Below are 141674 nucleotides of genomic sequence, written 5' to 3'. Positions count from 1 at the left end.
TAAAATTGAAATCTATTTTCAAGTTCTCAATCAAAGTTTATTACTTTTTCAAGTGCAAATGCAATGCTAAATAATGCAAACAAAGCCTCAAGTCTAAACATTGCCACAGCTCAATTATAATCAATATAAAGAACTCAAGCCATCCACTTCATTCAAGCATATGAGTTAAAGCATCCAAACAAATAAAATAAGCTTCTCGTATCAAACTTATCAACTCTCTTATAAGCAAATTGAGCATGAGATTTTGCTGGGTGTGAGTTAAAAATAAGGGTATTGTTGGAAAAGTTGCTGGGTGTCATTACAAATTCTATTTTTTTTACTGAAGATAAAAAATTTGCTGGGTCTACATAGAAATTTGCTGGGTACATTTAGAAATACCCAAAAGTAAAACATACAGATAGACTTGTAAATGGACCGGATTTGGATCGGATCGACCTAAATCCAAATCCGTTTACTTAAAAAAAAATTCGATCCAAACCCGCTCCGTTAACCCGGCGGATCATTGATAGCTCGATCCAATTCTGTATCCGCCGGATTAACGGATACCCAATCCGCTAATCCGACCCGTTTATAATTTCAAATATTTTAAAATTTTAAATAGTAATATTAAATTTATATCATTATACCTCATATGATATTAATAAAATATTAAAACAACATGAAAACTATCACCAAAAGTAGAATTATGTTATCAAAATTCTTAATGCTTCTTGGAATCTTGGGTAGTGGACTGTCCCTTAGATATCTGCAAAAAAATTGTATTAGAAATTCTTCATATTTTATATTTTATAGTTTTAAAAAAATAATAATATATTAATAAAAAATAATATTTTATTATTACAAAAAGGGGCCGGATCATTAACGGATTGGATCGACCTAAATCCGTATTTGATCCGTTAAATAAACGGATTCGGATTATTAACGGATCAAAATTTTCGATCCAAACCCGCCCAATAGCCACGGATCTGGAGCGGGTCTGGATCAAAATCCGGTCCATTTATAGGTCTACATACAGATATATAATTATTTACACATGCAGTACGTACAAAATGTAATGCTCACAGTTATTTTCATTTGAAAGATTTCCATCGTAAATCTGCACCACTCCACGTTGTTTGCTGTTCTTTCTCTTCCTCCTATAATAAACCATGAAAATGCACACCGCAACGACCAGCTGTACAGCTCTTGTCGCACCCCCAGCGATCAGGCCAACGGAAGTTCCCTTCGATACTGGAAGCGTCACCAATGGCGCTGGTGACCTTGATTCGTATCCTAGCCTCTTATCAGGGAGGTGAAGGGGTAGATATATATGGGCTCTCCGATCCGGAGGTGAAGGTGGAGATTCGTACTCTGTGATTTTGGGTGCCTCCGCCGGTGATGACATAGCAATCTTGATAAAAAAGAAGTGATGGTTAGGATCTTGGTATTCGATCTTATGCGTTGTATAATGATCGAAGTGACGAAAATTATTCCACTTGGTGGGAATGGTGGATATAATACACGTACTGCCGGTGATGGAGCTTTAGAGATGGGTGTTCCTATTCTCTACATATGGCCGGCCGGCGAAGGAGACAGTTTACTCTACAAACTTGGAGTTAGGAGTTTATGTTTTCATAATAAGCATAGATCAAGATCAGACCAAATTAAAGAGACCACATTTTGATTAGCTGGAAGCGAATTCGAAGTGGCAATAATTATTCTTATATATGTGGATGATCAAGAGGCATCCCCTTTACCTACAAGTCTATATATTCTATACCAAATGGATTCAAAAATAAGAAAGCAAATATCACGATTGCAATAGCCATTGACTTGTGTAAAACGTGTTTCATGTTCTTGACTTTTTCATCCCCTGAATATTTTGGATCAATTGTTTGTGTCGTTTGTGTTTCATGTTCTGATCGACCAGCTATATGTTACTTTTACACGCACGAATTGGTAAGTGATTGAGCGATGGAATCAATTGGTAGTCATGAATATAGTTATTAGGGGGTTGTGATTGCTGAGTCTGAGTGCGATTATTATGGTTTTATGCGACTATCGTGTGCATACCTTCTATTAAATTTTCTTTGCAAAACTAGATAATTAATTACTCTCACAGTGTTAGAACAACATAAACGTTAAACGTACATATAACTTTTTCAGTGAGGGTTTTCGCAACTTTTAATTTTGATTGCTTTAATGTAGGGTGTTCAAAGAGCTTTATGTTGTAAGTTATTGTTTTTCGCATAAAAAAGTTTAGAAAATTACATATAAATGTCATTTTAAAACTTTAATTAGTCACATAAGGTCACTTTAGACCACAAAAACATCAGCTTCTTTTTATGCTATACCTATTTTGCCCTCAACCTTCTCTCTCTCTCTTTTTCGATAGAACTGATACGTTTTCAATTCTCATTTCCACCTTCTCTCTCTCTCTCTCTCTCTCTCTCTCAAATCAAGATGTTGTTGCAGACCTCAGAGGACATGGCGCGACTATCCCTCACAAACCAAATCGATATCGTTGCAAACCTCACGAGATCGCCAGAACTGAATCTCCGACGCACGACGCCGTTTCTCGACTGGATCTCCGACGCACGAATTGGATCTCTGATGCACGACGCGGACTGGAACCAGATCTCCGATTCTCTCATCTGCCTCTCTCTCTCTCTCTCTCTCTCTCTCTCTCTCCGGCGAAACACTCCTCTCCACCATCACGTCGGCGACTGGAACTGAATCCCCGACAGACGCGCCGTTTCGCGACTAGATCTCGGACGCACGAAATGGATCTCTGATGCACGATGGATCTCAACCTTGGCTCCGGCAGCACCCTTCCTCAACGCCATCGCCGATTCTGTTGTCGTTTCCATCTCCATCACCTTTCTCAGTCGAAGCCGAACCAAACGGAGACAAGCCGGAGTAGATTCTCACCGTCTCCGTGCATGAGGACAACGTCGCCAGAATATAGCTCACCGGAATTGATCGTTCTATGGTTTGTTGTGCTAAGTTCTTGATTTTCTTATAGATTTGTGATTTGAATCATGTATTGCTACTATTTTTGGAAATGGCAGAAATGGAGACGGTGAATTTTACAATTGTTTTGATTTCTGAGTAGCTTTGTATTGTTTTGAGTTATGGTAATGAAATTGGATCTTAATTTTCTGCCTCATTGTTCAATTTTGATCTTATGGTATCTATGTTTCTGATGGTGTTGTAGTCTGGTTTGTATTTTTGTTTTTGTGGTTGAATTCTGTTTTCTGATGGTGTTGTGATGTATTTTGATTGATGAATAATGAACCATTTCTTGTATGTTATTTGTTGCAGTTAGTAACTCTCTATAACTGTTATAGCGGCTTTTCAACATAGTGATAGTATCTTTCTTTGTCTATGTTAGTATTTTTTCAACATGATGTCAATAGCTTCTATTTTCATTTTCATTATTTCAAGTTAGCAGCTCCGTGTAATTGTTCCAGTGGCATTTCAATATCGTGATAGTAGCTTTATGTGTCTATGTTAGTATATTTTCAAGCTAATGTCAATAGCCACTACTAGAATTTTTCTCATATACATCGGCCAGAAACCGATGTAAAAAAAAATTTGTACACATGTGTTAGTGGGTGATGTAAAAGATCGGCAAAAAATAGACATCGGTTAAAAACCGATGTCCCATACTACAATAAACATCGGATTAGCTTCTAGAATCGATGTTAAACTGCTATTATGATCACAAAATGGTGTTTTTAGATAATGTTAAACCTTCATATTTATGCATTTAATGCTTAACAAAATATAGGTCCAACAGCACTAGTATTCATTTTAACATCGTTACTCAGTCTAGAAACGATGTGTTATATTCTCTTACACATCGGTGTTTTTGAAGTTTGCCTGCTGTTTATAACTTTATGGGTACGTGCCATATATCACACTATTTGAGATTGAATCTACATTCTTTTGTATTACGCGACCGATGTTCATTATTCTATTAAACATCGTTTCCTTTTATGAAGTGATGTCCATTTTTCTATTAAACATCAGTTTTTGAGGTTGGCACCGATGTTCATACTTATACTAGACATCGTTTTTAATTTAATAAATCGATGTCCATTGATTTGTTTTACATCGTTTCTTACACAATGTCGATATCCATCGTGTTGTTTTACATCGTTTCTTACTTAATAACTCAATGTCCATTGAGTTGTTTTACATCGTTTCTTACTTAATAAGTCGATGTTCATTGGGTTGTGTTACATCATTTCTTACTTAATATTTTGTTATCCACTGGCTAATGGGACATCAATTTTTTCTTTTTGAACTGATGTATTAGTTCTTATATGACTTCATTTTTATAGTTATATATAAACTGATTTGTAACTATTGCTAATGAGAATACATATCGTAAGTAAATAAATTTTGATTAATGTTGATGCTCAAAGTACATAACAACATCCCAAGTATTTCTATGCATAACATGTCGAAATAAAACAAAAATTTAAGTCTAAATGGTACATAATACTAGAAACAGAAACGAAAGCAAGCCTCGCCGTACTTATATCCCATTTGTTCTTCTGTTTTCACCTGCAAATAAAATGAAATGAACAATTAGCTATAACAAGAAAAACAGAAGGAAAGAAAGGAAAGGAAAAGGGAAAGACAAAAAGACATTGAGCTTACAAGACATTCCTATCCTAGCATCAAGGCCTGCATTTGAAAAGAAGTAACATAGTGTGCCAGTGTGCTACTTAAAGGTTGTGCTAAAGAACTGGTACAAAATTTTTTCTAAATAACAGTGGGATCGGAGGTTCAAATCTTCATTGAAAAGGAAATATAATACATCAGTCACCATTTGTATGCTCCTGAAGTTTTTCCATGAGAATTTTGGCCTGCAAATTAGATTCAACGTCACATCATTTGCGCATATATATCAATCAGAAAGACCAATCATGGAACACTAAGTTCCCAAGCAATACTTAATCTTGGCGTCTCTGTCCTTCAAAGCAAATCTTTGGATGCTTATGCTTATGATAACACTTTTTACAATATAAAGGTGATCAAGAACTTTAGATTAATTACTGGAAGTACCTGGTAAGAAATCATGATTACATTAATATGCACGTGCCTAGTAAAGTGGTAAACTACAAGTAATCTATACAGGATGAGTCGATAGGCTGCCTGGCTCTTCTTTCCCTAGTTTATCTTCCACTTACAACCTAGGCAGCTCTAGAGAAATCATTTTAAGAAACACAGTTTATAGACACTACAAACACAGAGAAAGTGGCCAAACTTTACGGACAGAAAATTGGTCCTATGGTAAATTACATGTGATGTCTGCATGGAATGACGGCATTCTTAAAGCCAACTGAAACTTTTCTGGTCATCATCATAAGAATTGACCCATGGAACTATAATATGTTTCCAGAATATATCAAGTAAACATCACTTTAGAAATCAATAGTAACCATATTAAATGATATGTGCACAAGTGTGTTTGTGTACATTCGTATAAATGAGAAACATTTGATTTGATTCCCATCTAGCTTTTTCACTACATGGCAAATTACTTCTTAAAAGGGCATCCTATAATGCCTAAATCAAAAGTTTTGGGGTTTGACTACCTTTAAACTACATGGGAATACCATGTAGTTTCCACACAAAGAACCAAATATAACAACAATGTTTTGGTAAACAAAAGGAATGATCTACATAGTAGTCTCAGTAAGTTCATAAAGTCTCACCCAACTAGCAGAGTTGCACACCAACTAAATAACTCCCAACACTAATATTAGCAGAGAAAAAAGTGGCATCAACCTATCCTTTTTAGGATTTCCTTTCAATGCAAGGATCCACACAAAGAACCAGATATAACAACAAGGGTTTTGGTAAACAAAAGGAATGATTTACATAGTAGTCTCAGCAACACATTTCTCAAAACAAAATTGCAAGAATGGTGTTTAATTTCTTACGTGATGGTTGCAACTAATCGCGTAAAACAATGGGATCGTAAGGAGTCAATGGTATCTTCTCCAAAAACCATTGTGGATTGTACCACCTTTTCAGCCGTCCTGCACACATAAAATTGTAAATAAAATGTACTTAAGGCAGACAAAGTTGAAATTTTATAAATTCAGCTACGGTGAACTAAGAAGAGGCATCTTGAAAGTTATTTGTTAACCAAATGAATATACAAAAAGAAAGAAACTTCTGACTCAGACTCAGGAGTTTTCTGATTTACACTTACAGATACAAAGTCTTTCTAGTGATATCAAAATATATATATATATATATATATATCCTTATAAAGCATGTCCAAACCCCCAAGTATAAAATGTATAATAAAGTTTGCTAACATGTTTTTGTTTCTTCAAGTGAAATAATAGAAGCATTTGTTCCCCCTGCTTCTAAATTGCTGTCAAATGGGCAAAAACATCATAATAAATATGCGGATCTTAGAAGATTTATATTTAAACTTTTGCTGACTAAAAGGCTGTTAGTTGATTCATGAACCCAAATCGTTATTAGTAACTAGAGCTCAGCTCAACTTACCTTGTTTGCTAGAGTATAAATGCCCAGGAGGAAAAGATATCAATCTTTCACAATCATCACTTATAGCTTTCATTTCTGAAGCAAACCAAATTGATCCTGCAAAGAAAATATAAAATAGCTTAAATATGCAAGATAATTAAAGCTTCAGCATATCTAATGATCAAAGGTTAAATACGAATGATCAAGGCTTTAAAGGAGGGAGGTAAAAAACACTATAAAAATAAGCCACAAACTCTTTTATCAGTGTAAAGAAATACTGAAGCAGCAGTCTACCAGTTTGACTGCATAGCTGAAGTCACTTAAGCATGGCTGAAGTCATTGATTACTTACAAGATGCGCTATCACTTCACAGCCACTGCCAGTTCAGAATTGATGACCCTTTAATGTTTCTCTCAACTGCTTGTGGTTATATATCTCACCATTAACCTAAAAGACAGCTCCAAAAATCAAGTAGAAGATTAAGTCAATGTAGTCAGATAAATAGATCGATCAGCCAAACCAATTATACACTCTAAACTCTGCTCATCTTAGTAAAAGCCTCGGAAAGAGAACATTAGCATCAAAGTTAATCAACAGTTACAGATTTAAGTTACTCAGTCAATCTAAAACCAGTTGCCACTAGCACATGTAATGGACTAACTTTCCATCCTAATAACCATGAATCAAACTAATTTACAGTTCGAAACTCAGAATCCACGACTCAATGTCAAGAGTTCGAAACTCAAGCTAATTTAAATATCCCATTCTAATTCTTTTGGTAATGAAAATGCATCGATCATCTCTCAATTCTAGCTAAGCAAACTGTAAATTTCATCTTTTCTCCAATACAATACAGACTAATCTTCATCCAAAATTGAAGTTTGAGAATTCAAATGTGAAAGAGAGTACCGTGATAATAACGGTCTTGTCCTTGTTGCAGAGTGGTTGATCTCCTGAGGCAGGGTCCACAATAACCAATCGCTAATGAGCAAGGTAACAATCCCCATGGCAATGCAACCCGCTCCAATCAGGACCGCGATGCCGCAACCTACACAAACAGCAAAATCAACCACTCAACAACTAGCCAGAACAAAATCAAACAGATTCGATTCGAGAGACGAAATGCGATCAGTTACAGGCGCGAGAGTTCGAAAATGCTAGACCGCTTGGCCTGAGAGTTGTCTCTCTTGAAAGGTTGAAAAAATGTGAATACCCAGTCTTTCCCAAGCTTCTGTTTGAGAGGATTTGACGGCGGCGGCTGTGGCGGCAACAGACTCTTCAACTTAGCTGCCGGCGAAGGCTTCGAATCCAAGGCCGTATAGTTAGATCTGAAGGTGCAGGCGTTTTTCTCCTTGGAGGCTTGCCGGGGCTAGGTTTGGCGACTGGGGAGGCTCCATTGTGTCCATGAGAAATTGTTGTGTGGCATAGACTGAAATCCCAGAGAGAGACGGAGAGGGTTTTAGAGAGAGAGAGAGAGCGAGCTTGCCAGCTGAGGCGATGGCGCTGGAGAGATAGTAGAGGGAGTGAGCGGAGGAGAAGGAGGTGTTGGTGGCCGTGAAAAGAGAGCGGAAGAGGAAAGAGGAGTGGGCTAGGGTTTTGAGGAAAAGTCGGAGAGATGGGTCTTCAGTTTTGTTAGAGATAGTGAGTAAGGATGAAAACGGGCTGCCAGAGAGAGTGGGAAAACTGACCAAGTGTGTGGAAACGAAAATTTTGTTCCCCGCGTATTGAAATTTTTAACTTAGTCTTTTCCGCGTTTTTGAAAATTTTTGATTCAAAATATAGACATCGGTCAACAGTAAAAAACGATGTTAGTTATATTCATAGAAATCGGTTTTTGAGGAATCGATGTTAATGACATTGTTTTACATCGCGTGTATTTCTCACCGATGTAATTGTCGTGATGTCTATGAGCATAATTCTAGTAGTGAGCTTTTTTTTTTTCAAATCAGTAGCTCTCTGTAACTATTATAGTGGTTTTCCATCATAGTGATCGTAGCTTTCTGTACCTATGTTAGTAGCTCTCTAATGTTAGTGAGAGTAGCTTGTTGGTGTTGGTGACAGTAACTTTTGGTGTTGGTGAAAGTAGTTTTCTGGTGTTGGTGAGAGTAGCATTTGTTGCTGATGACTGATGAGAGTAGTTTTTGGTATTGGTGACAGTATCTTTTGTTGGTGGGGATAATAGCTTTTTGTTTTGGGGAGCATAGGTTTTTTTGGTAAGGAGTATCTTTTGTTGTTGGTGATAGTAGCTTTTGTTATCTCGCCAGAGGTTACTGGAAATCTCACCAGAGTAGCTTTTGTTGCTAGTGACAGTAGCTTTTGTTGCTAGTGATAGTAGCTTTTGTGACATCGCCGGAGGTGGCCGGAAATCTTATCAGAGTAGCTTTTGTTGCTAGCCACAATAGCTTTTGTGGTCGCCGGAAGTTGGCCGGAGTTCGCCGGAGACCCGCCGGAGTTGACCGGAGAGGAGAGAGAGAATGATTGTTGTTTTTGTACTCTAGTGGCATTTATGTAAATATATTGGTTTTTAATATCCAAAATATAACACATTTTTTAATCAAGTGGCCTTATGAGGGAAAAAAACTAGTTGGTGGCCTTATGGCTTAAAAAAACATTCAAATATGCACTTATATGTAATTAACTCTTTACCAGACAATTAATGAAAAGTTTTCTTTCATAGTTTTCTTTCATACTTCTACCTGACACAAAATTCTGCCAATTCAATAGCTTCTTCCAATGTCTTAAATATTGATCCACTGCAATGGCTCCTTACGAAGAGCATTCTTGGAGAAGCAGGAATGACCACACAAGTCTAATAATCGTGATGGGATCGCTCTAGGAATGACTTCCAGGAAATCCCTCAACCTTTCTTGCCTATTCAGTGCCAATGGAACAAGCTCCCTTGCTTGTGATTGTTTGGCTCCAATTTTTCTTGAGCTGGTCAACAGTCTCTTTTCTGCGCGGGCGTGCCAGCACCGTTCGGGTGCGGTCGTCGGGGGTGTCCCTTGACCTGACTTCTGTTGAGCGATTGTGGATGAGGAGAGCACCAACCTCGTCGTGGGATTCTTTGTGCCTCGTGGTGAGGACTTTTGCTGAGCTTCTTGAAAATCACCAAATCGATACTCGATGTTGTAGATCGAGCAGAGCGAGAACCACCGGGAAGTGAGGAGAACTTGCTAAAGCGTGACTTTAGCTTGGCTGGGTTGCTAGGGCGTTACCCTTGCTTGGCTGGTTCTGTAACCGTTGTGGTCGCGGCACTACCGTCGGCTCCCGAGGAGACTAGGACCGAAGCACGTTGACAGAGGGTTTGGTGGCACTGAAAGTCGGCTTCTGAGAAGACTAGGACTAGGAGTGTAATCACCGCTAAGAGAAAGAGAAAGAGAGGGAGAGGAGTTGCTCTTAGAGAGGTTTGCTCTAGAGAGAACTTAGATCATCTTAGAGATGTTGTTGTTGAATGTGAATGTGTGTCTTAGAATGAGAAGAGAAGGTGTTTATATAGGGAAGAAAAAGAAGAGTGAAATGATGAGTGGAAGAAAAATAATGAAAGTGGAATATGAAAGTGATTTGTAAAATATGGAAAAGATAGAGAAATGATGAAATGAAAGCAAGGCATGAAGGTGCAACAACATGGAAGTGATGATGATCTATTAAAGAGATTGTCTTGAAAAATATATCCAAGGAAAAGAAGAAAAGCATCTAGCTTTCTTCATGTGGGTAGGAAACATGAACATGTGAATATTGAGCTGGTTTTAGGTCAGTTTCTGCCCCTTTATTCCTTCAATTATTTCTCCAACAAGTATTCCGAATTTCACTATGACCTCTTCATAAAAAATGTTCTATTATGAGTGTAGATCATCCTGACAAATTTTCAGATTTTTATTCCATGTGGTTGGGCCGAAAATGCTGCTGGACCTCTTACAGGTCCAGTTTTCCAGTTTTGCTTCTGTAGAAAATTGGGCTGATTGTTTGAAGGTCTTCCACTCAAAAAAAATCTCTTGCACTCTTCATAAGAAATGATCCTTGGGCTGTCTAGAATGGATCTGGAAAGTTTCAGCAAATTTCGATTTCATTTGGTTAGTCTGCCACCCCTCCTTCCTTGTCTAGCTCGGTTTTTTCCTAGCCGAAGTAGGAAAATATGCTAAAGTTGACTTGTCATACTTCCATAGTAGGCTTTATTTAGCCTCTAAATATATATTTCGAGCTTGTCGACAATATATAGCTTGAGCCACTGACATTGGCTCAATTTTTCCAAGACACGCCTTGTCAGGCCAAAATGCTTATTTTGGGTCCAAACAGTGATAACCATTCTTCCGGTGACCGGGTATCGTTCAAAACCTCGCTGCCACCTTCTTCCACCATGATTTCAATCTGGGTATTAATCAAATTGGATACGAGAGCTAGACCAACTGAAATTCGAAGAAAACCAAGCTTTCTAAGAATGAAGCAGATGAGGAAATGCGAAGAAAATATGGATGCATATAAGTTTTTGAGTCTTAGTTTACCATAATCTGAAAATTAAGCTTTCTGATGTATATCTTATTGTTATTGAAGGATCCAAATCTTATTGTTTGGCTCCAATTTTTCTTGAGCTGGTCAACAGTCTCTTTTCTGCGCGGGCGTGCCAGCACCGTTCGGGTGCGGTCGTCGGGGGTGTCCCTTGACCTGACTTCTGTTGAGCGATTGTGGACGAGGAGAGCACCAACCTCGTCGTGGGATTCTTTGTGCCTCGTGGTGAGGACTTTTGCTGAGCTTCTTGAAAATCACCAAATCGATACTCGATGTTGTAGATCGAGCAGAGCGAGAACCACCGGGAAGTGAGGAGAACTTGCTAAAGCGTGACTTTAGCTTGGCTGGGTTGCTAGGGCGTTACCCTTGCTTGGCTGGTTCTGTAACCGTTGTGGTCGCGGCACTACCGTCGGCTCCTGAGGAGACTAGGACCGAAGCACGTTGACAGAGGGTTTGGTGGCACTGAAAGTCGGCTTATGAGAAGACTAGGACTAGGAGTGTGATCACCGCTAAGAGAAAGAGAAAGAGAGGGAGAGGAGTTGCTCTTAGAGAGGTTTGCTCTAGAGAGAACTTAGATCATCTTAGAGATGTTGTTGTTGAATGTGAATGTGTGTCTTAGAATGAGAAGAGAAGGTGTTTATATAGGGAAGAAAAAGAAGAGTGAAATGATGAGTGGAAGAAAAATAATGAAAGTGGAATATGAAAGTGATTTGTAAAATATGGAAAAGATAGAGAAATGATGAAATGAAAGCAAGGCATGAAGGTGCAACAACATGGAAGTGATGATGATCTATTAAAGAGATTGTCTTGAAAAATATATCCAAGGAAAAGAAGAAAAGCATCTAGCTTTCTTCATGTGGGTAGGAAACATGAACATGTGAATATTGAGCTGGTTTTAGGTCAGTTTCTGCCCCTTTATTCCTTCAATTATTTCTCCAACAAGACTTCATTATATTCCTTCGACTTCTTCATATGAAATGTTCCACTATGAGTGTAGATCACCCTGGTAAAATTTCAGATTTTTTGGTATAGTGGTTGGGCCGAAAATGCTGCTGGACCTCTTACAGGTCCAGTTTTCCAGTTTTGCTTCTGTAGAAAATTGGGCTGATTTTTTGAAGGCCTTCCACTCAACAAAAGTTCTTGCACTCTTCATAAGAAATGATCCTTGGGCTGTCTAGAATGGATCTGGAAAGTTTCAGCACATTTCGATTTCATTTGGTTAGTCTGCCACCCCTCCTTCCTTGTCTAGCTCGGTTTTTCCTAGCCGAAGTAGGAAAATATGCTAAAGTTGACTTGTCATACTTCCATAGTAGGCTTTATTTAGCCTCTAAATATATATTTCGAGCTTGTCGACAATATATAGCTTGAGCCACTGACATTGGCTCAATTTCTCCAAGACACGCCTCAATTTCTCCAAGACACGCCTTGTCAGGCCAAAATGTTTATTTTGGGTCCAAACATTGCCCCCCAGACCTCGAAGTCAAAGGTCCTTGTCTTGACTAAAGAGGTCTTGAATCAGCACTCCTCTTATAATGTCGTTGCTCCAAAGCCACTTGTATTGGCTTGACTAAAATTACTTGAACAGTGGCCTCTCTCCCTCTTAATTATACATAGTGAGCATACATATATTAATCGCCAGTGTTCCTTCGCGAACCATCCTTTGCGAGGCCATGTAATTAAAACCACTTCGCTGCCAACAATTCGCAACCCAGCTTTCGCCACAATTATTGGCAAAAATATTGATTTGACCTCCTCCACTGCTAATACCATACTAGGCATATTAAATGCCTCTTGTATATGTGCCCAGACCAATACCAATGGCCTCTTAAGTATATTAGCAAGTTCCATCCACTATTAGGCAAGAACACAATTTTTTGCATCCTCCGCGACGCACAAATTTGAAACTCTTTTTGTATTTTTGTATTTTTTGTATTTTTTTTTTTTTTTTTTTTTAATAAGACATTGTGAATCAAGGTTTAGACATGCGGCCCAAGTATAGTCGTCTAGACACAAATTTTCTTTCAAATCCTTTGGGCAACCTTACTGAAATGGCCAGGTGGGGGAGGGCGAACAAGAGAGGCAAAATCCATTTTGGCATGAGCTACTCCCACATAGTGGTTTAGGCCCATTTGCACGCACTTCTGGATTCAAGAACCTGTCATGAACGTTGTCCCCTTTCTAGACACCATTTCACATAGGCTATACTTACTAAGATGAGAAAGGCCATAAGTGTGAAGACAGTTCAATAAGTGTTAATAAAAGCCGCCCTTAACCTTAAAGGACCTGAACTAGGCACCAATAAGGAGTTTAGGCCAATATTAACAAAAGAGACTTCACCTATTCCGTATTCACAAATGACGAAAATAAAAATGAAAAGTGAAAATTGACAGGAAATTTAAAAACAAAGAAAGAAGTTAGCAGCACTATATTTGGCTAACCTCCAGAAGGCCACGGGGGAGGCCATCTATGCTTCACTCCAAGCTCCGATGTATAAAAATTTGTAGGGTAAAAATCCCTCCTGTGAGAGCTTGTAGGAAAAGAACAAAGATACTTCTCCTTGAAGAATTTGGAGGAATTTGGCTCGAGAGAGGGGTAATCTTGCCCCCCAAGTATCTTTGTTGGTTGACGAGGCATGATCTTCAATTGCAATTTGGGAGATGACGGTGTCCCAAGATCGGCTTTGTCGCCAACTGTCGCCAACTTCTCTTGATCAAAGGGATGATCATGGGTCATATCTTGCCCCCCATGCATCTGATCAGTAGCCACATATTTGGCTTGATCAGTGGAGACATCAGATATTTGTTCAGAGACAATTTTCTTGTCTGAAGAACAATCTTGTTGATGACGTTCTCCATAAGTAGCCTCTATGTAAGGCTGTGATTCAACAATGGGCAAGCTACTTTCTTCTTCTGCGACGGGCTGGTCGAGTGGAAGGTTTTTGCTTTTAAATTGATCGCCTCTTATAGGCAATTCAATTTTGGTAACACCATCTTCGCGCGCCGCTTCTTGACTTTTCAAGGAGCTCTCTAGCTTTGTGTTGATGGCGTGAACCTCCCCATGTTGCGAATCCACATGAGTTGCAGTCAGATTGGCGTCATTCTTGTGCATGGTCGCGGACTCCGATGAGGTCTGTTTGTGCTGGGTCGCGACGACATTCATCGACTGCTGGTGGTTTTCTTGGGCTGGTTGGGTCACGTCGGCCAGCTGCTCCCAAGTCTACCACGGCTCTTGTTGGGCTGATTGGAAAAGTTCATCCATCCTCTTCTGCTGCGCTGCCAGGACATTTTTCAAATTCGCATAATACGAAGCAGTGTTCTGTTGAAAGATAGCAAGTCGCTCCTCTATGCTCGCATTCTCCGGAATGGGAATGGGCACATAGCCTTCTATCGTCGCCATGACTTCAGGAATTTCTTTTGGTAAAGATTTTCCTCTGGCATCCCAATGATGGTGAACACAAAAAGACTCTGATGTAGTCCCACCGGGTGTGCCAAAATGTTAGTTTTGAAGCCCGGTGGTTGAATGTGCTTCAGGAGAAAAGACTCTGATGTTGTCCCACTGGGCGTGCCAAAATGTTTGGCTCCAATTTTGCTGCAGCTGGTCAACAGTCTCTTTTCTTGCGCGGGCGTGCCAGCACCGTTCGGGTGCGGTCGTCGGGGGTGTCCCTTGACCTGACTTCTATCAAGCGATTGTAGACGAGGAGAGCACCAACCTCGTCGCGGGATTCTTTCTGCCTCGTGGTGAGGACTTTGCTGAGTTTTCTTCTTGTTAACACAATCGATACTCAATGTTGTAGATCGAGCAGAGCGACATCACCGGGAAATGTTGAGATCTTGCTAAAGCGTGACTTTAGCTTGGCTAGGTTGCTAGGGCGTTACCATTGCTTGGCTGGTTCTGTAACCGTTGTGGTCGCGGCACTACCGTCGGCTCCCGAGGAGACTAGGACCGAAGCACGTTGACAGAGGGTTTGGTGGCACTGAAAGTCGGCTTCTGAGAAGACTAGGACTAGTAGTGTGATCACCGCTAAGAGAAAGAGAAAGAGAGGGAGAGGAGTTGCTCTTAGAGAGGTTTGCTCTAGAGAGAACTTAGATCATCTTAGAGATGTTGTTATTGAATGTGAATGTGTCTTTTAGAATGAGAAGAGAAGGTGTTTATATAGGGAAGAAAAAGAAGAGTGAAATGATGAGTGGAAGAAAAATAATGAAAGTGGAATATGAAAGTGATTTGTAAAATATGGAAAAGATAGAGAAATGATGAAATGAAAGCAAGGCATGAAGGTGCAACAACATGGAAGTGATGATGATCTATTAAAGAGATTGTCTTGAAAAATATATCCAAGGAAAAGAAGAAAAGCATCTAGCTTTCTTCATGTGGGTAGGAAACATGAACATGTGAATATTGAGCTGGTTTTAGGTCAGTTTCTGCCCCTTTATTCCTTCAATTATTTCTCCAACAAGACTTCATTATATTCCTTCGACTTCTTCATATGAAATGTTCCACTATGAGTGTAGATCACCCTGGTAAAATTTCAGATTTTTTGGTATAGTGGTTGGGCCGAAAATGCTGCTGGACCTCTTACAGGTCCAGTTTTCCAGTTTTGCTTCTGTAGAAAATTGGGCTGATTGTTTGAAGGCCTTCCACTCAACAAAAGTTCTTGCACTCTTCATAAGAAATGATCCTTGGGCTGTCTAGAATGGATCTGGAAAGTTTCAGCACATTTCGATTTCATTTAGTTAGTCTGCCACCCCTCCTTCCTTGTCTAGCTCGGTTTTTCCTAGCCGAAGTAGGAAAATATGCTAAAGTTGACTTGTCATACTTCCATAGTAGGCTTTATTTAGCCTCTAAATATATATTTCGAGCTTGTCGACAATATATAGCTTGAGCCACTGACATTGGCTCAATTTCTCCAAGACACGCCTCAATTTCTCCAAGACACGCCTTGTCAGGCCAAAATGTTTATTTTGGGTCCAAACACTTATAAATCGTAGTTTGAATGGAAAACTATTCTTCTTTTTTTTGTCCAATCCGATGGATAACGGCGTGTTGACATTGATTTGAAAAGAAAAAAAAAACCTAAAAGATGAGACAAGCTGATGTGGCGATGATCTAACCATTGGAATATTTCAATGATTATGATTTTATGAAATTCATAACTTCATAAATACATACACTGCAGAACTTAAATTTTGCTGGATTCATGTATTAAAAGAGAAGCCTACAAGATGAGTGACTATAATTAAAGAGTACAAATTAGTGCGGAAGTTCTTATTGGAAAAGGCATGTGTATATATGTATGTTTTACAATAAGATACATAATTATAACTATAATTATGATAAGAGAAGTTTCTAACTAAATTCAAAGAATCAAATTAAAAGTAGAGAGCACATTTGTGAAGAGATTATCTTGAAGAGAAGATCATGCATGATCACCCGAGAGCATCAACGATAGAGTTAATTTCACGAAGAATATGGAATAAATTAGAAAGAGGAGGCTAGTCTTTTAATATCTCCAACAGTGGACTGCCACGGAGTCCAACTCTTTTGAGTCATTTAATTGATGTGATCAATGACAATCACATACGGTTAGCGTATGAAATCGATCATGATGTGATGTTTGAACCAGAGCAATCAAAGGGGAAGAGGTCATCTTTGCTACGCAGCTAGCTATGTGCATTCTTGTGATAAAATAGTATACAGTAAATGTGAAAATTTGATTGAAATTACACTGATGTGATTTAAAAGCTAGTTTTGTAAAATCATCTTGCTAAGTTCTAAATTATCTCATACAAAGAAATTAAAGTTTTATCTATGTATGTATATCCCATTTGGGTTTGATAACTTTAAGACGCTCCATATTTATTTGAAGATAATGTATTTCGATTGTTTTAGACATTGCTTGAGTCAATAAACTTTTTGACTTTATCATCGGAGCTCCTCTACATTGGTCTTTAACAATATATATATAGAGTGCAATTGTGTTGCACACTTGCACGTGATCACTTATATAGCTTAAAATATAAACAAATGCTGCTATTGTTAATATCATGTGTTGTTCTTAATACAAAATCTCAACGTATTTCAACACATATCTAATTGAATAATTTCTTTTTTAAGATCGAAAATAATTTATTAAACTTGTCTTACAAAATATTATCAAAAGTATCTTGACGTCCACATTAATCATTTAGTTTTCAAATTTTAGACCGTGTATTAATGTTTTTTTTTTTTTTTTGACTTTATTAAGGGGAATTCAAAGGCTTCCTAGGCATAAATCATTTCGGCGCATGTGAAATGCTCCAATTATGCATTGCAGTACAATGCCTGATCACTGTGACAGTTTCGGGGTTCAAACCTAGGTTGGGGAGCACACCCAACTAGGCAAAAACCACTAGGCCACTTGCAGTGGTTAGACCGTGTACTAATGTAGTTAGTGGTCATTGGTTTTTTTTTTTTTTTTTTTTCCTGAAAGAAAATACATAGTTTTGGATCTAATACAACATTACGTATTTTATTTGGATCGAAACAAATTCCAAAATTTAGGAAATGCAAAAAATGTACGCCCTTTTATATATTCTTGTGATTCTTTACTGCGTTGGCAGAGTTGAAATTTCCAAATTCCAAACCCAGAAATCCAAAACACACATTGACAGATAAAAATAATCATATACAGAAAGTGACACATCATTGCACATCAAAGAAGAATAGAAACCCAAACCCACCTGCATCCCAACCTAACGGTCCTCCCCTTCAACCCAAACCCTTCTTCCCAATCCCACCACTTTCCCACTTCCCAATTCCCATTCTCCAATCCCCCCCCCCCAACGTCCTCGATCCTCGTAATGCACTGGGTTGGATTCGTTTTGGGCATCCGACCCGAGCGGGGGAATGATCCGAGAGACTAGAATTCCTTGATTCAGGGCCTGATTTGGGTTCGATTGGAGATGAGTACGCCAAGGCAGCTTGTGAATGTCCGTGACCTTGTTGAGGAAGCCAAGAAGCGAATTGTCTTCCTCGCCGTTTGCGTCGTTGGCCTCTCATATCTCATGTCCTGTAAGTCGGTTTCTTTTTCTACATCTTTTTGTTCACGTTTGTTTTCGAATCGAAAATCGGGTATTGGGATGAAGAGGTTATGCTCAATTTTGAATTAGTTTGGTGTTGATATTGGATTTAGGGTGTCTGTGAGGATCACAGTGTTAATGTGCATTGTACGGCTAGTAAGTTATAAGACTATTCAATTTCGGGTAACTGTTTCAATACTTGAGTTTTTGCTAAGTAGTGGGGCAATGCGCAAATTGGATCGAGGGCTTTGACATGGGTTCGAGTAGAATGCATTTGTATTTAGATAAGCAACAACTGAAGCTGTGTCTAGAGCTAATCGGGTAATTATTGCATATTTGAATGGTGTGCTAGTTCAATATAGTTGTAGGTGGCATTTTTAAGCTGTTACATGCCCCGGCATGCTTTGGTATTTTGATTACTTGTGTTAGAAGCTAGGACGCGCTTGCTGTATGTGATGTTCATGCTGTTTTCTTTCCTTGTTATGCAGCTTAGTGTTGTTGTTGTTTTTATTTCAGTGACAAGCTCCAATGTTTTGGTCAACTTGCCTGCTGCTGCTTCCTTGATTGTAATCCTTCGCTACTTATCTCTGGATTATGAAATGCGAAGAAAAGCCGCAGCATACAACAATAAACCACCCCCAGCAAATAATGCTTTCCAAACCAAACCAGTTCCATTGCCTAACACTGTTGGAAAGTCTGAGTGGAGAAGAAAAGTTAATTCTCCTGTTGTTGAGAAAGCTATAGAACACTTTACCAGGCATCTAGTTTCTGAGTTTGTGACAGATCTATGGTATTCTCGTCTAACACCAGATAAACAAGGTCCAGAGGAACTGGTGTGCATTATCAATAGTGTCCTTGGGGAACTTTCAGCACGCGTGAGGAATATAAATCTGATTGATCTTCTCACAAGGTTATTGTCACGAAAATAGCTTAACAGGGTGTTATAAATATAGAATAGAATGATTTCTGAAGATATTATGTTACGATGATGCAGGGACCTTATCAATCTCATATGCTCTCACTTGGAACTTTTTCGCATAACACAAGCAAAGATTCCAAAGCAACAATCAGAATTGATGACAATTGAAAAACGAGATATGGAATTAAGACTCGTCTTGGATGCTGAAAACAAATTGCACCCTGCTCTATTTTCTGCTGAAGCTGAGCACAAGGTTGTTTGTTTTCGCTTAGTCAATTTGTAACCTTATCTGGGACGACTAAGGTTTTGTCCCTCCTCATATAATCCAGTTTCTCAGTTTTGATAACCATATTTACTGTACCGTGTATCTACAGGTTTTGCAGCATCTGATGGATGGCCTTATTTCTCTCACATTCAAGCGTGAAGATCTGCAGTGCACTTTGTTCCGTTATATTGTCAGAGAGCTTCTTGCTTGTGCAGTAATGCGTCCTGTCCTAAACTTGGCTAGTCCAAGGTATTCATTCTTTCTTCTTTGCTTCATGTTTCTTTATGCTCGGATGCTGTTAAATTGTCTCTTCCATTTTTGTGTGACAGGTTTATTAATGAAAGAATTGAACAGTTGGTCATAAAGATGAACGAATCTAAAGGTGTTACCACGGGACAAAAGGAATTTCTATCCAAACAAGAGGAGTCGTCGAGTATTTCATCCGATCACTTCTCTAGGTACTTAGACCCTTCTGTTACAGGTGTTGAACTTGTGCAATTGAAAAATGGACAGTCCAGAACTTCTGCAGACAGACATGCAGCAGAAAATGTGAATGGATCAAAAGACCCATTGCTTTCGATTGATACTCCATCTTCTCGTCCATGGAACTCATTGCGAATGAACTCCCAAAGTATCAATGAAAGGGTTGTAGAACAGCATAACTCAGGAGGAGAATGGGGAGACATGTTAGATCTGGTATCTCGCAGAAAGACTCAAGCCCTTGCTCCTGAAAATTTTGAAAATATGTGGGCAAAAGGGAGAAATTACAGAAAGAAGGAAGGTGAAAATTCGATATCGGCGCAAGTCCCAAAGGGTTCTTCCGGAGGGAAGTCGATTGCAGGGGATCATACTAGGGAAAAATCTAATCCCACCGATAAGCAAAATGTATCTAAGCTCAATCTGACCTCTCAGTCAGGATCTACCAATCAGGTTAAAGTAAACAACTCTTTCCGCCCGGAAGGTCAAAACATACCGAATCGCTCTCCAGGTCCTTTGTATGAGGAAGATGATCAACACAGTCCTTTGAGGTTGGTGGAGACCGACTCAGGAAGCAGTACTTCTTATACTTCTGAAGATCAAGAAAGTGACGGTGCAACAGGTCTTGATTCTCCTGGAACTAAAGTTTGGGATGGTAGAAGTAATAGAGGTATGACTGTATCTCACATCCATCACCCACTTGAAAATTCTGAACGTCATATTGCAAAAAAGACTGGTAAAGGGAATCAGCGCTTTCAAAGGTCTAGGCTGAAAAAATCTAAACCAAGCAATAAGAAGTTGCCTGTTTGGCAAGAGGTTGAGAGAACAAGCTTCTTGTCTGGAGATGGGCAGGACATACTCAAATCTTTAAAAGGGCATGCCCATATTGAGGACTCCAGCGATGATTCTGAAAATGAAAATTTTGGTAGAATTAACAGTGGAGCAGCCACTTCTTCATCTGCACCATCTGTATCTGATAATTCCCTGAAAAATTCTTTGGCAGTGGATTCTTTTTTCAAGTTGAAATGTGAGGTACTTACCTTTAAACTCAATAACTTGTCTTGATCCTGCATGCTTATATTTTGTTTTCTGTTATAATGATGAACGTTGATTATGTACTGCATATCTTCTGCTGCAGGTATTGGGTGCAAATATTGTCAAGAGTGACTGTAAAACATTTGCTGTATATTCCATATCTGTGACGGATGTAAATAACAATAGTTGGTCAATCAAAAGAAGGTGCTGGATAAATCTTCTTATATAGTATATAATATATTTGGTAATGATAATATTCTAATTTTTTTAACTCAAAATTATTGGTTGTTCTCTATAGATTTCGCCATTTTGAGGAGCTACATCGGCGTTTAAAAGAGTTTCCTCAGTATAACCTTCATTTGCCACCAAAGCATTTTCTGTCAAGTGGTTTGGATTTACTTGTTGTTCAAGAAAGATGTAAATTGCTTGACAAATACTTAAAGGTTAACAATGCAATCCTACTATTGACTTACATTCGTTTTTCATATGTATTTGATTTGAATCATGATGGTCAGCTTATTATATGAAAAGGACGCCCAATGTTTACATAGCAACCTTGTTTGTCTCTGATTTGCTAATATTCCTTCTTGGGCTATGCCTTTAATGATTCAAACTTGCGTTGCCCATTGTCTTCAGGAGCTTATGCAGCTTCCAACAATCTCAGGGTCCATTGAAGTTTGGGACTTCTTAAGTGTCGACTCCCAGGTTCAATACTTTTTTCTTCTTTTGGGTGTTGGTTAGGCTGCATTGATTTTTCTCTGAGAAGAGTTATGACTTTTCTATTCATGGGAAATATGCTTATCATGTTTTATCTTTTGATGCAGACTTATTTATTTACAAATTCATTTTCTATAATCGAAACACTGTCAGGTGAAAATCAGTTAACTGCACAATTTTAAATTCATTTGTCTCTTTCCTTCTTGTTACTAATTCTGATTTATCATTTGTAATTTTTCTAGTTGGCCTAGATGATAAGCCATCTGAAAAGAGTAAAAAGGCTTTAAATTTCGGTGAGCCTGTGATTGATCCATTTTCCTTGAAGAGGGAACAAATTGGCATTGGAATTAAGGATTCTACTTTACAAGTGAAGAATAATGCTGTTGGAGATGGGCTAAGATTAAATGCAAAAGGCTCTTCTTCTCCGGTCCAAAATCCTGGCAAAGATTTTGGAAAGCCACTCAATACTCCTGGCACATGTTCAAGCACTGGAGGACAAAAACAGGCATCTTCTCTCATGAACTCAGGAAAGACTTCAAAAGGAAGGGAGGAACAGGAATCTGAATTGTTTCTTGATGCTTCTACAGACCCTACCCTTCCTATGGAGGTAAATTTCCAGGCTCTATGATTCTATCTGGTTTGTTTTCCTATGACTTTGATACAGATATATACTCATGTTTTTAGAGTTATTGCACTTGATCATCATCTGATGTGGTATCTTTCCTCTATAACACTCTTATTGATGCAGTGGGTGCCTCCAAATGTAAGTGTTCCGATATTAGATTTGGTAGATGTCATTTTTCAGCTCCAAGATGGTGGATGGATCAGGTACTTTTTATATGTCATTTTAGAATAATACATGCAACCTGAAATTCAGTTCAACAAATTCACATGGTAGTGCCATTTGCATTTTCTGAAACCACAGGCGCAAGGCTTTTTGGGTGGCCAAACAAATACTACAACTAGGGATGGGTGACGCCTTTGATGACTGGTTAATTGAGAAAATCCAGCTTTTGCGTAAGGGATCGATTGTTGCTTCTGGGATTAAGCGAATTGAGCAGGTACTTTTTGAAGTTGATTGTTTCTTAGAGTTACAATGAGTTATGAAGCTCATATAAAATAATATATAAATATATAAAATTATTTTATATATTTATGTGTGTGTGTGTGTGTGGTCCTTTTTTCCATTTTCACTAAATTACTTAGCTTGCTTCGTCATGTACTTATTAGTGTTTCAGATAGATTTAAATTTAGTGGTTTAGAAGGTTTACAAGTTAACTTTTGCAAGTGCAACTATATTCTGCTTCCAGTTATTCTCACTGATGCCAGTAATGGAGATTCATTAGATTAAAGTACAGTTTTCTGTAACCAAAAAAAAAAAAGAAAAGTAGTTCAGTTTTCAGTATGAAAAAGTTGGTGCTAGTGTTTTCTATGTAGCCAGGGCAACAGAAGTTCAGATATTTCTAGAAGGGATATATGGTCTTGAATTTAGAATGCTAGGTGATTATGTGCTTTATCTTTAAGTGTGATGAATATTTTTTTTCTTTCTCTTTTTAGTTAGCAATTTAAAGAGTAAAAAAATTATTTAAACTGTATTTGGTGTGGATTTTACCCCCCCCCCCCCCCCCCCCCCCAAAACAAAAAAAAAACAGTAAAGACTACTATATTTCATCATTATAAATAATAACCTTTACTTTAAATCGAATATGTTAGGGTTGACCTTTCGGTATAAGTATTGGTTAATGCATCTCTGTTCCCTTTCTTGATATCATTATCAGTCCAAAGCTTCTATTAGTTCCTCATTCGAAGATAATTGTAAATTAGAAGGTTCTGTTAGTGTTAATTGGATTGCCATTTTTTCTAAATAGATACTCTGGCCTGATGGAATATTTATAAGCAAGCATCCAAAGCGACGACCGCAGCCATCTACAAATTTACCCCAAAATTCACCTCAGGGTCAGAGACCCATAGCAATATCATCCCCTAGACTCGATGAGCACCAGCAACAGGAAGCAGATCGACGTGCAAAGTTTGTTTATGAATTAATGATTGGTAAACATATGGCTCAGCACAACCCATAATTATTTTCTGCACTTTACGTGCAGAATATCCATTCAAATCTGTGTCTAATAATGTGATTGTGGCATACTCTGCATACTCATACTTTCTACTTCTGAATGCACAGATAACGCACCAACTGCTATTGTCAGTCTTGTTGGTACCAAGGAGTATGACAAATGTGCCAAGGATCTCTATTACTTTCTTCAGGTAGTTATAGACATTAGATAGTTAAGAATGCCGGTTATCTCTGCCTGTCCTATCTCATTTGTAACAACTTCTTTTCTTTTCTTGGGCAGTCATCTGTTTGCTTAAAGCAACTGGCTTTTGACCTTCTCGAGCTACTGCTTTCATCTGCATTTCCAGAGATGGAACATGTATTTAAGCAGGTGCATGAAGAAAAACATAGGTTTGGTGAGTTCAAAGCACAATAGTGGTGGGAGTATAGTTCAATTTTTGAGACAAAATACAAGCATGGATCTACTTGGTATGACAACATGATTCTGTTGTCTGCTTAGTTCATTTTGAAGGCGGTTTTATACGTTTCATTTGTATTGGCGACCAAAGAATCAATTCGTTCTTGTCTGAATTTTGTAAGTAGCTCTTAGTTAGCTCCTTGAGGAAATTCAATGTAAATCTTCAGATTAGTGAAATATTAATACGAATTTCCATCTTTTTTTGCCCGGTAATAATACAAAGTTCCTCTCTTTACCTTATTATAATAGAACATACTCATATTATACTAATATATTGATCAACTTGATATTTGACTTTGCAAACCTGCAGTCAAGTTATTCAACACAATTAGATCTTTTCAGTATGTGAGGAACACCTTTGCTGATTCCTAATCCGTCACCCTCACCTTAGACAACTAGTCAGTGTGAGACTAGAGCCACCTTGATTGCCAATTTGCTCTGAATGAGATGACATTTGCCAGTCATCAGCAAAAGAGTTTCGCCAAGGACCTATTCATCAGCGAATGTCATCTTCTTGGCAACGGTATGTGGCAAGTCAAAGAGGCAGACCGTGTGTAATTTTACCCATACTACATTTCTTGTCGACAGCGATACAATTGTTCTTGTGGATATAAACAAAAACAACACCAAGGCAAACTCATTCAAAATTTGCAACAGTGAGATTATACTTCAAAGTGATTGTGGTGGATGATATTCTGCCTTTCGGATGAAAAAGATGCTTTAAAGCAGATCAGTAGGGTTTAGGAGCAAATATTGTTGCAGTTTGCGAGCATAGCTTGAGAATAAAAAAATTTGTTGAGGACTTGAGGTCTGTTTAAAAATTAATACTTTACCAAGTGATCATATCTCTGGTAACTAGGCCATTTACAAACGGGCAAAATTTGACCCAAACGTCCACCTTAAACGATGCTAGGTTAGTTACAAACTGTGCATTTGCTCTTACCAAAACAACTAGTCCAAATCATAGTAATGGCATAATGGCATGTCGCGCCATGAGGTTAATAGATGGTGCGAAGCTGTAAGACACAAATCATATGATTTACCTTTCTATTCCCGAGTGAAATAAATGCACCTTCATCAATACATAAAAATATAAGCCTCCAAAAGATTCCATATCAATACATAAAAATATAAGCCTCCAAAAGATTCCATACAATGTCAACAAGGGCAACAGAACTTGGTAGTTAAAAAACAAACTGCAAAAGAACCTCAGTGGCAAGAAAAGATGGTAATTAAAGGGTTCAAGGCTAAAGCAATCGTGTTTATGACCAGCCCTGCCACTTAAAAGATGGTGGCAACTAGGATGCTTCAACAAGGTTATCTAAGACTGAAAAGCATGGATGCAACTATCCCTTCATTTGAATTCCAAGAATACAAGATATAGACTAACCATCACTAAGCCAACAAAATCAATAGCACCAACACTACATTTAAGCCAAACACTACGATTCATCAACAGAGCACGTTTTTTTTTTTTGGTTTTTGGCCCACTGTCACATTAAAATCATATAAAGCTTAGAAAAACAGACAGCAAAGCTACAGTTTCAATGACTTTCTAAATTACTTAAGAGACCGGCCAATCAGTAGTTAGCATTCGGATAAAAAAAAATTCAACTTAATGGGTTATTCACAATACTAGGATGAGACATAAGCACAAACAAATGATAATTCAAACCAAGAATGTAGTCCATTCCTCCAAACGAGTTGAGCATTCATAGTCAAAACAACAAAAACACAGAATTTCTGATAATATCAAACCATCATGTAATTAGAAAGTAAGGACTAGTGACTAGTCTGATACATTTCATGTTCAAAACTCAAACCAACTAAAGCAATAATAGAAGTTTTGCCCTCGATAATAACAATAACAATGTTCTTAAAGAACTTGTCCAGAATCATAAAGCGCCCTAGTAAAGCTATAACCACCGGTACCCAAAATGACACTCTCACATACTTAAGCAGAAGCTGCAGCTCCCTTCTTCCTTGGTGCAGCTTCGGTACCTGTTCAAAACAAACCAATTAATCGCAAAACTAAAACCAGACCAAACATCAACGATGCACAAAACAAAAACGATCAATACCTTCTCTGAAACCGCTCTTGAACCTGCGTGGGACATTGCGCAGATACCTCATCCTTCCGGTCCCCGTGGTCTTCCTCCTGATGGCCTTCACACTCCAGTTGACTATTTCCAAAAACCAAGCACACCAATCAAAAACCCAAAACCCACAACAATTCTAAAGGCAACAACTTTACTACAAAACCCTCATCAAAATCAAAAATTCCTTTTCTGGGTACTCATAAATCCTAACCAAAACTCCATCTACAAGAACAAAATCATGAAGCGAGAGAGAGATAAAGAACAGGGTTTCGTACATTTCCTGGTGCGGGCAGCTGGGTAGGCACAAGCGGAGCAGCGACTCTTCTGGAGATGGAAGCTGCGACGGCCACACCTCACGCAGAGGGTGTGGGTCTTGTTCCTCCTCTTACCGAAACTTCCAGTTCCCTTACCCTGTTTGATGGAAAAACCAGTCAGTAACTCCGATCTGTGAAATCGTAGAAGAAGAGAATTGAGAGAGAAAGGGTACCATGGGTGCGGCAGAGAAACCCTAAGCTGCTACTGAGATGGAGTTGTTTTTGACTAGAGCGCTGGAGCGGCGGAGAGGGAGAGAATTTATATGAGGGAGAATATGAGTGTGTTAGGTTAAGGTGGAACTCCGAGTCTGGCAAATTTGGGCTGCAGATTGGTTATGGGCCTCATGCAATGGACCTTCTCCCTTCTACTAAATCACCAAATACCAACAAGTTTGGGTGTAGAGCTGAGTCATTGTTTTTTTTCCAAATTCTAATCAAGGACTAAAATATCAAATATCGATAGTCAAAAAAACGGAAATTTCGATCTAAGCAAATTTTCAGAAAAATGATGGAAATTTAGAAAGTAACATGGAAATCATTAATGAATTTTCATGAAATGTATGAAATGTTTACATGATCAGTTTCCTATAATATTTCAAAAAAAATGTTTGACAAACTTTTTTTTTTTTTTTGAATAAAAGTTTGACAAACTTAATTGTATAATGATTGTAGTAATTTGGAGTATAATAAGATACATGACAAAGATATAAAATTCTACATGAGAAATCTAAAAAATGATTTAAATAGGAGATTAGGAGAGTTAGCTATTAATTATAATAATATTTCATAATTAAATAGATATGTTAAAAAAAACATCGGTCTTTAAATAAACAGAAAAAGAAGTAGAAAATGGTCCATAGAAATACAGAGAAAAGTTTTTTTTTTTTAATAGAGCCAAATGTTTACTAGTTAGCAAATTAGGTACATAGAAAATTTATAAGCATGGAGGGAAAAGACTCAAAGGTCTTCCTATAAATTTTTAAAGTTTTTCTCTTTAGATGTAGGGAAAATTTTGCAAACAGTACACCAAGTAAATGCCACTAATAATTTCCATACATAATGTTCCAAACCGATCATTTTGGTACCCGACCCACTTTGTAGACATACCGTCATTGACGCCGTTTACTCTTATGTTATTATTCATTTGTCAGAGGATAATTTAGTACTTTTACCTCTCTCTGACTTTGATTCTCTCTCTTTCTCTTCCTCCATGGCCGCGACCCGAAATTTTCCCAATCCTTTACCTACTCTCTTGTTATCTTTCCTCCAAGCTCTTTTGTAACCAAACCCAATCCCAATATCATAGGAATTAACTCCATAATTGTAAGTGAGATCCATTACAAAGTTCGTTTCTTCCAGCCCGAATCCGAGGAAAGCATCTGAGTACTTCTCTTCTGGAATATCCCTCTGCCACAATAGCTTCATCCCAAGAGCCTCAGTGTAAAACTTGGTGGTGCGCTCGAGATCGCCGACGCGGCGCTTGTCCTTCTTGGGCCATTCCAGAAGCCCCGGAGCGACGAATATCCTCATCAATTTCTTCTTCTATCGTCTGATTCATCAGAGTGAATGGGAGCCGTTGGATCCGCCCACGATTCTTCCTCCCCTCACCTTCATCGTCGCCCGCCGCCGCCCGCCTCCGCCCGCCTCCGCATCGCCAGCAATCGTAATTGAAACCTTGAATTCTCCAACAACAATATCAAATCGAATTTCAAATTTCTTGATCAAATTGGGTTTCTGCAATTAAAGGTGAGGGACTGGGTTCGATGCTTAGATCACAGAAGTAAGGTGATAGAACTTACTTTGAATTTCTTGGATAGCTAGCCATGCCTGAAGACAAAGCTTTGCCTTTGATAGAGAACATGATGAACAAGAGGGAAAGACAATTCGCAGGGTTTTGCTACTAGTATATTTATTTTATTTTTTAACAGAGTTAAGCCTTCTCTGGTTCACTCTCGTACTCCATATCTTCCTTACTGACCATAGCCATCAATTCAACTATTACAGCAACAAAAACCCTAGATTGGAGTTGGAGATCTTGAACAGATGAACCCAATAGAGAGAAGATGTGGGAAGTGAGGATGAGAGATAAAAGATTGCATCTTTGTAGTTGTTCAATCTTTAAAAAGTTTGGTTTCGGCGGAGAAGCTTGAGAATTGAAGGGTGTTGATCGATGGTAATGGTTGGAATTGCGGAATTGCAGAATTGCAGAGGTGATCGAGATTGGGAGGGGGGAAGAGAGATGGGTGCCCATAGTGAGTCAGAGACAGAGACAGAGAGAATGTTGTGCGCCCAGAGTAAGAGAGAAAAAAGCCAGATGCTCAGAGTAAAAACTTGAAGAGACCAAATTACCCCTCAAATTAACGGCGTCAGTGACGGTATGTCTACAAAGTGGGTCGGGCTTGAGAGTCTGTGTACCAAAATGATCGGTTTGAAACATTATATATATGTATGAAAATTATTAGTGGTCTTTACTTGGTGTACTATTTGCAAAATTTTACCTTAGATGTATGTTACTTAGTTTAGTCGGATTGGATAAGGACAAGAGCTAGTTTTCACGAGCCACATATTGTGAGAGGAATATCAGGAATTTCGGGAGAATATCAGGAATTTCGCGAAAATTTCGAATATTTCCGGAAATATCGCGAAAGTTTCGAATATTTCCGGAAATATCGCGAAATTTCGAAAATTTCTCATGATATTCTCTTGGTAAGTCAACGATATATCGAGACCCTAAAAAAACGAAAATATCGCGGAAATTTCGGGGATATTATCGATTTTTCAGTCCTTGATTCTAACTAAATAACAATACCCAAATGTAAATTTACCTAATAAAGGTTAAATAACCAAACCGAAAAATAATGGCATGTTTATCGCTGTTTAATAGCTTAATCGTCAATAAATCAGAGATCCTCACCATCTCCCTTTTGTGAGTTTTTAGTCTATCATTGTTGGGAGAGTTTGAGGATAGCTAGTTCCTAATCCATAGGAAAATATTTTTGTACATATTAATTTGAACACACCTATCTTCCTCAGTTATCTTTCAATAATCGTTTCTAATTATTTAAAAAAAAAAATCAATTCAGATACATATAAGAGTATCTTTAGCAATGCTAGTCATTTCTTAGTCAAATTTTAGCTAAAGTAGCTAAAAAGTCATTTTAGCTAAAGTAGCTAAAAAGTCATTTTAGCTAGAGTAGCTAAAAAGTCATTTTAGCTAGCCACTTTAGAATTACGTCTGCATCAATGCTCTCTATTTTAGCTAGTTTTGAATTTATATCTTTATTAATTAAGCCAATTCCTGGCAGAATGGTTAAATTTTTGAAGTACCTATAATGCCCACAGTTTATTAAAACTCCACATACATGTAAATATTGTATGAAGGATATGATGGTAATTTTGAAAATCAAAGGCAAAACAAAAACCATGGGAAGAGAATGCTGCGGCAGAGAAGAGAAAAAAAAAATTAAAAAGGCCGCCGTCTCACACGATCTCCAGACTTCAGGGGAACTGCCAGGGCACGATCTCAACGCAGGCGAAGACTCAAAATGACGTGGGAGTTTATCGGAGTACATATGGCTACATCAGTTCTCACCCATCTCCCAATTTACAGTTCTTGCAAAAGTAAAAAACAAACACAGAAAGAAGAGCAAAGCATAATCAAACCCAAAAAAAAGGAGAAAATTATTATCAAATTGGCTGACAGTTTGATAATTGTTACTCTACGATTCAATCCACATGAAGTCCTTACTTCAACCAATAAGGTATGCCTTTGCTTTATGTATCGAAAGGGTTGGCAATTAGCCTCTAGGTGCGTCAATCTTTGCCAACCAATTTTAGAGTTCTTTGTTTATTGGAAGAAAATTGAACAGAGAATAATTTTGTATTGCAAGAGAGGATCAATTAGGAGGCTATCGTGGATAAAGGAGGCTATGTCCACAAGAATGATCCACTAGGAAGAGGATCAAGGATGCTATGTGGATAAACAAAAGCCTGTGATTTTGGAGAAATTAGAGTGGACTGGTAGTATACTTTGATCAAGAGGGGAGGGCAATTACTTTGCTCAGAAGTACAGTAGGGGAGGGCAATTAATACCGATGATATTATGAATGGTTTTTTTTGTGTTTTTGAAATGAATATTAAATAGTTTAAATGTATTTATAAATTAAATAAAATAACTTAAAATGAATGTTTTAAATTATAGAGAGCCTCATCCTGCTCTATATATTTAGGAGCGAGATAGCTAAAAATTATAATAGAGAGCCACTTAAGAGTCTTGTGCAGCTGCTAAAATAGATAAAAAACTAAACATGCTCTCCAAAATAGCTAAAGAGTCATAATAGAGAGTCTGCTAAAGATGTTCTAAGACCATAGACATATAAGACAATTTTTACTAACTTTGCTATAGACATATTTTTTAATATGTATTATCAGATACATATTAGACCATTCAGACACGTATAGATTATCAATTGCCATTCACCCTGATAGTGACATAGTGAACCTTGACTTCATGAAGGTGTTTGATGAATTTCCTAGAAATGCATCTAATGAGACATACATTTGTTTAATCCCAGAGAAAGCAGAGGCTATTTTGGTCGGGGATTTTAGACCAATATCCAGCAAAAAAATGTTAAGCTCTCACCACTTTCAATTGAGTTTAAGTTTTATTTAGAATTGCTTCTGAAACACCATTAAAAAAAAAATAGCAAAGTTACTTCTCAAAATCACTTTTAGAACTCACAGAAAAATAAATTGCATTTAATTGCAAATTTTTTAATATCATACATATGTTGTTGTTGAAATCATATCATCTATTGTTTTTTTTTTTCTTCCTCTAAAAAAGAGTAGAAATTGACATTTGATGAACTTAAATTACAGTTGACCGAAACAAAAAACCTCTAAACTACGGTTGGGAACCTGTGAATGGCCCCTGAAGTTCACTCTCAGTACTTTCTTATTTAATAGATCAAACTTGACAATTCAATAGAAAGGCAAAGCGCTCACACATTACAACAAGTACAAAGTAAAACCCTACTACTGAAGACATAGGCCACAGTGGCCTCTATCAGTTTTGGTTAATCTATGCTTCATATAATTGAACACGATCAAAATTCGAAAAACTAACGCCAAGAACACGGGCCAACCAATTGCATGCACTATATGACTATAAAGCACCGTACTCTTTTCAAGGACGTCCATTCTCCTCCTCTGTTTCGTGGGTGGTGTCGCCATCCCTCAAAGTCTTCAATCCGGCAAGACACCTCACGATGAGCTCCTTCAAAGTCTTGAATTCGTCAACTACTTGAGGAATTGCTGCAGCAACTTTAGTTTGATACAATCTCTTTAAGTAGCACCACGATTTTGTTAAAACCCTCACCAAATTAATGGTCCAAGAGACGAGGGCTAACCACCCAAAAGCTGGAACAAGACTAGAGTGCCACAGACGACGGTAATGTTATTCGTGAATTCAGCTTCATCCGGATCGGACTCGACATTGGAGTGAGTTTGGGCATCAGCAGTAGCCAGTGAGACGGTGTAGAGGGACAAAGCCAAAAGAAGGGCACGCGTGGTAAGGAAGTCTGTGACAAAGGGAGACGGACTACTTCCGAAACCTCCTCCGTTCTTGAGCACGACACAGACGCCGAACATGTTGGTAAGATACAAGATACGGTCGTTGAATGTCTTGTGGTAAAGATACTCGCCTGTTACTGCTACGTCGTCAGCTTCGCTGCCTAACTGCATCCCATCATCATTTGCTTCCTCCCCACCAGTTGAGCTCATCCTTTGTACGTAGTTTGTACTTCGGGCTCCTGGCCCTCCTCCTCGATCTTCTCCTTTGTACTCCTTGCCCCTCTTCTTCTCCTCCTCCGATCGAGCTCCTCCCCGTCTCCTCCTTTCTCCTCAAAGCTCCTCCGTGCCTCCTCCCCTTTCCTCCTCCTTGCTCTGTTCCTTGTTCTGTATTAGGCTCATACCGCATAGGCGTATATATAGATATATTTTTTTTGAAAGAAAATTAATTATATATATATATATATATATATATATATATATATATATATATATATATATAAATATTTGGTGTACAGAAACCCATTAGAAACCACGAGTTGTGCAACCCATTAGGGCAAGTTCACTCGTTGGGTCACCAGGTCACCCACTATTCATTACTTTTTAGTGTTAATTTCGTGCCCTGGGTCACGAACACAGTGTATTTCGTGCCCTGGGTCACCCAGTACAGTGTTCTGGGTCACCATGGTGACCTGCACAGTGTATTTCGTGCCCTAGGTCACGAGCACAGTGTATTTCGTGACCCAGAGAATGAAAATATACACTAAAAAGCAGTGAATAGTAGTTGACCCGGTGACCCAACAGGTGAACTTGCTCTTAGAAACTTAGAAAGTGCATATGCAAACTATATATAGATATTTAGTGTATAGAAACCCATTAGAAAATAGAAAGTGCCACTTCCCTTAACCTGTTGCCGTCTTGGTGGGGCCTTCAGGTGCATCGTTAATCAGACGTCCCCGACATCTGGACAAAAAAAAAATATATATTTTTTTTATCATAGGCTGTGACCGCTGTGTGAAATCACTGCCTATTTAAGTCAGGAATTATCTGATTTTTAGAAAAAGATTATTTGTTCCTACAAAAGTGGTTCATGACGCAGCAAGACTTTCGCATAATTACTGTTTTTTGCATTTCTTCCCCCACAAAAAAACCTTCTCGTTGGTTCATTAAATGGATTCCTACAATTACTGTTTTTTGCATTTCTTCCCCCACAAAAAAAAAACCTTGTCGTTGGTTCATTAAATGGATTCCTACAAAGCATGGCCACCTAAAACTTTTTATTTTTTATTTTTTATCTAATCATCATCCATACTTCATTCCAGCAGAAGGAAAGTTACAAGTAGGGAAGAAATGTAGTACAAAAGCTAAGAGACCTACTTCTAACTCAGTCAAATCATCTGATCTGAGCATAACATTCTAAACTCTAATAAACAAAAAATAGAGCTAAAAACTCCAGAACACCAATGAGGCTACAGATAACCATAAACCGCCAACGGGCCACAGAATGGTTCGAGCCAACGCCGGCATACCAATTGAGTCGTGGCTCAGACCCAAGAAGGAAGAATGAGCACCAGTCATCTCCGCCTCGTCAGCTAGTGAATACACGTGATAGAATCTGTTTAGAGGATCAACATCATAATAGGCGTTCGTGTTTGAAAGCATTGAAGCACAACAAGACCCAAAACGGGTCAACCACAAACAATAACAGAAAACTAAAACTAAAACTGGAAAAAACTGAAGAAGAACAAAGTGCACCCGCCAGGCTTAGACCAAAGTTGGATCAGAGTTAAGCCAAATCTAGAAACCAAGCCAAGCCCAGATCTAAAAGCAGCTCACACCCTACCCAAACTTCGATCCAGACCTGCAACAACCTCAGCTGCAATCCGGATCTTCCATCCCGTTCCTCCAACCTTTGTCGGTGATCCAACCGGCCCCCGATCAAGAAACGACCACCGTTGATGGACCACAACTGACCCACGGCCTCTCCGCATGAAGCAATACACCAACCCTTGGGACAAAACACCAACCCAGATCGAGATCCAAACTGGAAAGGATCTCTGATCTGCTCGACGGCCGCCCAAACTACCCGATCCAACCAACAATAGGATCGGGATTAACAACCCCCAAAACAGCCCTCTCCCCCTCTGCTGTCACCGGATCTGAAACCATTTGACCCCATCGCTTGATCAGCAGACTCAGACCGGCTCGCACCAACATCTTCCTACATAACCACAAACCAAGGAGATGAGCATCGATTGAAAACAAAAACGGCGGGCGCACACCAAGGACTCTCATTTCCCAAATAGGAGCACTGCGGTGAGGGCACCGGGAAAGAGCACATATCTCATGCTTGGACTTTTTTTCTCTAGGCGCGTATGGCTACCTAAAACTTGACTCTGATGGTTTTGTGATTTTGAACTCAAGTGAGACTCAACTGGAGAACCTATTTTGGCAGCTAGCAATAATGTTGGTTAGCAGGATATTCTCGTGGCAGAGCCTTTAGCTGTACGAGCAAGATGACATGCAGCCTGGATGGATTTACTCATACTGTAGTTGAGCGTGATTCCAAATTGCTTATTGATAGTATTACTGGTTTCGGTCTGACTCCCTGACAAGTAAAACATGTAGTATAAGACATTAAAACCCTTGCAAATCTCACTCAGGTGGCTTCCTTCCATCATACTAAGAGAGAGACCAATTTCTTAGTAGATGTCATTGCAAAGGCTGGCCATAATACTCAGGCTCAAAGCTGGTTTTGAGCACTACCCATTTCCGTTTCTCAGGCTTTTCTCCTGGAACATTTAGGTGTTGATTGTTGTAGAAGTTTTTGGTTGTAGTTCTTTTGTTTTTCAAAAAAAAAAAAAAAAAAAAAATAATATATATATATATATATATTTTTTTTTTTTTTTTTTTGTGGGTCTGAAACAAAGGATCAATTCACAATAATAAACAACATTTTCTGTAAACTGTAATTTGTCCACTTCCTTAGGTAACCAGATAAATTCCATTTTCATCAAAATGTTGTTATTTCATAAAAAGAAACGTGATTTGTCCATATTTTCTAAGCATAATTGTCAAATTGCTACCCTGGGTTTCACCTTAGTGTCACTTTGCCACCCTAAGTTTTTAAAATTAGCCAATTTGCTAATCTAAGTTCTGTTTTAGCCAATTTGCTACATTTCCATCAAATTTGCTGCTCTAATCTTTTAGGATTAACCAATTTATTTTTCTAAACTTTCAAAATTAGCCCATTACTACTTTAGATGTTCAAAATTAATTCACGTTTGGAAGAAGAAATGGACAATAAATATGACGAAAAATAGCAAATTGGATAATTTTGACCTGTATCAAATGGACAATTAGTATACGAGGTGTTTGGCTCGACCAAGAAGGCTAGCAAACAGTCTCTTAGGATCAAACACGAGGTAAGTTGTTAATCCTTTTATACAAATGCTTAAACGGATTAAATATAGAGAAAAATTCAGCTACTGTTCCGAAACTATTCTGCTAAGGCTAATTTGATACCCGAACTCTCAAAAGTATCAATGTGATACCCAAAGACATATTTTGATGTCAACGTGATACTTCCGTAAAAAAGACCTAACGGCCCCGTCTATTTGTTGACGTGGGCATGTGGGCCCCATGTGATATTTTTATCAAGGGCAAAATAGTCTTTCATTACCAGCTAATTAAAAAAAAAAAAATGAAGCACAGAGCTCCATCTCTGTCTGTCTGTCTGTCTCTCTCTCTCTCTTCTCTGATCGGCGACTCTCATCTGCTGTGATTGGAGAGGGTTCTAATTCGACGATCACCGAGAGGGTTGTTGTTCAGAAACGCCTCCGAATTCTGATCTAGGTGATTGTTGTTACAAACAAGATGGAACAGCCAGTGAATCACGACGAGCAAATTCGGCCATTGGTGCGAATTGACGGTAGGGTTTCGAATCATGAACTTGTTGAGCCAGCGACAGCTAATCGAGGCGGGCAATGAGGAATTTGAGGGCCTCGGTGATCTTTCTGGCGGGAGGGATGGGGAATTTGAGGATGACTTGGAGGGAGTGAGAGGAGAGGTAGGAATTGATGGCAGAGAGGGCAGATTGCTGGTAGGAGTGGTCTTTGTAGAGGTCGACGTTGGAGATGGAGCTGCCGGGGCTGCAGCCGATTCCGATGGAGGAGGGGCGGCTGCTGGCGAAGCTGGCGTCAGAGTCGCGGTGGCGGAAGTGGTCGAGCGGCCTTGATGGTGGTTGTGGCCCTGGGTTCATCGACAGCTTGGGTCGCTGGCTGCCTCTCATATTGACTGTGAAAGTTTTCAGGTGGGATTCCAATTTTGGTAGTGGAGATGAGAGATTGACATTTTGGATTAGAAGTTGAATTGTTTGTTCTTGTTTTCAGACATTATTTGTTCTTATTTTCTCAATTTGAATTGGATTAGAAGTTGTCAAATTGCTGCATTTGCATGTAATGTGGGATTCTTGATGTTGGGGAGGTAACTGTCGTCGAGGCCGAACTCGAGTTCGAGGCCGAAATCAGGATTCATTTTGGGGTGGGTGGTTGGTGGTTGATGACGTTGTTAGGTAAGTAAGGAAATGTGGTGACGGAGCTTGTGGCGGTTTGGCTAGAACAAAATCCTAGAAGAAGAAGAAGAAGAAATGAAAAGAAAAAACATAAGTTGGTCATTTAACCTTTTTTTTCTCTCCACGTAATTGCCATGCCAGCAAATAGACGGAGCCGTTAGAAATTTTTGACGGAAGTATCACGTTGATGTCAAAATATGTCTTTAGGTATCACATTGATACTTTTGAGAGTTCGGATATCAAATTGGCATTGATAGAATAATTTAAGGCCCGTAGCTGAATTTTTCTCATTAAATATAAGATTTGGGACTGTTTACCCAATTCAAAAGGCCCATCATTGGTTCTGGCGGCAGTAGTCTGGTTCAGCGCGCGAAACATAGCTTCTTCAGCTTCGCAAACCCAGCAGTCGAGAAAAACCTTAGAGAGGAAAATGGAAGAAGAAAACCAAAATGGGGAGGCGCCCCCAAAATTCCCAGCATTTCCTTACAAACCCTACGCCATCCAGATCGACTTCATGAACGCTCTTTATCACTCTCTCAACCAAGGCGGCCTCTCCATGCTCGAAAGCCCCACCGGTAACTCACTCACCACTCAATCTCGCTTGCTTCATGTCTATGGAAAATTGGACCCTTTGAGCTTAATTGAAAGACCCATATGTTACAATGCTTTGCATTAGGCTTGAGCAAATTTGGGTATATTAGACAGACCAGAAATTGAAGATTGTTACTGTTTGAATTAGTTGATTGTTTGTTAAAAAAGATTTCGAATTTTCTGGTTTTTGGTGCAAAGGCTTATCTTTTATTGTTTTATAGGGACTGGTAAAACTCTAAGTATCATTTGTAGTGCTTTGCAATGGGTGGTCGATAAGAGGGAGCAAGAGAAATTGAAAAAAGAGGTTGAAACTGACAATAGTAGTGCTAAAGGTGGTGAATTTGGCTCCGATGATGAACCTGATTGGATAAGGAATGCTGTTATTAACAATGACATTCAGGGTGAGGAGAAGAAGTCTAGGAAGAAGGATAAATTTGGGAGTGGATTTCGCAGGGCCGATAAGAGAAAGAACCATGCAAATTGTACTGATTTGTTCTCTCGGCGTGTTGAGGAAGAGTCTTGCACAAAGAAGGAGGGAAAGAGTTTGCAAGTGAGCAGTGATGCTGTGGATTTGAATGATGAGGAGGAGTTTTTGCTGGAAGAACATGAAAGTGATGAGGAAGGTGTTCCATGTGCTAGGAAGTCGAAGAGGAAGGTTGCTGGGGTTTCTCTTAGTTCGTCAAGTGACGAGGAAGATGGAGCAGATGGGTCTAGTGATGATGATGAAGATGAGGGGGAAGAGAAGTTGAAGGTTTATTTTTGTAGTCGGACACATTCACAGCTTTCACAGTTCATAAAGGAGTTGAGAAAGACAGTCTTTGCTAATGAGATGAAGGTGGTTTGTTTGGGCTCAAGGAAGAATTTCTGCATTAACCAAGGTATGGAATTTATCATTGCATTATTAGATAACAATTTTGTAAAATTGTTTTCATTCTTCTGGGGCATGCATTTCAGAGGTATTGAAACTTGGAAACTCAACTCGCATCAATGAACGCTGTTTGGAACTTCAGAAAAACAAGAATAAGGAAGTTTCTAAAATCAAGGTAACAAATATATCCATTTATAATCTCATTACTTGATTGAACTTTACTGGCTTCGGCGCATTTTCCTCACTTACAGGATTGGATTTCTCTTGATATACTAACTAATGCCTTTTAGTCATTCTCTTATTGATTTCCTGTCTGATTGCCTTCAATTATAATGTTCTTTTTGTCTGTCCGCTACCTAAGTTAGAAATTTTCTCCCTACATGAATTTTGAAGTGAATCTACCTTGGTACCACTACTATGAGAAAACTATTTCCTACTTTCTGATCATCTGGATTGCTTTTTGGTTTGTTATAGATTCACACCATGATTAGATGTCATTAGATTGTCCTAGCTCCTAGCTCTTAATCCCTCACTGCTCTTTGGTAGCTCAATGCTAAATCTGAAGTAACAAATGCAAGTATATATGTTTGATAAGGAAATCCTGATCATTTGATATATAGCAGATGGCCTATTTCTTACTGTGCTGTAGGCTTTATGCTAATACACAGACACATTATCTAACTGCATGCTTGATTTCCTTGTAAAAGCAAAAGTTATATACATCTGATTGTGGAGGAATTAGATAACCAATTCCTTAAGAATATAGTTCTTGGTTCAGAATAAATTGGTAGGACTTAAGTTGAGCATTTATGGTCACTGACTCCAATCGGTCCGTTTCACATGGCATGAAACATGCAATTCTTGTATATGAGGACTTGGAGTAGTTAGTTTATAAACTGCATATATCTTAGTTTGAAAGGTATCCTATCTTCTTAATTCAAAAGTCTGATTTAGCTTGTTCTGTTTTAGGGGATTTCTCTTGACTGATTTGACCTGCAGAGCATAGGTGCAGGAGGAAGGATTCGCAGGAACAAGGCTTCTTGTGGATGCCCAATGCTTAGGAAACATAAACAACAGAAAGAATTCAAGAGCATGATGTCTCAACTCGGTGCCTTGGATATTGAAGATCTTGTTCATCAGGGAAGGAACATGAGGTGTTGTCCATATTATGGCTCCCGAAGCATGGTTCCTGCTGCTGATCTGGTGGTTCTACCATATCAATCTCTTCTTTCAAAAGCATCCCGCGAATCACTTGGTCTGAATCTAAAGAACAATATTATTATCATAGATGAGGCCCACAATCTAGCTGACTCCTTAATCAGCATGTATGACTCAAAAATCACTTTGTCACAGGTAATTGATAGTTGAACATTTGCTGATCTGATAAAATTTGAATTCAAGTTGACAATCTTGTCATTTGATTTGAGTATTTGGCTGAGTGCTCATTGATTGCTTGTTTAAATCCATTTTGTATCAAGTCATCTGGTCCATTGATAGAATACAGGACAACTTTACTATCTTGTAGTGCCTTAAACTCTTCACCTTAATCTGAGCTGAAAACCAATCAGCACCAAGTTAAAAATGCTGAAAATTTCATAGTTTTTGGATAATGTTTATTTGACATCTTACCAGTTTATCCTGGCTTTCTTACAGCTGGAAGATGTGCAGTGCAATATTGAAAAGTACTTTGCAAGGTTTAGCAATCTCTTGGGACCTGGAAACCGCAGATACATCCAAACGCTCACAGTGCTCACTCGGGCTTTTCTTCGAGTTTTGCTCAATGAGGACACCGGTTATGAAGGTTCTTGCCATGATACTGAAAACTCTTCTGGAGAAAATGGCGTGCCTACTTCCTCTATGGCCATCAATGATTTTTTATTTTCACTCAATATAGACAACATCAACTTGGTTAAATTGCTTGAGTATATAAAGGAAAGCAAAATCATGCACAAGGTGAATCCTTCTTCTCACTTTATATTATTATCTGGTTCTATTCTTCCCTGCCATTTCTCAGTTTCATAGGGAAATGTATTTGGCTTGCCAGATCAGTGGATATGGGGATAAACTAGCCAGCTTTGAAAAAAGCTTGCCACTTGATGGTAGTGAAGAAAGAAGCACTCTGTCCAGTTTCCAGGCATTAGCTGATTTTTTGCTATCACTGACAAACAAAGATGGTGATGGGAGGATTATCATTTCACGGACTAAACCAACATGCTCTGGGCAGCAAGGGGGATACATCAAATATGTTATGCTCACAGGGGAGAAGATATTTTCTGAGGTTTGCCAATATTTTCTTTGTTTTCTTGGCTGGATTTCACTGCTGGCATTGTCCGAGTTATGAATTATTAACTCTACACTTCCCACAGATTGTGGAACAGGCACATGCTGTGCTACTGGCTGGGGGAACTCTGCAACCCATAGAAGAAACGAGGGAGCGGCTTTTTCCTTGGTTACCACCGAACCAGTTGCATTTCTTTTCATGTAGCCACATTGTTCCTCCAGAGAGCATTTTGCCAGTTGCAGTTGCTCGTGGCCCTTCTGGTCAGCCGTTCGATTTTAGTTACAGCTCTAGAAGGTCATCAATCATGGTACATACATTGCAATCTAAAGTAATCTCTTTTGATTTTTTATTAGTTGAAGTCATTTTGCATAACTCCCTATATGTTCTTGTTTTTCTAATAAAATATGCAGCTCGGTTCCAGTGGAAAGATCTGTCAAAAAAATTTACAGTAGCACCTTTTTTTTCCCCTGCTTAGTAGTCATCCTTGAATTTCTGAATTTGCAATAGATGGCGCCTGACTATTAAACTAATGGGCTTAAATCTGCAGATACAGGAGCTAGGGCGTTTGGTTTGCAATTTGGTGACAGTGGTTCCTGAAGGAATCGTTGTCTTCTTCTCTTCATTTGATTATGAAGGAGAGGTGTACAATGCATGGGAGGCTTCAGGCATCCTCGATAGAATTGAGAAGAAGAAGCGTCTATTTAGAGAGCCTAGGAAGAATACATATGTAGAATCTGTTCTGAAGGAGTACAAGGAAACAATTGATACCTTGTCTTCAGGAGAAAGGAAAGAAAATCCTTTTCAGAGTGGTGCCATACTTCTTGCTGTTGTTGGTGGTAAGATATCGGAGGGCATAAACTTGAGTGATGGGATGGGTCGGTGTATAGTCATGGTTGGACTGCCCTATGCGAGCCTTTCTGATGTTGAGCTGATGGAGAGGGTGAAGCACATTGAAGGATTGGGAAATTCAAATTCGATTAAGATGACCAATTCTTTACGTGGTAATGAACTTTACAGTGGAGAAGCACATGAAGGATTTGATATCCTCCGAAGTTGCAGACACAGAGGAAAAGAATATTATGAGAATCTTTGCATGAAAGCTGTGAACCAGTCCATCGGTATGTTCTTACAACCATAAATTTCTTTCAACATCAGTTTCTTTTAGTGCTGGCCACTTTGAATTCCATATAGTCTGTAGCCACACTCATATCACACAATTATATTTAGTTTATGATCCACGTTTTTAATATAATTTTTCATTCAATTGAAGTGGGTTTTTTCTTGTCTATATTAGGTAGAGCAATCCGGCATATAAATGATTATGCAGCAATTTTACTAGTTGATACACGCTATGCAGCTGATTCCTCAACACGGAATTTCAGGCATCCAACTAGCAAGCTCCCACAGTGGATAAAGGATCGTTTCGTTGCTTCAGGTGATTACGGTCAACTTCATAGGATGTTGCATCAGTTTTTTAGTTATAACAAAAAGAGATGATCTCAGCTGTAAGCTATAGATTCCAAGAAGTTGATGACAGCTGAGACTGTGAGATAAGAATGCAGTAGTAGTTAAATCTTACAAAGCTTTGATTGTATTATAACTTTGTGAGCAGCAAATTTTGTCCAACTAGACCAAAATGCAATCTGATATATAGTTGAACATTTATAGAATTTCAGGCTTCTTAACGCAGAGCACTGCTTTTGTTTGTTCTTGGCTTCCTAGTGCTGAGCCCTATCTTGAAGCTGAAGTCACATCCTTGTACATTTTTATTTCAATGTTGTTTGTTCTTGGCTTCTTAGTGGTGAGCCCTATCTTGAAGCTGAAGTCACAACGTATCCGACTACTGGGAAAGGTATGCGGCCAAATAGAACTTTAGCGGCATTTTTTTTTTCTTTGGGTTCCTTCCATCCTATGGGGCTCGAACACTAAGTGGGAAGTCATTTTTTTACCACTCCACAAACAACACGCACTCACTTTTTTATGGCAGTTAATATTAAAGATTTTCAAAAATTTAGAGGATTAAAGTTATCAACTTGATCGAAAAGAAAATCAAAATTAAAATTTGTTTTTCGTAAAAGTTAGTGCTTTAGAATTATGCACTGTTTATGCCGGCAAAATGCTCGTCATAACTGATCTTTTTAGCAATTCCCCGATAATGGTAGGATCCTAACTGTCGGATATCATGGGCAAAATTGTGATTGACAAACTGTTTTTCTTTGTTGAATCCAAATTACTATCGATAAAATGCATACCGGCAACGCCTTTAGGTAAGTTTCACGCATGCTGCATGGCACTTTCACCAAACTGAATAAACTACAATTGAACTACCATGGTAAAAATAGTACAAAAGTTTCTGCTGCGAGTATAAATGTTAAATTTACTTCCTGCTCAGTCTTCAAATCATTCTATATACACCTGGTTGGTTGTTCAATTTTCAAACTCCTCTTACACTTATGGCAGCACTCATTATCTTTGCCTTATTCCTCATACTATATGTGCTTCCCCAATTAGTGCGGGAACTCCTTACTATCAAATGTTACAAGTTGTTTACCATATTCCCAAATCAGTAGACAGAGCCGCAATTGTACCGTATTTCATTATCCACGGCCTTTGGCCCACCAACACAATACCAATAGATCCAAAAAAAAACCTTGATACAATATTCCTATCGTAAATTGTCTGCGGTCTCGTCCTTTTCAGTCATCACAGGTAGTTTATTATTTTCTTTCATTTTGCTTTTCTATGTCTTTCATTTGTTTCTCCTTTTCCATTATGCATTTCTCACCAATTTTTCTTCTTCATAGTTATCCCGACGGGAAAAAAAATCTGCTCAGAACATTTTGGAAAAATTATAAATAAGAGAATACGGATGAGAAATTTTGGGAACATGAATATAACAAGCACAAGACATGTACCATTCTCAAATAAGACTCATGCTTCTTATATTTGAGAATGATACATGTCTCATGCTTCTTATATTCATATCCCCAAAATTTCTCATACATATTCCCTTGTTTATAATTTTTCTAAAATATTTGGAGTAGATTTTGTTCCGGTCGGGATAATTATTAAGAAGAAAAACTGGTGAGAAATGCATAATGAAAAAAGAGAAACAAATGAAAAGAAATAGAAAAGCAAATTGAATTAAAAATAATAATATCACAAGTAGTGATGACGAAAAAAAGGAAATCACAGACAATCTTGTGCATCACGGACGATGGAAGCCATCACCAACTGCAACCCTACAAATCTCAAATAGCCAAGAAACCAAATCAGAAAACCATGACCCCAATACATTAAAAAAGTCACAAATTCAAAACAAACATAAACCACAAGAAAAAAAAAAAATTAATTTCACAATCTAGTTCTCAGATACCCAAAACCAAAAGTTCAATTTATATTGAAACCATCCAAGCATACCCATGCACACTCTCATTCTCTCAATACCTCATACACAACCACCTAGTCTAACAAACCAATAGAATGAAATGGAATAAACTAAACCTGCAGAAGAGATGGAAAGAGCTGGTTTGATTCAAGGGAAGTTATATTCATAACTCCTAAAATGTTATTTGGACCTCCAACAATTTTTGGAAGTTTTTAAATCCAACTTTGCCCTTCTAAAAAAATGAACAAAATGAAAAATAAAAAATAAATAAATAAAAGGGGCTGTGACCAGTTACCCATTTTTAGCCCAAAAAATGCCCACTTACTCCACCAAGAGTTTTTTAACCCCATTTACCCAATCTTACATCTATTGACATTTTAGCCCCTGTTAATTAAATTAAAACTCATCCATCTCTTATCAGTCTCTCTCTCCTTCCCAAACTCTCTCTCTCTCCCCCCGATCTCCACCTCCACTCTCTCTCTCTCTCTCTCTCTCTCTCTCTCTCTCTCTCTCTCTCTCCTCCCCATGATCTCCACCTCCGGTCTGTCTCTCTCTCTCTGATCGCCGCGCCGGAGATGCAGTCCAAATCTGAACACGACGATGAAGCTCCAGTCGGCGATCCAACGTTCTCGTCGCCGTTCGATTGATCGGCGATCCAGCCACTCCAACGTCCTCGTCGCAGTTCATCGGCAATGTGTCTACTGCCCCTAACGCTGCCCCTAAACCCTAAACTTAACACGAAGACATTATTTGGGGGCAGTAATGTGTCTACTGCCCCCCACTAAACCATTATTACTGCCCCCCACTAAACCATTAAAACTTGCCCCAGTTTTGTGAAGGGTTCTGACTTTGTATGAAGACATTATTTGGGGGCAGTAATGTGTCTACTGCCCCCCACTAAACCATTAAAACTTGCACCAGTTAAGTGAAGGGTTCTGACTTCGTATGAAGACATTATTTGGGGGCAGTAATGTGTCTACTGCCCCCCACTAAACCATTAAAACTTGCACCAGTTTCAAGGATTCACAGTGTATTGCACTTTATCACAAACAAATCAACAAGAGATGATTACTGTCTCCTAAGAAAGACATTATTGGGTGGCACTAATGTGTCTACTGCCCCCCAATAGACCATCAAACATTACACCGCTTCCTATGTTTCGCAGATTATACAAGTTATTCACACTCAAAACAACAGATAATGTCTAAAAACCCACATTATGAGGGTCAATATTCTGTCTACTGCCCCCCACTAGACTGACACAAACAACACAATTTTTTTCATTTATCAACTACTGCAATTTAACACTACATTTACTTTGGAATAGCAGTTTTCAGTCCGTCAATAAATAAAGCAGTCATCATTGGCCCCCAATACAAAGTCTACTGGGGGGCACTAATGTTACAACTTTTATGGTTATGACTGCACAATAGCAGATAGCCATTTTCAGTCCGTCGTCGATTCCTTCAGAAGGTCAACCCCGGCCTCGCCGAGCTTCTCAGCGACGAGGACCGTCGGCTTGGCGTCGAGCCTGGCAGCGGAGAGCACGACGACGAGTTTCGGCGCGGCGATGGCTAGAGCAGGCGTCGTGGGCGACCTGCCGGAGCGATGGAGGGAGGGAGAGAGAGATCCGACGTCTTCTGGAGAGAGAGAGAGAGAGAGAGAGAGAGAGAGAGAGAGAGAGAGAGAGAGAGAGAGAGAGAGAGAGAGAGAGAGAGAGATAGAGAAATCGGTGAGGGGGGAGGAGAGAGAAATCGGTGAGGGGGAGAGAGAGAGAGAGAGAGAGAGAAACTGAGAGTAGAGAGATTGAAGGAGAGGGCAAAAAAGTCCCAAAAATTAATAAAAAGAATTAATTGGGTAAAGGGGAAATAATCCCTTAGAGTGTTTTGGGTAAATGGGGTTTAAAAACTCTTAGTCGGGCAAGTGGGCACATTTTAAGCTAAAATTGGGTAAATGAGCATTTTCCCTAAATAAAATTTGCACCTTCTCTTCTCCCTCATTCTCTTGCAGCCATACCTAAGGATTCTTGGGCAACTTTGATTAAAGTAGAATGTTAAAGATTACAAAATGGAAGAAAGGACAAAAAATATAAAGAAGAAGAATCGAGAAAATAATGATCGGAAAACAATTTCTATTGCCTATTCTTTTTGTTTCCGGTTTGGCTTCATTGCTTCACTTCATATGTGACGTCAATTGTTATCTTGGTTTCTTTTCATGTTTTTTTTTTTTTTTTTTTTTTTGCTAGAGTAGACTATGTTGCTAGCCTGGTTTGGGTTTACGAAAGTTGATTTTGATAATAGTTCTCTTGTGATATTTTAAATTGCATGATATATTAAGAAATAGAAGGAGGTTCATAAGAATATCCAGGCTTACAAGTTAACACCCATGATGAGAAAAAAGAAATTACTAGTAGGTGTGCACTGGATAAAAATTATGTGCTTGAAATAATAAAAAAGGGATAAGATTGGAAGTTTTGTACAAATTTGAGAAGGGGAGGTCCAAATGCCAATTTAGGAGGTATCATCCTTGATTCAATACTTTTGAACAGAGGAAAAAAAAAGCAATTGGCAATACAGTATAAAACTATAAATAAGAAAGATGCTGCTCCTGGCTGGAATGAAAAAAAGAAGAAAAAAGAAGTACTCATCAACCCAATTGTCACCTAAACAGAGGATTTACCCACATGCGGCCATAGACCATGAATTAGTGAATGTCTCTTCAGTTACCTATTGGAGAAACTGATAATGAGGCTTTCCTAGCATGGTGATTGAAGGAAGAGTAATGAGAGAAGAGAGGAAAAACGAAAAGATATAGATGTATAGAAAGAGAGTTGATGGAGAACGAGATAGAATGGGGAGCTGATCAGGGATTGAATCATTTATATATAGTGGCTGTATGACTGTATCCTTGTATGGGAACTTAAAGGTTTGTAAATGCATGACACTTCTACTATTACCTGGTAGTTCACTCACGCAAGAATTTTGGACTAGGTAGGTCATCACATGCATCATCCACTGCAGAACTTTGCGGGACGTCTATAAGGGGAAATGCATGCACATTTACCCTCAACAATTTCCTATCCAACAAAGGTGTAGCAACTATAAAGAGAAATTATATTCTCTACAGAGCGCCAAAATTAAGGCCCTTCTTTATTTTGTCCTTCAAGACTTTTCTTCTGTGTTTTTCGATGCACACACACAGACACACAGAGATCAGTGGATTATTAAATGATTAATTTAGAATGTTACTTCTATGCATGTTACTCACTTACTCAGTATGTATGACTCAAAAACTTACTGAACTTATATATGAACACCTTCCTCACAAGGTAAACAAGGTACATAGAATTGAGAGCTATTCAACAGTATATATTGTCATTTGATTATATTTCTGGTTTTAGTGCTGATTCATTGCTCGTCTAAATCCAGCACTTATCAAATCATGTGATTGTGAATTTGGCTTAAGCCTTTCATCTAGTCTGAGATTACAACCTTTACTTCACCACCATGTCAATCTTCCAATGGTCCTATGACTTCTATCATAGATTTTCAATATGAATAGTTTGACATATTATCTAGTCTCCCTACTTCTTTACAGAGGCAGGATGTGCACTGCCACATTAAGGGAAGTACTTTTCAAGGTTTGCACTATCACAGTACTTGCTCGGGTTATCCAAATTTAACTAATGAGGACACAAGTTATGAGCGAGGATTTATTCTTTCCACGATACTTGAAAGGCTTCTGGACCAAATGGCACGTACACTTCCTCTCTGAGACTGTGACCATTACTGATTTTCTTGATATCCCTCATTATAAACAACATAAACATGGTCAATTTCGTAGTAATATATCCAGTTCTGCGAGTGCTGATCCAAATTGTTAGGCATTGGTCCATGTAGCTACCCTCGATCATATGTGTATATTAGCGACTCCTGATCTACATTTTAAGTCAATATCTCATTCGATTTTCTTCATATGGGTTTCTCCTAGAGTGGATAGGTATAATTGACTGTGCAGCACTTTACTTCTCATCCAACACTCAAATTTGTACTTTTGGAGCATCAGTTCATAGGTGTTGATGCAACAGTTCTGCAAATATTACAGAATAGATGGTCTCAGCTGTAAGTTAAATTGAGGAATTTGCTGAGACTTAGAACAGGATGCATGAACCGATGCTCAATAAATCTTATAAAACAAGCTACTATTTATTGACTTGATTGTATTTTCAGGCTTCTTAATGCTCAGCTCTTGGCTTTGTCTCTACTGCAGCCTGGAAAGTTGGTTCATTAATGACCAAACCTAACTAGCATTCTGAAGTCACAATCTTGTGCATCTAGTTCTTTAAATAGGGCCAACATCTTCACCATACCTCTGCAAACTGCAATGGAGATTTAAAGTGCATGAGGTAGGAGGGAGGTCTGATTTTAAAGAGTGCAACTGTTAGAAAGTGACCTGAGTGCCCAGAAACCCAAAATGCACCTTATCTTGATATCAGCAGAACATGGTGTCTACCTTACAGAAGGGGACCATGCACCTCTTTCTTTTAATTGATATGGGCACAATTCCAATTATTCTTCTAAATCATTTTGCTAATTGCTTCAAGGGTTACATAATGCAATCAATTTGATTAATGAGAAAAGGTTGACTTTTGATCTAGCTAGGAGGCGTTGTGAACTTCAAGAATGGTTTGCTATATTATACATACGTTAGCAATTTGCAGAAAGAAAAGTTTGGTTTATGCCTTTATGGACCACATATGGATCAAATTTTAGGTAACAAAGTACCAATTAATAATCAAATTAGAATATATATTCATCACCAACCCACACTACCTTTAACCTATTAAATTACAGCACATTACCTTTAGCTTTGCATCTTAATGAATGCCTCCGCACTTTATACAACAAGTAGTCAAAAACAAAAAGCCTAGGTATCATTGGACCCAAGGTCCAGATTCTTTGTTATTTGCTTTTACATGTCTTTTGAATAACTTGAATGTATCAGTATTGTTAACTTATTTAGTATTCAACCAGAAGCAAAAACTTGCAGAAACCTCAATTTTTTCAAAGCCATAGAAAACCATGCCTGCTTAGTGATCATATAACCAGATGCTTAGCTTGGGAGAGAGAGTGAGAAAGAGAAGAGAGTGGAAGCATAAACTTTGAAGTAAGTTTTCTCTTTAGATTCCATTTTCTATGTCTCCATGTAAGCTTGAGAAATTTGAAACTTTCTTAACCCGCTTATCTCTGCATTGAAGCAAATATCAGAAGAAGCCTTGTTATACTATGAGCCGAGCAGAAATGGTCCTAAAAGAAACCATGCACAAAAGCAAGGTCTTCTATGACAAAACTCTTCAAAACCTCAAAAGCTTCTTCTGTGGAGGATACAAAAAACTACCCAAATCCCTTTCCTTGAATCCTTGCTTTTGTGGGAGTGACCTGAAATATTACCCAAGAGATGAGTTTTACACTGATTATTATGATGAGTGGGAGTCTACTATAGATGAGGTGAAGAAGAGAGATAGTACATCAAAAGAAACAATCAAGGATGAGGATCCATGTAGTGACAGCTTCATGATGTTTCCAAAGCAAAGTCCTAAGAAGAACAAACAAGAAGGGGGATTGTTAAGGGATAAGAAGTCTAGTGGAGGCTCTCGTGATCTTGGAAAAGGAAAAGACCAGTTATCATTCCAGAACATGAATGGTAATAGAGGGAGCAATGTTTTAGCGAAAAGGATGAAGGAGTTTGAAATGGTGGATGCAGGTGATGTGGAGCAGGTGTTGGATGTAGAAGAGGCACTTCACTACTACTCTCGCCTCAAAAGTCCGGTGTACCTTGACATTGTTGACAAGTTTTTCTTAGATATGTACTCAGATTTCTCCGCCCCACCAGCACCATCGATCAGCATCAACAATTCAAAGCAGAGAGTTGGCTCCCGGAGACTTGGCTCCCGAAGACTTGGCTCCATTAGGTTGTAGTGTCTATGCTAGTGAGTTTTTACTTTGTGCATATAGATCTATTGATCTTTTCAACACTTGGTTTTGTGTGTTTGTTACTGCCTGGTTTGGTTTTGATTTTCAGGCTTGCAAGATTTTCTTCATTTTCGACCAAAAAAATCTTTCTTGTTACACTATCAGACAATGTAGTATCATTACCTTCTATGATGAAAATACTTGATTGGAAGCAGTCACAGCATAGATTTGTCATTTGGTGTATGTAGGATGTACCCTTTTCAAGAATTATTTGCAATCCCTCAACATCAGTTACTGCACGTTCATCAATGAAAACCCACATAATTTCTATATATGACTGACGAGTAATTTGGTACTGAGGAAGTGAGGATGACTATTCTTGTGCTGCATACTATGGAATGTGGATATTAATCCACTCGATCTTTACCAAAAAGGATTTCAAGACACTCATTTGTAACCGAACAGCATTTTTTCTGGAAGAACTCGATCACCAGCTTAGGCATCCTGGTTCACCTGCAATAATGCATTTTTGTGTCATACAGTGATCTTGTTACCAGAAGTTTATGCCCCAAGGGGGATGTGAAGAAACTAATGTGGATAGACAAAGCAGGCACTGTAGCAGTAAAAAGAGGCTTCAAGTCCAAGAAAATAGTTGCTTAAAAAAGAAGAAGAAAAAAGTATATTGAGATTCAACATCAGCTTCAAGCTAAACCCAGAAATCAGAAATGCAACAAAAGACAAATCAACTCTTGTGTATCTCATTCCAGACCTCAGATTGCTTCTTATCAAAACAGCTGATGTAAATTCAAGCATGTTCCTCGTCCAGCCAATATGGTTGCCCACACATTAGCTTTGGTTTCTTCAGCTTGTAATGATATCTTTTGTTCTTTACTGAAGTTCTTCCGATTAAGAACCTGTGGCATTTGTCATCATCTAAGAACTAAAATCTTAAGCTACGAATAAGGATTCAATCTACACACAACACTAAAAATGGAGCAATACAACCATGCATCAACCAGCTTTATATTGATCAAAGGAAATTCTGACATTTGAAATAATATTAACACAAAACAGCCAACTTAAAAGTTATATTTGATCTAAGAAATGCAACAATACAACTGCCAACCAGCTTCATAGTTTTCAATCTCATTCGCTTAAAAAAGTAAACTTCAACATTGGAAACCATCTTGCTTCTTATGGCATGAAAAAAAGAAGGGAAAATGACATGTACAACCCCAAATTGGATGTAGAAGAGGCATTTCAGTACCACTGTTGCCTCAAAAGTGCAGTTTACCTCGACACTTTTGACAAGTTTTTCGTAGATATGTACTAGGATTTCTCAGTTCCACCAGCATCATCGATCAGGATTAACAATTCAAAACAAAGACTTGGCATTAGTAGGTTGTAGAGGACTACACGTCAAACATATAACAGTAAAGATCAAAATAGGTTGGACCATAACAGCATTCCAAATGTAAATAATAGCACGAAATGAACTATGTCTGAACTCCAAGGATAACAGATTCCCATTGAGCCTATAATGAACCCTTTCCCACAAAATCCGGCTCCTGCACATGAAATTTTCTTCTTTCTCCATTCAAATGACCCACAGTACAGAAATTACAGCACATATTTGCAGCTCCCATCCTTTATATCTCCCCCCAAAATACATGTATCTTTAAATTAAAAAGGCCAGTTAGGCCACATTGTCTAGCTGAACTCAGATTAGGCTCGCTAAAAACCCTTTTCTTTTTTATAGATTTAATGCAACTGGACATTGTAAAAATTGGTTCTCACTCTCAGAACCGTCTTTACACATTACCAACAATTAGGGAAAGACAAACAGCAGGTGTTCTCCTCTCACCCATGTCACAGGGTACTGATTTTTCAAAATGCAATAATCCCCTTACCATAGGAGAAACTTTAGATCTTCATATTACAGATGAGGAAATGAACCGAGGCATGGACGAATTGTCCATCAAATGCCTACAGTATGATGTATAAGAGAATTACCCTGTTGACTCCAGCAATTGTCTATTGTCTGGTCTAGATGAAACAAACTTAACTATATCCAACTGAGATAATAAAGACATAAGCTCCCCAACTTCAAGATCTCTCAAATTCCTTCTCAACCCAAAGTGTCAACTCTCACTTCACTAGTAGAATAGAAAATAACACAACTAGCAATAGAAAAATGTAAAGTACATTTATGCCAATATATGCCAATGAAGCTTCGTTTGCAAACTTAAGTCCAAAGGTGACTCGGGCATAGACAGTGTTACTCAATGAACCAAGCCTTTCTTGCCAGAAACAGCTGCAGACTCCACCATGTATCAACAACTATATATATGGAATGAGTCTAGCTGCATTGAGCAATAATTTCAGGATCAAGTCTGACTGGTCATAATTTGTAGGGGTGTGATGCATGGGGCTGAGCTTTTTAAGCAAGAATTGGTTTTGTGAAACAGGAAATGTGAGGCATGTTACCTGTTGGACTGATACTAGGTTTTCAAGGACACCTCTGATGAATATTTTTGATGGGGTTGATGAGAGATTAATTGACACTAAAAGTTGCAGACTACTTAAAAAAAGACTGGTCGGATTTTGATATAAAGACTGGTGGGATTTTGATATACTATGATTACTCTAATAGAGTTCACTATGAAAGCAACCTATACGCCTCTTCTTTCAGGGGGAGGCTTGGCCTGATTCTTGCTGGAGTTTCATCTGGAAATTGAATAGCCCTTCTGAACTGAAGACTGTCTTGGATATGATTAACATATAAGGGAGGACTTCTCACTAAATACCTTACCTTGAATTGATTGGAATCTAAACCCTAAGGCTTGGCTCCTTGCTAATCTCCATGCTAACTGGTGGGACTTTATGGTATTGAGTGGTATACTCTGTTTATTTTCTTTTATCAGCACCTCTGGAAGTGATACATTTTTAGCATACATATTTGCCTACATGATTCAAGCATCTTAAACCTCAGGTTCATCTTGCATGGGATTCTCCTGCTCATGGCCAAGTTTATTGAAAGTTGATGGTTCCAGGATGAGCATCACTAGTAAAAGTATTAGCAGGGTATTATAAGCGGGCTGTTAAAATCCTGCCTTGTTTCTAAGCCTCAATAAAATTGAATTTGTTGATAGCTGCATCCCAATCCCTTAGCTACAGTCATTGGTCTATTCCAATCGACCAATATACAACTAATCCAGTAAGGCAGTAAGTTATCCAAAAGATTGATTAAGTAATTGGATTCCAGTCATTTGAGTGAGAACTTACCGTTGCCTCGATCACCATCCTCGTCAAAGCAAACCATTTGCTTTGTGGAAGTAGTGGCTTCAACTTGGGAAATGTCTCTAGCTGCTTGGCTCATCTCCTATTGCAAATGATTGTGTTAGAGACTTAAACGGAAAATGCATAACCCTAATGACTCGTACACTAGAAAATGACTTGGACAATGGGCCTTTAAGTATATCATCAATTTGTATGCTATTGAAATCCAACATAACCAGTTCACCTTCTAAACTCTATTAAGCATGAAATGTTGGTTCATGTGATATATTGTTGGCATCCAATTATTCAATATTTTAATACTAGAAGGTAACACACACTTTGTGTCTATTGATTCTGGAAACCAAACAAAAGAAGAAAACAAGCCACATACAAATACGCCATTCAATTATCCAACTGGAATGCTGTTGCTTCCAGGTCAAAAGCACCCACCAACAAAACAGGTGTGCCCAATTTTTTTCCAGACTAGCAAATCACTGTGACGGTGAAAGAGAAATATGAATGTCTTCTTTTCCACATCTAGGATTTCCATTCACTCAATAAGTTCCTAGCTCTAAGAAGGATATTCTGCACTTTGTTCCTGCCAATATTGTCTATTGTTGGAAACATCATGTTTTTCTCTCTATATTTGAGTGATGATGTCTGGTGATCAGGTGTGAATGTCTCCATTTGACTTTTCTATGGTTGCACTCTAGCTATCATAAAGTGGGAATTGGACTCCCACTGTTTAATCCCCCTTTCACTCCTGAGAAATCTCACAAGAAAGCAAACAAGTCCCTGATTCAAAGAAAAACAGAAAGCTCAGGAATTGGCTCTAACAGAGTCACAACAAGTTTACTTATGACATGTTGAATGACTAGAGCAATTTTCTAGAGGGACTGAGTTTCAAGTCAGAAGATTAGATGGACTCAGAATCGAAATGCATAAATATAACGTCCAGAGAACTTTTTTACTAGAGATGGGTAAAAGTTCACTTGGAGGAACAAATTCTTGATAATCAATAACTATGAGTAGAGATGGTCAGCAAGAACATGCATAGGCAATTTAGACTCTTCCAGAACAAAGTCAGGTCACTGCCCTATTATAATTTGCTAGAATTTTGAATGTAATTAGAAGCCTCAACTGAGACCTTTTAGATTTGAAGCTTTGTGGTATGAAGACTTTGGGAATGTTACTGAGACTAGCTGTAGTATCCAGAAGGTAATCGATCACTATCTAAACCCATGGCTTAAGCAGAAATAAGAGGTAAGTTCCTTGTTAGACTTGGAGGAATTCAGAAGGCTCTCTTGAAGATCCTATCGCTTTTCTCTCTCAGATTTTGGATCAGGAAGCTATCTTTAGGCATCAAATTAAAGTCCAGATTGAAATGGTCACAACAGGGAGAAAGGTATGACTATTATTAAAAGGAGAAGAGATCAAACTGAGGGGCAGATGATTGATATCAAAAACCTTTGCTACGAATTACATTAAACATCTTTTCTCCAAAAACACAAAATTATGTCAGGACTTGGGACACAAAAGTATTCCAAACCTTTATACTTAGTTGTGTGGTACTGGTAGCTATTTGAAAGACCACCCAATCACATACATTGACAAGATGGAGGTGACAAAAGGTATCTAGTACTGGAGGACTCGATGCCCAAGGTAGTGATGGGCTTCCCAGCTTGTTTCTATCAAATTCAGTGGTTTAAGATGTGGTCCGGATATTTTTGATTTGGGGAAGATATCTTTTATACTACCAGAATTCCATATGGTTTACACAATACCCTTACATTGGTTGCAAAAGTTGTGTTGTACACCATCTGAAGTGGTCTCACAGATTGTAGTTGCTAAGTTCAGGAAGTTAATAACTCCTAAACATGCTAGTTTCCTGTTGGCATAATGACATATTACAGATAATATCTTTGTTGTGGCATATTACAGCGTAAGTTCAAGATTTCAAAAGGTAACCATGTTTTATGACATAAATAAAGTGCTCTCTCTAAAGCCTATAAAGCCTATAACAGGTTGAACTGGGACGTATGTCATTGAAAGGCTTATTTGAGAGACTGGCCTCTTAAACAAGTTGGTTTTTCTCATACTAACAGTGTAGCTTCCATGAGTTACCATGTTTGTCTCAATAGGGTATGAAAGCCTGCCAGAGGTCTAAGGCTTGGAGCTGAGATCTCCTGCCCCAATATATATGAAAGATTGATAGTTCAAGGATGACTAGCAGTAGTAAATTGGGGTCTGGAGACTGGAAAGAAGCATGCATTGGAGGCTTATGCTGCAAATTAAGATCGAAGTCAGGTCTTGGATGGACAAATTTGGGACTCTACTTTAGCCTTAAACTTAGGTTGACAAAGGAATTACTAATCGGGCTGTTATTCTGCCCTAGTTGTTTGCCTCTTTAAAACCAAATGTGTCGAGGCTTGTGAACTAAGACATAGATACCTTACCTAAACTCATTGGCAACAAGAAATATCTACCACCATGCATCATATGCAGGCATAACAAGGCACATATATATACATGAATCAATATACACCTAATCATATGATTGATCAAGCAATTGGGTTCCAGTCTTTAAGACCATAAATGTAAGAAATTAAAGGAAGTACTAACGATATGCATATAAATGAGTGAGAACTAATCGGAGAACGAAATGAACTATGTCTGAACTCGGAGGACAACAGATTCCCCATTGAGCCTATAACAAATCCTTTCACACAAAATCCTACTCCTTGACATCAAATTTTCTCTCTCCATTCAAATGACCCACTACATAAATTACAGCATATATTCCCAGCTCCCATCCCTTATATCTTCCTCCAAAATACATGTATCTTTCAATTAAAAAGGCCACATATCTTTCACTGAAATTCCAAGTATTTTTACTTCATATAAAACGGATACGTGTATAAACGTTTTTAAAAAGGTCGAACATGTATTTTAACTATACGCGTATTGAAATTTTATACTCATAATACGCGTTGTAACTAATCAGTGGCGGAGCTAGGATTTTAAGTTGACTGGGGGCACACAAAAATAATAACAAAGAGTAGCTCCATTGCGAGACGCATTAATGCAGACAAAATGAGGACTTTTCAATCGGAGCCGTTAAATTCAAAGAACGGCTTACATTTAGACTAACTGAAGAAGTTTTTTGTCCCATCTTCTTCCACCCTTCAACGCCTATCTCTATGCTATCCAAGTATTATCATAAGACTCATAAGAATCTCCGATTCAATACCTCCACAACTCTAGGTTTTAGGTTTTTCTTGTATAATTAGAGATGATTTAATCTCCATAACAATAAAGAAGAAGATGATTTGATCTCCTAAAGCCCAGAAATGGGTGTGGAGGACTGGATGAGAGAGAGCAGCATGTTGGAGAAGAAGAAATATACTGCATAAATGTGAGCCGTTCCTTAATATAATATACATACATTTTTTTTTCCCAAAAAAATTGATTGGGGCACAGAACCCAGTTGGTCCCTTCTTCGCTCCGCCCCTGATTCTAATGCATCTTCTAAGGAGAAGGGTTTTTATGGTTTTTTACAAAGATCATTTCACAAACATTTCTATCCCCAAATCAGTAATGTCACAACATGATAAATCAGAGAAATACCACTGAGATAGCACAATCCAAGATCTGTGATATAGTGACAGCTCTTCAAATCCAAATGCACAAGAGTAGCAATTTGTGGAAGTGCTTGAAGATCTTCGTCTTGCATCATGGATCCTGGCTCGAAATGAGTAAGGCTAGGTAACAGATTGATTATGGAGCAATTCAAGAATCTAATCTTTTACAAACATATAACTCACGCAAATTCGGACAGCCATGTGCGAGAGAGATAATCCCATTCAACAAGGAAACATGGATTTGGAGGAATGTTCAAGTAAGGGGGATGTGGTGGTACGTACCATTATAGCTGAAGCAGAGAGACTGAGATCCAAGATTTCTAACTTTGGGCTTGTTTGGGCCAAGAAGCTCAGATCTTCATTGCAAAGTGGACCGGAATATGCAAACTTGATGATATTTTGTTTGCTTTTCAGAAAATGTTTGTGCAAGCTGCATCCATTTGTTTGATGCAAAGAGGTAATTGTGAAGAACACCTTTGGATCAAGAGTAAAATCATATTCAAACTTAAGCTCGTATAAATAACACCATGATTTTCTATTATATGTGAGAACCCATTTAATTGAAACCATTTGCCATTGGATGCAGAAAACGTACACTACTACACAAAAACATTCAATGACGTCGTTTGAAAAACGTCATGAAATGATTTTCATAGTGTTTTCCAAACGTCGTCTCTACTGGTGCCATCTTAAAAGACATGAATCGATGGCGATCGGAAAACGTCATAGAAAGTATTTCCATGACAGTTAGAAAATGACATAGAAAGCTTTTCCATGACGTTGGATAAACGATATGAAAAGTATTTCCATGACGATTCATAAACGCCATCAACACTATTTTCATAACGTTAATGAAATAGCCATAAAAACTAATTCCACGATGGTTTTCAATTGTTATCTAAACTATCAAAAATGATGTTTATAGAGTGCCATAAAAATAGCTTAAATAGCAGTTAGGAGTCGCCATAGAATAATTTCCTTGACGTTTTTAGTTGCCATTAAAATGTTTTCATAACGTTTTGTGAGTGTCATGCTCATATGTTCAATGATATTGACAAAGTGCCATAAAATAAATAAAATTTTGAAAAAAAAAAAATTCAGTTTATTTAATATTTAATTAGAAACAAATATTATATAAATCAATTACTTGAACAGTAAATCCAGAATATGTGTCTGGCCCAAACTCGAGGTTACTTGCTCTAGTTGAAATAGGGTTTATATTAGAGATATTCTCGGAGAATCTTAGGAGATATCCAATCAATGTACGATTATGTTTCCATGTACAACTCTATCTCTATGTTTGTAATCCTCTATATAAAGAGGGCCCCTATTATCAATGAAAGCACGATTCAATTCTCTCCCAATTCAATTTTCCTTAAACAATTATCAAATATATCACACATTGTTACTGAATTCAAAATACAAAAAATTAACAGGTATATATTTATATAGCTACTTATGCCTTGTTCAAAAACAAACTTGTCCAAAAGAAAATATGTCAATTGTCATAGAGAATATACTTAATTGGCCAAGCAATAGTACTTCCAAGTGCATCTTCCATAGTTGCAAATTCGGGCTGACTTCAATAGAATACAGCATCAGGCATGACAACTTCCTCAATAGCAATTCTATAATAATCAGGTCCAAGTTTGTAGCCATGTACTTTTGACTCTGGATGAATATCAAAAATGTGTCCTCTAGCCACTACTTCACTTGTGCCCTCCCAGTTTAGCAACTTGCACTTATCATTGATAGACAGTTGGGTGCTATCTTGTCCTGACCACACAATTCAAAATGGGATATACATAATCCAAAGTCAACAACAGTTTGAAAACATGTTCCAAAATGCAGAAATTTTACACGATCTCATAAACATGTTTCGGGGCTGGCTATATGAGGAGAAAGTTTACACAATCTCATAAAAGACCAAAGCAAAATAACACATTTCACCTAAGCAACAGAACACAAAACCTCACCAAAGCAAAGCACAAATTCCAGTAAATGTTTAACTGCCCAAATGTAAATGTACCTTAGAAGTTCCAGTAATAGGGTTCATACTTACTTCACCATGTCCATGTCTATTCTGATTTGTATATAAACAATGAGAATAATATATATTTAAGTGTAAACCAGATTCTAATTAACAAAGTGGAATCCACCAAATTCTTACTTTTGGAGTACCAACAGGATCAACATGCATATTTCCACCACCACCACCACCACCATCATTCCCATTTTGGCTCTTTCAAAACAATCACAAACAATTTTAGTTCGTATAATTACAGTATTCGAAACCACACTATGCATTAGCATAAAACTTACCATCTTTAAAATTTTATCCTCCATAATCTTTGTATGCTCATTCATTGCATCAATTTTATTCTCTAATGTTTGTTTCCATGAGGTACTTTGTAGTTGAGCATCTATCTTTGAAGTTGTAACTCCTGATCCCAGACCTCTAACACGACCAGGACGCTCCTTACCAAGAACTTGACTCAATATATCATGTTTTACAGGAATAGTCCCTTCACTAGGCAGTTGCGCATCAAGTTTAGCTTGTATCTTAATATAAACAAATGAATGAAGAAAATATTAATAATACTATAAGCATTCACAGCTTTATAAAAATTTGTTCATGGAGAATACTTATAGTTTTGGCAGCAACATGCTCATTTTTTTACTTCTTCTGCTCGTGTCCTTTCATCCATAATTTTGCGTTACTCAACGATTTTCCAGGATTTTTCTTTTTCTGTTATGAAAACAAATAGAGATATATGTTCATAAATCATTGCTCCAATTTATGGTTATTATTATTTCAAAGATTTATTATTCGTTTATAGAATAGGGAAAAAGAAATGTCTGTAAACTTGTCTAATTACGTGCATATTCATCTTCCCATCTTGCATAACCTTTTCGGTTCATTGTGTGAGTTAAAGTCTGTTTTGCTCTTTTTTTCATATTCTCACTCTCTTCCTGCAAATGATCACACCATAACTTTGTCATACACATAACTCTTTGGTTCAAATTATTTGTTCCCTATATGTTATCACGAAAAATAACTTACTTGCCATAACTTGCTGCCAGGTTTGGTTTTGATTTTCAGGCTTGTAAGGTCTTTATTGTTTTTTGACCAACAACCAGCCTTGTATTGATAAAAGGAACAATATTAAAAGTAACAATACAAAGAAAGCAACAGAAACAACAAAGAAACAGAAAAAAAAAAACAGAAAGGGAAAACCCATGAAACAAGCTCTCATGAGGGAGCTTGTTTACTTTATTAATCCTTCTTGACTTCTTGTTACACTATCAGACACCATGTAGTATCATTGCCTTCTATGATGAAAATACCTATCTGGAAGCGGTCACAGCCTAAATTTTCCATAATGACAATAATATTGATATCCAAATTTGAATCAAATTAAGGGTCATTTGGAGTAACATAGTTAGCCGCTCTAGGGTTTACTCTCTAGGTTTTCTTGAGAGCAATTTCTTTTCTGCCATGGATATGGATATCCTTAGCTGGAACTGCAGAGGAATCTGCAATATTACGACGACAAGAGCGTTGAAGGACCTTATCGCTCAGAATCGTCCACAAATCATCTTTCTTTGCGAGACAAAGATAAGTAACATCCAAGATTTTCAAGATCTGCATCGTGCCCTAGGGTTTCCCCATTCGAAGGAAGTTTTGAGTGTGGGACAGGCCGGGGGCCTCGGTTTATTCTGGACAGATGAAGTTGATCTTCATGTTCGTACGTCGTCAAGCCATCACATCGACGCTGAGATTAGAGGCAATCCGAGAGAGCCGCGTTGGCGGCTCACAAGATTTTATGGTTATGCAAGAACCCATGAACGGGATCGATCATGGCAACTTCTGAGGGACCTGAGTGACCTTGACTCGCTGCCTTGGGTTATTATAGGTGATTTTAATGAGATTCTCAACAGTGAGGAGAAGATCAATGGACCAGTTCGATCAGAGAGTCAAATGAGGGGTTTTCGTGATGCTTTAGGGTATGGTGATCTTCTGGACCTTGGGTTTCGTGGTACGAAATCTACTTGGTGGAACTCGGACACACAGCTTCGTCTAGACAGAGCAGTGTGCACGCCAGCGTGGTGTGATATATATGGTTATGCAAAAGTCACTCATCTTCCACCGAGTGACTCTGATCATATACCTATATTGCTACAAGCTAGTACCATTCCTATTGCTAAACGCCCCAAGCATCACAAATTCAAATTTGAAGCCTTTTGGCTGCAGCATAGTGAATGCGATCCCCTTGTTCAGGATGTGTGGCAGACTGATGTTGTGGGTATCCTGATGTTTAAGGCTGTTGAGAAAATCTCTCTTACGAGGATTGCTTTAGATAAATGGCAGAAGCAAACTTTTAGGGTTCGTCAGCAGCAAATGTTAGGCATACGTGCAAGACTGGAAGAATTAATGGAGATGGCTAATGTGGAACTGGTTCAGGAAGAGAAGAAAAGTCTAATGGACAGATTGCATTCTCTTCTATCTCAAGAGGAAATTTTTTGGAAACAAAGATAAAAAATAACGTGGCTGAAGGAGGGGGACAGAAACACGGGTTTCTTTCATCGTAAAGCGTCCAATCGAAAAAGGAAGAATGTTATTCAGGGTTTGTATGATGTTGACGGGAATTGGCGGGATGATGATATGGGTATGGAACACATTGTTGCGTCTTACTTCCAAACGATGTTTACTGCTTCTGAACTTGATATGGGAGCAATGGAGACAACTTTACAAGCCATCAAGCCGTGTGTTACGAGGGAGATGAATGATAAGCTTTGTGCACAGTATTCATCTGAGGAGGTCAGATGTGCTTTGTTCCAGATGTACCCAACCAAGTCACCAGGACCTGATGGAATGCCTCCTTTGTTTTTTCAACATTATTGGGAAACCATTGGTGGAGATATTACAGAAGCGGTGAAGTGTTTCCTTCATTCTGGACATTTACTTAAGCAGATCAACTTTACCCACATCTGTTTAATACCTAAAGTGTCTAATCCTGAGAATATGTCAGACTTGAGGCCGATTGCTCTTTGCAACGTGATTTATAAAATCTGCTCGAAAGTTATTGCAAATAGGTTGAAGGTAATTCTGCCTTCAATTATCTCTCCTTTCCAAAGCGCCTTTGTTCCAGGAAGGCTGATCACAGATAACATTCTGGTGGCAAATGAAGTTGCACATTTTGTTCATAACAAAAGAGAGGGTAATGAGGGTTTCATGGCTTTGAAACTTGATCTAAGCAAAGCTTACGATAGAATGGAGTGGACATTCTTACGTAAAGTTTTGGATAGATTCGGATTTGCACAAGTGTGGTGTGATATGGTGATGCAGTGTATTACAACGGTGAGATATTCTTTTCTAGTAAGAGGTAAGCCTCGGGGTCTTGTGATTCCAAGTAGGGGATTGAGGCAAGGTGATCCCCTATCACCTTATCTATTTCTCTTAGGGGCAGAAGGAATTTCTGCCCTGCTACAACGGAAACAAGAAGCAGGTTTATTGTCTGGTATTGAGGTATGTCAGGAAGCTCCTTCCGTAAACCATTTACTGTTTGCTGATGATAGCATGCTCTACGCTCAAGCTTCTTTTGAAGAGTGTTATCAGATTCAGGAGGTGATTGAAACATATGGTAGAGCTTCGGGACAGTTGGTGAACTTTAATAAGAGTTCAGTTGTGTTCAGTAAGAATGTGTCAGCTTACATGCAGGAGGAAATTTCGAGTTATTTGGGGGTGGAGATTGTTGCTTCTCATGAAAAATATTTGGGCCTTCCTACTTATGTTGGCCGTAAAAAGGCAGCGACCTTTCAATATATCAAGGACAATTTGGCAAAGAAACTGAAGAATTGGCAGGGTACATTATTAAGTGGTGCTGGAAAAGACATTTTAATCAGGGTAGTAGCTCAAGCTCTCCCCACTTATGCTATGAGTGTGTTCCAGCTTACGAAGAATTTTTGTGAGGATTTGGAGCAGATGTGTGCTAGATTTTGGTGGGGAAGTACGTTGGACAAACGTAAAATCCATTGGAAGTCTTGGAATTTTCTTTGCAATTCTAAGGAGGAGGGTGGCTTAGGGTTCCGGAGCTTATCAGAATTTAATAGTGCTATGCTTGCTAAGCAAGCTTGGAGAGTGGTGAATAATCCAGATTCCTTAATTGCTCGGATTTACAAGGCTAGATATTTTCCGGAGAATTCATTTTGGTCAGCTGTGCCGCATAGTTCTCCCTCTTATTCATGGCGGAGCATCTTCTCTACAAGAGATTTAATTAGTCAAGGATCTTATTGGCAAGTTGGGGATGGAAGCAATGTCTCTGTATGGTGTGACCCTTGGATACCAGGTTTAGCTTCTTTTAAACCTACTTCAGGTACTTCGGTGGTGGATGCAGATTTGAAGGTTAGTCACTTTATATTGTCTCCTGGTGTTTGGAATGCACATGAGGTACGTAATAATTTTATTAATGGAGAGGCTGAGGCAATTTTGGCCATACCTTTAAGTGTGTGTGCCTTACCTGATAGATTGGCATGGAGGCTAGAAGGGAATGGTAAATTTTCTGTAAAGACTGCATACCGTTTTGCCTATAGTCACTCGCTCTCAAGGATTCCTATTCTTCTCCCTATTGTTTCGAACTTTTGGAAGAAGCTTTGGAAAACACTAGTTCCAAATTCTACTAAAGTACACATTTGGAAAATTTGTCACAACATATTACCATCATTGGACCGTATAGCTTCTAAAAGAGTTGAACTGGAGTCTATGGTGTGTGTCCTCTGTGATAATGAGATGGAGACTACGGTGCACCTGTGTAGAGACTGCTTCTTCACTAAGCAAGTGTTGCAGCCTAATGCATCTTTTACCCAGGTATGTTACTCAGATGCAGCTTTATCCCTCGATGTGGTTAATTGGTTGGATTACTGTATGAAGAACTTGTCTTCTCAAAGTTTTGGAGAACTGCTCTACTTGCTTTGGGGGGTGTGGAAAGAGAGAAACCACCGAGTTTGGGATAATAAGAGGGGTCACTTGGGGTCTGGCAAGTGACGTGATTATCAGGTCTATGTCAGGACTGGCTGATTTCAGGTTTCACAATACCAAGACTGACTGTGATCGAAATGCAAGAGTTCAGAAGTGGAACTGTCCTCCTATTGGTTGCATTAAGATCAACTTTGATGGCTCTTTCAATCCGAGTTCTAGGAAAGGTGGAATTGGATTTGTGGTTCGTGATTTTGAAGGCAAGATGTTGGCAGGAGGTGGCAGACCCGTTGATAATTTGCTTTCACCTGAGCATGCTGAAGTACTAGCATGTAAGATGGTCTTTGACTATATTGAAGAGAGTTATTGCTACAATGTGATTGTGGAAACTGATGCTTTGGTGTTACAACGCCAATTAACTGCTCCTCCTGAACCCAATTGTTCTATTTTGGGTAGAATTTATGACGACTTGGTGGAGTTTTTATCTACAAGTGGGACTGTGAAGATTGCTCATGTTAAACGCAGAGCTAATACTGCTGCACACTTAATGGCAGCCTATGCCTCAAGTGCTAGTCAGGAAATTAGGTTTCTTTCTACTCCATCCTTCTTATCAGCTGCAATTGCAGCTGAATTAAGTACCATGTAATTCCCTTATTTCAATAATGAGTGACCTCCTTCTTATCAAAAAAAAAAAAAAGGGTCATTTGGAGTATGCAGGATATTCCTTTTCAAGAATTATTTGTGATCCCTCAGCATCATTAGTTACTGCCTGTCCATCAATAATGAAAACCCACATAATTTTCTATATATGGCTAACGAGTAATTCGCTACTGAGGATGACTATTCTGGTGCTGCATACTATTAGTCCACTCAATCTTCACCAAAAAGGAATTCAAGACGCTCATTTGTAACCAAACAGCATTTGTTCTCGTATAAATTAATCACCAACTTAAGCATCCTGGTTCACCTACAATAATGCATTTTTGTGTCATACAGTGACCTTGTTACCAGAAGTTTATGCCCCAAGAGGGATGTGAAGAACCTAATGTGGCTAGAAAGTACTGTAGCAATAAACTCTTGCCTTCAAGTCCAAGAAAATAATTGCTCAAAAGAAAGAAAAAAGTATATTGAGATTAAAACATCAGCTTCAAACTAAACACAAAAATCAGTAATGCAACAAAAGACAAATCAATGCCTGTGTATCTCGTTTCAGAACTCAGATTGCTTCTTATTGAAACAGCCAATGCTAAATTCAAGCATGTTGCTCATCCAGCAAATATGGCTGCCCACACACTAGCTTTGTCCTCTTCAGCTTGTAATGATATCTTTACTAATGTTCTTCCAATTAAGAAACTGTGGCATTTGTAATCATCTAAGAACTAAAATCTTAAGCCAATCAAAAGGATTCAATCTACATACAATACTAAAAATGGAGCAATACAACCATCAACCAGCTTTATATTGATAAAAGGAAATTCTGACATTTGAAATAATATTAACACTAAACAGCCAACTTCAAAGAAATATTTTTGATATAATTTAAGAGAAATGCAACAATGCAACTGCCAACCAGCTTCATAGTTTCCAATCTCATTCACTTAAGTAAACCTCGATATTGGAAACCATCCTGCTTTAGTATCTTCTTATGGCATGAAAAGAATAAAAGGGAAAATGACATCTACAGCACCAAATTGGATGTAGAAGAGGCACTACAGTTGCCTCAAAAGAACCATCTTTACAAATTATCAACAATTAGGGAAAGACAAACAGCAGGTGTTCTCCTCTCACCAATGTCACAGGGTACTGATCTTTCAAGGAGCAATAATCCCCTTACCAGATGAGGAAATGAACTGAGGCATGGACGGCTTGTCCATCAAATGCCTACAGTATGATGTACAAGAGAATTCCCCTGTTGAGTCCAGCAACTGTCTATTGTCTGGTCTAGATGAAACAAGCTTAACACCCTCCAACTGAGATAATAAAGACATAAGCTCCCCCAACTTCAAGATCTCTCAAATTCCTCCTCAACCCAAAGTCTCAACTCTCAACTCACTTGTATAATAGAAAATTACTAACATAGCAATAGAAAAATGTAAAGTACATTTACCAATATATGCCAATGAAGCTTGGTTTGCAAACTTAAGTCCAAAAGGGGACTCGGGCATAGACACTGTTGGCCTGTTGCTCAATGAACCAAGGCTTTCTTGCCAGAAACAGCTGTAGACTCCACCAAAACGGTAAGGGCCCTTCACCCAAAATATCAACAACTATATATATGGAATGAGTCTAGCTGCATTGAACAATTATTTCAGGATCAAGTCTGACTGGTCATAATTCGGAGGGTTGTGATGCATGGAGCTGAGCCTTTTAAGCAAGAATTGGTTTGGCGAAAAGGAATTCTGAGGCGTGTTACCTGTTGGACTGATGCTAGGGTTTCAAGGACACCTCTGATGAATATTGTTGATGGGGTTGATGAGAGATTAATTGACACTAAAGTTGCAGACTACTTTTAAGTAGACTGGTGGTATTTAGATATAGTATAATTACTCCAATGGAGAGTTCATTTTGAAAACAACCTACATGGCCTCTTCCTTCAGGGGGAGGATTGGCTTGATTGTTGCTGGAGTTTTATCTGGAAATTGAATAGCCCTCCTAAACTGAAGGCTTTCCTATATATGGTTAGCATATTAGGGACGACTTCTCACTCGTGAGCAAAAAATAAATATATAAATTACAGAAAAAAAGGGGACCAATTCTATCTTGGTGCTGCAACCATGTCAACTAAAGTAAATGTGACACCTACATGTTAAAGCTTAACAGGGCCCAGTCAAAAAAAGTAAAGTAGCCATCCTTGGTCATCCAAACAGTTTCTGTTTGGTTGTTCTCATTCTTGATCTAAGTGTGGCACTGAATGAATTCAGGAACTAAATACCCTGCAGATTTTACTTGCTAGCCCACAACAATAGAAAGAAAAAAAAATAGTTTCATGATGGTCAGAGGCAGAAAATATGTAAACTAATCTGGACGATATAATATTATAAAAGGATCCAAAAAAATGAATATGGCAGAAGATCTAGGTTAGAAGTATGTTTCACAAACACTTCCTCGTTTCTGCAGGCGTATTTGACATTTCCTATTTGTACAAGGATACACTATCTAGCTATTAATAAAAAGTTCTTTTTAATATACCACATTTCCCTATTAATCTAGTGACTCAGATTTATTCTTAGGCACCCCTAATGGGTTGATAGGTGTTCCATCCTGCAAATAAGGTGTATCCTGTCTACCTAAAACTTTTGTAGTGATACTCAAATTTCCAAGTCTTACAGCTGCTTTATCACCTACCTTGATTTCACTTCTTTTTCATATAAACACAAGTAGTTTCTTTTTCTTGCTTACTTCCAATACAATACAATATATTAGTGAGAAGAATATATCAGACACTTAGATGGATAGATATCTATAATGATCTATACAGTATAATGAATAGAATCTTATACACAAATTGCTGATGTGACAGTAACGAGATTCATTTAAATTTGAATGAGTAAAATTTTACACCAGAGGACATTGCTTTATAGATCAAGCCTCCTAAAGATTTCAGTATTACTCAAAACAAAGCAAAAACAAGAGGGGAAAGATTCTCTTGGTTTCCTAATTTACAGATCAAGCAAATAACTTTTTTTATGTGCCGAGAGAAAGAAAATTAGACCTTTCTAAAAAAAGTAAATGTATAGATATGTACCACTGACCTTGGATCTTACTAAATATTTTGTTAATAGACCTGCCTATATGCCTCCAGATGGATTGGGGCCGATTTCCCAGCCCTAAGTTTTCAAGGTAGAGTTGAGCCTATTGAATTCTAAAAGTTGCAATAATTTGGGAGATCCAAAAAGCACAATTCATATGAATGCACAGCTTTCCTACACAACACAGCTGGCCATGAGGAAGCAAAACACCTCTCAGAAACAAACTACAATTGAAAGAGAACAAAACTTTTACCGCCTTTTATACTCAATCTGTCCAGATGGCAACCCGGAAATGCAAATGCGTAAACAATCAGATTAAACTTTAAGGAAAGGGATTGATTGATAAGACTGTAGTTAATTAAAAACCATCAGCAAGAGACATGATTTGTATTCAGAAATCCCTAGTACAGCTTACCATAGTATTGTAACATGATCAGCTACTCCTCCTCAATGATATGCTATGCTACAAGATTAAACAGTAACCTAAGTGTTGAAAGATTGCTTACATTTGAATTTCAAACCCGAAGATGAAGAATGCGAGGTACAAATTTAACAGCCATTCATTGGACCGCTGTTCGAGCCCAGAGTCAAGGCTGTTAAATTCGTAAACTAAAAAGGAGACGCCCGCAGGACGGGAGCCGGTCGAGCCATGAGAAGGAGGCGGAGGGGTCACGATCCACGTGGAGGAGGCGGGGGCCCTAAACTCGCCTCCACCGTCACCTCCGCCGCGTGCATCGGTGACCCCTCCGCCGCCTCCAGGGAGTGCCGCTGCAGATCCGGTGTTGTTGCCGACTGGATTTTCTTCGGGAATTTTCATTTTTTTTCTTCTTCTTTCTTTCTGGTCTGATTTTGGGATTTTATCTAATCCGCTCTTTGGGAAATGCTAATCGGCCCTAAAGAGAGAATTAAGAAATGAAATACTAATCACTCATCTTAATCTTTATAAGGATGCTCAGAAGGCATATTCATGCATATGTTATTTAGGATGAATTGTTTTATGATTCTGTCAAATATTCTAATCTAGGTTAGTGTGTTGTAAGTTAACCGTGTAGTTTTTACTAATTACATATTAATGTTTTTACAGCTTGCATATCTCCCTATATTTTTCAAAAAAAAAAAAAAAAATGTTACGCGTTCAAAACATAGCTCATATTATTACTGATTTAGGGGGGTGTATTGTATATGGAATTAGTGGAACTTTTAAAGAAATCTATGGAATTTAAAAGTCTGGGTGTATTCAATATAGACTTTTAACAGTCCATGAAAGTCTTGAGGTATTCAATTAGGATTTTTAAAGACTTCATGAATTCCACCAAAATCTAGGGGTATTCAATTAGGACTTTTAAAAATGAATAAAAGTACAGAGGTATTCAAAATATCATTCATACTTATGGAATTAGAAAATCAGGGATAATCATGGACTTTGTAGTGTTAACTATACATACCAAACTCCAATAATTTTCCAGCCTCCAGACCAAAGATTTCAAAAAGTCTATCAAAGTTTCCTCTTCAAAAAAAAAAAAAAAAAGGTCTATCAAAGTTCTTCTCTCCACGCATGAAGAAGTTTGTCCTTCATCATCTCTCTTTCTTAATTTTTTGTCTTTTCTCGAATCTTTTATGAGGGTAAGGCTATGGTATGTTAATGTTTCTCATACATCAACTTTTTTTATTACTTTGAGAACTTATTTTACCACTTTAAGGACTCATTTTATCACTTGAGAACTCGATCATGTGGTAACTAAGAAAATTTACCACTTTAAGGACTCATGTTACTACTTTGAGGACTAATATTACTATTTTGAGGACTCATTTTACCACTTTAAGGCAATTGTATGCATGTCATACGTTAACATATTGTAGAATTTCCCCTTTTATGATATCAACCTTTTTTGATACCCAACATGTTCATTGTAGTTGTTGAATGTGATTTTTGTTTTTTTTTTTTGTTCAATTGTGGTACTTTGAACCCTAATAGCAATAAAAATGATTTATGAAACCCTAAAGCTCAAATATTGTGGTCTAACCCTAAGACCTTGAACCATACTAAATTTTATCTTATTAATTAATTATTCTCATTAATTTGAATTTATATTATGGTTCAAAAAAAGGTTGAACAATTGAATTTCAATTGATTGATTATAGATCAAGACATTGACCAATATTGCTACAATATATGTTAATCGGCGAAAACAAAATTGATGAGAATAATTAACCATAGGAAAATTCTACAATGTGTTAACGTATGACATGCATACAATTGCCTTAAAATTGGTAAAATAAGTCCATAAAATAGTAATATTAGTCCTCAAAGTGTTAACATGAGTCCTTAAAGTGGTAAATTTTCTTAGTTACCACATGAGTCCTCAAAATAGTAATATTAGTCTTCAAAGTAGTATCATGAGTCCTTAAAGTGGGGTAAATTTTCTTAGTTTACCATATGAGTCCTCAAAATAATAATATTAGTCCTCAAAGTCGTAACATGAGTCCTTAAAGTAATAAAAATAGTTGATGTATGAGAAATGTCAACATACCATAGCTTTACCCTTAACCATAAACATCAAGTAATCTATATCGTATATTTATGTTGTTGAGAGATTAGGAATAAGAACAAACTCGCTAGACAGACTAACAATCATTTATTTGAGTCAATTTCTATTAGAAGATACTGGAGCATTGAAGAGACAACAAGTTATTATTTTGTTTTGTGTTTGAGCTGCAATTGTTTTAATTTTTTTTGTTTTTTGTTTTTGTTTTTGTTTGTTTGTTTGTTTTTTTTTAATATTTTGTACATCTTAGGAAATCTGTAGAAGTCATTCATAATAAAGTATATAGATTTTCATGAATCAATAAAAGTTTGTTGCTAAAATCAATGGTTTTAAGAAATCCATAACAGTCTATCAACTTTTTAAAGAGTCTGTGGACTTTTCAAAAAGTCTGTCATTTAAAAAAAGTCTGCACAAATCCAAATACAATACACCCCTCTTAGTAGATTAACAGAGATTTCTTGGAGGGAAAGACCATCCTTTGATAAGAAATAAAGTTTTATTAAAAGAACATATAAAGTACCACTGTACAACACAGAGGTACTGAAATAAAGTTTCCCTCCATCCAAATATATACAAGAATTACAGCAGAAACACTTATATCTTTCACTGAGAATGGGTACAATCCACTGGATTGTGCCAACTCACATTAGACTCTCTATAACCCCATTGGCATAGAGAGAAATACATTAAAAACTAAATAAATGAAATTGTTCAAGGAAATCCCGATTATGTGTCTGGTCCAAACTCTAGGTTACTTGACCTAGTGGTAATAGGATTTAATTAGAAGGATCTAGAATCCTAATCAATGTAGAATTACTTTCCTTGTATGATTGAGATTCTATGCATTGTAATCCTCTATATAAAGAGGCCCCTATTATCAATGAGAATACACAACAATTTCCTCTCAATTTCAGTTTCTCTACAACACGTTATCAGCACGAAGCCCTAACCCTGAAATCTAAAAACCAAAAACCCAGAAAAATCTCAACCTTTCCACCAATGCTCCCAGCCCGTGCTAGTCTTGCTACCACCATTGCACGAGCACCAACAGCCTCCTGCAACTGCCCAGCGCCTTCGCTGCACCCATCAATTAGCCGGTTAGCCTCTGCCAACAAAACGAAAAAAAAAAAACCAAAAAAAACAGAAGAAGAAGAAAAGAATGAAAAAAAAAAAAAAAAAAAAGGAAGAAGAGGGGAACGGCCCCACTGTCAGAAGAAGAAAAGGAAGGAGAAGAAAAGGGGAACGGCCAAGAAGAAAAGAAAGGAAGAAAGAAGAAAAAGGTTGCGGGCCCAGAAGAGAAGAAGAGAAATAAAGGGTAGCAGGCCCGCGGCCCAGAAGAGAAAGAAGAAAAGAAAAAAAAAAGAAGCAGGCCTGGGCCGAGAAAGAAAAAAAAGGGGAAGCAACCCACTGACCCACTGACATTGCCCAGCCCACAGGTCAACCTCAGATCCACCTCCGGTCAACCGCTTGTCAACTCTCCGGTCAGTCACCGCCGGCAACTTTTCCGGCAACCTCCGGCCATATTTTCCGGTGACTTTTCAGGCCACTTTTTCCGGTCAAATTTTCCGGCGACCAATTTCGAGGTAATTTTTACTAAAAGTTCCCGTTTTTATTGTTTTTCTCTTCCTTTTCTCGGGGACTTGCAACCTCCCTTCTTCTACCCCCCTTTCTTCTTCATAGGGGAGACCAAAAGCCGAACTGTGGGGGTTCGTGCTCACTCCAAGCTTGGAGCTTGTAGAGTCCTCCAAACTTAGAGTTTGTTGAGAAGAAAAACGATCGACCACATACATCATTGTTTCGATCTAATCCAAAACCCCTCTTGGAATCGGATTTTCTTGGAAGCGACTATGCTCAGAAAATCCCTAATTTCTTGGAAGCGACTACGCTCGGAATTTCCTAATTTCTTGGAAGCGACTACGCTCAGGAATTTTATATGTTTTCGTGGTAGCCTTTCACGCTCCGAAACTAACCCTAATTTCTTGTTCTCTTTCAGGATGAGTAACCTGAACAAATTGGACTTTACTCCATTGGGAACAACTGGCTCTGAATATCACAGGTGGGTTCGTGATGTCCGCCAGCATCTCAAGGCCGATGGAATCCTGGATACGATTCTCGAGCCTAGCCAGGACGTGCTAACTGTTGAGCAAGCTCAAGCTTTGGAAGCAAATAGAGCAGCCTTAGAGGCAAATAAGGCGAAAGCCATCATCCTAATGACTCGTCATATGGATGATTCGCTCCAGTACGAGTGTATGAATGAAGAAGACCCCAGAAGGCTGTAGGTCTCACTCAAAGAAAGATTTGGCAACGTCTGTGACTCCTTCCTTGCTTCCTGACCTAGAAGTGAGATGGCATAGCCTCCGCTCCTATGATTTCAAGTCAGTTCTTGACTACAACTCGGAAGCACTTCGCATTAAATCCTTAATGGAATTCTGTGGTAAAGAGATCACAAATGCGATGTTGATTGAGAAGACTCTCTCTACCTTCCCCGTTTCTGCATTGATGGTTGCTAAGAACTATCGAATTGATGTTACTGCAGGACGGATCACAAGGTTTCATGAGCTCATTGGAGCTATGAATGTCACTGAAAAGTATGACAACATCCTTGTGAAAAACTATAATTCGAGATCCGTGGGAACAAAGCATATTCCGGAATCCAATTATAGTTGCGCCCCTAAGAGGAGGCGCCAAGAGCGAAACCCTAACCTTAGGGATACTTCTGGACGTTCTGGTCCATATAATCGCTCTACTTGGGAAGGTAACCGCCAATATAGGCGAACACGGAACCGAAGAGGTGAACGTGGAAAGAGAGAGGGAGGCAACGCCTCTGGCCATGTTGGTGGCGCCACCAACATTAAGAGCCATCTAAATGACGCTTTCAAAGCGCCTCAATCAATGGAGTTTGAGCAAAGAGATGTATGTTCTCAATGTGGAGTGTCTGATCATTGGGCACACATTTGTAGAGCTCGTGAAGAAACTGTCACCGCCTACAAAACATATTGTGAAGCAAGAGCAGCTCACTATGTTGAACAAGAAGATCAAGAAGATGATCTAGAGTGAAGGGTTGAAGACTACGAATCTGGCTGGGATCAATAGATCGCCAATTCTGTTTAAGTCTTTATTTTCCAAGAGATGTAGGCAACTGCCATATTATTTTTTTAGTAGATGCCTATGGTTTAGTCTTTCTTCAGAGTAGGCGTACTCAATGTAAATGTGATGTCTAGGAAGGTTTTGAGATAAGTGGTAATTAAGCGAGCTTTGCTCCACCGACATCTCCCTACTCACCTGGTCACATTTGCGTTGGAATTACCGAAAGAAGTTAGACGACTACCATTGTTTTGCATTAGCTAAGCATTTGGATTAGATTCTCCTAATGGTTAAGAGACAATGATGTATTCCGTTGGCTTATGAATAAAATTTTGAGTTCTTTTCATTATGACTCCATTTTGATTCATGAGCATGTTACTTTGTGACTACGATGGCTGGGCCATCAGTATTAATTCAAGGACATGGAATAGCCCAAGTTCTCTTTGCCACATGGCACCTTGATTAATGTCACAGAAACTCTCTACGCTCCTAGGGCAACTTGCACCTATGGATAGCCAACGGATTCCATGCGACAACGCATGTAGAGAACAGAAATGAGTTCCTTTGCAATGCCTCTAATGATTGCGAACGATGGCGCATCTTAGAGAAGTTTATGTGTCTCTCTAGTGGCCTCTATGTCACTATTCGAGCTATTAAATCCAATAAAGTTATGAGAGAAGATCTCTTGGATTTAGACACATATTGGCTTTGTCTCGACAGGATAAGTCACCCTGGTCATGATATGGTGATCCGTCTACTAAAGACTTCATATGGACACCCTCGAGCGAAATGAAGCAAGAATCAAAAATTGGTTCCTGGACTTAGCAAGACCGCAACAATTGCAGCATCTGGCGCTGCAGCTGTCTTGGGGCGCCATATAGCCGCCCAAGTCCCTTGTGACAACGCCATATATGGCGCTACCCATGGCCATGACGCCATGGATGTCAATCCCCATGGTTATAACGCCATGGATGCCACTTCCCATGGTCATGACACCATGATGGGTGATGTAGTCACAAACTTTGCTTCAATGTGCGTTTCAAACGCTCAGGCCCAACCAAAACTCTCCTTGGTTGCTTCTAAGGCCTCTCGCTCATTTTACAAAGCCACTTCCTTAGGAAAATTAGGACTCAGACCGTCCTATGCAAAGGATATGAAAATACTCATTATGTTCTTACATAGAATCCGTAGGGATTCTGTGGACTGATTCCACCAACTTGCGGACGTTTAAATATATCATGATGTTGGTTGATATGCCCACACGCTGGTCCCGTGTTGTGCCATTGTCCACCTGTAATGCTGCTTATGCTACACTCCTAGCACATCTCATACAACAACGGGCTCACTCCCCGGATTATCCTATTCCGTCAATTGGACTTGACGATGCTAGAGAGTTTACATCGAAGAATTTCGATGGTTATTGCATTGGGACTAATGTTAGACATTATATTCCCATGAGCACACCCAAATGGTCTCGCGGAAATGACTACGATGGTAGTCCGGACATTGGTAATGCGCACCAACCGCCTTATATCCGCTTGGGGTGATGCAATATCGCATGCAGCAATGCTAATTCGTCTACGACCCACCGCCACTCAATGTACCTCTGCGTTACAGCTAGTGACTGGGTACAAGTGTCGTACTTACGCGTATTTGAGTGAGCCATTTATGTGCCAATTGCGCAACCACAGCGCTCTATGATGGGTCCTTACAGACGAATGGGCAACTCAGTTGGATTTGAGACTCCAACAATCGTCCGCCACTTAATGCCCTTGCATGGCGATCTCCTTACCGCTAGATTTGCGGATGTCACTTTGATGAGACAGTCTTCCCGTCGTTAGGGGGAGATAAGAACACAGATGTTCAGCAGGAACGACATGAATTGTCGTGGCCTGTCCCCACTATGTCTCATCTCGATCCCTACTAAAGTGACGAGATCACACAAATATGCTGCAAACATGCCTGCAATGATGGACGTCCCTACGAGAGGACGTAGCGCCACCCTACACAGAGGTAGACATGGCGCCAACGCCATAGAGAGTGGCACTCTGGCATTACAGGCCATGGCCCCAACTAGGATGCATGGGAGGCCCGTGGATTCGAAGGATACTTTGGCACCTTCCAATCCTTTGATCATCGACACTCATAATCCGTCTCATGAGAATCTTCCGGGTTATGGTTATCGTTGGGGGACGCCTCAACGTTAGAACCCTATTCCTGAGAATATAGAGCTCTATGAAACTTACACTAGTGTACATGAGACGTGGGATAAAAACTCCATCATAATTGATGATGTAGTCACGCATTTCGTTGCGCATGAGTTTGTTGAGTCCGATGATATCGAACCACGCTCCGTTGATGAATGAATGCCAACGTAGAGAGATTTGGCCTAAATGGAAAGATGCGATCCAGGTTAAGTTGGATTCTCTAACGAAGAGGAAGGTTTTCTGAGCCAGTGATGCCAACACCTCCTGACATAAAACCTATTGACTAATGGGTCTTCGTTAGAAAGCGTGATGAGAAAAAGAGATGGCAATCTCGCCTTATGGCGCAAGGCTTCTCACAAAACGCCCTGGAATCGACTACGATGAGACATATTCTCTCGTAATGGATGTCATTGCACTCCACTACCTTGTCAGTTTGGTAGTTTCTGAATAACTGAACATGCAGCTTACAAATGTGGTCACTACGTATCTCTATGGGGATCTAGATACGGAATATACATGAAGGTTCATGGTGAACTTCATTTACCCAAGTCAAGTGGCTCTAGACCACGGAGCGCGTTTACAAAGAGGTTGAAACGCTCACTAAAGTGACTACTTGATTGGGAAGGGATATGCCCACGCGTTTCCATATCAAGTTTCGGATTCTATCGCGGTTCATGCTGGACATGATCTTCATTAGAAGCCCTTAAAGAGTTAAGGGAAACCGCTGAACATTAGAAATCCGAGTTTGAGATGAAGGATTTTGGGAGAACACGATTATGTCTCGGTTTGGAATTCGAGTATCGTGTCGATAGATGCTTAGGCATTTTGACAAGGTCAAGTCTTCAAGCAACCCCATGATCGTCCGTAGTCTTGATCCTGAAAAGGATCCTCTAGCTTCGTCGAAAGGATGATGACGAAGATGTGCTAGAGGCAGAAGTGCCTTACTTGAGTATAATAGGCGCATTATTGTACTTAGTTAAATGCACAAGACCGGACATCTCATTTGCAGTAAGCTTGTTAACTAAGATATAGCTTTGCGCCAACGCGACGCCATTAGGATTGGTGTAAAAGATATCTTTCAGTACTTGAGATGTACGATTGATATGGGCTTGTTCTATCCCTACAGAGAGATGATGGATTCGGACCCATCACACACCAGGAACGCCGCCAACACCGGCATGCGTCCCCTCTCCCCATCCCAAAACGAAGTTAGCGTTTTGGAAGGTTTTGCTGATGCTGGGTATCTCTCTGACCCACACAAAGGTCATTCCCAAACTGGTTAAGTGTTCACCATGGGTAAAGACTGCGATATCTTGGAGGTCTACATAATAGACCCTAGTCGCTATATCTTCGAACAATGCAGAGACTATTGCTCTTCACGAAGAGATTCGTGAATGTATATGGATTGGATCCATAATTACGCATGTTCGAACAATTGTGGTTTGAAGTCTACCATAGATGAGCCTACGAGCATTTAGGATAATGCAGCTTGTTTTGAACAAATGAAGCAAGGCTACATCAAAGCGACAACACCAAGCTTAATCAGCAACAACAGACTCTCCTCAAGATCAAAATGAACTAGGTTCGATTTGAGGACAGTGTGGCAGACTTGCTCACTAAGTCATTGCCTAAATTCCACTTTCGAGAAACATGTTGGTAGCATCGTTTACGGAAGTTATCCGAACTCCCATGACCGTAGTCATCAGGGGGAGATGCAGACATCAGGGGGAGATGTCTACATGTATGGTCTCGAAACGTGAAGGGTGTGTTGTGCTCTTTTTCCCCTTCGACCGAAGTTATTTTTGTCCCACTGGGTTTTTGTTACTCGGCAAGGTTTTTAATGAGGCAACGAGAGAAGCACCACGTTTGGACGACACAAGGGGGAGTGTTCAAGGAAATCCCGATTATGTGTCTGGCCCAAACTCTAGGTTACTTGACCTAGTGGTAATAAGATTTAATTAGAAGGATCTAGAATCCTAATCAATGTAGAATTACTTTCCTTGTATGATTGAGATTCTATGCATTGTAATCCTCTATATAAAGAGACCCCTATTATCAATGAGAATACACAACAATTTCCTCTCAATTTCAGTTTCTCTACAACAGAAATAAAATTGTTTCGTATTTTTCTTTTTAGAAACAAATCTTCTTCTTTTTTGAAAGGTGGAAACAAATATTATATTGCTTGGTTTTGTTTTAATGTTTTCTCTAAAAGGTATCGAGATATTGTAACAAACAATCAAATATTTACAAAAATATTGTTTTACATGAAGAACTATCATTAACAAAAGCATTTTCCTATTCTACACATAAGTCGCTCCATCTTTTTCGGAGCTGAGTATACCAAAACCCTAGGGTTTTTGGTGGCAGGACGACGGCCACTGGGTTTCCTTGCCTGTCAGGGGGGTCTTCCGGCGCCGTTCGTATCTGGTGTGCAACGCTCGCGTGTGCAGCAGAGGGGAGTATTCTCGGATTTGGGATCGGGGACAACCGGCATCTCTGCACGAGAAGTGGGTGTGAGGCGGCGACGGATCTGGTTTCTGGTTGTTGGCGGTGCACCTTTGTCGGCATCTCTTCGAAGGCACTGCTGGTTTTTGCAGCAGATCGGGCTTGTTTAGCCTGCGAGGCTATCCTCCAGGCCGGACCTAGGTCCCTCAAGGTGGCGGGGATGGTTGAAGATAGAGGTCGGCCGCCGGAATGGCAGTGGCGGCTTGCTTGCTTGCTGTGGTAGCAGTGCCTCCGGCAAGCTTCCTAGGGTTCCGGTGATCGACGGTCTGAGTTGCAGATTCAGGGCAGTGGGTGTGGGCTGGGCTTCTGGTTTAGTCCATTCTCCCTCCTCTCTCTTGTTTGGGCCAGCGGTTGGGCCGGGCCTCTTGTTGGGCTTGTTGTGGGCTGGACTTCTATATGACTCTAATTTGAGGCTATTCACTGCTTTGAACAGCGGAAGGGTACACCAAGATGGTCTTAGGCCCCAAGCCATTCATGGTAGATGCGGAGAATTAGAGTTGTATTTTGGAATAAACATAGTTGTTAGTTGTTTTTTCTTTGTAGTTTCCTTTTGGTTAGTAGCTTTGCAGTTTCTTTTTGGATTTTAGTTTTCGCATTCCCTTATGGGTATTAGTCTGACTATTTGTGTAGTCAGTTGAGCAGTGATTGTAATGGGTGATCTTCGGATCCCCTAGATTGACCTTGTACGGTCGTTATGATCTTTTCGATCATTGGAATATATTCCATTTCCCTCAAAAAAAAAAAAAAAGCATTTTCCTACTTCAATTAAGAGTTATAAAACACTACAAAAATTATTTTGTGGATTATTTCTTCAAATATTTATCTGTTCGATTTACGTTTCTTTCAAGCATCTTGGGTTAGAATTTTAGAACCCTAACAGAATATTGTAAGTACTTCTTCTATTATTTGACATCTAAAACCTCATTGTAAGAACAAAAATTACTTGAAGCGTATGTTCCATAACTCTCCTCAAAAAGTCAAAATACATAATAAATTTTTCATTTGTTAGATATGTATTTGGCGGCACCATCATTAAATGTGATACATGGAACAAATGTTTTGAATTAAAAGATTAACGAAAAGAAAATGCTTAATAATTTACAGACAACTGATTAAGAAAGAATTTGAAAATTTAAATTCTTGAAAGACAATTCAAAAGGAGTTAATTCCAAACCATTTTAAAGAGGATACCCTCAAAAATACTTCACATTTTTCTTCAATGTTCCAGGATATATGCAATGAATGTGAACATGAATATAGTCACTCACTCACTTGTTTAAGCACAAATAGAGATTATTTTCTAAAAACAAAAAAGGAAAAAAGAAAAGAAAAAACCATTGGAACAATCCACCAACTTCAAAACCAAGGGCAAAATAGCTCTATTAAATTACCTGAAAACAACATCAAAAATCAGTTACACCAACCCCCAAACCATCCTTCCCATGTCACTTCTATGGTATTGAGTCCAAAATAGAGCAACCGCTTCCAGCCTGTGCGACATGTGGCCTACAAATGACATCGTCTGGTCTTTAAGACCCCACGTTTATTTCATTGTGGACCCTGACACGTAAGCTTATCCTCCCTGGCACATTCCCCGTCCTCTTGTTTTCTTCAAAAAACTAGACTAGGCAAAACCAGTAGAAGCTGATTCACTCTACTTCCTAAAAACTATGGTTGAAAGCTCCAAAGCTCTAACTCAACACAGATTCTTTCTCCTTATTAATACTCGATAAGCCTCTCCTCCATATTTTCTCCACTACAAGCAAAAAACTATCAGTGATAAACAACATTGCTCTCACATCAACTCAAACAAAACTTTTCCATTTTTCTCTTCATCATCATCACCACCTAAATGGCTTCATCTTCTGCAGAGTCATCGAGAAGAGGAGCAAAGAGGCAACGCCAAAACAACCGCAACCATCATGATGATTCCTGGGTGTTTGATGTTCACAGTGATCTCGTGGAGGAAATCTTCACTCACCTGCCAATACGGCAGTGCGTGCAGATAGGGATGGTGGCCAAGGAGTTTCGGGGAACATGGCGGAAATGCCGAAATCTCGACTTCGGGAGAGACTTCGCGGCCACCCAACCCCACCGGTTGGCTTACAGCGCCGCCGTGGATCATGCCATTGAATCCCACCACAAAGAGGGAAAGATCAAAACCCTCCAGTTATGTTTCGATCCGTCCGATGTTGAGTTTCTTCTTGAGAAGTGGGTTCGGAAATCGGTCAAGAAAGGAGTCGAGGAGCTCGATCTCGACATCTTTCAGGCGACGGTGTCGTTTTGCGTCCCTACTAATGCTGAAGAGGCAAAGCTAAAAGAGCTTAAGCTCTATTATTCGGTGATCCATATGCTATTTAATTTGAAGGCTCTGGTATCTCTGACCACCTTGGTTTTGAGGCAGGTTGATCTGACGGACCTGATCATTGAGGTTGTGTTCAAGAACTGTGTCCATCTCGAGACCTTTGACATGGCTGACTGCTATGGAGTAAGAAATATGAAGGTGAAGGCGAACAACAGATTTAAGGTGTTAATGGTTGGAGACACTGGGTTTTTATTACTCTGCAAGGTTTTTGACGAGACAACGAGAGGAGCACTGACGTTTGGGTGACACAAGGGGGAGAGTTTAAGGACACCTAGATTATGTGTATGGGGCAAACTCTAGTTACTTGTTCGAGTTGTAATAGAGTTAGGCTTATAGATATCTTCTTAGATATTCTAATCATTGTATGATTATGTTTTCTTGTAAGACTCTGATTCTTTGCTTGTAATCCTCTATATAAAGAGGCCCCTTATTATCAATGGAATACACAATTCATTCCCCCAATTCCCTCTACTGTTCTTTCTGCATATTCAAATTTCCTAAAACAGGAAAAAATTTTTAAACATTGAAAGAAAGAAGACAAAAAAAAAAACTAGTCTTTAACATGCCACAAATTCACCTAAAAACCTCCTACCTAAGCGGTTACTAAAACAAGCTAAATCACTACTGTTTGTTTTAAAACAATGAATAAAAGAAAGATTTTCCTTGAAATGAAAATATGAATTTTTTACTTGATAACATAACAGGAAAATCAACTAAAAATTTTAAAAATACAAACAATAAAATAAAGATTGACGAAGTGAATGAGCACCATGAATTTTTTATTCAAATATTTATACAAACTAAAACCCAAAGCCTTCACTCTTGGGTAAATAGCTAAAGGCTGTTTGGTTACTCATAATTATGATTACAAATACTTACTTGGAAGATAAAGCACATTACACACGTACTCTATGAGAAGGATAAAGTACACAACTTCTTTGGATTTCTTGCTCTTTGAGATAGTGTTTCTCTCTCAATTTTCTGATGCCAAACTAAAACAACTTGAGAGCCTTATATAGACTTCGGACTTCAAAACTTAATTCAAAATAACCTAAAGGAGTTGTAAAGACCTATGTGCCTGAAACGCATATGGTAATATATCAAATACTAGTTTTAGAAAACTGCTGCGTTTCAGGCACGTGGGCGTTTCATACGTACATTTTTAGGGTCTTGCAAAGAGCGGATCATTGAAGAAGCTGCAGAATTCTTGGCATCTTTTACTGTTGACTTTGCATCTCCCGTCATATATACCACACCTATAGTTACCCTCCATTGATACATCTTATCATGCGGAGGACCTTCTTCATGCTCAATGCTACAATAGAAAATAGAGATAGATTAACATAACAAAACACCTGCAAAATTAACAAAATATTTTTTTACATGGCACTGACCCAAATTACATAATTAGCTAGGAAGATCTTCTCTAATACCTTTAGTATCAGTCAGCTCCACAAGAGGAAAACGCTAGAACCAGAAATGAATTAGAGATCGCAAAGAAAAGAAGAAAGATCAGACAGACCATCTTATCAAAAGAAAAGTTAGTTATAACAAGACAGGGCTGAAGCTCTTTGCATCTTGCAGCTTGAAACAAAACTCAGCCATTAACTACCAACTTGCAATTTAAAGAGTGCACAACCAATTGCCAAACCCTAATTAATTCTGTTTTATAATGTTTTCAGTATGGTTATACTGTGCATCAGCTACGATATGTATCTTCGCCACTAAGCTATACGTACGTACATAGGGTAAATGTACTAGAACTTAGGAGACTCAACAAAAGAAAGTAATAAGCATATCGTAAACTCAAGTTCCTTCAATTAAGTAGAGATTCATACGTGTAAATTGGTTTAGGCCACTTCTTCTTGGCACAAAGCTTATGCAACTCATATTTTGCTCTTTCAACAGCAGAAAACCCATAAATTCCAGCAATATCTTCAACTGACACATCATTTATGCATATCGATTGCATCAACTTACTCAGAGCCAGCTCAGCAGCATTGACCTTAGCAATTTCTTTCTGTTCAGCCGAACCCAAGGCAACACACTTCCCATCAATATTACTCTTCATCTTATCTCTCCTGCACTCGATACTGACATGCTTCCCCTGCTTCTGGCAAAGTTGACGCAACTCTGTCACAAGATGAGGTTGTTGCTGCAACTCTTCAAGAGTAACTATAGGCTCCAAAACATGCTTAAATTTCTGCAAATGTACACCAATGACAAGAACTAATAGCTTCTACACAAAGATTCTGTAACTAATAGCTTCTATATAAAGATTCTGTTTTTTTCAAACCAAATTCCAAGGCTTTGAAACTAATTTTTGTGTATATAAAAGAAGCTCAAGTACGTAAGTACCATCCAAAGTTGTTCCAGATCAAAATTCAAGTCAACATAAATAGCACCAGCCACAGACTCCACAATATCTGCAAGAACTTTACAGGCTTCTACAGACTCCTCTCCTCGTCTTACAGCTTCAGTAAACTCCCGAACCTAATTAAAGTTGATCAAATTTATCAGGAAAGCAAAAACCAAATTCTAAACAAGGTTTATACAGAAAATTAAACTGTATTTTCAAAGTGACCAACAAAAACCAAAAGGACTCAACCCTACTGAACTCTCTGTTCTCATTTTCAAATACGCACATATATACCTGATCATCGAGAACACCAGTTGCAGTGCGGCGAAGGTAGGTATAAAGCCCATGTCTCACAGCCACACGTGCGAACTTCTTGGTGCTGACGTTAGCGGAGCGTAGCTCAGTGAGGTCACCTTGGTGAATTCCAGGGTAAGCAAGGAAGAGGTATTTACTTACAGCGAGGTCAAGAACGGTGTCGCCGAGGAACGCGAGCCGCTGATACGAAACGGCGGCGTCGCTTATGCGGCAGGAGGGGTGGGTGAGAGCTTCCTCTAGAAGCCTCTTGTTCTTGAAGTCATAGTCTAGGATCCGCTCCACGGCTTCCACCGATTCTTTCATTTTCGGCCGGCGGAGGTAGAGTGGTGCCACGGTGGGGATTTTCTCGTTCGATCGGGGGTTCATCTTGCAAAAGATTCTGGTGGAAAAGTTTTGGAGAATCAGTAGGAAAATTGTTAAACCAAATACAACTTTGAGAGTATCTTTGTCCTGAGATAGCAAAATTATCTGCGACCAAATTAGCTTCCCTGAAGACATGATTAAGTGGTGACTTGGAAGGAGTTTCTAAGAGGATGGATATCTTGTACAAGAGTAGAAATGCGCCGAGGAACTTTGACATTTAGCGGATCGTTTGTACGAGAAGGAAAGAATCACCTTCGACTTGGAGCTGCTGTAGATGATGAAGTCTTTTGGCCCACATTAAGCCTACTTTAAGACCCATGGCTTCAGCTTGAAGAACTATAAGGAAGTCTAAAAGCGCGCGCTTTGGCTTTGGTAGTTCTAAAAATAATCATCAATACAGCTTTACCTTTTTATAATCAGGCACTTAGATATAGATCATGTATTAAGATTTTGGTGAGATTTTTTTTGTCTTTGTTAGATACATGAATGTTGTTTTGAGATTCATTTTTAGATATGTGATTAGTATATGATAGATTCATGGTTAAAATTGATTTATCTTGTTTTCAGATTTTTAAATACTCAATAAACTGCAGTGTGCTTTTATAGTTCATTCACGAAAATCTTCCATCAAGATCGATATCTGAACACACTATAGATACATGAGCAAATACATTTTCAGATTTTTAGATATGTGAATAGTATATGATAGATTCATGGATAAAATTGATTTAGCTTGTTTTCAAATTTTTATATAGTCAATAAATTGCAGTGTGCTTCTATAGTTCATCCATGAAAATCTTCCATCAAGATCGATATCTGAATATACTATAGATACACGAGTAAATACGTACGTTTCAATTTTAGGTGAGAATCTGATAGTCTAAGCAAGTCCTTTAGAAGGTAGTGTAGTTTCATTTTCATTGTTCAAAGTTCATTCATTTCTCCAACTTTATCTGCATTTTCAAATCAATTTTAATATATACTTTGTTTAGTTAAATATTCTTCATATGTTGGATCAAGTGACACATGAGTCATATGCCTATCACTCCATCACTACTCGTTGCTTTTTTTCTTTTTTTTGGAGAATCATCACTACTCGTTGCTTTTTTTCTTTTTTTGGAGAATCATCACTACTCGTTGCTTAACCCGAAGGGTTTGTCTAAGACATTAAGAAAAAGCTTTCTTAGCACGTTTTTGGAAAGAAAATTATGTTTTTATAGCACACCCTAATCTTTAAAACTTGTGATTCAAATCAAACAAGGTGATTAAATACAGGTTTTAGAATTCTAAATGGAATGTACTCACCCGATGGCTGTGCTAGTGCGACAGCCGTCACTCCAATAATCTAGAATCTTCAGTCTTCAGTCAAACAATGCTTCCCCACAGTCTTACACGTCACCACCTGCCCCACACGTGCACTATCCCGGCCGCTTCTTTTTCGGCACGTGTCACGTTTAAACGGCTAGTTTTCCCTCCTCATTCTTAATTATTTAACTGCCGAAAAGATAAATTACAGGAACCCGAGGCAACAAAAATTTCGAGATGATTCCATTTCCCGCGTAGATTATTCTCCACTGTGCAAAAATTTCGAGAAAACGCACTACATTTTCGTCCCCCAATATATATATAAATCTAATCCCTTTCTTCTTGGACCTGAATCATTTTATCAGGTCTTTGTTTGATTATGGCTTTGGGAAAGAATTGCCGGAGTAGTTCACTGAAATGCAGCTTTTCGTCCGGAGGAGGAGGAGAAGAAGGGTTTGTTCGAGCTTTGGGGAGGAAGAGGATAGAAATCCCGGATGCGGGCCCCAAGACTCCATTGAAGAAGCAGAGGAGCGAGTGTTTCGCTTTTGATTTCGATTTCGAGGGTGAAAGTTCTAAACTTGAAGCTCTGCCTCGGGAGATTCTGGTCAGCGCTAAATCCCCAAATGGGTTTACTTTTGGATTGAATTGGAATCTGATTTGGTTACTGATTGAAATTTATTTTGTTTCTATATTTGGGTTTTGCAGATTAAGATTCTGTGTGGAGTTGATCATGAGGATCTTAAACAGCTTTTCAGTGTATCTAAGGCGATTAGAGAAGCGGTGAGTATCTATATATGGACTAGTTTGTTGGTGGATTTTGTTTGATTTGGGATTGATTTTGATTTGATTTTTGTGTTGCAGACTCTTATTGCGAAACAGTTGCATTTTGTTTACAGCACACCAAGAAAGATTCCAGCTTTTCGAACCAAGATTGATTTTTCGGAGTCAAATGATGAATTGGATGAGATTGAAGCTCCGAATGCTCCGAGGCTGCATAGGGAGCTTCCGAGCCGGAAAAAGCTTGAAGAGATATCTGTTAACTTATTGGATTCATTGGAGGAAGGAATCAGAAGAGGGCTTTTCATGGATGAAGATGATGAGTGAGCAACCACGGAATTTGTATATAGAAATGTCCTGCTTTGCTGCTTGAGTAGTGTGTACATATGGAGAAATTGGTACCAAGCAGATTCTTCAAATTCAATCATTGAAGATCAAAACTTGCTTGTTTATCTATTTCTGTACATGTATTAGAAAGAAAGAAAGAAAGAGAGAGAGAGAAACTTTACTGGTTGTTTATTTAAGGGCTCTAATCTTTGAGCCCTTCCACTGAGAATAATACGAAGGATGTAGACTTGGTTGTGTAATTTATGAGTTTTAATTTATAAAATTTCAATAATGTTTCTATGCAATTGTTGTCTCTTCTGTTTTCATTTGGTTACTGATAATCATGGGTTTGATTCATATTGATGGTCATGGGTTTGATTCGTAAGTGTTATTAGCTAGGCTTGAGAAAGTCACGTACTATAATTTTGCAGCAGCAAGTCATAATGCTTGAATTTATTAGTGACCTTATGAAGAAAGTTTGGAGTGAGATCAATTAGAAGAGCTTATTGAGAGAAAACTGGGAAAGTAATAGGCTTCAGTTACAAAATGTTTAAAAATTATTAATGACACTATGAAGAAAATTGGGACGAGAACAATTAGAAGATCTTATTGAGAGCAGACTTGGTAAAGTTCTTAATAACCAAGGGTAGTAATTATCTTAGCTAAATTTTAGCTGTAAAATTAGGTATTTGGGTAGATACCTATCTGGTTTCTGGTAAGCATCATTTATAAGTTGTAACGTTTTCCCATTTAATATCAGGTCTTAAATTTGGTCTGCATTTCAATTTAAAAAAAGTTATGCATCCAAGTTTGGAAAAAAGAAAGGGAATCAGAATTTATTATCTGCTGCATGCCCTCTGAATTTTGTCCTCTTTTCTGCATTTATTTCTTTGAAGAAATTTTGGCATCCATCATTCGACCGGGTGATTTGCTTTAGGGAATTAGGGATTGAATATTTGAGTGTTAATACGAGGATTGTTCTCACGTTTGTCTTTTTTGTAGAATTCGAACCTAAGGTAAAGTTTAGAGTTAGGTTCATAACTTGATTCCATGCTCAAATCATGAGTTTATTTACAAATTTACATGGGATTGTATCAAAACAATGAGAACTATGTTGCTTCAGGAGCTCAGAAATTTACTTACACAAATGAAATTGTAATTTTAGTGATTCGCACATCTCCTTGAATAGATTACGTCTTACGGGGTTACATTATCCGATGCTTACATTTACATGAACTTACTCATGATTCATCACTTTTCCATTATAAGTAAGTAAACATTGTTTACCATTTCTTTCTTGTAAAGATTTATAACTACTTTCGATACTTTATCACTGCCTTCATGCAACACTATCTCAATTTCCCAATTGCATTCTCTTAATAATAAGTTTCTTTGCCCAACCAAGGATCATTTGATCACTTTCAAAACAAATGAAGTCATTAATTCTATTCATTACGAGACTAACAAAGAACAATTGCCTAGCCAGTAGCTAAAAGAAAGACGTTCAAGTGATTTGTTGTTTATGCGAAGCTTAATTTGATGAGAACTTGGTAATTGTAAGAACAAATGATTACAGAACTATTTTTGACGAGGATCGGCTGTTGTCCTCGATCTGCAATATGTCACTGGTGTCTGGTGTTGAAAACAATTACCACGTAAATCGCATGTGTCAAATTAGCTCCCTGACTAGAGTGAAAACAGCCTATGGTCTCTTCGTTCAGTAGGAGGTGTGGCCTGATTCTTGCTGGAAATTAATTCAACTGAAAACCCAATGACCTTCCTAAACCGAAGACTTTTCTATGGACAATATATCCGGGAAAACTTGTCCCTAATGAGCAATGATTTAAGACTCAAGATGGCCCCTACCTTGAATGCATCTTGCAATCTTTGCTTCTGTTTACCATGAGTGGTACAACTTTTAGTACCACTTTGTGTTTACCAGCTGAACCTAGGAAGATTATCATCAAGGCTATAAAGAATGGATTCTGCCTTGGTTGTAAGTGTCATCAGCAATCGCGGATCAGCCTCGAGGTGGGTGGGTTTCCATGAGTTGCATGGTACTCCCTTATACATGTATCGATTGTTTACTAGATTCTTTTCCTTAGCTTCTTTGGGTTTCTTAATCCCATTTCCTCACCAAATAAACAAAAAAAATTTCATAATGTGGAGTCATACACAAGGCACATACATTCGCATACCTATTCCAGATTTCCAATATATCAAATACAGATTTCTTTTTAGCGGCAGTGGAATTCAAAGAAATTACGAGGTGGGATGGATGGGTGAAGTAGGAAATGTGGCGTCTAGAAAAACCAGGTAGGAGTATTCCTTTGAGAAGCTGGTTTTCATTTTAATTTGTAGCATCCCAAAACGGTGCGTTCTGCTTTTATGAGTCTCACAATATTGAAAAGATTTTATCAAGAAAAAAAAAAAAAGTATTTCATATTCTTTTTCTAGTGTTTTCTTTAGATTCAATGCTAGCCTGGCTTTTTAAACTTGCTTGGGCAAAATACTGTAATGGTGAATCCTGAGATTTCAGGTAAATCACCGGTTTCATTGGAAGAAGTCTATTTGGTTAGTATTTTTTTTTTTTTCACTTAAAGAGACGCTATTTGGTTTGACAACTGTAGAGTTGGTCAGAATAGTTGGAACTAGATAAATGCCTATGTAACTTGACCAGAATGGTTATAATGGCATCAGTATTCAGTGAGTTGTCAATATATTCACAAACAATGATCCAGGTCTTGAGTTCGAGCGTCATGAGGGTAAGAGTGAAATCTTTTGATCATCTTTTATAAAATGAATAAAAAAAAAAAAAAAACAAGGAAAAGAGAATAAAGCAAGAGGGTGAATAACATGACAATCTTGTATTTATGAATGCTGAATAAAACGTACATGCGGCTTGGAACTCTAGTTCGCTTTGATACAAGCACTAAACAGCCCGGCAGCTAATTGATTATCAAATTACAACAATCCAGAACTTTACAAAGCATGCGATGTGGCATGAGAAATTTTACTGATACACTACTGGCTAGTTAAAAAATTTTAATCCAATGATTGTAAACATCTATAGTGTAAAAGAAAAACTCGATCTTAAATTCAAGGATTCCAAGTAAGATGCATGAAAATAGCCCAACCAATCACCACATAAGAAGAAGAATTCCAAATAATGCTTCAACACGAAATTAGTAACCAGAAGAGGATACTAGAACATTATGTTCTTTTAAACGCTTCTGGAAATGAGCTAAACGATTTTGTAATTGCAGGATGCCAGCAGCCTTCTGAGATAGAATAGCATTCAATCTTGTAACATAATCATCCAGCTGATTTCCTGGTTGGTCTGCTTCTACCAGCAAATTCATCTCCTGCAAATGCGTGCACGTATCAAGTAAAAACCAATACGAACATAAATCAAAGGCCACACATCCACAACTCCACATGGTAAAACAACCACGAAAATGTCAAATGATTAAGGTTTCTAGGCAAGCCCTTTCATGCTTTAGGGTTTCTCCATTTTCATGCTAATATATGAACAAAAATAATATACAAATTCCAACATCAACTGTGACGGCAATCACATACCTCTTTAACAATATTCATTGTATCCTCCACTTGTTTCCGGTGAGCATTTACAAGATCCTCCTCCTCCTGGATACAACACAGAGTTCACATATTAACAAACTCTAGTTCAAATAATGGGAAAAGCTATATGTACAAATTATAGAAAGTTGATCTTCCAGGACCCTTTTCTAAAATTATTTGTATCATCTATTATCTAAAATGTCCTTGTACTCAAATCTGTTGTTGTTATACCTGTAACAGGGCATTTAAATCATCGTCTGAATTTGAATTTCTTGAATGAGATTTTGGCATGCCCATCCATTTTGACTGCCCATTGGGTTTACAAACGTTGTCCTCTGAAGTCGAAACATTGTACTGTTGTAGCTTCCCAGTTCTCTTCCATGATGTTTTAGGATCATCATAGACCTCTTCTGATTGATCATATTCCTCTCTTTCAACTTGTACAGGCCATGTATCATTCATGTCATCCTCAAAGGCAGAGGCAGTTGGCAAAAATGATGATAAGGGCACATTTGTTGATTCCTTGAGGTTTAAGGTCGAAGCTAGTATATCCTTCTTTGAATTGTTCCCTTTTGAAAGGCTCTTCACCCTACAATGCAATTTCATTGCAAACAAGCATTAGAAGGGGTATGAATAACTCACACAACACAAGCATATCTAACGCTATGAAAGTGCATACCTGTCTGCATATCTTAAAGTGTTAAGAGTATGTTCACAGGATCCTGAACTTGGTGATATGCATGATATCATCACAGTTCGTGAGTCACCAACAAATGAGTCCCTTAGAACTTCAGTCAATTTACTTCCTCGGAAAGGAATATGACCCTGGTCATTATCAAGAGCTCTAATACATTCCTTTAGTGCAAGTAAGCTCTTATTGATTTCAGCACCTTCCATTCTGCAACATATATTTGAAACAGCTATTTCAAGAGCAATCGACCAAACATAGAGAAAAGAACATCTAGAGGCTATGTCATGTCAGAATCTTAGACTTGTCTATAATCAAGAAAGAAAAATAAAGACTGATGCACACTGAAACACCTTAACATAAAATTAGTTTCTGGTTAATGAAACCTAAATCCTAGTTTCTAGAGAGCTGCATCTACTTTGGCACATCATATTCAGGTATGACTTATAAAAGTAAGTTTAAAAACACAAACGCAGTGAATTTTACAGAATATTTGGGCTCATCACAACTGCCAGTGCAACAAATAACATTCTAAGTCAGACACCAAATGCTAACTACTAAGATAATATTAATGGATGAATTCCCCAACTGGCGATCTCGTATGTGTGACATCATGCATTACTTTTTTTTTCTTTTTCCTTGTTAAGAACAACACAACCATTTCATCTCTGATGTGACATGTATGAAAAGTACAAATTTCCACCGTCTCATCATAAATAGTAAAGTGGGAGAAGACAGATATCTGAAGGCTATGATGTGACCACACACAGGTTGGATGCAGTCATCCTGCATGAATTTTACGCCATTTGAACAAAACCTTCGCTGATTCTGATGGTTCAAATGGCCAAAACAATAAACCAAAATCCAAGAGCTACCCTTAAGGCCTGAATATAACAGTTGACCCTATAGTATTAACCCTTGGTGTATCCAGGCATTAGATACTTAGAAGTATTTAAGAAATGACTATATGAACGGTGAATGTGGCAATATTCCTGCACTTAGGATTCTTTTGATAATTCCTAATAGTGAGGAGCGGTATTCCCTCACTAAAAGTATTTCAGGCGTGTAGTGCAATCAAACCATAGACTACAAATCTTGTATTTTCTCTATGATATAATAAATCGAAGGGTGAAATTATACCTTGTCTGTTTGTCATTATCTGTAGTATCTGCACCACGTTCACTTCCAGCAAGATCTATAAAGGAGAGTTTACCAACAAGACGGGGAGGCTTTGATACATTGCCATCAACTGCCCTTTTGATAGCAAGCTGAAGTATGGCATGTGAACGAGAGGATTCTTCATTTGCACCAGTGGTACCAGTACTTCTTGTGGCACTTCCTCTCTCAATGAGCTCTTTAATTGTCTCTACATCAGACACTCTGTATTCTTGCAAACCCACAATACAGACTTGTTGCTTACCATCTTCTCTCATGCAAAGCTTTCTGCAGGATATGAACTGTTAGTTTCATATTTCAAGTTTCAAAACAATCTTAAACTCTAAACACTAATTGCAGGAAGGACAAAACAGCTTACTTGCGCTCATTGAGGAGATCAAAAAGTTTTCCTCCATATATTTCAAAGAAGCTTACAAACAACTGAAATCCCTGACTGCGGTAAGTATGGTGCATCAACCTCAAGATGTCCCGTGATGCTTTTAGAGGCAATGGTTTCATGGTATAAGTTTTTCCACTCCCTGAATGGACAACCAAAGGTAAGCGTAAGTTTTTGTAAACACACTTTGTCCAATAAAATACATAGGTATATCTATGCCTCAAACAAACATAAGATCAAGACATCAAATATGTACTTAAGAGTTGAAATAAAAAGAAAAAAAAATGCACATATTAGTCATTTGAACTTTTGAGTATGCCTAGTCTAGGAAATAAAAGCCAATTTTATTCTTGAAATTACTGATCTTCATACTCAATTAGGCTATTTACTTGAATATCTACTTAGCAGAGAAAAATCTACTCCGAGAATAGGTCCATCAGGAGGTGTCCTCAAGAACCACTTAGCGTTTGTGTGGTAAGATAACCCAACTGGATTAGACTGATCCAAGTTTAGAACAAATGGAATGGGGTTGTGGAATCCACAGGGGAAATGACTATAATCATACAAGCGACTATATTAACAAAGTTGTACAAAAGGCAAGTTTGTAAGAAAAGAACATAGATCTGAGGAGGCCGCTAACCTGTTTGTCCATATGCAAAACAAGTTGCCTTTGTGCGTTGAAAAATAATTGGAACTATGGGCTCCACAGTCTCATGATATACCTACAAGTACAGAATGACAACAGTTGCTAAGTAACCTTAAACATATTAAAGAACAATGTTCTGAATACCACTAAAGTTTATACATGATTTCACATTCTTGCTTCTACTCCAAGTTTAATTGCAATATGTATGCAAATATATATGTATCTACCTCATCATTAGACACTTCCTCATTCAGCACTGCATCAAAAACAAACTCATGTTTTTCCACATATGCTGTTAGGTCAACCTGCAGAACATGGAGAATGAACTCAGAAACAGAAAATCGTCTTAACCAAATATGAATTATGAGTACAATCATGAGCTAAGCATCAGACTAAACAGGAGTAAAGAGGGGAAGGGGAAACAAAAAAGATCTAGGTTGTTGCAAAACAAAAAAAATAATAATAATAAAAGACATAGAAATGAATTAAGGATGCCAATATTTACACAACCATCATTATCAGACTATCAGCAAATACGGGTACGTAGTAACATTTATTTGACCTCTCTTATGTCTAGCGTACCTAGGTTGTATGAAAGTTTTTTCATATACTCTGATTTTCCATATATAAACTGTTATTTACTTTTTACATCACAATGGCAAGAAGAAGTAAAAGGAGGCATCATCTGTATTCAGCCAGCTCTAGTTTCAACAATATACTTGTCTATTTCTTTCATCAAGTTGTTGGCAAAGATAAGACATCTTTCTCTAGTAAGTTGTTTACCATCAAGTGGCAGTTACCTTGAGCTTAGTCTCATGAACTGTTACAGAGTTGGAAAGTGTGTCTATTATGTCTTCCTCATTCTTTGCCAATTCCTTTTTGTTAAGTGGTCTCTTGCGCACCTGCATTCACACCATTACAAGACTGATTAAAAAACGAAAACAGAATCTGAGAGGCCTGGCAGATATGAAAGTGCAACCATTTTCTCTTTAACCAAATCAAGCCCCTTCATAACTTGAACCAGCAAATGCCTGGTAGTCTCACAGGCATTGCAAATTGTTTCAGGTAAATACCGAAATCATAGGTATCAATGGGATGATAGGATAGGAACCTAAGAGTTTATTAAGGAATAGAAAGAACATACCACAACTTTAATCTTTGCTACAGAACTGGCTTTCTCTTTGTCTGCTGCAAAACTTTTCAGGAGGTTATTTTCTGGTAACCGAGTCCTTTCTGCTTGCTTGTTGTTAATATAAGGTTCAGAATCATCAAAGCTTCTGCCCCGAGAAGGATAATATTGAGAAGCAACATCATGCATTCCAGAGACTGGCATCTACACAAGTGATACAGAATAATTTTAGCAAGACAAATAGAGAATGCATGCAGAGCCATTTCTGTCTATTTCTACTGTAAAAGCAACTCTTGATAATACATGATGAACTCCCAGACTAACATATTTAAAACAGAAAGAGAAAATAGTAACTATGTACACGATATAAAGAAACGCAGTACTGTACTTACACTTCCTGCAAAATCCCATGACTCAGGTAGTGAAGAAGTTTGAATTATTGAGACACTACATTCATAGAAGAATACAATGTTTGAAAACACATTCAAGTTGAAAATGAGGATATATTCATTTCTTGTAAATGAAACAGAAATGGAACTACTCTCAGCAAATGAACTAAACATTTGTAGTTGGAAGTTAGACGGGCCTAATTCATTGAAAGAACCAAAAAAAAAAAAAAATGCATTAAGGAAAATAATATTTGTTTTCACCACTTCGTGGTGGCATCAACCCCAATGGAAGTCTAAGATCACCTATGCAATTGAGCAGTAAGAGTACTGAATTACACAGGTAATCACATAATTCATAAAGAAAAGATTTCACCACCAGAATTACAACATCAAACTATAATGATATGACCCTTGGGCACACAGACACATTTACACGTATCCCTCTTAAAACCCGGAAACAAAAACTACAATCCTTATTAGCCAACAAAAGAAAGAATGCAAGCTTGAAAGGGAAAGAGAGACCCACGTCAGGAATGAGCTCGGTATCAAAGGAATGCAGATCCAGGAGTCCAGGACTAAACTCATTGGGGGAGTCCTCGCGGTCCTTCCTCCGCGAATCATAGGGAGGTGTCGATGGCTCCATGTAGTACTCATTGTACCCTCTCTGCCCATTCCTATACATTCTAGAACCCTGTCCTCCTCCTCCTCCTCCGCCACCACCTCCACCATAGTAACCATAGTCCTGCATTGAATTCAATCACAAAAATCACTCAATCAAACGGCTTTAATACAAAAATGTCCCCTCAGATCTGCAAGAATCAATCACATTTTTCAAAAAAAAAAAATAATAATAATAATAATAATAAATAAAACCCCAAATGGTGATTACAAACTGTGCCGAAATTCAAATTTGTAAAACCATTTTGATCAAAATTTAGGGGAAATTTCTGGGAGAGCAAACAGACCTGAGAAGGAGGAGGGATAGATGAGTTGGAGTGAAGATGTTGAAGACCAGCCGACTGAAGCCACCTCCCATTGGACGAAGTCTCCAACAAGTTATCCGAGTATTGCCGCTGGTGGTGCGGCGCACCAGATCTCTGCCCCTGCCTCCCAACCCCGTTCATTTCTCCCTCTCTCTCCCGACCCGACCCGACCCGACCCGAAAACTCCAATCGCAACCCTCCAAACTCAGATCGGGACCTCCAACTTCCGTAAAATTCACAGAAAGATATCAAATCATAAATCACCGCAACGAACAAAGTTCGAACCTTCGGGTTTACTCTCTCTCTCTCTTCTTTTTCTGGTGTGTAGTGCAGAAGCTGGACTGAAATGGAAGGCAGAGTAAAACCGAAGATATAGCACAGGGAAAAGGGGAAAAGGGGAGTGTGTGCTTTGAATTTTTGAAGAAAGGGGGGGGTGCGGTACGTGCGAGGGCCGAGGGGTGAATTACGCACGTGACAGGATGTTCGTCTGGGGGGCCTACGTTTTGTATTTGAATGAGTTGGGTCCTTTCTCACGTGGTGGGGCTCGGCTGGTCTTTTTTTTCGGATTTATATATTTGTTGCGCGCTTGACGTTCTCATTCAAATTCTGTGACCAGCGGTGGACGCGTGGCGATGTTTGGGAGGGGTTGTGGGATCGAACGGCTGAGATTTGAATAGTACAAAGTTTGAACCGGCGGTAAGGAGGGCCTAGACAACGATGGAACAGAGTCCAGGTATTCCGTATTATTCGGCAAACTTATATGCCCAAAGGTTAAGAAGTGCGTTTGTTTTTGGATTTTGGTAGATAATGGATCCTGATCGTTACCGCGTTTGACATGTACATGCTACATATATGGGGCAAAAGAATAGGAAACTGATCGATCACTTTCAAATGAATGACACATGAACCAATTAGGTTGTCTTGAACCACGTATACGTGGTAGTTCGTGACTACTTAATAATTTCTCAGAGTCTTATGAAATTTTCAAACTAAAATGTGAGGTATAGTGGACGTGGTTAATTCTACTTCTCTCAACTTTTTTACCAATGCATTTCTAGAGGAGGAATTAATAACCCTCAACCTAGATCCATAAATCTTTAGTCTATCCTTTTGGCTAGGAATTTTAGTGGGCATAAGACCACCTCCCTAATCGACTATCATGTTATGCCATTATCAGATTTTATTGGCAAACTAAACAACTCATATTTGGTATAGCCACAATTGATCCTATGGGTTATGGCACCATCAAAACTTTGTATCTTTCAGTCAATCCACCATGATTTTTGTCCTGAGAGGTCACACACACATTGTGATCACGAGTGTGACATAACAACTAAGTAGGTTTGTGTCAAAATGTCATATCTACACTTTTATTATAGGAATTAGGCCAATATATAGTCTTGTTGTTTATGTTTGTCAAAGTTGATCATATTCATTAGGGTTTGTGTTCAAATGGACATCACTCATCATTTTCTTAAATCACTTTCACATCAATATTACTTCTTAGTAAATAAAAAATATATCTTATTTATGGTTGTCAAAGTTGATCATATTCACCAAAATACTCTTAATAGAGTTACCCTCTTCATTAGAGTTTGTGTTCAAATGGACATCACTCTTCTATTTCCCCAATCACTTTCACATTCTTCATGAGCTCAATATCACTCCATAATAAATAAATAATATCAGTATTAATTAAGCCAATAAGCCACTACACCAATTTTTCATTGTCGTCTGATAATAGGCGCTGCTGTTGTCTATCTCAATGTCGTCTGATACATGAATCAGACAATACCACAAAACTGTCGTCTGACAAAGTTTACTACAACAGCAGCTACTACATCGTCTGTTGTCTAAATACCACGAAGAACAACAGCAATTGGTACCGAAACTCTTGTGCAAAGTAATTTCAGTTGGCAGACCCTAGAAGAATGTTGATGTGTAATGAATATTTATAGAACATTGATTTGTACAAAAACTGTTGTCTGAATGAAGCTTGTAGATCAGCAATGTAATTGAATACTATTGACTGACTTTGAACAAGACAACAAGAAAACTACTAAAGTTATTGTGTGTCATTGCTTCATACAACAGTTTTTTCTTTCTTTTTTCTTTATGTTCGTTTGTTAGACAATGCTTTGCGATTGGTATTTGTTTGAGGATTTACGTGTCAAACAGTATTGAATTGTCTGAGATAGAAAAGAAGACATACATTATGTACAATTGAACAACATATCCTTGATTCCAAAAACCATTTCATTCCATCAGCAGTATTCATCCTAACATTTACACAGGAATTAAGCTTGCCCAAGTGCCTATATCTATTTCATTAGCTTAACAAGCTTTCAAGTTTCATGAGCTTTACATGATAATAAAAAAGAATACAATTTGCTCGATCTCCCAAGATAGTTGTAAGCAAAATCACTGCAAGCTTGAATCTCATTCCTTTAGTATTGTACCACTAAGATAGTTGTAAGCAAAAGCACTGCAAGAAAAGAAAAGTAGTTGCAATTAATAAACTGTCAAGGTATCGAGAGCATTATCCAGTCTGGGCAGAAAATCACAATGCTCAATATATTCCCAGACAATCTAGACAATAGTGTGTAAAAATTAAATATACACAGTAAAGCATACCTCAATGGCCTGGATTTTCGTTATGTAATTTTGGTAATTAATAATGGACCAGTTGTACAGATATTGGGTATTGTGCTTTATTCGTAAGTTGTATGTGAGGTGGAATGGTTTTCGTACGTATAAATATTCGAATTTCACAGTTTAGGGGGTTGTGTGAAGTTTGACTTTTTATATGTTGGGATTCTTGAAAAACTTCCTTCAAAAAAGTTGTAGAGCGCGTCGATACAAGTTCGTGGACATGTGGAACGTGGAAATCGGAGTTCGTATGAAGAAGTTATGGGTATTGGAAGAAGTTTCCATTTTAGTATAAATAGGTGAAAATCAGAATTATTTTCATAAATTCCATTTCCTTTTCCGGAAACCATCTTCCCTCTCTCTCTTCTCTCTCGGCTGCTACCCTCAAAATCGAAGAAACCCGTCTGACCCGACCCGAACTCGGTCGACCCGACCCGACTTTTCCGGCGAACTGCGGTGGTCTCCGCTACGAAACTTTCCAGATAGGATCGTCTCCTCCGTCTGGTCGTCCCTCTGGTGCCCTCTAACGCCGATTCTCCTCCACGGCGGCACTGCAACGCGGCGCAGTTGAGTGTTTTCAGACCCAATCAGTTCTCCGATCTCCGACGTTGGCGGGGCTTCAAGCTCAGAGCAGCCTCCTTGATCGATCCTTAGTGGTTGTTTGGATCGATTCACGTAAAACTTGGTCCAACTCAGATTGGATTACTGTTCATGGCTTGTGAGGTAGTTTTCGACCCCTTATGCTTGTTTTCTGACTTCGAGCTAGTTATGAAAGTTCTCAAGCATGCTTAGATGAAGAACTTTGATGTTGGGAGTTTTGTGAAATATTGAGTTTTGGCCGGCAGCGGTGCGCCACTGGCTGTGGCAGCGTTCCGGCGGTGTTCCGGCCATTTAAGGAACTGTTTTTGGTATTATATATGTTCTACTCGTTGATACGAGCGTTTCGATATATAATATGCAAATTTTGGAGTTCGAATGGAATTGTTATGATTTTTACGGTTTCATACCGATTGATTTATTGATCCGTGAGGATTCGAGCGTCCGATCGACTTGTGGTTTGGTCATATCGATCGTGGACGTATTTCAAAGACTTTGGGAGGTCTCGGATGTGGTTTTGCCTCGATTGGCGCCACTTTGGGGGATTTTAGTTCAAAACAGGAGTTTCGGACTTAAATCGGTTGTGAATTGTTACTGAGTGGAAACCGTATGTGATTAGGTACTTGACGAAGTATTTTGGACGGTTGTTTTGGGAATTGGCTGCTTTGTTCTTGGTTGAAGACGCAGAGGGAGTTTCGAGGTGAGTAATCTCACATGGTTCATTAATGAACAGAATACCTTTATTTTTTAGAGTTATTTAATAACTGCAAACTATAGTTGGTATTAGTAGGCATTCCTGAACGGATGACTACGTATAGATATATATTTACGTGAAATATATATGTTTTGGTGGTTTGTGGATTTATGAAAACAATATGCATGAAATGATGCTTTTTATTGTTTTGTGGCTTTTCGGAAAACAATGATTATGGAAATGTTGATTTCGATTGTTTTCAAAAGCGTTGAGACTTGTGTATGAAAACAATATGCATGAAATGATGCTTTTTATTGTTTTGTGGCTTTGAAAACAATGATTATGAAAATGTTGATTTCGATTGTTTTCAAAAGCGTTGAGATTTGTGTAATGATTTTGAGTCCAATGCGACTGCTTAATGATTTGCTCCAAGGGACTGTGCGGCCTAAGGATCGAAGGTCTATGACCTTGGGCAGAATATCAGGTAATCACGTCTTTGGCCGGACGAGTGGTTACGTTTCAGTTAGAGCTCTAGTCTGTCTGCCATATAGGTAATTCATGGGGTAACGGGAATTGGTTATTGATAACTCATGACATTACATGTTTTTAGAGAACAGGATGTGAGTTGCTTCCTTATTAACGGTTTTTAAGGGGACAAGGTGCAAGTTGTTTTCCTTATTAACAATTTGGTACGATATGGTACGATTGATAGAAATCAAGGTGTGAGTTACTTTCTATGTTATATTGATAGAATTCAAGTGTGAGTTGCTTTCTATGGTACGATTTGGTACGATTGATAGAAATCAAAAAGTGAGTTGTTTTCTATGCTTCGATTTGAAAGAAACTAGGTTTAAGTTGCTTTCTTTTATTTCGATTTTGAAGGAAATTAAAGTGTGAGTTGTTCTCTTTTATTTCGTGCTTTAAGAGAAAAAAATGTGATTGGTTTCTCAATTGAAACGTGCGGGGTTCATCCCGTGATTTTGGTGTGAGTTGTTTTGAATTACTCATACAGGCTTGCAAAAGTTTACCGGGTTTGTTGTGTGATAACCTGGTGCACCATTCAAACGGTGTAGGGGTTAATCCTGCAGGTCAGGATAATCGTGGCTGAAGTTGGGGTTGCATACTTGCAGCTAAACGGTAGGAAGCAAATTTTGTGACTTTACCGTTATTTGGACTTCCGTTGTAGTAAGCTCTGAGGAGCATTTACGTTTTATCTTGCTGTTGACAATTTAATTCGTAAGCTTATGTAATATATGACTCTGTGGTGTGGGTCAATATTGACATAGTAGGTTCAGGGCATCAATATGTGTGTAGTTAAAGGGAAAAATTTTCCAGGTATTTTGTATTGATGGCTGAACGATCGCGCATGTATAATTATGGGATTATATATCGATTTTTATTTGTGTTAAAAATCAAGGGCGTGACAAGCATACTTCAATGTCCATGCATCCCCTTGACCCAAATTTGGCTGGCATAGCACAGACAGAATCTCCAAGCAAGGTCACATTACCCTTTCCCCAGGATAAAGTTGGCGTCCTATCATATATGTCACGTCGTAGAATTGCATCTTCCTTTGTGGCAAGTAGCAAATCTACCACATTATCACACCACCCATCAAATATTTGAAGCAACCTTTCCTTTTTACTTGCCAAACAAGGGACAATATATAACAAATCAATTACATATTTCTTTCCATATCACAAAAAAGAAACACAGAGCTGGAATAAGATGTCCCAACAATACTCTGTCGAGTATGACGTGATAATGCATCATTTAATCTCATAATTGTGCACATCTGAAATATGGTCTCATATAGTTTATACTATTACAATTAAATCCTGATATGAAATTGTGCATATTATGAATTTGGCCCTGATCAGAGAAAGAACGATAAGTGGGCTAGAAATATATATTACTCCCCACCAGCCACTAACTAGAGAGAACTTCACTTGATATCCTAGCATATTTTATGTTCGGGTAGTTTCTTATACCCATTTACAAATTCTAGCTTCATTTGCTAACGAGAATTTATGTGCTTAATTGCATATATCTACGAGAAAAGTCTAAGGGCATCTTGAGCATAAGGATCATTGGGGGCATCAGCACCACCAACTGGTTCCTTGTGAAATGCATACCATTGCATCTTTCCTGCACCTACGTCTGAAGAAACGAAGTATTGTTTGTGCCCCAGAAATACTCGATACCTACAGAAGACAAGTTTAATTTAAGTTATCATGTATGACATATTGAAAATGCTATGGAGGTCATATTTGAAAAATATGGAATAAAGCATACCCTACAGAACTAATGGCAGCAGGCACAAAATCTGTAAACCAGTTTAACAAGTATAACCCGAGTAAACAGCCTCCTCTAGTAATAACTAGCTGAAAATAAAACTCCAATTACTGAAAAGTACAGAAATATAGTGAAAGGATTTTCATCTCCCATTACGGATTGATAACCAGCAAAGTGGACAATACCACTTTTCCAGTTGTGGGATAGTTCAAACTCATCATCAAGGACCAAATCAAATGACAACTGTGGGATTTGACCGGGAATGAGATGTCCCAACACAAGCTTCTGCTCTCCGGTCTTTCCATAGATAACAATGATATCAGCTGCCTTATTTAACTCGCCTAGACAAGCCTACAGAACAAGCGACTTATAACCACCTTGACAACAAGGCATTCAATGTAGACTCAGAATTTAAAAGAACAATGAAGACAATAAAACAAACCTGTGTAGTCAAAAGGTTTGGGCTAAGAGCAAGTTCGCCCGTTGGGTCACCTACTATTCACTACTTTTTAGTGTATATTTTCATTCTCTGGGTCACGAAATACACTGTGCCCGTGACTCAGGGCACAAAATACACTGTGCTTGTGATCCAGATGGTGAAATTAACACTAAAAAGTAGTGAATAGTGGGTGGCATGGTGACCCAATGGGTGAACTTGCTCTAAGGTTCACAGAAAACATAAACAAAGAGGTAGAACACGGGCTTATTCCAAAACATTAACAAGCGACTGTACAAGTATAAGCATGGTAGATACAATGTGATAATAAACTCAAAGTCATAGCCTTAAAAGGAACCAGCTACTGTTAGTCCAGGTCAGCTAAACCGTTGCAAAATCACCTCATTCTCTCTCCCAAAACCCCATTCTCCGAATCAAAGTTCTCTCATTTCCCGCTTTTCTCAAGAAACCCAATTCTCCGATCACGTTCTTGATCAAATCTCTGTCCCGAAACCCCATTCTCGGAGTCAAGTTCTTTCATTTCTCGCCCAGAAAACCCAATTCTCTGATCACGTTCTTGATCAAATCTCTGTCCCGAAACCCCATTCTCGGAGTCAAGTTCTTTCATTTCTCGCCCAGAAAACCCAATTCTCCGATCACGTTCTTGATCAAATCTCTGTCCTGAAACCCCATTCTTGGAGTCAAGTTCTTTCATTTCTCGCCCAGAAAATCCTATTCTCCGATCACGTTCTTGAGTCAAATCTCTGTCCCAAAACCCCATTCTCGGACTCAAGTTCTTTCATTTCTCGCCCAGAAAATCCTATTCTACGATCAAGTTCTTGATCCAAAACCGCTCCAACCGATCCTTCTTAACAACCAGGGGACTCCGATGGGTCACATTTCTGAGCTACTTGACGAGGTTCTTGCTATAATTATCAACCGGCTCACCTACAGCTGGGACCGAGATGCCCTGTCTGAGGTGTCAAAGCAACTATTGAAGGCTAGGCGCTGGTGCCGTTCCTCAATTCGCTATTATCGTGAACTTCCGAACCGGAGATTGCTCTCACAGTGTCCAAATGTAGTGGAGTTTGCATCTTCTGGTGCTCTTTCCGATGAAGACTTGAGCTTCGTGGCCCAAGCGTGTCCAAAGTTAGAGATCTTGGATCTCAGGCTCTCTGCTGCAAATGCAATGGTACCACCAAATCGACGTTCTTTGTTGAATGGGATTCTTTCTGTGGCACACGGCTGTCCTAAATTGGTTCAGGTATATCTTGATCTAAGATTGGTTGATGGATTTGCTCGGGTAATCAATGCGCTACCCCCCCCCCCCCCCGCCTCACTCATTTTCAGCCTGGAGGCATGATTCGAGATGCAGATATTCAAGTCCTGTCACGTATTACTTCTCTGGCGCATCTGGATCTTAGGCACTGCTTCTATGTCACAGATATGGCACTGTGCTACCTCAATGGTATGGCTCTGCACTATTTAGATTTATCCGCTTGTGCTATTAGTGATATTGGGATCGAGATACTTGTGAAAGGTTCTTCGTCAAGAACCATGAAAACGCTTATCCTTCAAGGATGCTCTCGAATCACTGATAGAGGAATTCTAATGTTGCATAATCTGTCCAATCTCGAGGAGCTGAATTTGGGTATACATGATGCCGCCCATTATGCATTACTTGATGGACTTATTTTTGATGATGTGTCACTTTCTGATTGAATGAGTAGGTCTCACTATTTAAAATCTATCAAATAAAAAATTTCGCAACAATTGAACCAACCATTGCTCAAGCACATGACTTCTTGAATACAAATTGAACAAGAAACCACCATGCTAATCTCAGATTATTGTCCATTGTCCTTAGTATATATTTATACCATATACCTTAGATTGTTGTTTTGATATATCTCTAAAATTTCAATCAAAAAATATTCATTAATCTGTTTTTTGCTTTATGAGAAATAAAATATTCATTAACCTTAATTTGTTTTTGTTTGAGATAAACTCAAGAACGTATTCATTCATTTTCATAAAAAAATACTTAGAAAAAACACAAAATAAAAAAACCCAATGATGAAATTTTTTAAGTATTTGAGTTATTTCTAGGGATTTTTTTAATATAAAAACTGAGGTTAATGATTATATAAAGAAATGTTTTTGTTAGAAATTTTGAAATTTTTTAAGTACTTGAGTAATTTCTAGGGATATATTTATAATATAAAAACAGAGGTTAATGATTAGTATAAAGAAATGTTTTTGTTACAAATTTCAAGGTATAAATATAAAAATTGAGGACAATGTACAACAATATTAGGTTAGGGTAGTTCATGACTACTTAATAGTTTCTCTGAGTCTTGTAAAATTTTCAAACTAAAATGTAAGGAATAGTGGACATGGTTAACTCTACTTCTCTCAAGTTTTTTTTTTTTTTTCTTCGTTTAACCAATGCTATTTTAGAGAAGGAATAGTGGAAATGGTTAACCTCCCTAATTGACTATCTTGTTATGCCATTATCAGATTTTGTTGGCAAACTAAACAACTCAGATTTGGTATAGCCACAATTGATCCTATGGGTTATGGCTAGTTTTGAGGCACCATCAAAAACTTTGTATCTTTCAGTCAATCCACCATGATTTTTGTCCTGAGAGGTGACACACACAGTGTGATCACGAGTGTGACATAACAACTAAGTAGGTTTGTGTCAAAATGTCATATCTACACTTTGATTATTGAAATTAGGCCAATATATAGTCGTTATTTATGGTTGTCAAAGTTGATCATATTCACCAAAATACTCTTAATAGAGTTACCCTCTTCATTAGAGTTTGTGTTCAAATGGACATCACTCTTCTATTTCCCCAATCACTTTCACATTCTTCATGAGCTCAATATCACTCCATAATAAATAATAATATCAGTATTAATTAAGTCAATAAGCCTTAAAGTTAAATTTTAAGTAATCCCTGCAATTGTCCCTGTCTTTATATAAGTCTACAAATATTTAATATAATAAACAAAGGGCAAAAGAGTAACATAGGAGGATTAGACAGTTAACGTTCTCCTAATATATCAAAAACTGCAAATCAGTTTTTCTTCTTCCACACCGCGCAGAAGACGTTCTCCACTTTGCTATGGAACCACCACTCACGATCACAATTCAATTGGTAGAAGATCTACTTAAAAGATATGGTTTACCTATCAATATTCTGGATTTTTATGAGGGTTTCATTTTTTTTTTCCCCTTTTTGGCTCAGTTCTCCAAAACAGGGATCAATTCAGGTGCATTTTTGGTAAACCATATGACAGGACCCGCCCCAGATTTCACCCTGAAATCTGAAGTGGCCATGCGGGACCCACTTTTAAAGAAAATTTTACCGAAAATTTCGGCAGAATATCCCCTAAAAGTAGGCAACCCAAACCTGTAAGAAACCAAATACACTTCTAATAACCCAACTGTATCCTCCTGGAGCCACCCTGCTCCCAAATTTCCAACCAACTCAAACTCAAGATAGAAATAATAAGGATTAAATATTTGTTACTCCTCAAACTTTTGCCTGAAAAACAGTTTAGTCCCTCGCCTTTCAAATTAAACTGGATAGTCCTTATTCTTTCTAATTCTCACACAACATGTCCAAAACATGTCTAAAATGACTATTCTACCCCCAAGATCCTTTTTTTATTTTTTTCTCTCTCTTTTTTCAATTTCTCTCTCTTTTTTTATTTATTTTTTTTGCTTTTCTCTCTCTCCCTCTCCACAGATCGATCTTCTCTCTCTTTTTTCAATTTCTTTCTACTTTTCTCTCTCTCCCTCTCCACAGATTGATATTCTCTCTCTTTTTTCAATTTCTTTATGCTTTTCTCCCTCGCCCTCGCCACTAAATGGGTCTTTGTCTTCCTTGCCCTCGTCTTTCGATTCAACTCCCTCAACCGGCTCAGCAGCACCGCCGCCTCCGACAACTACTCTGATGAACCCAACCACCAACTCAGTCAAATCTCCACCGCCTTCTTTGGCTCCAACTGGCTCGGCTTCAGCTTCTAGTACTAGTACTACACAGAAGAACAATAAGCTTCAACTGAATCCAGAGAAAGAAAGCGATGATCGGAAGCAGGGTCAACCGACGGTGTCTTCTAACATTACGAGATTGCCTTTCGGTTAGTTCTTCAACTTTTCCGGCTAGTTTGTAATCTGGTAGTTTCAGTGTGTTGTTATTGCTCGATCTGATCTGGGTGTTTCTGATCATTCGTAATATGTTGGATGATGATAGTGAGGTGGCTTATTGGTGGGAGTGGTGGAGGATGAGGAGGAGGAGAGGTGGCTGAGCTTAGTGGGGACGACGACGGAGGTGGAGATGGAATTGTGGCGGTGGAGGGGGCCCACCAAGCGCTGCAGAGTGGTAGTGAGTGCGGTGGATCGAGTGGATAAACTCGAGGTTGGATACGAGCTTGGAGAGAGAGAGAGAGAGAGAGAGAGAGAGAGAGAGAACCAGCCAGAAAAAAAAATAAAAAAAAAAAGAGAAAAAAAAAAGAGAGAGAGAAAAGATCGATTTGTGGAGAGGGAGAGAGAGAAAAGCAGAAAACTGTTTGGACCTGATTTTAGCAACTCCCATGTGTGTTGATTTGAGGGTTGATTAGGGAGGCATTGAGTCGTTCGACCGGAATAAAAATAGTATTCGGCTATTCAGCCGAAATTAGAAGTTTCAAGATGTATGGTTGAGATGGATGCATCGATGGAGGTTTGGGATTTTGGGTCACATGACCCAAAATATGAAGAAAATACGGATCTCATAGACATAAAGTTAGACGGCCCAAGTCCACATGAGTAACTATATAAATGGGCTGCGAGGCAAGGTGGAGTAGTTCAGCCGAACCCAAGTAGTAAAGTCGGCCGAAGAGTTCATTCAAGAAAGGAATCCTTGCAAGGAAGGAGTTCAAATCAATAATGGATTTTGATGGTGAAGATTTCATATATCAGCCAAGTCAGAATTTTATGAGACGAATCAATCCTAGAAGGAAGGAGAATCCTACTTCAATTCCACGTCTTGGAGGACAAGTTAGCTAGGGTTTTCGACTTGTATATATAGCACATTGTAAATCATTGTAAGAGGTCCGGCACCACACAAACAAATCAATATACAACTTTTACTCACAAACTTTTCTCTTGCTATCTCATAGGTACTTTGCCTTCGATTCAACCTTTACAACTTGTTTTCATTTCTAGTTTCAATTCAATACTTTACATTCAATCACTTTACTTTCTTGTTTATTTATTTTATATGCACTTTACTTTTCGCACTTATGAGTAGTTCATAACTTAGAATTATCATCCATTGATCTCTTTCGGCCAGTCCGGATTGGGTCGATGCGATTCGTTCTTGTTCACACACATATCATCTCACAACGCTTTGACAACCGAGTCCACTTCACCTTCGTCTTCACCGTGATTTGCGAGTACCTTTACCCGATAGATCTCTCGCTTGTCACCCGGACGTTTGAGTTTACCCAAGAAGTAAACGTGGTAGAGGATCCCGGTCGGGATTGACGCTTAACCGAAGTCCTTGCAACAGAGGCATTAGAACCCAACGGCCGAGAGGGTTCCTTCCTCGGCCTACAATCACTTGAAAGTAGTCAGATACAAGCGCAAATCAGATCTAAACCTCAGTCGGCCATTCGGCCGCGAGTTGGTACGCCCGCGCTATTTCAGAATGACGATTCAACCGCAAGTCCCTCAGCCCTCATTTCGGCCGAGACGATTTTGAGGCAAACAAAAACATAAATAAAAAAAGAGAGAGAAATTGAAAAAAGAGAGAGAAAAAAATAAAAAAAGGATCTTAGGGGTAGAATAGTCATTTTAGACCTGTTTTGGACCTGTTGTGTGAGAATTAGAAAGAATAAGGACTATCCAGTTTAATTTGAAAGGCGAGGGACTAAACTGTTTTTCAGGCAAAAGTTTGAGGAGTAACAAGTATTTAATCCAAATAATAATCCAAAAGCTTAAAGTCTAACGAAGCTCCATAAATTAAAATACAATATTTCACCCAAGTTAGGTCATGAACCTCAAATATAATTCATTACAAGTTCGGGTCACAACTCCCTTAGTAATCAGAGCAACTAAACAGAAAATATGATAGAATACAGAGGTTAAACAAGTAACCTACAATATGAGATGGCAGGAAACTGATGCGGTCACTATGGCTCGCTCCTCACACGCCAAGCAGCAACTCTGAGAACTGGGCATTTGAAACCGAAGGGCCCAGGGCAAAAGTATTGAAAAACACGTTAGTGTGAGTGGACAAAAATAAACAATTCAAAAGAAAAAGGATTTTATACTTTCCCACATTTATTTCTTTAAAACCTCGATGCATGCAACAATGGTAAAACATTTATCTTTAAAATCAGGAAACTGGAAACTGGAAACTGTAAATTAAATCCGCTGAGTATCGTATCATCGGACTAGACCCCGCTAGCCCAAAAATAATATAAAAGTAGGGGAAGAAGGTAGCCATACGAATGAGCCTCCCAGGCTCGGGTGATAGCCTCCCAGGCTAAAGTATTCTCATATACTCCCGTTATATACCCACACGCCACTAAGTGTAGCGATTAGGATACTGGGCTTCAGCATTACTGTCACAAAGACAGTAACCAGTGCCACAAAGGCGGACGGGTTTCGGTGATCCCATCACCTCGCCACAAAGGCGGACGAATCAATGCTAGCAATGATAATAGTCACCCAAAGTATGGCAAAAGAAAATCCGGAAACCACATAAATCCATAAAGCTTCCCCAACTCTCGCAAATGAATTTCCAATGACGTGTCCCACACGCCAAGAGTATCTCAATTCAATAGCAAAAATGCGAGAAATAATAATAAATCATAATCTCCATAAATCGAAACAAAACCAATTCCAAAATCACCATCAAGGCATTCCCAATGCCAAAACCGAAAGTCGATAAATAAATAAGAAATATAACTCCATCGAAATCCCATTTTGAAAATCCTTTAAAAATCTCAAATCGACGAATAGAAATATAATTAAAAATTATAATTCCAGAAATCACCTCGGAAATAAATAATTCGTCAAATAATAATCAATCTCTGAAAATAAATCATATGCTCGAAATGTAATATGATAATTAACTAGAGCATTACTTTAAGAACTAAATGCATGCATCATTATTTAAAAACAAAAGTCCACTTACAATATTCAGCTAATCCTGTCGTCGATCGATATTCTCCTCGTATGGAGACTCCTCTCGTCCTTGAAAAGCTCCAATTTGGCCGGTGGAAAATTTCCATAAAATTCAAGAACCCTAGGATTTGAAATTTCTTCGATTCGCTCTCTACACCACGAATTGAAGCTAGAAGCTTGAGGGGGAATGACAAATGGCTCGAGGCGCTTCTACTATGCCGGGTTTTGTGGCCGGAGATGGCCGGAATTGGAAGAAATCAACGATTGAAGCCGACTGCTACAGTAAAGTTTGGAAGCTCGATCTGCAAAATCCCGGCCAAATCGTCATGAATCACCACCGTAGGCGTGTCAAGGAGGAGGAGAAGCGTCGTCCTATGCCCTGGGTTCGTCGTTGGGTGGCCGGAAAGAGAAGATCGGCCGGAAATCAAAGGGAGGCCGAAGGGGAAGAGAAAAATCGGGAAAGAGGAGAGAGAGAGTTACTGAGGTGAGGGGTGGATTTCCGAAAATGGAAATCTACCAACAGTAATTTTCCATATATATACTTATTATCATGAACAGTAACTTTCACATTTTAAGCTATAAATTTCACATACGAACTCCGATTTAAGTGTACCACATGTCCACGGACTCGGTTTAACGTCCCCCACAACTTTCGTGAAGAAAATTTTCTCAAATTGTTAACCCATAAAAAGTCAACTTCTAGCACCTCCCTAAATGGTAAAAACTGAAACCAAGGACGGTAAAACGTATAGTAATTCACTCAAACACAGTAAAAGGGTAAATCGGATACGGGGCGTAACACCATACGTCTGGAACAAATTGCAGGTACCCCTTGCAGTTCCGCTACTATATTTGCAATGTGTTTATATGTAGTGAATTTGTTTCCATGCCCAATTTTCCTTTACTGTTGTTTTTGTATGGACTCAATCTTTGCATATTTATGTTCGTTTCGGATTTTTTTTAGGCTATTATGATTACTAAATACCAAAAACCCAAAGTCAAGGGAAGTACATAAGCCATGTGAAAAGTCGGGACGAGAGGTAGGGATGAGAATGCAGAGATCGGTGAATTTGTTGTTTCCTTTCTCTTTGATCATAAATACTAGAGAGCTAGGTATTGATTTTACTATTGTTCTTCTATAATCTTAAGGAGATTAGTTAGTTTATTTTTTTTTGTTTTTGTTTTTGCTATTGCTTTTTAATTAGTGTGTGATTGTTTTCTAATGACCAAGTTACTTTCACTTTCTTTGCAGTTTGCAGAGAAGTCTGATTGATCGGCATCCACATTTCAGTGTGGAAACTGCTTCTTTGGAAAACAAAGAAATTAACTGGTAGTTCTTAATAATCCAAATAAGAACTTCATGATATTGTTTGTCAATATGTTGATGGGTTAATCATGGTGCCAAGTAATAACTCTGATCATTACTTCTTTCTATTTCCAAATTAGGATTCCTTCTTGGACTTTGTAATTGACATCACAATTCTGCTATAACATTGGTTGTGATGATCTGACAAGTATGGTGAGGGATAGTGCCATAATTCTGCTAGATATAGTGGGTATCAATGTTGAATCCTCTGATATTAAGATATAAAAGGGTTATTATCGAAGGCAACACAAGCTCACCCCAATAAAAATCATGGAAATCCAAGGGTGCCAAAGATTCCCTAGCACTTGGTGAAGCTTATCGGGTCTTAATTTATCCTGAGAAGCGTGGATGGCATAACAAGCATGGAAAACTATGCATACCACAGGACTTCAGGTTACACAGTTACTGTGTATACGAGATGGTTTATAGGGGTGAAAGTTTAAAAGATTACATTGGTGAATTTTCTCTAACTACTTTCTCATCATGTCTTGAGTTGGAAGAAGACACAAAGGATCCTGAAGTCGATAAGAAGAATTGGGAGAAGACATTGCTGAAGGGAAGGCATGACAAGCTCACAAGAATTATGACAAATTGCATTCAATACCATATGTTGATGATCATATTTGATGTCCAAACAGCTACCTTTGGAGAGTGTCTTCTTCTTCTTTTTTATGTATTTATTTTTAAGTTGGATAGTGTCTTCTTCATACACTTGGTATTATATACATGACTAAAGCTGCAAAAGAAGTTAAAGAAAAGGAGGAATTCGGGGGAACAAGGTGGATCAAAATAAAAGGCCCCAAAGGATTCGAGATGAGGTCGCAAAATATATGCAGCTAAAGAGGCTGAACATGTAGTGGCACGACTAGATTGTACAAACTTTTCTCAACATGACAAGGAAGAAGATTTAGGGATTTTTTAAAAAAAAAAAAATTTCTGTCAGATGTATGCAGCTAGGAGTTTTTTTTTTTTTTTTTTTTTTTTTTTTTTTTTAAGGTAGGAGTTGTTAGTATACGACTTTTGTGCCCCATGTTTAAGAGTTTTTGTTGAATGTATTGTGTTTGATGAAAATTTTTATAGCTTATTAGGATCTTTTCACCTTGCCAGAGGGTCTTTTATTGCAAGATAATAACGTCCAAAGAAACTTTAATAGAGGAAGCTGGGTTTAAACTCATTGGTTCAACCGCGGTGTCATTGGTGTAAAAAAAAAATGACATTGAAAATTAAATCTGCAAGATATATACTAGAGCTAAGTGTTGTCTTTCCTTAAGCTTTCGTACATAATTTTTCTTGGAGTTGACATTTAGTTCATCAAACTCAACTTCTGTTAATTATATGTTCACTATCCTCTCGAAAGGGTGTTCAAATTTCAAATCAAAATTCGTTTATACTTATGTGATCAAACCAACCCTATACCTTCATAGTAGCAGAGATTTGGGCTTTTAAGAAGCTTCATCTTTGATGGTAAGAGGGACTTGAAGAAAACATACATGATATGCATTGTTTTTTTCATGCCATGTAAGATGGATTGCCACCACATTTACGATAATGTGCATACGTGAAATGTATTTTTCAAAAACAAAATTCGCACCCGCGAGGGCGGCCCTTCTACACGCGCATACGCGCGTGCAGCAAGACTAGTATCTTACTTATAAGACTAAACTTCTGATTTCATTAAAAACACCGTTCCACTTTCATTTTTTTATCCAATATTATACTTTTCCTTGAAATCTATCAAATAAAAAAATTTCCAACAATTGAACCAACCATTGCTCGAACACATGACTTCTTGAATACAAGATGATTAAGAAACCACCATGCTAATTTTATATTATTGTCCATTGTCCTTAGTTTTTATATTTATACTATATACCATAGATTGTTCTTTTGATATATTGCTAAAATTTCTTGTTTTTGTTTGAGATAAATTCAAGTACGTGGTCATTTATTTTCATAAAAAATACTCAGAAAGAACATAAAATAAAAAACCCAATGATGAAAATTTTCAAGTATTTGAGTTATTTCTAGGGATATATTTTAATATAAAAACTGAGGTTAATGATTAGTACAAAGTTTTTGTTAGAAATTTCAAGTATAAATATAAAATATGAGGACAATGTACAACAATATGAGGTTAGTATGGTGGTTTCATGTGAAACATGAATTATTGAGGTCATGTGTTTGAGCAATGGTTGGTTCAATTCTTGGTAAATTTTTTATTTGGATTTTAAATAGTGGGAATCACCCATTTAATCAGAAAGTGTCAAGTCATCACAAATGAGTCAACCAAGTCCATGTCAACTCTTATGCTGACTAAATATGCCACCTCATTGCCACATTAGAAAACGTGGCACACATATGAGCTATATAAGCAAGTTAACGGACTCATTTGACAAAAGATTAACAGATTTGACCTATTGGATCAATAATAAAAATGCAGCGGTGTTTTTGATAAAATTAGAATAGTAGAGACTTTTACCCTTAATGTTTAGGGTAATAACTAGTATTTAGTCCTAAAAAGAATACTTTGGGGGGATAAGACTAGACTTATGAAATATTTTTCTTTACATTTAAAGAGACCAATAAAAAAAAACTACTTAACAAGAGAAAGAGAGATTGCTGAAAAATAAGAAAAGCAATCTTCTTTTTTGGTAAGTAAAAGAATACTAAAACACTAGGTTTTGTAAGCAGTGCGGTGGTGGAAACATTGGTATTTCTCTAAATGCAATAGGATGTGTAAGTATTTTGGGTTATTTCCATTCAACACATATTCTCCCAATGCTACTAGGAGACCGGAGCATCTAAAGAATTAGGAGAGTTTTTCTCTCCTACTTCCCGATGGCTCTAGAAGACCGAAAGATTCAAACAAAAGGATTGCAGCAGCTGTCTTATCCCTTGCAAATCAGGCTCACTGATCTCAACCAAAGGTAGTTTACATTCCATATCATTTTGCATGTGATTGATGCATAAATTGTGGATCCTAACTGTCCAAGATCTTATTTGATTTCTTAGATAGAATCTTGAATATCTTGTCTGCATTTAGAAGGATTTTGAATGCTTATCAGATAACTATCATGAGAGATCACAATTACTTGATATCTGTTAGGATTAATTGAGTATCACGATTTGGTTGATTTGCCTTCTATGTTTATCTTATTATGTGGTTAAGATGATCCGATTGAGGGGGAGTCTTGCTCCTCTATAAAAGGCTTTCAAACTGCATTCTGTATGATAGAGTTTTCTGATCTAAGTGTTCATTGTGTGCTGCATAGTTTTCACAAACTGTTTTCTGTAAAACTCTCTTTGATTGTTATTTACTTTGCTTGTTCACTGCATTCATCTCATACATCATACTTGAGATCAGTGAGGCCTTGATACAAGGTTGAAGTGAAAGTCTTGTTTGGATTAGTCTACCAGAGATTGATTCAATTGTGTGTAGATCGAATAGGACTTTCAAATTGTAAACAAGTTAGCATTGTTGCTAGTAAAGTGATTGTGTTGAATATCACTACTTGTAAACTGTAATCATTTTCTTCAATAATGGATTTGATTCTCGTGTAGGCTACATTACAAGCCTCGCAGTGAAGTTTCCTCAGTGGTGAGGTTTACACTGCATTAGCAATCTATTGTGTTGTGAGTTTGTTGATCTTTTCATCAAAAGTGGTTCCATCGATCTAGTGTTTTCAGGATGTCTTCAGCATCGCTTCTATAGGTGATAATAGCAAGAGAACGAATTTGTTTTCCCTCGTGGCTTGTTGGAATTGTTTCAGATTGTTCTTTTCTAATAGGTGTTTTCACAAGTGGTTAGATCGGGTCCTCAACGTCCATCGACAGTTGGTTTTGAGATCTTCGATTTGCTATTCCTTCGGTAGATTGGTTTTGATCTTATGTGTCTGGTGGCGTGTGGCCATGCTTTAGTTTGAAGGGTAGTGGCAGCTTCTTGTCCAACTTGTAGTGTATGGTGTTGCGCATCACTTAGGTGTTAGTTTGCAGCAGTTAGCGGGCAGTACAGTAGCAAATTTGGTGATCGTGATGACAGCCATGGGTTCATGGCTAGGAAGGTCGCTGGATTAGTTTGACGGTTATATGGTTTGGTGGTAGCTCCTCTTGAAAGTTGAGGGTTGGCTCTCGCCGGACCTTAGTTGTAGGGATGTAGATTGGTGAGTTTAAAGCCTAACTCTCTTAGTTGCGCTTGTGGTGACCTTTCCTTATTTGTTTCATGTTGGCGATGTACAACAATATGTTCTTAGGCGACTACATTTACTTCAAATTTGGGATGATGAGTTTGGTTTAAGTTAGGGTTTAATACAAGTTTAAATTTTATGTTATTTTCTTTTGGATAGTTTAGTCTAGGGGGGGCAGAAACCGAACCGGAGGGCCAAAACCGGCCCGAAAAACTGGCTTGGGGACCGAAACAGATGAAACAAGGGTGAGAAATTGACTTGACTGCACTGGACAGAATTTTTCCGGTTCGGGATCGGGTTCACCTTGTGAACCGACAGGAAAAAACCGGACCGCCCGCATATTTAATATTTATTAAAATAAATATTATTTTTAAATGGTTGTCGATTTGTTATTGGTGCAAAACAGGTTACACATACTTTCATATGCACCGGATTACTCTCAATGAGAGAAAGCCCTAGCTGACTTAGTCAGCCCCTCATAATTTCGAGCCTCATCTCTCTTGACCTTCACCTCTGTCTCTCTCGACAGCCGCTCTTCTCATTTGTCACTTCTCACAACGTCGAACGCTGTCGAACGACGACCGAGGACGCAGTCGAACTCCGACAGAGGACACCGTCGAACTTCGACCGAGGACGCCGACTAACATTGCCGAGGACGTCGTTTGATCTCGTCTCTGGATGGAATCGGTAGGGAGAGTTGCTTGCTTCGATTTTGAATTTCTGTTTCTGTTTTGGTAGGGAGACTTGCTTGCTTCTTCGATTTTGACCATGAGAGCATCAGTTTGACAATTTCAGTAGAGCATCAGTTTCTTTGTTTGAGAATTGCTTTTGATTTTGGTTCGATTGATTTTGGTTTCAGTTTGTTTTCTTTTACTTGGTTTTGCTTCTTCGATTTTGACAATGAGTGTTTGATAATTGATTGATAATGACTGTTTGAGTGTTTGATAATGGGTGTTTGATAATTGTTTGACAATGAGTGTTTGATAATTGATTGTTTCATTGTTTACTGTTATTGAGCTACTAGTACAACAAATTAGTTGAGCATCGCAAACTATGTTCATTTCTGCTAAATTATGTGTTTGATTTCATTGTCAGGGAAGTGGAGCATCGCAAACTATGTTCATTTCTGCTAAATTATGTGTTTGATTTCATTATCAGGGAAGTGGAGCATCGTAAACTCCCAATGCGACACCAACTGGGTCAAGCACTGGAACAACACCAACTGCTACAAGTGAAGCTGCTGCACTGCTTATACATTATGATAATTTGTGACAAGTCCACATTTGATTCTTACACATACTCGTCCTCAGAGCTACAATCCACCAAGCTATGCCAATCATTATTAAATGCTTCCCACCCTTCTTTTGTTGTCAATTTTCCTTTGCATTTTCTCATCACATTCTTACCAATGTGCCACTTACATAAAATCTGATGAGTATCGGGAAAGACATTTTCAGTGGCTTTCATAAGTGCCAATTCCAGATCAGTGACAATTACCCCAGGCATAGAATCCTCATTCATAAGTGTTCTTAACCTACTCAGTGCCCATCTGTAATTATCTTTTGCCTCCTTTGACATGTAAACAAACGCAACATTGAAAGTTTGCTCAGTGCATGTAATACCCACAATCTCAAAAAGTGGAAAACGATACCTGTTTATCTTATAGGTGCAATCCATGATAAGTACATGTGGGAATGTACGTAGCATTTGAAGACTGAATGGATGACACCAAAACAAATCAGTGACCACGTGATCTTCGCTTCTATGATGCTCAATATAATGATGATCGCGCAAATTCTTTAGTAATTGTTGCATTTGAGTTCTGCCTGCTCTAGCGATAATTCGAGCAAAATACCTAGCATTGTATATAGTTCTCATCGTTGATGTATTACTTGGATCTCGGCTCTTTACGGCAGTCAATATATCCTTGGGTCTTATTAAACGCTTAGACTTATCTACCAACAACTCATGTTCTTCTTTAGATAGTCGCCCTGCATAGGAATGACCTTCTAGATATGATGGGGCAACATGATTGTGGATTCCGCAAGCAACCTCAAGTACCCACTCATCCTTACCAATATTAAAGGCTTTTAATAAGAATGGACATTCACATTTATTTGTAGAAGTCAGCCTCGGGCGTTGTTGTTCATCAGCCTTGTTACTATCTACTTCAGATTTTTGGGTACTTTTGTCAGCCATCTTGGTTATTCCCTTAAACTGAATCTTATTCTTGGTCTCCTTCTTTTCTTGCCCGAGCTTCCGAAATTGGACCTCTGTATCACTATGACATAATTGTTTCTCTTCCCCGTCGTAAGGACTCATCGAATCAATGCGGCTTTGCTTTCAAATACCTGTACACAACACATTCGAATTTGTGATGCCCCAGAAATTCGTATTTATTTTCTGAGGATTTTCCAGAATCTAATTTATGATTATTGGACGGTTTCGTGGCTCGTGGATGGAGTGGAAGTGTTTTGGACAAATTTTTATTCGAAAAGTGTGGATTTAGGGGGAGGGGGGGGGGGGGGGTTCAAGGTTGACTTTTGATACGTTGAGATTCTTCGAAAATTTCTTTCACGAAAGTTGTAGAGCGCGTCGATACGAGTTCGTGGACATGCGGTGCGCGTCAATCGGAGTTCGTATGAGGACGTTATGGCTATCGGAAGAAGTTTCCGTTTTAGTATATATATGGAAAATCAGAAAATGAAATCATAATTCCACTTTCCATTTCCGGAAAGTCATTTTCTCTCTCTGTTCTCTCTCGGTCGACTCCTTCAGAAACGAAACTTTCCGTCTGACCCGACCCGAACTCGGCGATCCGACCCGACTTTTCCGGCGGCGAAATCTTCCAGATCAGCTCGTCTCCTTGTTTTGGTCGTCCCTATGGCATCCTCTAGCGGCGATTCTCAGTGGTGGCGGCGCTAGAAGGCGGCGAAGTTTGAGGAAATCGGACCCGATCGGTTCTCCCATCTCCGACGTCTTCGAAGCTTCAAACCGGGCTTGGGGAGGTCGCAGCAGCCTCCTGGATCGATCTGTGGTGGTTGTTTGGATCGATTCACGTGAAACTTGGTTCAACTCGGATTGAACAGTAATCCAAGGCTTGCGAGGTAGTTTTTGACCATTTATGCTTAGTTTCTGACTTCGTGCTAGTTATGAAAATGGTTAAGCATGCTGAGTTGAACATCTTTGATGTTGGAAGTTTTGTGAAATATTGAGTTTTGTCTGGCGGCGGTGCGCCACCGTCTGTGGCGGCGTTCCGGCCATGTAAGGGACTGTTTCTGGTATTATATGTCTTCTAATCGTCGATACGAGCGTTTTGATATGTAATACGCAATTTTTGGAGTACATATGAAATTGTTATGATTTTTACGGTTTCATACCGGTTGATTTATTCGATCCGTGAGAATCCGAGCGTCCGATTGACTTGTGGTTTGGACATATCGATCGTGGAAGTATTCCGGAGACTTTGAGTGGTCTCGGATGTGGTTTCGCCTACATTGGCGTCACTTTGGGAAATTTAGTTCGATTTAGGGTTTCGAACGTTATTCCTTATGTTTCATTGACTGAATCAAGGCTGTACTTCCTTAGGTGCTTGACAGAGGGCGTTCTGTAAGTAGTCTAGTGGTGTGAAGACGCAGCGGGAGTTTCGAGGTGAGTAATCTCACAAGGTTCATTTACAAACGGAGTTACCATTATTGTTTTGGCGTTATTGATTTAACTGCAAACTATAGTTGGTATTAGTAGGCATTCCTGAGCGAATGACTATGTATATATATATTTACGTGAAATATATATATTCTTGTGAGTAATGTGTGATGAATAATATGCATGGTTGTGTTCATATTATTGTTGAAGGCGACTTTTCAGGAAACAATATTGTGGAAAAAGATGTTTTCTATTGTTTGAAAAGTATTGAGTTTGATGTTACAATTTCGAGTCAAGCGTGACTTATTGTAAGTGTATTGGTCCTTGTACCAAGTGTCACAGATGGTGAGCAGGGATGGGGAAAGCCGAATCTAGATGTTTGTAACGTTTTTAGGTCGGGTGCGACTTACTTAACGTTTGATTTTGAGACCAGATGGGGTCTGAAGATTGTATGTCACAGATGGTGACAGGTCGCAGATGGTGACCAATGGTTGATTTGAGACTAGATGGGGTCTGAAGATCGTATGTCACAGATGGTGACAGGTCGCAGATGGTGACCAACGGTTGATTTCAAGACCAGGCGGGGTCTGAAGATAATATGTCACAGATGGTGACAGGTCGCTAATAGTGACCAAGGCAAGAAATAGGGAATCACGCAGTTGGCCGGGCGAGTGGTTACGATCAGCTAGAGCGCTAGTCTGTCTGCCATTATAGCTTATGGGGGTAACGGTCGAGGTTGCTGGAGACTCATAAGTACGTAGTTTAAAGGAGAGTTCCGAGAGTATTCTTCTTTTATTGTCTAGATGAGACTTGAATTGTTTCTTGATTGAAACGTGATTCGTGTGGGTTTATCCCGTGATTTGTGAAACGTGGGGGTTTATCCCATGATTTATGATTCGTGTGGGTTTATCCCGTGATTTGTGAAACGTGTGGGTTTTATCCTGTGATTTTGCGTGAGTCGTTTTGAGTTACTCATACGGGCTTGCAAAAGCTTACGGGGTTTGTTGTGTGGCAACCCGGTGCACCATTCAAACGGTGTAGGGGTTTATCCTGCAGGTCAGGGAAATCGTGGCTGAATCTGAGGTAGCGTGCTAGCAGCTTTACGGTAGGAAGTCAATTTTGTGACTTTACCGTTATTAAGACTTCCGTTGTAGTGAACTATGAGGAGCATTTACGTTTTATTTTGTTGTTGACAATTTAATTCGTAAGCTTGTGTAATATATAACTCTGTGGAGAGCGAATGTATATTAACTTTGAGGGTTCAGGGCATCAGTACGTACTTGGTTTAAAGGGAAAAAGTTTCCAGGTATTTTGTATTGATGACTGAACGTTCACGCATGTATAATTATGAGATTATATATCGATTTTTATTTGTGTTAAAAATCAGGGGTGTGACAGACTTACTACCTAATATACATAACAACTCACAATCCAAATTCCAACTTGAACAATTATTACCTGGTACGTCGTGAATTCATTGGTATAATCACGTGAACATTCTTCTCTAATGCTGCTATATATGGTCGAGACATTGTGTTGTTGGACTTCAGCATGCTATAATACAATAAAAGTTAGATGTCAAAACTTTTCCTCTTGACCGAATAGTAGTAGGTCAAGTAAGAGTATTGCAAAAGAAAGCACTATGTTACAAGAATCATGCTTATGCTCACAAACTTATTAATTTAGGTATCGAAATCATGTTGTATTGTATTCAATTTAGGTCAAGTCAAATTCTAATATTGTATGGTTGGCTTGCTATATTAGAGGCATTACTAGAAGTCAAGTCAAATTCTGCTTGCTCAAATAGAATAGAGGCATGACCAGAGGTCTTCGAAGCATTGATTAGGATGAAACAAAGTTACAGTACTATGCAAACAAGGAGCCAAATTAAGTTCTATATCCTAAAATGCAAAAGAGAACAATTCATCATATTAAGCAAAAATTCAATGAACGTACGTCCCAAGTTAATAATCAAGAATCGATGCAACACCATAACCACATGATTAGAAGGAATTTAACATTAAAACGGGTAGAATATTTATCAACCCAGAAGCTATGGTTACTCTTTAAGTGCTCAACAAGTGGAAACAATTAAGCAACATGAGAATGTTAAACAAGATGAAGAATACATACCTCTGTTGAAGATTGCTGAACGAGGTCTTGAGAAAAGAGATGTATTGCAACGTCTAAGCTAGGTTTAGGAAAAGAGACGTAGAAAAGAAGACGTTTAGCCGTCTAGGCGCGATTCTGTTTTTTTTTTTTTTTTTTTTCCCTAATGATAGATGTCTGTTTTGGTCATTTAACCTACCTATAAAATCTTATTTGAAATATAAAATAATAGGAGTGTGTATTAAGTAGTTAGATGTGTGTATTTAAAATTTCTCAAAGAAAAAACAAAAAACAACTACTTTGATTACATTAACATAATCTACACGTAGTTAGATCGTATAATAATTTTTTGATTAAATTTATATACTTGTGTACATAAATTTAAGAAGAAAAAAAAAAGAATTAATTAACGGGGAAAGTACACGCCATGCAAGATTCCTTCATTCTTGGCAAGTTTTAGAATGGAACCGAAATTTCTACATTTTCAGCGACCAAACAACTCGAGAAACTCCCACCGAAACTTCAAGAACACCCACACCAACCCTCCCCTCACCTCCTCATCCATATCTAGAATTCTCTAGACAATCCCCACCTCTTCAAATTTAAATCAAACCCCCTCCCCCAAAATTCTCCACCCCAATCCCAGAAATCCTCTCCCAAATCTTCAACCATTTCCACCATGGAGGCTCAAGACGGTGCGGTCACCATCTACAACAGCGGCGCAGTCGCCGACCCCAAGATAAAGAACCCCTACAGCCTCAAGGTCGGCCTCGCCCAGATGCTCCGCGGCGGCGCCATCGTCGAAGTCACCAACCCCGATCAAGCCAAGCTCGCCGAGGAGGCCGGCGCCTGCTCCGTAATCGTCTCCGACCCGCCCCACTCCTCCCGAGGCGGCATTCTCCGCATGTCCGATCCCTCCCTCGTCAAGGACATCAAACGCGCCGTTTCGATCCCCGTCATGGCCAGATCCCGGGTCGGCCATTTCGTCGAGGCCCAGATCCTCGAAGCCATCGGCGTGGACTACGTCGACGAGAGCGAGTACCTCGCCTTCGCCGACGAGGATCATTACATCAACAAGCACAATTTCCGGTGCCCCTTCGTCTGCGGCGCCGAGACACTCGGCGACGCGTTGAGGAGAATCAGAGAAGGGGCCGCGGTTATTCGGACCCAAGGGGATCTATCCGGGTCGGGCAATGTGGCCCAGACGGTTCGGAACGTCCGGTCTATTATGGGGCAGATAAGGATGCTTAACAACATGGACGACGACGAAGTCTTCAAGTTTTCCAAGAGCATTGCAGCGCCGTATGACCTTGTGGCGCAGACCAAGCAAATGGGCCGGCTGCCGGTGGTCCAATTCGCCTCCGGAGGCATTGTGACGCCGGCTGACGTGGGGCTGATGATGCAATTAGGCTGTGATGGAGTGTTTATTGGGTCGGATGTTTTCGGGTCACCGGATCCGTATAAGCGCGTGAGGGGCATTGTTGATGCTGTGGGGAACTATAATGACCCGGATGTGCTTGTGGAGACGAGCTCCGGGTTGGCGGGTCTGATGGCGGGTATGAGTCTCGGTGAGGACAGAATCGAAGGGTTTGTGCGCGGAGGTGTTTGATGATGATGATGATGATGGTGGTGTTAGGAATGTCAGTCATGTAATGTAGCTCTTTCTTTGCTTGTGGTTAACTAGTAAAAAGCATAATGGGCGTGTTGTGTTTTAATTTGTAGAGTGGTATAGAGGGTATACTAGTGTCTTCGTCTAATGTGCAATTTTTGTTCGCTTAATTTGTATTGTACCAAGTTTTGATAAAACTACTGATATGAATGAGAATAATACTGTCGTTTATGTTTAAAGATTTGAGTTATCTTTCGATTTCTTTGATGCCTAGATCCTGGAAGCTGATGTAGTTGATGGGTGCATTGAGGTTTCTTCTGAGATGATTCACACTGTGAGGCCATCATTGTGAATGACAATGTAGTAGTCATAACTCATAACTCGAACTAGATGTCTACACTTCTTGTGGTATAAAAACGGAACCGTATAAGTTCTACACTCATAAGTTCGAGCAAAAGTTGGCCTCCGGCAAATACAGGAACCGTATGCCAAGGGAGACATTCTTGTAGCCTGTAACAATGGTTTTATACGGGTTACATGCAACAATTTTTCGTGTCACGGGATGGCGGGGTAAAACAATCTCGAACTTCGCGATTTACTGAAGCAAGCTGCTCAGAATCTCAGATTATATGCTTTTCTAGACCATTATGGAAACGGCAGTGCGGGTCAGGGGACAGAAGAGAATGGTTTGAACCTGGACCTATTGGAGATATCTGTATTCTCTGTAACTTGGCATATGGTCTGCTTCTCTGGGCAATTATGAAGGGGAAATCTACTTTGGACCATATCTGATTATATTCACTGCATTTCATTGTGTGAAAAAAATAGTAACAGCAGGGTAGAAACTGTAGAATTGGTGAGAATGTGAGATACTACAAATTGGAGGATTGCAATGGGACCATTCATGGAATTTGAACATTTCAATATCCTGTAGGGCTAAAAATTGTTACTACTAATTACTGGAATACAATTGAATCCACCCTTTCTTACTGAACATTTATATTCTTGGCATTCAAGCTGTGCAGCAAGAATAATGATCTATCATACAAAATTCTTGCTTTTGAATGGCTTGATTGGCTTCTGTAACTAAATTATTTATACAGCAATTTAATTGGCTGCAAGTGAACCCTTCACTGTTCAGGCATTGCATTCTCTATTGGAATTCTTCCATTGCTGAGAAGGCATCTCAGAGCAATCTCATAAGCCGCAAAAACAGCACCATTCACCAGAAATGCTCTCAAAACAGCAGTTCCTAGTCCTCGCCAGAGGACCGCAAGACCATCCTCTCTCACACTCTTTCTGAAGCAATCAACTATGCCAGTATATTTCGGTGGAGGGTACGCAGATTGAGCCTGTAATCTGGTCTTTACAACATCCAAGGGATAACAACAAATCCAGCTAGCTACTCCTGCTAGCCCTCCAGCTACCAACATTGTTTGTACGCTCTCTTCACCGGTTTTTCTACAGTCGGGATGAAGCTGCTCTCTCATATACTCATAAGTCCAAAAGTACAAACCATGAGCTGGTGCATCCCTAAGAATAGTAATGCCCAGGCCTCTATATAATCCTCTTAGCCCCTCTGCTTTCATAATGCTTTTGGCAACTTCTCTGGGGCCCTTTTGGGTTTTGGTTTGCAGCTGAAGCCGGATTTTTATGAGTTCTACTGGGCTGAGGACTAGACTCTGCAAAGCACCTGCCCCGAACCCTCCTAGAGCAACACCTTTGTAAGAAGGAGGATCTTTAGTGGACACTGATGGATCGAGAGCCCGAGAGAGAATGGCGTATGACTGGAAAACCATAGCATTCTGCAATGCAGAAATAATTTGTATCATGTCATGAGGATATACACACATAGGAAACCAAAAATGTGATCAATTTGCATAAAATTTTTAGACATATGGTTGGGTTAGAAGTCTCATACTGTTGTTGATGTCAGAGTTGCTACAGAAGAAACTAAATTCTTAAGCTATAGCCTACAGAAGTTGAAATCACCCGTTACCATCAAAACAAGACTGTTCTTCAGAACACCATCATGTGGCTCTCAAGTCTCAGCCTCACAACTGGTTAACAGGCTTTGTGAGAAAGGAATTACTAAATGGATCAGTAGGTGAACCAATTATGTAACAGAGCAAATGAGAAGTAACAAGTTCATCTATTAAAAGAAGAAACAAGAACTGCATCATGGGAAATTATTCCTCCTAAGCTTGGCTTCACTTCCTCGATGTGGAAACAGTGAAAGTGAGTGTCACAACTCACAAGTATAGATTTTTTGAATATAAGATCAATGCTTAGCAGTAATGTGCAATAGTGTAAGGTTTGTCATTGCTTTTGAGCAAGCAAGAGATCTGTATTGCTCAATGTATGATCCCTATAGATGGTGACACGTCTAAAAGAAAAACAAAAAGCAGTTTCCACCATTACGAAAAGACCATAAAAATTGACAAATCGTACCAGCACCATCAAGTCACCAACGAGTCACCAACCACTCGCGTACCATACTAAAACATCATTTAAAACACGCAAGTGCTATTAGGGTAAGAAGATTTTTTAGGATAGAAGTCATAGAACAGATAGAACAGATTTTGTTTACTTTAGAAATATTGCATATTTTGTTTTGAGGGAGATGAAGGGTATGTAAATGGGATAGAAGAAATGAGATAGTAATACAAGCAGTAGCCTATGTTTAGATCCTCCTAATATCCAAGAAAATAAGGTTTCACTCCTGGAATATGAAGCCTTGGATTAACTATTACCACCCTACTATTCAAAGCTATGCAGAAATCGGATGTACGTCATAATGCAATAATCTCTTGATCAAATGAAAGAAACAAAAAGAAGATACTAAAATGAAACTAAGCAACCTACAATAAAGCAATAAAGGAAAAACAACACTCGGAACAATAGAAAACCTGAAGTGTAATGGATGCCAAGGGAGCAGCCATGCCCCTGTAAAGGGCAGTAGGGCCTTCTTTGGAGATGACATTGCGAAGAATGTTAAAGGCAGAGCCACTCTTTGAATTCTGTTGCAAAATCCTAAGAGTGTCAAGTGGATAACCAGATATTATACCAGCAATGCCTCCACATCCTCCTGCCACAAATTCTTTGCCCCAACTGTTTGCAAGAAATTCCGGCCAGAAATCCATTTTTCCATTCACCAAACAACACCAATTCCACCAGCTCCTTCTCTTCTGATCAAAACCCAATTCCTATTTTTCATAAAAGCACCAAACACAAACCCAGATCAAAATTCTAGGGCCTCTGCCTTTCTCAAATTCAGCTGGAAATAACAAACTTATAGTTTGCTGTATGTCAAATTCTATAGAGGGGGCTAATGAAGTTGGATACTTCCTTTCTGGGTTTTCTTCTTTCTAACGAAGTCTTTTGAAAACCATACATCAACAACAACAATAACAAGATGAGAAAAAGTTGAGCTTTCTTTCTACTTCAATCCTTTTCCTCACTTTCTGCAAAAGAATATACCCAGAAAACTTTTTTTTTTTTTTTTCCTATGTATATTCCTTCACATACCAAAATCCTATTTCCCTTTCTTTCCTCAATGCAAATTCTCACTTTCTCCACCAAAAATCAACTCTTTTCTCTCCTCTTTCACAAAAGGCACCGAAACAAAAGCCACCGGCTTCTCCATTCTGTGGGGATTGAGCAGGTGCCTATAAGGAAACGGCCAACGTTTCGTTTCCCATACCCGCAGTGAGGGACCACCAAGTGGACCAGGTGATGCTCGACACGTAACGGTTAACCAATATATTAAACTCTCTTGGGTGCTTTGAGCCTAGTGTTGACCAAGAGAACTAGGAAAAATTTGTGACTCACAGAAGCACTTAATCTAGCTGAGGCAAGAAAATGGCGATGATGAAACCTGAAACTCCTATGGGGCTAGTGGCTGCTGATGCTTTCATGTGAGTGAGGCGTACTGGGTTTTGTACAAAATTGTTGGCATTAATGCATTATCATGTGGGCATGTGCCCATTGGCCATTGCCTTTTGTTTTGGCAGGTTCGGAATCGCACGTTTGTTCCTTGTTTTGGTTAGGCAGAGTGACCTCACCGCCATAACCTTTTGGACCCAAGTCCCCATCAGTCATATTGCTCATAATTGTATCAGAGACCTCACGGATCAGCTATGTGATTGCTTATGTGATTGTTTTTGTACCCATGATAAGTGAAATCAGAGATCTCACAAAAACTCCTGTCACATTGAAAATGCCATACCGTCCGGTGCTGTTTGAACTATTGATTTGCATTTGTTCAAAAAGAACCATAAGGTTTGACAGCTTACAATAGTTTCATAGAAAAAAGATCTTCATAGAGTTTATTTAGATTTTAAAACGTTTTATTCTTCTGCATGGTAGAATAATTATTATCGTTAATAACTCAGAGTTCGAGAGAGAGTGGCTTACTGGGTTTGTCCAAAATTGTTGGCATTATTACGTGCCCATTGCTTTGCGGGTTGGTATTTGTTTTGGCAGTTTTGGAATCACACGTTTGTTCTTTGTTTTGGTTAGGCAGGGTGACCTCCCCGCCATAGTCTTTATGATCCAAGTCACCATTAGTCATATTGCTTATAGCTGTATTTGTATCAACTACGTGATTGCTGATTGGGACACATGTAAACTTTATTTTCGACCAAATAAAAAAGACATATGTTAAAATTGTAACTATAAAATACAATCTGATCGAAATGCATATATATATATATTTGTCTTGTACACTACATAAAAGATAGTGATAAAAGATGCATCTACATATTATATGAGATATAATCGGAGATAACATTATTTTTGATATAAAAGTTCCTATAAAATTAATAATGTCATACCTTTGAGTGCGGTTTGAACTATTGATTTGCATTGTTCAAAATAATCATAAGGTTGGACAGCTTACAGTAGTTCCATACAAAAAAGATCATTGAGTTTATTTAGACTTTAAGACGTTTCATTTTTTTTACAAAAAAATTATTATTATTATTATTATTATTAGTAACTTAAAAATATTATAATGGAAGACTGGTCAAATAATACCAAAATAGAGTCATCTTATGAAATTACTGTTTTCCACTTTCACTATACAACTGAATCATCCATTTCATGTTGAAAATGTACATTCTGGGCAAAATAAACAGAGCTGTGTAATTAATCATCATACATTTTATTTCCTATCATACATTTTTCTTGGCTGTATGCAGTGCTCCTGCAAATAAATTATTTATAAGACAATGGCTGCAATTGAATCTTCACCTCTTTTGTTTGGTTTCAGTCGAACCCTTCACTTTGCACACCCATCTTTCCTACAAGATTGCATTATCTGCTAGAACCACGCTTCCCCTGCTGCCTAGGCCCTTCATAGCAACCTCATAAGCCGCAAAGATAGCCCCATTCACAAGAAACGCTCTGGAAACCGCAGTTCCTAGTCCTCGCCACAGCACGCCATGCCCGTCCTCCCTCACACTCTTCCTGAAGCAATCAACAATTCCAGTGTATTTTGGTACAGGGTACATCGATTGAGCTTGCAATCTTGTTTTTACAACATCCAAGGGATAACAAATAATCCAGCTAGCTACTCCTGCTAGTCCTCCAGCCACTAACGTAGCTCGCAAGCTTTCTTTGCCCGTTTTTCTACATCCCGGGTGAAGCTGCTCCTTCATGTACTCATAAGTACAAAAGTAGAAAGCATGAGCTGGTGCATCCCTTAGCATGGTGATGGTTAAGCCTCTATACATTCCTTTTACCCCTTCTGCTTTGATTATGCTTTTGGCAACATCTATGGGGCCTTTATGGCTCTCGGTTTGCAGCTGAAGACGGATTTTTACGAGTTCTACTGGGGTGATCATCAAACTCTGCACAGCACCAGCCCCAAATCCTCCTAGAGCAACACCTTTGTAAGAAGGAGGGTCTTTAGGAGAAACCGATGGATCCAGAGCTCGAGAGAGAGTGGCATATGTTTGGAAAACCATGGCACTCTGCAATAAACAAATACCTTATGAGCAAACTCACTCATTAATTTTAACACCAAAAATGGAATTAATTTGCATTAAAAAATAAAACCAAGGAAAAAGAAGATTGGGAAAAATAGAAACCTGAAATGTGATGGAGGCCAAGGGAGCAGCTATGCCTCTGTAAAGGGCAGTCGGGCCTTCCGTGGTGACAACATTGCGAAGAATGCTGAAAGCAGTACCAGTTTTTGAACTCTGTTGCATGATTCTAAGAGTGTCAAGTGGGTGCCCTGAAATTATACCAGCAATGCCTCCAAAACCTCCAGCCACAAATTCTCTTCCCCAACTGCTAGCGACAAACTCTTCCATCTTCCCTTTCAAACTAGCAACTCAAACCTCACCAAACAACTCAAGTTTCACGACTTCTTCCCTACTGATCAAAACCCAATCCCTATATAGGCTTGTGGGATTTGGACCTTTCCTTTTTGGGTTCTCTGTCTTTGTATCCAAATCTTTGGGAGTTTGGGAAATCCTACAGCCACAAGAAGAAGAAGACAAAAAAAAACTAGGCTCTGTTTCTACTTCAATCTTTTTCTCTGTTTATGCCTATAACGAAACGGCCAACTTTCTCTCTTCACTCCCTGCCACACAATATGCCCTGAAAATGAATTTCTACCGAGACCTACTTCATCTAATGTATTTCTAAATAAGTTCTATCCCTTCCCGAAGATTGAAGAAAGAATGATATGTATTTGTTTGTAAATTCCTTTCACGTACACTACTTGTACAATCCTAACTCCACAAGTAAATCTTATTTCTTTGGATTTCCCTTTCACACACTTTGTTTTCTCAATCCTCTCTTCCTTACTTCCAATTGGACCAAGTGGTTGCTCTCTCTCTTCTCTCCAGGTCTTTGGAACAGCAACAGGAAGAAAGAGAACAAAAGGTTGAGCTTTGATATACTAGTGTTACTTCTGATAACTTTGTGACTCTCAATCACCCAATCTCAACCAAACCCAGTTTTATGGTTGAATGATGATTAGTGGCTGCTGATGATTCATGTGTGCCACAGTTTCCAGAGATTGGGCAAGTGGGTTTCACAACAAAGTATTGGCATTATTGTGGTGTGGTGTCTGATAAAGCTATAATGGAAAGTTGGAAACTTTAGAATTCTGACTCTTCTTCTTTGTTTGGTTAGGCAGAGTGACATCACCTCTATTGCTTTAGACACGGTGCAATCTGTCCTATATTGCTTAATAATATTGTAGTGATGTCACAGATTGAATGTGTGATTGCTTGCGTGGCCATGATAAGCGAATGTGAGACCATAGGAGTCATCATCTACCCCACCTGCGATTCCTTGGTTGAATTGGAATCGTATGGCGCCGTTTGACCTGAGAATTGTCAATTCAGGATCCCTGAACCGTCAACAGCGACTGCCCATAGTCGTTGTATACATTCCCACATACCCCCCCCCCCCGGTAAGTAGCCGCCGTAATTATTTTCAAGGCGGCATTGTGCATGCCCGGCCACCTGCCCATAGTCTGTCGTATACATTCCCACATAGGACCTCAGCTGCCGCACAACATCCCAACTCTATATAACAACACCCAAACCCTGAAACCCATCACCCCATTGAACCATACCATCTACATTCATGTTCAAGTAAGGAGACATAGGATTATACGTTTATCCATTCGGGAAGAGGCAAATATACATGGTAATTAATATGCTTCGTGTGTGATTAGTATACAAAGGTAGAGTTATTTCCACCGAGAGAAATATTTTTAATTTTTTAATTTTGAGAGATTAGTATGGTACTCACTTTTCGGTAACATGTCAACATTCCGATTGTTCAGGGTTTAGATTTCCATGAATGGATCATTTAGGGCAAGTTCACCCGTTGGGTCACCACGTCACCCACTATTCACTACTTTTTAGTGTTAATTTCGTGCCCTGGGTCACGAGCACAGTGTATTTCGTGACCCAGAGAATGAAAATATACACTAAAAAGCAGTGAATAGTAGGTGACCCGGTGACCCAACGGGTGAACTTGCTCTTAGAGCTAAGGTACTTATTACACAACCAATGAGAGAGAAGAGGGAGTTTTGGCAATGCAGCGGCAATTTATTGCCCGACTGATTAATGGGGCCCCTCCTAGAGATGGGCTGATGTGACTGATTCTTGCCCATCCAATTGCTTGACTGATTATTGTGGGTTCAACATATATTTGAGCTTGCTCCAACGGGCAAATTTTGTGTTGACAGCCATTATGCAATTGTCATTTAATTTCAGCAGTTGGATTTGGCAAAAATAGTTTTTTTTTTCTTATATTTTTCACCCTAAAATTAATTCAAAAGGTTAAAATAAATCTTAAATTTATTTCCAAAAATTCTATAAATACTCATTCTCTCTCCTTAATTTCTGAAACACCAAAATTTATAAAATTTTTACCTCTTCATCTTCTTCCTCAATCAATTTATTTTTCAATCATCATCTAACAAATGGGAGATTCGGGTTTCATTGATGAGCAAATTCAATTGTGCGATTCATGGGCTTGTACGACCTTGTGCCCGACCACTGGCAAACATATAACTTCCTAAAAGTTATTGGAGAAAATTCATGCTTATTATTAATTAATTAATTATTCAAATTTGAAGTGTGAATAGTAGATTAGCAGTCAAATTGTCTTTTATTATTGGATGAAAGTGGATTGGTATAATTTGTCTGCCTAAAAAAACTATAGTGGACTGATCAATTGACTGCTAATTATTGGATAAATAGTAGACCGATCGATTGTCTGCCCTTCAATGATCTATTGCCTTTTATAAGCTTTTACATCACCTTTATTGCTTTAGCAATTGCTTTCAGTCCTACATCCACGATAGGGGCAATTGCTTATTTTGGATGAATAGTGGATTGAGTATTACCAATTTAATTGACAAATTAACAATTGCCCTCGATTCATATGTGCATTTTGCTGTTATAAATTTTCAGCGGAATTGAAATTCAATAAGGTAAAACGAACATACTTAATCAAATCAATAAACGAACCACATTTATCCAACATAAACCATTACAGTATTGTGTAACCGGACCCGATAAAATGGATATAGAAAAAATCCGACCCGGCTCTTTTTGTGCGGAGTTGCCCAAGTTGAACCGACTCGGGAATGAGGAGAGTAGAGGAGAGGTTGGTAGACTCCTAGTTAGAAGCTGATAGTTAGAGGGAGCCCATCCATGGCGTTGCGGAGCCTGACGGTGCCTCTGCCCGCCGTAATTCCACCAACCTCCTCTTCCTCTTCCTCTTCTTCTCGCCGGTATAGTCTTACACAAAACAACCAGTACAATCCCCCTTGCTATGTCACTCTCCGCCGCACCCCTACCGTCGTCGTTCACAGCCTTCGGATGCGACGGCATGTCGTTCGGATGGCTCCCGAGGAGGAAAGGTTGACCCGTCGCTCCCCTCTCGATTTCCCCATCGTAAGTTTAACTTCTCTCTCTGATTAATTTTGTCGAACACGTTCTGTGCTTTCTGTAATATGAAATATGATAGATATCATTCTCTCATTGAATTTCTTGATAGATTTCAAATTTATGGAGAGCTATTGCCACATTAAAATCATTTTGCTGTTTGGGTTTCCCACAACTTTTAGAATTCAATAGATTTGGTCCTATGAAAACAACCACGAGAACATAGAGCCCCCACTCCATGTGGAGGTTTTTAGGCAGATTAATTTAGAAAACATTCAGTAAGGTCAAGAATCCAAGGCCGGTGGTGCTACTCTCTCTCCCTCTTTCCATCCTTATAGCCCAAATAAATTGAGAGAACAAAATCAGTAGAAATGGAACCTAAAATGGCAGCATTGAAGTTGAACCCCCAATGGAGAGCAAGAGTATCCCTGTATCATTCTGTTTTGCAATCTGCTCAAAGTGTGCACTCTCATACACACACCCAGAACCATATATTAGAATGTGTGATTTCTCCATTGCTAGACACATTAGAAGTTATCCGGTGAAAAAATCCTGGAATGGGACGTGTAAATAAATAGGGAATTACAAAGATTCTTCTCTTTACTCTGTTGTCGATGAAAATGAAAAGTTAAAAAGACAGAGAAAAGCTTTATTTATTTATTATTATTTTTTTTGTAATTTAAAACAAGCTATATAGGCTGGAATATGCCTTATGTATCATGTAGATTATCAATTTGTAGGAACTACATAAACGTATGTTGTAAACATTACTACTGATATTGAATGTCAGGACCATGGGTTTCTGACTTTTCTTCCTTATGCCCTGGGGTTCAAACCCCCTCGGGTTACCTTCCTAGCCGTTTTCTAGAGTTTCCAGTCTCCCAAAGGTTGTAGGGTTTGGTTGGAGGACCCAATTTCGATTCCGGGTCCACAAATCAGATTGGGGGATGGGTATAAGTAAAAATGCTGCAAGACACTACAGGCTATTCTAGGCAGTAACAATACCAAATAGAATCTACTATTATCTGATAGACATGATAGGCAGTTCTACTTTTTTTTTTTTTTTCAAGGGCCATAGGTGTAATCTTCTCTCTCGTTTTAATTTATTTTTCACCAATCTAATTAACTAGCCCTGTAATCAAACTTGGCCTTTAAATTATTATTTTTTTTTCATTTTTTTTATAGATAAATTCCTTTTGTATAGTCAAATTTGAGAATGGCTTCCTCTTAGTGTTCTCCTCCTTTGACGTTGCTTTGCTTGGGTATCCCCAATATATTTTTTTCTCTTTTGTTTCCTTGTAGAAAAATTAGAGTTAGGCTTAATCAAAAGTTCAAAACTAAAATGAGTTGGCTGTGGATATTGAAGTCGTGCAGACTTGCCCAAGTTGTAGCCAGTGGAGATGAGTCAGGAATCAGAAGAGTAGTATAATCTAGTTAGGTAGATTATAGCAATCCCAACTCCCTGTTCCAAATGGCCTTGCAGAGCCTGACACTGCCTCTTGCCTCTGTAGTTCCACCAACTCCTTCCCTTCTTGGCTTCCTAATTGTTAGTCTAGCCCTCTTTCTCTCTCTCTGAGTAATTTTGTTGATCATGTTCTGTACTATGTATGTGTCCACTTTAGTTTATTCTTTCACCAAGTTCTCTGAAAGAATTATTTGACCTATTTTGAAGTCATTTCATGTAGGCAGAACTCGGTATATGTAGAAAATAACCAAGATGTGAATGATATCTTCCAAGTGCTAATGACGTGTTTGTCTATTGGCCCGCATAGCATGTTTCCATCTTTAAGGATTTGGGATCGCCAACATTGGGGAGAAGTAGGATTTGGGAGTTCATAATACCCTTCAGTATGGCTTTTATCAGTTTATGTATTTTCAATCTACGGTAGTTGCCTCTTGTGACCAGCCATCTTGTCATTGAATTCTCTCCTGAGTCTCTCTCTCTCTCTCTCTCTCTTTTTTCTCTTTGAAAAGAAACAAATTGTACTTATCACAATTAATGAATGCAATAAAAGTGGACTACTGGTCCACATAAAAGAGAAAAAACCTGTTAAGCAAAGAAGAACAAGAAATTTACACTAAATACAATTGGGCAGCTGCAGACAGGACAGTCCATAGACCCTATGCTTGGACTACAGTTCCCCTACAGTCAAGCAAAATTTGAGAAATGCTAGTCTCTGAAGCAGAAGCTAATGAAGCTGCCAAAAATGTAGCAAGAGCAGAACTCCTCCATCCCTGCATCTCTATAATCTTTGAAAATCCTTCTATTTCTTTCCATCAGTAGTACCCATATGACAGTGCGCTACAACCCCAGAAAACATTAGCCTTCTTCCTTTTACCAAAGCCAAGATGCCTTGAACTTAATAGAGCAAGACTCCCTGCTGGAATCTTCGACCTCAATCCTGCCTTTCTGCCTAGTACCATCCCACTTTTACATATGGCCATCTAAACTGATGAAATAGAAGGTAAACTGTTAGTTTTTCCTCTTTTTCAAGGTATGTTGTCTTATATGCTAGAGCAATACTAAGGCAACTTGCTTCCTCACTCTCAATTAACGAAAAATTTGTAATTAAGTTATGCTTTTTGGGTGTTCCAAGTTACTGTACTTGGTACTCTAGTAGCTTGAGAGTGATCCCATCAAACTAGCAGCCTTAAAACATAGGAATTGATTATAGCTCCGCTGAATGTGGGGGTTGTATTGGTAAGTTGATTAAGCAAATAGTTTGAAACTCTGCATGGCATAGAAGCATCTTTCTGAAGCGGGGCAAAAAGTGCCCTATCTGCCTGGGCAGTGCAAGTTGTTTGTTTTTCAAGTCAAGCTCCGTATGCCCATCTCTTTTTAGGTTGGCATAACAAAGAAAGTATTTTCTAGAAATGGTACAGGGTGGAGTAACCATGACATCTGGATGCCCCTCTTGTTTCTAGAATCAATAGAACTAGCTGCATTGTAGTTGAAGAGGAACCATTTCCTTTTTATCATTCTTTGTTGATGGTTGCTCACTTGTTCCATAATGTCGGCACATAATCATTTATTGGGTTGTATGTGCAACTATTTTTATGATGACACAAATTAAAAAAAATTTAGAAAGGTTCTTCAGTTTAATCTGTTGCTAGATGAGAGTGGAAAGAATATAAGACAAAGAAGCTAAAAAAGTACCCATAATTTAATAACAAGATATAGGCACTGGCTGTTGGAATTTGATTTTAAAGTATGATGTAGATTTAACTGAAACTTTATGTATTGTTCTTTTCTCACCTGCTGTGCATTTACATCACATTTCAGGAATGGGAAAGACCAAAACCTGGGAGGAGACCAGATATATTTCCCCAGTTTAGCCCTATGAAAACACCTTTACCAACTCCAATGCCAGCAGATCCTCCCGAAGAAGACGAAGAAGAGGAAGAAAAGAAAGAGGATGACGAAGAAGGAGAAGACAATCCTGACAAGGAGAACCCAGGAATCCCAGAAGAATAGTTGTGCATCACACTAGAGTATGTGGAGCATATATCACTTCAATGTACAGCTGCCTTGTCTGTTTTCAAGCTTGCCAAGTGCGGTTGATACAATCGAGTAGAATATGATATAGAGTTGAAGCTGTTGGAACCAACTTTTAGGAAATCTACTTTAAATGTCATGCCTGTAGCATTCTTACATATTATGCCTTATGATTTAACAACTCTAAATCTGGGTTGATTTGTTGAATACTGTCCGTAGTTTTTGTTTTTATTGAGCAATATTCGGTGTTTATAATGTTTAGAGGAGCTGTGTATAATCACATTTCCTGAATTGGGAATAGTAAGGTTTGGTAGGATGATTATTAAAGCTGTGGTCTGCAGAAAATAAGGTGAATGCCTCCACATTGACCAGTGAATTGGAATGAATGATCTTAATTTGCCGAAAATTCGATACTTGATTCCATTAGCAATGAGTTTAGCCATTCAGTGTTCAAAATACAGTTCCATGCTTGAAGAGCTGTACAAATTCAGACAAAGCATAAGGATAACAGCATAAGAGGCGTTTCATCAAACATGGTACTAGACATAGATTTTCGAATATTGGGTAATAAATGTATTCAACTACGCTATTTTGGAATCTCATATCTTCTACTGAAGAATAAAAAGTACGTGAAATCCTTATATGAATTTGAAGGGCTTGTTACAAGCTTCAAAATGGTGGTAAAATTATATATTAAGCTCAACTTTTAAAAATTATAATTGAGTGTGAAAAGACTTGCTAGAGTGGAGGTTACTGACGTTTCTTTCTCAAGAACAATTTGGGTCTTCTCGCAGATATATGCATCCTGGGAATCCAAAGGTAATTGGTGTAAGCATTGCAGCTTATGGAACTTGACAACACTTGGTATTTATGTAATGTGTAAATGCAATACAAGTAAATGAAGTGTGGCCGGAGTCTAAAATACATATGTATAAGCTTTGAATTAATTTTACAGATAAGCTTATGCACTATTTGAATTCAAATAATATTGCAGTTGATTAGCAGTTGAGGGTTTGATAAAGCAGTTGAGAAAAATGACAGTTTCTTTATGGATGGAACTGTCATGTGAAGCTTCTATATTAATGTCAGACTAGTCCCTTCTGAAACACGAGTTTTTTCTCAAAATTAGTCCCATTACTAAGAGAATATCAAGGTGGATTCAGGAGAAGGCTGTCATGGACAATGCAAGTGCATCGAGTAAGTTTTCTGGGTTCATGTTCTTATGTTTAGTTTTCTGCAGAAATCAGTTTCCATGGAAGAGGATTAGATCTGGCTCAAAGGGATCCGTTAAAGATTTTCTTCCTCACTCGGATCCATCTCAAGGGATATTGCCTCTCTACGATATGTCTAGAGGAGATTTCACTTCACTTGAATCTTCCTCAAGGAGATTTTCTTCTTACTTGGATTTAACTCAAAGAGATTTCCAAACAATGGAGGAATAGAATACAGTCTTTGAATATACATGATTTGATCTAGTATAGGTTCTAAATTATGTGTTTGTGATTGCTTAAGCATACTGTTTCTTACAATTGGTATCAGAGCAGCCATTCATAGATCAATTACATGTAGAGTGATTTAACTGCATTAAGTTATGAATTCTGGGAATTTTAATTACTTTAATCCGCATCAAGTAATTCATAAAATATTTTACTTGTATATTCTTGATCATAACATACTGAATATACATTAACTTTATGAATTTTCATCTGTTCTTATGCTTTATTTCGACAAAATATCCATATGTGGTTCATATGTGCATGACAAAAACTGTCAAATATTTGAAGATCCACATTCAAGTTCATATCAGATTCATATTATAGGCATATATGCATATATATTCATTCATCTGTTATTGCGATTATGTGATGATTGGTGTGTGAATATGCTGATATGATAACTGATGTGAAAATAAATGCATCAAGTGCTGCCAAAGTGGCCTAAGAATGTTTTAAATGGAATTATTTACATCATTATGTTAATCTTTAAAAACATATGTGCTGTCAAAGTGGCTTTATGTCAAAAGAGAAAAATGATGTCAATGTTCTATTGCTAAAGTTGCAGGTTTTGAAACTTAAAATTAATTTGCACTGGTTTCCAAAGAAACACAGTTGCAGACATTTGGTTTTGAATCTGATATATATATATTGAGTAAATGAACATTCATATATCAATGAAGATTAGTACACCACAAAGGTTGTCAAAGTCTTGAAATTGATAAAGTTTCATATTGCTGCATATATATACTACATTATTTGGGACATATAGTTTATTCTGGTATTGAGTTACACTAGATTAATCTGTTTGATCATTTCACATGCAGCTATGCACTTTCCTATGAGCATCAATCAGATTGAGCTTCTGAATGGCTCAAACTTTAAGAAATGGAAAGGGGACATAGAACTGAATCTGGGGATATTGGATTATGACCATGTGTTGAAAGAAGATCCTCCAGCAGCATTAACTGAAAGTTCCAGCAGAGATGCAAGGGACAAATATGAGAAATGGTACAAGCATAACAAGATGGCATTGATCATGATCAAGAAAAGCATGCGTGAGAATGTGAAGGGCAGTATACCTGATTCAGAATTGGCCAAGGAGTTCTTCAATTCCATTGCAGAAAAATTTAAAATTTCTGATAAGGCTGAAGTGCAGAATTTGGTGAGGTCTCTTGCAAAGATGAAATACAATGGCAAGACTAGTGTGAGAGAGTACATAATGAGAGGTTCTGATATTGCTGCAAGACTGAGAGCACTGAATATGGCAATAGATGATTCATTCCTGGTGTACATGATTCTGGACTCACTTCCAAATGAATATTCTCAACTCAAGACATTGTACAAGACTCAGAAAGAAAAATGGAGCATCAATGAGTTGATTTCACTGTGTGTCGAAGTTGAAGATGAAATGCAGAAGCAAGAAGGACAAGAGGTGGCTGTGAATCTGATGTCCAAAATCAAGTACAAGAAGAAATTTGGCAACAGCAAGAACTTTAAACCTGGAACCACTGTAAGCACCTCTAAATCCATTATGAAATCTGATCATGATAAAATGAAAAACAAACCTGCAGGTGGCATTAAGTGTTTCTTTTGCAAGAAACTTGGTCACTTTAAGAAAGATTGTGAAGGTTTCAAAGCTTGGCTGAAAAAGAAAGGTAGTTTTCTTTCAAAATCTGTTTTCAATTTTGAGTCAAATGCTTTTGTAAATGACAACTCTTGGTGGTTTGACACTGGTTCCCCTATTCATATTGTCAATTCATTACAAGGATTGTCAGAGATTTCAATCCCAAGAAAGAATGAGACAAGGGTGTGTACTGGAAGTGGCCAAAGAGTGGCTGTGAAGGCTGTAGGGATTGTCAAACTCAAGTTTAGGAATAATTATGTATTAGTATTGAACAATGTGTACTGTATTCCAAGTATTAGTAGGAACTTAATTTCTGGTTCTCAATTTGTAGCAAACAATGTTTTCAGCTTTTCAAGTAATAATAAAGTTATGTATTTCTATCATGGTTCAAATTGTTTTGGAGATGCTGATTTGGTAAATGGTTATTGGTGTGCAAATTGTGAAAATATTGTAGCTGAAACTGATGACAGCAAGAGAATTTTTCTTTTAAGCAAATCAGGTTCGAAGAGAAAATTTTGTGATGCATCATCTTTCCTGTGGCATAAAAGATTAGGTCATATCTCAAAACAAAGATTGCAAGAACTTGTGAAACAAGGTATTTTACCTGCCTTGGACTTTACAGATTTTGAAACTTGTGTAGATTGCTTGAAAGGCAAGATGACAAATGCTAGGAACACAGGTTCAAAGAGAAGTGAACAAATGCTTGATTTAATTCACACAGATATTTGTGGTCCTTTTCCAGTTAGTACAATATGTGGGAATTGTTATTTCATCACTTTCATTGATGATTTTTCAAGATTTTGTTACATTTACTTAATTTCAGAAAAGTCACAAGCTTTGGAATTTTTCAAAATCTATAAGGCTGAGGTTGAAAAACAAACTGGAAAATTGATTAAGTGTATCAGATCAGATAGGGGAGGTGAATACTTTGGCAGGTATACAGAACAAGGACAACACAAGGGTCTTTTCGCATTGTACTTGCAAGAATGTGGGATAGTGGCTCAATACACTACTCCTTATAACCCACAGCAGAATGGAGTATCAGAAAGGAGGAATAGAACCTTGATTAGCATGGTGAGAAGCATGATTGTAAGGTCTGCATTGCCAAAATTTCTGTGGGGAGAAGCTTTGAAAACAGCAAATTATATTTGCAATAGAACTCCAAGCAAGGCTGTGCTGAAAACTCCTTTTGAATTATGGTGTGGTTACAAGCCTAGTTTAAACCATTTCCATGTGTGGGGCTGTAATGCAGAAGTAAGAGTGCATAATGTGGCAGATGGCAAGCTTGATTCTCAATCTGTAAGTGGTTACTTCATTGGCTACTGTGAAAAATCTAAAGGCTTCAAATTTTACTGTCCAAGCAGAAGCACAAGGATTGTGGAGTCACACAGAGCCACATTTTATGATGAACTATTTGACAACAATGCAAATGCAAGAAAAGATGCAGAAAAGGAAATGGTGGCAATGCAAAATAGCAACAAAGCTTTTGAAGAATGGTTTGTGTACCAGGATAGCAGTGCCTCAACAATCCTAGACCAGAACTGCAATAACAATTTAGTTTCAGAAAATGAAGTATTTTTGAATCCTGTTCCAGAAAATGAAGAGGATGACATTGCAGCACATCAAGTTGAAAATGTAGTGCAAAATGGTACTGGAAATGATAATGCAGTAGCAGCTGTTCAAAATGGACAAAGTATGAATAATGATGTGCAAGTACAGCAAGTTGATCAACAAGATGAGACAAATGCAGCACCAAATGTAGAAGTGTCTCAACCTGTAGCCTTGAGAAAATCTACAAGAACCAGAAAATGTGCCATATCAGATGATTACAAGCTGTACCTGACTATTGAAGAATCTAATCTAGGAGATGAAGATGATCCCATATCAGTTGCAGAAGCTATGCAATCTGTAAATAGTGCAAAATGGAGGTTAGCAATGGAGGATGAGCTTCATAGCATGGCACAAAATGGTGTGTGGACTTTAGTTGATAAACCATGCAATGCTAATGCTAAGCCTATAGGATGTAAATGGGTGTTTAAGACCAAAAAGGATGCAGATGGCAAAGTAGAAATGTATAAAGCCAGGTTAGTGGCTAAGGGTTATAATCAAAAGGAAGGAATTGATTATAATGAGACTTTCTCTCCAGTCTCAACCAAAGATGCATTCAGAGTTGTCATGGCCCTAGTAGCACATTTTGACCTTGAGTTGCACCAGATGGATGTCAAGACTGCATTTTTGAATGGAGATTTGCATGAGGAAATTTATATGTTGCAGCCAGAGGGTTTTGCAGAAGATGAAAGCAAAGTTTGCAAGCTCAAGAAATCAATATATGGTCTTAAGCAAGCTTCCAGGCAATGGTACCTCAAGTTTGATAAGGTAATCACTCAATTTGGATTTTTAGAAAATAAATTAGATGAGTGTATTTATCTTAAGACCAGTGGGAGCAATTTTATTTTGCTCATTTTGTATGTTGATGACATTTTACTTGCAAGCAGTAATATTTGCTTGTTGAAAGAAACAAAGGCTTTTCTATTAAGTCAGTTTGACATGAAGGACATGGGGGAGGCACATTATGTGCTAGGCATAGAGATAACCAGAAACAGAAAGCAATATGCTTTGGGTTTATCTCAGAAAAATTATGTGGACAAGATATTGCAGAGATTTGGCATGCAGGGTTGTAAGTCAAGTGATGCACCAATATCTAAGGAAGATAGGCTGCACAAGGGTCAGTGTCCTAAGAATGTGTTGGAAGCAGAAAGCATGAAAAATGTGCCTTATGCAAGATTGGTGGGGAGCTTGATGTATGCTCAAATCTGTACAAGGCCTGATATATCATTTGCAGTAAATATGCCTTCAAGGTTTCAATCAAATGCAGGCCATGAACATTGGATAGCAGGAAAGAAGGTGTTGAGGTACCTGAAGAAGACTAAGGATCACATGTTGGTTTACAGAAAAATTGATGAGCAAGAACTTGAGGTGGAGGCCTACACAGATGCATCCTACAAATCAGACATGGATGACTTGAAATCAACATCTGGATACATATTTCTTCTAGCAGGTGGAGCCATTTCATGGAAAACTGCAAAGCAGACCTTGACAGCAACATCAACTTTTCAAGCTGAATATATTGCCATTTATGAAGCAACAGGACATGCATTATGGTTGAGAAATTTTATTTCTCATTTGAATCTAATAAGCTCTGTAGAAAGGCCTATGGTGATTTACTGTGATAATGCATCAGCAGTGTTCTTTTCAAAGAACAACAAGAGGTCTTCAGGTTCAAGGAACATTGATGTCAAGTACTTTGCAGTGAGAGAAAGTGTTAGGGATGAAGAGATCGAGGTTGTAAAGATTGGAACTAAAGATCAGTTAGCAGATCCATTGACAAAAGCTTTACCAGTAGCTGATTTTGTCAAGCATGCTGCACATATGGGAATTAAAGACATCATCTAGAGTTGAATTACATGTCAGAATCATCACCAGTTAGTATGTACTATGGCTTTATTATTGTTTTGTTGTGATATGATCGATAATGTGCAATTATATTATTAAGTTTTATCCTATTAAGCATCTGCTAAAATCAAGAAGTACATGTACATATTGCAATTCATATGATGGCAATACATATATGCAAATTGTGGTAAAAGTTTCAGAATGAGATATAATTTGCTTTGTTTCTATTAATTTAGAAATTTTGTTAGGACTTCAAGTATACTTGTGATTAAATGCATTTATAGCACAAGTATGCTAGTACTGCTGCGAATAAAATTCATGTGATTATAGTCTGTTACAAGGTGATTTTGGAATACTGGTGTCTGTCCTCATTCATCATAATGTTCTTAGGTTCCTTGAAGCAGGCATATAATTGACAGGATTATTAATCAATTGAATTTCAATGACTTAAGTAGATTTTAGACTCACAGTGCACATTTCAGTAGGTCATTCTCATATATTTGTGTTGTAATATATCTATTCAGGTAGTGTCAAGTTCAGTGGGAGATTGTAAGCATTGCAGCTTATGGAACTTGACAACACTTGGTATTTATGTAATGTGTAAATGCAATACAAGTAAATGAAGTGTGGCCGGAGTCTAAAATACATATGTATAAGCTTTGAATTAATTTTACAGATAAGCTTATGCACTATTTGAATTCAAATAATATTGCAGTTGATTAGCAGTTGAGGGTTTGATAAAGCAGTTGAGAAAAATGACAGTTTCTTTATGGATGGAACTGTCATGTGAAGCTTCTATATTAATGTCAGACTAGTCCCTTCTGAAACACGAGTTTTTTCTCAAAATTAGTCCCATTACTAAGAGAATATCAAGGTGGATTCAGGAGAAGGCTGTCATGGACAATGCAAGTGCATCGAGTAAGTTTTCTGGGTTCATGTTCTTATGTTTAGTTTTCTGCAGAAATCAGTTTCCATGGAAGAGG

The 141674-nt window shown here is 38.5% G+C and overlaps 14 protein-coding genes and 1 long non-coding RNA gene across 22 annotated transcripts; 8 read left to right on the top strand and 7 right to left on the bottom strand.

Annotated features, from left to right (window-relative positions):
* Nucleotides 1–4375: 4375 nt before the first annotated feature.
* On the bottom strand, nt 4376–8034 carry LOC133739788 (uncharacterized). 2 transcript variants are annotated; one of them, XR_009860823.1, is made up of 7 exons: nt 7635–8034; nt 7408–7546; nt 6850–6945; nt 6520–6615; nt 5940–6038; nt 4651–4859; nt 4376–4554 (listed from the first exon to the last, which is right to left on the bottom strand). It is a non-coding gene; the product is annotated as an uncharacterized LOC133739788 (long non-coding RNA). The 2 variants fall into 2 exon arrangements; XR_009860822.1 differs by having other exon boundaries at nt 4376–4859.
* A 9603-nt stretch (nt 8035–17637) lies between these two features.
* Nucleotides 17638–24243, top strand: LOC133725216 (uncharacterized). Of its 2 annotated transcripts, none has more exons than XM_062152371.1 (15): nt 17638–18048; nt 18545–18966; nt 19051–19228; nt 19350–19489; nt 19570–20749; nt 20856–20956; nt 21051–21195; nt 21389–21457; nt 21577–21622; nt 21712–22076; nt 22218–22297; nt 22395–22530; nt 23338–23521; nt 23655–23737; nt 23827–24243. In XM_062152371.1, the coding sequence occupies exons 1-15, from the start codon at nt 17965–17967 to the stop codon at nt 23959–23961; spliced, it is 3348 nt and encodes a 1115-aa protein (XP_062008355.1). In that variant the 5' UTR covers nt 17638–17964; the 3' UTR covers nt 23962–24243. The 2 variants fall into 2 exon arrangements, with proteins under 2 accessions (XP_062008355.1, XP_062008356.1); XM_062152372.1 differs by having other exon boundaries at nt 17642–18048; nt 18573–18966.
* Nucleotides 24244–25743: 1500 nt separating this feature from the next.
* LOC133739779 (large ribosomal subunit protein eL37x) lies at nt 25744–26748 on the bottom strand. The gene is made up of 4 exons (XM_062167587.1): nt 26590–26748; nt 26378–26513; nt 26085–26186; nt 25744–26004 (listed from the first exon to the last, which is right to left on the bottom strand). Exons 1-4 carry the CDS (start codon nt 26590–26592, stop codon nt 25958–25960), a joined length of 288 nt encoding a protein of 95 aa, XP_062023571.1. The 5' UTR covers nt 26593–26748; the 3' UTR covers nt 25744–25957.
* A 10183-nt stretch (nt 26749–36931) lies between these two features.
* LOC133725214 (uncharacterized) lies at nt 36932–41986 on the top strand. 2 transcript variants are annotated; one of them, XM_062152368.1, is made up of 9 exons: nt 36932–37132; nt 37370–38026; nt 38103–38191; nt 39016–39369; nt 39670–39969; nt 40061–40294; nt 40383–40604; nt 40845–41415; nt 41655–41986. In XM_062152368.1, exons 1-9 carry the CDS (start codon nt 36988–36990, stop codon nt 41792–41794), a joined length of 2712 nt encoding a protein of 903 aa, XP_062008352.1. In that variant the 5' UTR covers nt 36932–36987; the 3' UTR covers nt 41795–41986. The 2 variants fall into 2 exon arrangements, with proteins under 2 accessions (XP_062008352.1, XP_062008351.1); XM_062152367.1 differs by having other exon boundaries at nt 41592–41986.
* Nucleotides 41987–48553: 6567 nt separating this feature from the next.
* On the top strand, nt 48554–49880 carry LOC133725215 (uncharacterized). Of its 2 annotated transcripts, none has more exons than XM_062152370.1 (2): nt 48554–48851; nt 48953–49880. In XM_062152370.1, exon 2 carries the CDS (start codon nt 48971–48973, stop codon nt 49661–49663), a length of 693 nt encoding a protein of 230 aa, XP_062008354.1. In that variant the 5' UTR covers nt 48554–48851; nt 48953–48970; the 3' UTR covers nt 49664–49880. The 2 variants fall into 2 exon arrangements, with proteins under 2 accessions (XP_062008354.1, XP_062008353.1); XM_062152369.1 differs by having other exon boundaries at nt 48943–49880.
* A 29190-nt stretch (nt 49881–79070) lies between these two features.
* LOC133743006 (putative FBD-associated F-box protein At1g61330) lies at nt 79071–80582 on the top strand. Its single transcript, XM_062170747.1, has one exon. The coding sequence runs from the start codon at nt 79500–79502 to the stop codon at nt 80256–80258; it is 759 nt and encodes a 252-aa protein (XP_062026731.1). The 5' UTR covers nt 79071–79499; the 3' UTR covers nt 80259–80582.
* A 179-nt stretch (nt 80583–80761) lies between these two features.
* Nucleotides 80762–83412, bottom strand: LOC133739752 (ribonuclease 3-like protein 2). 4 transcript variants are annotated; one of them, XM_062167565.1, is made up of 5 exons: nt 82666–83409; nt 82371–82505; nt 81851–82215; nt 81446–81479; nt 81189–81327 (listed from the first exon to the last, which is right to left on the bottom strand). In XM_062167565.1, exons 1-4 carry the CDS (start codon nt 83182–83184, stop codon nt 81458–81460), a joined length of 1041 nt encoding a protein of 346 aa, XP_062023549.1. In that variant the 5' UTR covers nt 83185–83409; the 3' UTR covers nt 81189–81327; nt 81446–81457. The 4 variants fall into 4 exon arrangements, 3 of the variants coding, with proteins under 3 accessions (XP_062023541.1, XP_062023536.1, XP_062023549.1); XR_009860817.1 differs by having other exon boundaries at nt 81212–81327; nt 81407–81479; nt 82666–83410; XM_062167557.1 differs by lacking the exon at nt 81446–81479 and having other exon boundaries at nt 80762–81327; nt 81851–82125; nt 82666–83412.
* Nucleotides 83413–84360: 948 nt separating this feature from the next.
* LOC133739745 (F-box protein SKIP27-like) lies at nt 84361–85753 on the top strand. Its single transcript, XM_062167541.1, has 3 exons — nt 84361–84958; nt 85060–85134; nt 85216–85753. The coding sequence occupies exons 1-3, from the start codon at nt 84734–84736 to the stop codon at nt 85456–85458; spliced, it is 543 nt and encodes a 180-aa protein (XP_062023525.1). The 5' UTR covers nt 84361–84733; the 3' UTR covers nt 85459–85753.
* Nucleotides 85754–88306: 2553 nt separating this feature from the next.
* Nucleotides 88307–94819, bottom strand: LOC133725212 (kinesin-like protein KIN-13B). Its single transcript, XM_062152366.1, has 12 exons — nt 94410–94819; nt 93971–94186; nt 93071–93259; nt 92727–92828; nt 92154–92231; nt 91921–92002; nt 91263–91422; nt 90869–91171; nt 89720–89938; nt 89272–89629; nt 89041–89106; nt 88307–88823 (listed from the first exon to the last, which is right to left on the bottom strand). Exons 1-12 carry the CDS (start codon nt 94566–94568, stop codon nt 88644–88646), a joined length of 2112 nt encoding a protein of 703 aa, XP_062008350.1. The 5' UTR covers nt 94569–94819; the 3' UTR covers nt 88307–88643.
* A 7168-nt stretch (nt 94820–101987) lies between these two features.
* On the top strand, nt 101988–102820 carry LOC133729517 (uncharacterized). Its single transcript, XM_062157054.1, has 2 exons — nt 101988–102362; nt 102449–102820. Exons 1-2 carry the CDS (start codon nt 101988–101990, stop codon nt 102818–102820), a joined length of 747 nt encoding a protein of 248 aa, XP_062013038.1.
* Nucleotides 102821–115127: 12307 nt separating this feature from the next.
* On the bottom strand, nt 115128–116159 carry LOC133729512 (protein FAR1-RELATED SEQUENCE 5-like). The gene has a single exon (XM_062157042.1). The coding sequence runs from the start codon at nt 116157–116159 to the stop codon at nt 115128–115130; it is 1032 nt and encodes a 343-aa protein (XP_062013026.1).
* Nucleotides 116160–120068: 3909 nt separating this feature from the next.
* LOC133725210 (pyridoxal 5'-phosphate synthase-like subunit PDX1.2) lies at nt 120069–121439 on the top strand. The gene has a single exon (XM_062152364.1). It carries the CDS (start codon nt 120271–120273, stop codon nt 121198–121200), a length of 930 nt encoding a protein of 309 aa, XP_062008348.1. The 5' UTR covers nt 120069–120270; the 3' UTR covers nt 121201–121439.
* A 662-nt stretch (nt 121440–122101) lies between these two features.
* LOC133725211 (mitochondrial arginine transporter BAC2-like) lies at nt 122102–125104 on the bottom strand. The gene is made up of 2 exons (XM_062152365.1): nt 124110–125104; nt 122102–123005 (listed from the first exon to the last, which is right to left on the bottom strand). Exons 1-2 carry the CDS (start codon nt 124341–124343, stop codon nt 122331–122333), a joined length of 909 nt encoding a protein of 302 aa, XP_062008349.1. The 5' UTR covers nt 124344–125104; the 3' UTR covers nt 122102–122330.
* A 1127-nt stretch (nt 125105–126231) lies between these two features.
* LOC133739735 (mitochondrial arginine transporter BAC2-like) lies at nt 126232–128176 on the bottom strand. The gene is made up of 2 exons (XM_062167531.1): nt 127293–128176; nt 126232–127175 (listed from the first exon to the last, which is right to left on the bottom strand). The coding sequence occupies exons 1-2, from the start codon at nt 127515–127517 to the stop codon at nt 126504–126506; spliced, it is 897 nt and encodes a 298-aa protein (XP_062023515.1). The 5' UTR covers nt 127518–128176; the 3' UTR covers nt 126232–126503.
* Nucleotides 128177–130312: 2136 nt separating this feature from the next.
* LOC133739731 (histone chaperone ASF1-like) lies at nt 130313–134316 on the top strand. The gene is made up of 2 exons (XM_062167526.1): nt 130313–130631; nt 133906–134316. The coding sequence occupies exons 1-2, from the start codon at nt 130389–130391 to the stop codon at nt 134095–134097; spliced, it is 435 nt and encodes a 144-aa protein (XP_062023510.1). The 5' UTR covers nt 130313–130388; the 3' UTR covers nt 134098–134316.
* The last annotated feature ends 7358 nt before the right edge of the window (nt 134317–141674 follow it).

This window comes from Rosa rugosa, chromosome 1 (assembly GCF_958449725.1).
Source record: "Rosa rugosa chromosome 1, drRosRugo1.1, whole genome shotgun sequence".
Classification (NCBI taxonomy): domain Eukaryota; kingdom Viridiplantae; phylum Streptophyta; class Magnoliopsida; order Rosales; family Rosaceae; genus Rosa; species Rosa rugosa.
The sequence above is the reverse complement of the archived record's forward strand: the minus strand, read 5'-3'. Positions and strand labels throughout refer to the sequence as shown.

Bases quoted from the DNA above. Each gene is read 5' to 3' on its own strand.
- LOC133725216 (XM_062152371.1), top strand. From the start codon at position 17,965: ATGTCCGTGACCTTGTTGAGGAAGCCAAGAAGCGAATTGTCTTCCTCG. The intron at 19,229-19,349 runs GTTGTTTGTTTT...GTGTATCTACAG, and splicing joins CTGCTGAAGCTGAGCACAAG to GTTTTGCAGCATCTGATGGA. The intron at 19,490-19,569 runs GTATTCATTCTT...TTTGTGTGACAG, and splicing joins CTAAACTTGGCTAGTCCAAG to GTTTATTAATGAAAGAATTG.
- LOC133739779 (XM_062167587.1), bottom strand. The intron at 26,187-26,377 runs GTACGAAACCCT...TTTTGGAAATAG, and splicing joins AGCTGCCCGCACCAGGAAAT to TCAACTGGAGTGTGAAGGCC. The intron at 26,005-26,084 runs GTATTGATCGTT...TGTTTTGAACAG, and splicing joins CAAGAGCGGTTTCAGAGAAG to GTACCGAAGCTGCACCAAGG.
- LOC133725214 (XM_062152367.1), top strand. From the start codon at position 36,988: ATGGAAGAAGAAAACCAAAATGGGGAGGCGCCCCCAAAATTCCCAGCA. The intron at 38,027-38,102 runs GTATGGAATTTA...CATGCATTTCAG, and splicing joins GAATTTCTGCATTAACCAAG to AGGTATTGAAACTTGGAAAC. The intron at 40,605-40,844 runs GTACATACATTG...TTAAATCTGCAG, and splicing joins CTAGAAGGTCATCAATCATG to ATACAGGAGCTAGGGCGTTT.
- LOC133725215 (XM_062152370.1), top strand. From the start codon at position 48,971: ATGAGCCGAGCAGAAATGGTCCTAAAAGAAACCATGCACAAAAGCAAG.
- LOC133743006 (XM_062170747.1), top strand. From the start codon at position 79,500: ATGGCTTCATCTTCTGCAGAGTCATCGAGAAGAGGAGCAAAGAGGCAA.
- LOC133739752 (XM_062167552.1), bottom strand. From the start codon at position 83,184: ATGTCTTCAGGGAAGCTAATTTGGTCGCAGATAATTTTGCTATCTCAG. The intron at 82,216-82,370 runs GTACTTACGTAC...GTACATTTGCAG, and splicing joins ATCTGGAACAACTTTGGATG to AAATTTAAGCATGTTTTGGA. The intron at 81,328-81,850 runs GTATGAATCTCT...TTTCTATTGTAG, and splicing joins TGGCCTAAACCAATTTACAC to CATTGAGCATGAAGAAGGTC.
- LOC133739745 (XM_062167541.1), top strand. From the start codon at position 84,734: ATGGCTTTGGGAAAGAATTGCCGGAGTAGTTCACTGAAATGCAGCTTT. The intron at 84,959-85,059 runs GTCAGCGCTAAA...TGGGTTTTGCAG, and splicing joins CTCTGCCTCGGGAGATTCTG to ATTAAGATTCTGTGTGGAGT. The intron at 85,135-85,215 runs GTGAGTATCTAT...TTTGTGTTGCAG, and splicing joins CTAAGGCGATTAGAGAAGCG to ACTCTTATTGCGAAACAGTT.
- LOC133725212 (XM_062152366.1), bottom strand. From the start codon at position 94,568: ATGAACGGGGTTGGGAGGCAGGGGCAGAGATCTGGTGCGCCGCACCAC. The intron at 94,187-94,409 runs GTCTGTTTGCTC...AATTCAATGCAG, and splicing joins CTATCCCTCCTCCTTCTCAG to GACTATGGTTACTATGGTGG. The intron at 93,260-93,970 runs GTGGGTCTCTCT...TCACTTGTGTAG, and splicing joins ATACCGAGCTCATTCCTGAC to ATGCCAGTCTCTGGAATGCA.
- LOC133729517 (XM_062157054.1), top strand. From the start codon at position 101,988: ATGGGTCACATTTCTGAGCTACTTGACGAGGTTCTTGCTATAATTATC. The intron at 102,363-102,448 runs GTATATCTTGAT...ACTCATTTTCAG, and splicing joins GCTGTCCTAAATTGGTTCAG to CCTGGAGGCATGATTCGAGA.
- LOC133729512 (XM_062157042.1), bottom strand. From the start codon at position 116,159: ATGAGTCCTTACGACGGGGAAGAGAAACAATTATGTCATAGTGATACA.
- LOC133725210 (XM_062152364.1), top strand. From the start codon at position 120,271: ATGGAGGCTCAAGACGGTGCGGTCACCATCTACAACAGCGGCGCAGTC.
- LOC133725211 (XM_062152365.1), bottom strand. From the start codon at position 124,343: ATGGATTTCTGGCCGGAATTTCTTGCAAACAGTTGGGGCAAAGAATTT. The intron at 123,006-124,109 runs GTTTTCTATTGT...TCTGCATTGCAG, and splicing joins TGGCATCCATTACACTTCAG to AATGCTATGGTTTTCCAGTC.
- LOC133739735 (XM_062167531.1), bottom strand. From the start codon at position 127,517: ATGGAAGAGTTTGTCGCTAGCAGTTGGGGAAGAGAATTTGTGGCTGGA. The intron at 127,176-127,292 runs GTTTCTATTTTT...TGTTTATTGCAG, and splicing joins TGGCCTCCATCACATTTCAG to AGTGCCATGGTTTTCCAAAC.
- LOC133739731 (XM_062167526.1), top strand. From the start codon at position 130,389: ATGGCGTTGCGGAGCCTGACGGTGCCTCTGCCCGCCGTAATTCCACCA. The intron at 130,632-133,905 runs GTAAGTTTAACT...ATCACATTTCAG, and splicing joins CCCCTCTCGATTTCCCCATC to GAATGGGAAAGACCAAAACC.